The sequence below is a fragment of the Melospiza melodia genome, chromosome 28 (genome assembly GCF_035770615.1).
Source record: "Melospiza melodia melodia isolate bMelMel2 chromosome 28, bMelMel2.pri, whole genome shotgun sequence".
Lineage (NCBI taxonomy): Eukaryota > Metazoa > Chordata > Aves > Passeriformes > Passerellidae > Melospiza > Melospiza melodia.
In genome coordinates this window covers 5,869,175-5,998,235 of record NC_086221.1, presented here as the reverse complement: position 1 = coordinate 5,998,235, position 129,061 = coordinate 5,869,175, and the positions used below count along the sequence as shown (strand labels likewise).

Genomic DNA, 129,061 nt, shown 5'->3' with positions numbered 1-129,061 from the left:
TAGATCAGCCCCCAGTCGCTGTGGATTATCCACAGTTCCTATGGATCAGCCCCAAAACCCTACAGATCCCCCTCAAACCCTATGGAACAACTCCAATTCCTACAGATCCCCCCAAAAATCCCTACAGATCACCCCCAATCCCTATGGAACAGCCCCAAACCCTACAGATAAACCCCAAACCCTACAGATCACCCCCAATCCCTATGGATCAACCCCCGAAACCCTACAGATAAATCCCAAACCCTACAGATCACCCCCAAACCCTATGGAACAACTCCAATTCCTACAGATCCCCCAAAAATCCCTAGAGATCATACCTCAATCCCTATGGAACAGCCCCAAACCCTACAGATCATCCTCAATCCCTATGGATCAACCCCAAACCCTACAGATCCCTTCAAACACTACAGATCCCCCCTCAAACCCTAGGGAACAGCTCCAATTCCTACAGATCCCCCCAAAAATCCCTACAGATCATCCTCAATCCCCTATGGATCAACCCCACACCCTACAGATAAAACCCCAAACCCGACAGATCACCCCCAATTCTTATGGAACAGCCCCCAAACCCTACAGGTCCCCCTTAAACCCTACAGATCACCCCAAACCCTTTGGAACAACTCCAATCCCTACAGATCATCCTCAATCCCTATGGATCAACCCCAAACCCTACAGATAAATCCCAAACCCTACAGAATCACCCCAAACCCTTTGGAACAGTTCCAATTCCTACAGAACAGCCCCTGTCCCTATGGAAGAGCCCCAAACCCAAGAGAACAGCTCCAATCCCAAAAGAACAGCTCCAATCCCTATGGATCAGCCCCAAACCCTACAGATCCCCGCCAAACCCTACAGAACAACCCCAAATCCTACAGATCACCCCCAATTCCTATGGATCAGCCCCAAGCCCTACAGAACAGCCCAAATTCATATGGAACAGCCCAAATTCATATGGAACAGCCCCAAACCCTACAGATCCCTCCGATCCCTACATATCACCCCCAATCCCATCACGGACAGTGACAAATCCGTCGCTTTCTCCTTGGCGGCTCTCGGAGGTGGCACCTGGCAGGGCCACCTGCCCCTGGTGGCACGGACCTGTCCCCAGCACGGCAGCGCCAGGACACGTGTCCATCCCGGTGCCACCACGCTCTGTCCGTGCCACAGGGAGCCCAGGGGTGCCCGGAGCCGCCAGCCGGGCGCGCTGAGCTCACCTTTGGCAGCGTGGCACGGCGAGGGCGCGGCGCCAGCGGGCACGGGGCTGGCACGGCGCTGCCGTCGCCCGCTCCATCCTCTCCTCCCCGATCCCCCGAGGCAGGGTGATGCTCAGGGGGCTCGCCCCGCTGCTCTGAGCCTTTTGGGGACCCTTCCGCGGCTGCCGCCGGGGCTGGGTGCGCTGCGAGGGGGCAGGGAGAGGAGGGAGGGAAGGAGGGAGGGAGCGGGGTCAGGTATTTCTCCATGCCAGGCCCCGCTAACAAAGGCGCTATTGAAGTGCAGCCGCTCCGGTCTGTGAAGCAGAAACCCTCTTGTATCTCCCCCGGAGCCTTTGATGTGCCTCCCCCCGGTGCGGGCGGAGATTACTCACGTCCTGCTGCTGCTGGGGCCGGCGAGCCACGAACCCCCGGAACGGCCCACGGACAGCGGCACCCCGAGCTCACCCCGCTGCAGCCCTCGCTGCGCCCCCCAAAACCTATGGGAAATCCTATGGAACGGCCCCAAGCCCCACAGAACAGCCCCAAACCCCACAGAACAGCCCCAAGCCCTAGGGATCAGCCCCAAACCCTATGGAACGGCCCCAAACCCTATGGAACGGCCCCAAACCCTATGGAACGGCCCCAAACCCTATGGATCACCCCAAAACCCTATGGATCACCCCAAAACCCTATGGATCACCCCCAAACCCTATAGAACAACCTCAAACCCTACAGATCACCCCCAGACCCTGTAGAACAGCCCCAAGCCCCACAGAACAGCCCCAAGCCCCACAGAACAGCCCCAAGCCCTACGGAACAGCCCAAATTCATATGGATCACCCCCAAACCCTATGGAATGGCCCCAAGCCCTATGGAACAGCTCAAGCCCCTATGGATAAGCCCAAACCCTATGGATCACCCCCAACCCCTACAAATCAGCCTCAATCCCTACAGGTCCCGCCAAACCCTACAGAACAACCCCAAATCCTACAGATCACACCCAATCCCTATGGAACAGCCCCAAGCCCTACAGAACAGCCCGGAAACCCTACAGAACAGCCCAAATTCATATGGAACAGCCCCAAATTCATATAGAACAGCCCCAATCCCTATGGATCACCCCCAATCCCTACAAATCAGCCCCAAACCCTACAGATCATCCCCAATCCATACAGACCCCCTCCAAACCCTACAGATCACCCCCAAACCCTATGGAAACAGCCCCAGTCCCTACAGATTGCCCCAGTCCCTACCGAACAACCCCAAATCCTACAGATCACACCCAATTCCTATGGAACAGCCCCAAGCCTATGGATCAGACCCAGTCCCCTACGGATCAGCCCCAAACCCTACAGCTCCCCTCCAAACCTTAAAGATCAACCCCAAACCCTGTGGAACAGCCCCAATCCCTATGGAACAGCCCCAATCCCACAGATCCCGCCCAATCCCTATGGAACATCCCCAATCCCACAGATCACCCCCAATCCCTATGAATCACCCCCAAACCCTACAGATCCCCGCCCAATCCCTATGGAACATCCCCAATCCCACAGATCACCCCCAATCCCACAGATCACCCCCAAACCCTACAGATCCCCCCCCCTCAATCCCTATGGAACAGCCCCAAACCCTAAACATCACCCCCAATCCCTGTGGATCACCCCCAAACCCTACAGATCACCCCCAAACCCTACAGATCCCCCCCAATCCCTATGGAACAGCCTCAAACCCTAAACATCACCCCCAATCCCTGTGGATCACCCCCAAACCCTACAGATCAGCCCCAATCCCTATGGAACAGCCCCAATCCCTATGAAACAGCCCTATTCCCTATGGAACATCCCCAATCCCACAGATCCCTCCCAATCCCTATGGAACAGCCCCAAACCCTAAACATCACCCCCAAACCCTACAGATCAGCCCCAATCCCTATGGAACATCTCCAATCCCACAGATCAACCCCCAATCCCTATGGAACAGCCGCAATCCCTACGGATCACCCCCAAAACCCTACAGATCAGCCCCAAACCCTATGGAGCAGACCCAGTCCACTCAGTTCAGCCCCTGTCCTACAGATCACCCCAATCCCTACGGATCCCCCCCAATCCCATCACGGACACGTCCCTGGATCCCCGCAGACCCCAAACTTTGTGGGCTCCACGCTCGGGGATGGGGAGCGGCCGCGCTCCCAGCCCCGCATTCCTCTGCTGCAATTACAGCCGAGCGCCGGGCGGAGGGGGAATTTCCCAAAGGGTTTTCCTGGCGCCCGGACAAGGGTTCGGACAATGAGAACATTTGACAGGGTGCCCAAAACCCGCTGCAGCTTGGATACGCTCAGAGCCTCCCCCGTGCTCCTCCTCGGTCCCAGGCGCTGCTCTGGGGGAGGTTTGGGCAGCTTGGGGAGGTGGGGACGGCGCTGGGGGCTCTCACAAAACCCCCACAGCCCTCAAATCGGCCCGGCTGCCCCCAAAAAAATGCCAAGGTTTGAGCAGCACAAAGCCTGGCGGCACATTCCTGGTGGGATTGCTCCTGGAAACCCCAGGGGGAGGCACCAAACGCACTTTGGAGACTCTCAGAGCTCGGATCGGTGTTTGAAAAGGGCTTTGCTGCCTTCAGCACTCCCTGCCTCGCTCCTCGGGGGCACTGGGGGCTCTATCCTGGTTTTTCCAGGCCTGGGGGATGTTTGGGATGCTCCGAGAGCTTGTGCAGAAGCCATCCCAGCTTCCCAAAAGTGCCTTTGGAGCTCTCAGTGGGAATTCCCTCTGGAGCAGAGAGGCCTCTTGGTGCCCACGTGGCAGTGCCCAAATCAAACCAACCCAAAATCAGAGCACAGGAGGATCCTCCAGAGATGCCAACCCCGTTCCCGAGGCTCATTCACCTCCACAGCATCCATCCCAGCTTCCCAAAAGTGCCTTTGGAGCTCTCAGCTCCTCCTCGAATCCTCTCTGTTGGATTTGCAGCAATCCCTGGGTGCTCCCGTGGCACCCAGAGGGACTCCAGTGGGAATGAATGATCCAGATCCAGACCATCAATCTCCCATCCCTGCCCCATCCAGACCATCAATCCTCCATCCCTGAGTGATCCCCACCACTGACCTCCCAACTCTGATGAAACCACCCAAAATCAGCTCAGGAGGATCCTCCACAGACCCCAGCACCGTTCCCGAGGCTCATTCACAGTTGTCACCTGCACAGAATCCATCTCAACTTCCCAAAAGTGCCTTTGGAGCTCTCAGCTCCTCCTCGAATCCTCTCTGGTGGATTTGCAGCAAGCCCTGGGTGCTCCTCTGGGAATCTCCTCTGGAGCAGGGAGGCCTCTGGGTTGCCCACATGGCAGTGGTCAAATCAAACCACCCAAAATCTGAGCTCGGGAGGAGCCCAGCAGCATTCTTGAGGCTCATTGGCAGCTGTCACCTGGCACAGAATCCATCTCAACTTCCCAAAAGTGCCTTTGGAGCTCTCAGTCCCTTCTCAAATCCTCTCTGGTGGATTTTGCAGCAATCCCTGGGCACAGGGAGGCCCTGGGGTGCCCACATGGCAGGGCCCAAATCAAACCACCCAAAATCAGAGCTCAGGAGGATCCTCCAGAGATCCCAGCACCATTCCTGAGGCTCATTCACAGTTGTCACCTGCACAGAATCCATCTCAACTTCCAAAAATGCCCCAAAGTTTTTAAAGTTTAACCTTCAGATTTAGGGGAGCAGCTCAAGCCAGAGTTTTGGGCCAGGATGCATTTGGAGCTCTCAGCTCTCAGTCCCTGCTGCCTCTCTGCTGGATTTGCAGCTCCTGTGGCACCCAGAGGGAATTCCCACTGGAGCTGGGGTGGCCCCTGGGGTGCCCAAAACCAAACCAACCCAAAATCAGAGCCTGGGAGGATCCTCCACAGACCCCAGCACCGTTCCCGAGGCTCATTCACAGCTGTCCACCTGCACAGAATCCATCTCAACTTCCCAAAAGTGCCTTTGGAGCTCTCAGCTCCTCCTCAAATCCTCTCTGGTGGATTTGCAGCAATCCCTGGGTACAGGGAGGCCCCTGGGTGCCCACATGGCAGGGCCCAAATCAAACACCCAAAATCAGAGCTCAGGAGGATCCTCCACAGACCCCAGCACCGTTCCTGAGGCTCATTCACAGCTGTCACCTGCACAGAATCCATCCCAGCTTCCCAAAAGTGCCCCAAAATTTTAAAGTTTAACCTTCAGATTTTGGGGAGCAGCTCAAACCCTGGTGCATTTTTTAAACTTTAACCCTCAGATTTTGGGGAGCATCTCAAGCTGGATCAGCAGGGGATGGGGGATTGATGGTCTGGATCACTCAGGGATGGGGGATTGATGGTCTGGGTGTGGATCTGGACCAGGCTCAGTGGTCTGGACCAGCAGGGCATGGGAAGATCAATGGTCTGGATGGGGCAGGGATGAGGGCTCAGTGGTGGGGATCACTCAGGGATGGGGGATTGATGGTCTGGATCTGGATCTGGGTCAGTTCAAGGGTCTGGATCACTCAGGGAGGAGGGATTGATGATCTGGATGGGGCAGGGATGGGGATTGATGGTCCTGGGTCTGGACTGGATCAAACTCAGTGGTCCTGGATGGGGCAGGGGTGGGGGAATTGATGATCTGGGTCTGGATCTGGGTCAGACTCAGTGGTCTGGATCGGGCAGGGATAGAGAGGATTGATGGTCTGGGTCTGGATCAGGTTCAATGGTCTGGCCCTGGCAGGGATGAAGGGCCGATGGCCTGGATCACTCAGGGATGGGGGATTGATGTTCTGGGCTCCATCGGGGATCAGGGGTGCATGGCCTGGCCCTGGCAGGGGTGTGGAGCTGCAGCTGAGCCGCCCTGGGCAGTGCAGGGGCTGGACCCTGCTGAGGAGATCCCTGCTGCCCCCAGAGCTCAGGGCTGGGGGAGACGGGCTCAGGGTTCAGCGGCCAGGAGGGACCAGAGAGCAGGAATCAGCAGGGACAGGTGAGGATGGAGCCCCTTGGGGCTCTGTCCAGGGGTAAATTGAAGGAAGGATTAAACCACGCGCAGGAATCAGCAGGGACAGGTGAGGTGGAGCCCTTGGGGGTTTGTCCAGGGGTAAAAGTGAAGGCAGAGTGAAGCCACGAGCAGGAATGAGCAGGGCCAGGTGAGGCTGAGCCCCCTGGGGTAAAAGTGAAGGAAAAAGTGAAACCATCAGCCCCACAGGGCCCACTCCAGCCCCCCTGGGAGGAGCCTTCTGTGGGCTCAAACCCATCTGGGCGGCTCCAGGGACACCACCCTGGGCACAAACTTGGCAAGGAAAGAGATGTCCCCAGGGCCTGCTCCCAATCCCGCTGCTCCCTGGCACAGCCTGGCACAGCCTGGCACAGCCTGGCCCCTCTCATCCCCAGCAGGGACTCACCTGCACCCAGTGTCCCTTTGCCACCCCGAGCTGTCCCCTGCCCTGGGCAGGGCCCTGAGTGGCCCCTGTCCCCTCCCGAGGGACACTCAAACCTGTCCCAAACGTGTCCCAAACGTGTCCTGAGCTGCTCCCCTCACCCTGAGTGCCACTGTCCCCTCCCGAGGGACACTCAAACCTGTCCCAAACGTGTCCTGAGCTGCTCCCCTCACCCCTGAGTGCCAGTGTCCCCCTCCCGAGGGACACCCAGAGCTCTCCTAAACCTGTCCCCTCACCTGAGCAGGGTCCTGAGTGCCACTGTCCCCTCCCAAGGGACACTCAAACCAGTCCCAAACCTACACCAAACATGTCCCCTGCCCTGCTCCCCTCACCCTGAGTGCCACCGTCCCCTCCCAAGTGACAGCCACACCTGTGGGGGACACCCCAAAACCTATCCCTGAGCTCTCCCACCCTGAGCAGGGCCTGAGTGCCACTGTCCCCTCCTGAGGGACAGCCACACCTGCGGGGGACACCCGGACCTGTCCCAAACACGTCACAAACGTGTCCCCGAGCTGCTCTCCTGTCTGGAGCCAGGCCCAGCCCTGCTGCAGCTCTGCCACCCTCCCTGGGCACACACAGACACCGGGAGGGGACAGTTTTTGAGCCACTCCGAGCACTCCCTGCCCTCTCATCTGAAAAGGGAGCAGCTCTGGGGCTCACCCTCCCTTTTTCTCAAAGCGAATTTCCCCTTCTGGCAGGGGAAAAAAAAAAAAAAACCCTCATTTTCCTGAGCAGCGCAGACACCTGAGAGCCCCCAAAGCCCCTGGGCACCCCCGCACACCTGAGAGCCCCCAAAGCCCCTGGGCACCCCCACACACCTGAGACCCCCCAGACCCCCTGGGCACCCCCACGCACCTGAGAGCCCCCAGACACCCTGGGCACCCCCACACACCTGAGAGCCCCCAAAGCCCCTCAGGAGCCCCCACACACCTGAGAGCCCCCACACACCTGAGAGCCCCCTGAGCACCCCCACACACCTGAGACCCCCAAAGCCCCCGGGCACCCCCACACACCTGAGAGCCCCCAGACCCCCTGGGCACCCCCACACACCTGGGAGCCCCCAGACCCCTGGGCACCCCCACACACCTGAGAGCCCCCAGAGCCCCTCAGGAGCCCCCACACACCTGAGATCCCCCAGAGCCCCTGGGCACCCCCACACACCTGAGAGCCCCCAAACCCCCCTGGACACCCCCACACACCTGAGAGCCCCCAAATCCCCTGGGCACCCCCCACACACCTGAGAGCCCCCTGGGCACCCCCACACACCTGAGAGCCCCAAAGCCCCCGGGCACCCCCACACACCTGAGAGCCCCAGACCCCCTCAGGAGCCCCCACACACCTGAGATCCCCCAGAGCCCCTGGGCCCCCCCCCACACCTGAGCGAACGGCGGCTCCAGGTGACGCCGAGCCCGCGGCATTTCCCCTCTCCCAGCCCTTCATCTGCTTTTCCCCGCTGAACATCACCGCTCAGGTCGGCACACGCACCGCTCCCCTTATCTTTCTTTGGGATTACCTCATCGGAGAGGGCTCGCAGAGCCTTCCTCTCCCTCCCTCATCCTCCTCTCGCGGCTCGCAGCCGTAAGTTCGCGCGGAGGAAGGAGCGGCTGGATGCGGTTCCGGCTCCGCCGATTCCCCCCCGCACCTTCCCAGCACCCAGCGGCTCCAAACCTGCCCGGAGCCCTTCGCAAACCGGACCGCACCTTCCGCGGGGTTCATTCCCACCCAAACAATGCCCGAGGGTCTCACACGCACTGCCCCGGTGATAAAAAAAAACTTCAATTCCCATTCCAGCCCCGCAAGGCAAGAGTTAACGAGCTCACGTGTAATTAACTGCTAACTACGTTAACATGTGTTGCATGGGAATTCTCTGTCAACATAAATAAAGGGAATGCAGCGCGAATAAACCTCGCAGAAATTCATTTTGGCCAGTTTCGGGATTATTTTTCACCCAAAACAAAGCCAGTTTCATTATGGGGGTTTTTTTTTTCCCCCCCCACAGCATGCCACAACCACAACACCTCCACGAGAACTAAACCCGCATATTCCATATATTAATAAATTAAACCCACATTTTCAGCTCGGGATGCTCAGGGCTGGGGATGCTGCCCAGGTGGGGAACGGGGGGGGATGCCGGAACGGGCCGAGCGTCCCCCGGGTGCCCCCCACGCACCCAACTCCCGCAGGAAACAAAGAAAACCAGAGAAAAAACACCCCCAAAAAAACAAACAAAAAAAAAAAAAAAAAAAAAAAAAGCCGTCTTACTTTTGGTGTTTTTTTTTTTTTCCTTCCTCCTCTTTTTTTTTTTTTCCTTTTCTTTTCCCTTCCTTTCTCGTCCCGCGGACTCCAGCGATTCTTTTTCTTTTTCTTTTTTTTTTTTTTTTTTTTTTTTTTGGGGGGGGGAGGGAGGAAGAAATAATCCTGCGAAGCAACTTCAGGAGGCGCCGGCCGGGAGCTCACGGGAGGCACCGGGGAGGGCTCGGCCGAGGCGGAGAAGGAGCGAAGGAACAAAAGCCCGAGGAGCGGCGGTGCTGCCGAGCGCGGTGCCCCGCTAATTGTACGCGGGGATTGCGGGGCGGGAGGGGGCGGGCGAAGGGGCGATGGGGAGAGGCCTCTCCATCCCTCCATCCCTCCCTCCTGCCAGCCCCGAGCTTTGCTGGTGCATAAATTATCTCCCGGCTCTGCATTCTCTCGCCTCCCGAGCGCGCATCCCCGGCAGTTTTCCCATTCCCCGCGCGGTGGATGCGGTACCCGGGGCACTGCCCCCATGCTGGGCACCGATTCCTCCTTTTCCCTCCTTTTCCCTCCTCTTCCCTCCTTTCCCCTCCTTTTCCCGGCTTTCCCATCTCGTTTTTCCCCCTTTCCCCCTTCCTGCTTTGTCTCCGGCCCCAGACACAAAAGAGCCTCTCTGTGACCTGGGAGGAGAAAAATGGAGAAAAAATCCCTTTTTTTTTTTTTTTTTCCAAGGAAAATTAAAAAATAAAAAGCCCACCCGAGCTGCCCCCGGTGCGCGCTTTGAGCAGGGAGGGAATTAAAAAAAAAAAAAAAAAAAAATTAAAAATAACCGGGGCTGGTTCGGGCTGGGAGTTCATTGCTGCCCTAATGAGTGTAATTAGCAGGGTGAGGGTGGAAGCGGATTCCCCTGGGGTTTTTTTTGGGGGGGGGGAACGGCGTTTTTCCACTTCCAGGAGCTGTCCCTGGGTCACCTCAGCCAGGATTAAATCCCAAACCCATCCGAGCCCTGCGGGGCTTGGCAAAGCAAAGCAAAGTCGGATTTGGGACTTCTTTGGGTTTTTTTTCTCTCATTTTCCCAGGCTCGTTGCTATCCCCGCACCTCAGCGCTCCCAAATCCCGGCTGGCAGCGGAATATCGGGGGATTCAGCGGGGATTTAAGGGCTCGGGAGGCAGATCCTCCTCCTGTGGCATCACCTCAGCCCTGGCAGTGCCAGCAGAGCGGGGCTGCTCTGCCCCGGGCACACGGGAGATTCCTGCGGGCGGGCAAGGACGCTCTCTGCCCTCTAAGAACTCCAAAAAATCCCAATTTTAGCTGTTTCAATTTGGCTGCAGGGGTGCGGCGAGGATGGAGAAGGGCCCAGCCTGAGCATCCTCCCCTTAAATAAAGATGGGATAATTGATTAATTCCCCCGGTGAGCCGGGCAGCTCATTAACTGTCGGGCCTAATGAGCTGCTGGGGTTGTCCAAGGAGCCAGGAGGGTTGGGATGATAATGTTGGATCCGGGCATGGGATGGCTGGTCCAGGAGTGTGCTGAGCCCTCTCCAGCATCTGCTCCGCTCTGACATTGTGCTCACTTGGACTTTTATTTTATTTTTATTTTTATTTTATTTTATTTTATTTTATTTTATTTTATTTTATTTTATTTTATTTTATTTTATTTTATGATATTTTACTTTATTTTACTTTATTTTACTTTATTTTACTTTATTTTACTTTATTTTACTTTATTTTTACTTTATTTTACTTTATTTTACTTTATTTTATTTTATTATATTATATTTTATTATATTTTTTATTTTATTTTACTTTATTTTATTTTATGATATTTTACTTTATTTTATTTTACTTTACTTTATTTTATGATATTTTACTTTATTTTATTTTATTTTATTATATTTTATTATTTTTTTTATTTTATTTTACTTTATTTTATTTTATTATATTTTACTTTACTTTATTTTACTTTATTTTACTTTATTTTACTTTATTTTATTTTACTTTACTTTACTTTTACTTTACTTTACTTTACTTTACTTTACTTTACTTTACTTTACTTTATTTTACTTTATTTTACTTTATTTTACTTTATTTTACTTTATTTTACTTTATTTTACTTTATTTTACTTTATTATATTTTATTATATTTTTTATTTTATTTTTACTTTATTTTATTTTATGATATTTTTATTTTATTTTACTTTATTTTACTTTACTTTATTTTATTTTATTTTACTTTACTTCATTTTACTTCATTTTACTTTATTTTACTTTACTTCATTTTACTTTTTTAATTGTCTTGACGCCCCTCATTTGCACAATCCCCCACAATGCAGCGCGGCAGGGCTTTTGCTCTGAGCTAATAAACAGACGACAAAAATAAACGTGTCATGTAAGATTTGCTTCCATCGCCTTCGCCTCTGTGAGGGAGCTTTGAGCCAGCCGGGCACGACGCTGCCGGCGTGGATCTCCCAGGCGCTGCAGCCCGGCCTTCCCCGAGCTCCTGGTGCCCAACTTTTTGCCAGATGTTTCCAGCAGAACTCGGAAAAGGCGGCTGTGGAACACCGGGATGCGCTCCTAGCACCTCGGGAATTTCTCCCAAAGCGCTTCAACCCCGCCCACAATATCAAAAATATCAAAATATCAAAAGCCAAAAAATCTCCAAAATATCCCCCAGCCCACCCAGAGGCTGGGGCACACAGGGAAGCAAAATTATTGCCACACGTTTTGGGGGTTTAAAGGAATTTGGGGGTTTTTGTCATCCAGCTCATCCCAGGGGTTTCCCTTTGCTATAAAAGAAGAAGAAATAGAAAAATGGAAAGGGAAATAGAAAAATGGGAGAGGGAAAGGAAAAGAGAAAAGGAGGGGAAAAAGGGATAAAAAGGGGGAAAAGGGAAGGAGAAAGTAAAAAATCGGGAAAAAAAGGAAAAGAGGGAAGGGAAAAGCAAAAAGGAGAGAAGGGAAAAGAGGAAGGAAGGATGGATGGGTGGATGGATGGATGGATGGATGGATGGATGGATGGATGGATGGATGGATGGATGGATGGATGGATGGATGGATGGATGAGTTTCAAGCACAAAATCCCTGGTTTTGTGTCCAGGCAGGCGGCTGAGGTGTTTTTATTTTTGGAGGGTTGAATTCAGGATTCCGGAGCGCTGTGATTTCCTCGGTGGTGTTGAATTACTGATGAAATTCATTCCCTGAGCTGAGAAAAGGAGTTTGAATATCTGAGTGGGCTCAGGAAATTCCACCTTTTTCATGCAGGATTTCCCCTTCTGTTCCACAAAAATTTGTCTCCTTCAAGAAACTGGCTGGATGGAGCTCGGGATATTGGTGGGAACAGCAGAGATCCCGCCCCAAAGCAATCAAAGGAGGTTCCAGGTGTCAAAACACGAGTTTAAAATAAATTTGCTGGGTGTTTATAATGAATTTCCCAGGATGGAACTCGGCTGGAAGATCCCTGGAATGCAGAGGAGCCCGGGAATGTTGAGGACATTGGGGTCCTGATGGAGCAGCGAGAGCCCTCAGATCCCTGGAGGTGTGGAAGGGAAGGTTCCTTTGAAATCCCTCACATTTCACACCTGGTGCATTCCAGCAGTTGGGTTTTTCCTCTTTTTCCCCTCTTTTCCCCTCTTTTTCCCTCTTTTCCCCTCATTTTCCCTCATTTTCCCTCATTTTTCCCCTCTTTTTTCCCTCTTTTTCCCTCTTTTTCCCTCTTTTTCCCCCTTTTTTCCCCTTTTCCCCCCTTTTCCCCCCTTTTTCCCCCTTTTTTCCCCCCTTTTCCCCCTTTTTTCCCTTTTTTCCCCCCTTTTTTCCCCTTTTTCCCCCCAACTTTGTGATCCTGGACGATTCTCAGCCCTGACCTAAGAACACTTCAGCGTTTTTTGCTGAGAAAAGCCTGAAAACACCTAAACAACCCTGAAGGCTAAAAGCCATGAGAGAAATAAAAAAAATTAAAAGTAAAAATAAAAATCGAGGTTGCTTATTTTTCTTTTCAACCCTGACCCCATTTCCACTCATTTCTATGGCTGACTCTGGAGTGGGAGACGGAAAATCCACAACAAATCCTCCCCCAGCTCATCCTGGTGGTGAAATCTTCATCCCCAATGGTGTGGATCTGCACCAGATCCGTGTGCTGGGATGGGAGAAGGGAGCTCTGGGAGGATGAGGATGAGGATGAGGATGGGAGGAAGGGAAAAACCAGCGGGAATGAGACAAGACAAGGCCTGGATGGCTGTGGAGTCTCCCTGCAGGATGCTGAGAATAATTTCCCTTTTTGCCCACAGCGCCAGGGCGAGAGGATGGATCATCAGTCTTCATTACACGGCCAGAACGGGCTCTGTCAGGTTCTGCTGTGAAACCAATCCATATTGCCCTGGCCTGGCTGCCACAGCTCCCAGCAGGAGCTGCAGGCACAGGGTGGGCACCGGGACGTGCCAGGGACAGCCAAGGTGGGCACCGGGACGTGCCAGGGACAGCCAAGGTGCCCACCATGGGGTGGGGGCACACAGGGAGGTAAAATTATTGCCACACGTTTTGGGGGTTTAGAGGAATTCAGGGTTTTTTGTCATCCAGGTCCTCCCAGGGGTTTCCCTTTGCTATAAAATGTGTAGAAGAAACAGAAAAATGGGAAGGGGAAAGGAAAGGAAAAGGAAAAGGGGGAAAAGGGGAAAAGGGGAAAAAAGGGAAAAGAGGGGAGGAAAGGAAAGGAAAGGAAAGGAAAGGAAAGGAAAGGAAAGGAAAGGAAAGGAAAGGAAAGGAAAGGAAAGGAAAGGAAAGGAAAGGAAAGGAAAGGAAAGGAAAGGAAAGGAAAGGAAAGGAAAGGAAAGGAAAGGAAAGGAAAAGGAAAGGAAAGGAAAGGAAAGGAAAAAAAAGGGGCAAAAAGAGGGAAAAAGGGGGGAAAGGGGAAGGAGAAGGTAAAAAAAGGGGAAAATGGAAAAAGAAGGAAAAGTGGAAAAGAAAAAAGGAGGGAAGGAAGGAGGGAAGGAGGGAAGGAGGGAAGGAAGGAAGGAAGGAAGGAAGGAAGGAAGGAAGAAGGAAGGAAGGAAGGAAGGAAGGAAGGAAGGAAGGAAGGAAGGAAGGAAGGAAGGAAGGAAGGAAGGAAGGAAGGAAGGAAGGAAGGAAGGAAGGAAGGAAGGAAGGAAGGAAGGAAGGAAGGAAGGAAGGAAGGAAGGAAGGAAGGAAGGAAGGAAGGAAGGAAGGAAGGAAGGAAGGAAGGAAGGAAGGAAGGAAGGAAGGAAGGAAGGAAGGAAGGAAGGAAGGAAGGATCAGTTTCAAGCACAAAATCCCTGCCTGTCCTGTCCCTGTCACCCCAGGGCATCTCCAGCCTGACGGGACGCTCCGGGCGCTCTCCCCCGTTTATCACGGGGATCTCCGGGCATTTTTATCAGGGCCAGATGAATTTCGGGGAGCTCCGGGCTCCGCTTTGCCCCGGCAGCGGCTCCGGCCCCGCATCCTCCCGCTGCCACCGCTGGGATTCGATCCCGCGGGGCTGCTCCTGGTGAATGGGACTCATTTCTGCTCGAGAGAAGGTTTGAAACGCGCAGCCGAGGGGAATGGAGCGCAGAGGGTTCCCCCCAATCCCCGCTGCCCCGGAGCCGCTGCTGTTGGCATTTCCCAGCCCGGGGATGGGCTGAGCAGCCTCGCTGGCCCCGTTTCAGCGCGGCAGAAGGGGCGGGTGCGGGGATGGGAGCGGGGATGAGTTGGGGACCCCCGGGCCCGGGATGGACGGGGAAGGGACCCCCGGGCCCGCGGTGCCCGGCCCCGCTCAGCGGCACCGGGGGACAAGGGGGACACACGGGGGACACTCAGGAACACGGGGGGCACATGGGGGTGACATGGGGGGCACGCACAGGAACGTGGGAGGCGGGAGGGGGACACACCCAGGGACACCCAGGGACACGGAGGGGACACATGGGAGACACAACAAGGGACACGGAGGGAACACAGAGGGGACACGGGGGACACACCCAGGGACACGGGGGGACACGGGGGACACACCCAGGGACACGGAGGGGACACGGGGGGACACACCGGAACATGGGAGACACAACAAGGGACACGGAGGGAACACAGAGGGGACATGGGGGACACACCCAGGGACACCCAGGGACACGGAGGGGACACGGGGGTGACACACAGGAGCATGGGGGGACATGTGGGGGACATGGAGCAGACACGGAGGGGACACGGCAGGGACACCCAGGGACACAGGAGACATACCCAGGGACAGCTAAGGACATGAAGGGGACACCCAGGGACACGGGAGGGACATGGGGGACACGGGATACACCCAGGGACATGGCGGGGACACCCAGAGACACCCAGGGACATGGGGGGGAACACTCAGGAACACGAGGGGACACAGAGGAGACACCCAGGGACACCTAGGGACATGAGGGGGACACACCCAGGGACATGAAGGGGACATGGGGGGACACAGAGGAGACGCGGGGGGACACACAGGAACATGGGAGACATGGAGCAGACACGGAGGGGACAAAGGGGACACACCCAGGAGCATGGGGGGGACACGGAGAGGACACAGGGGGACACACAGGAACATGGGAGACACGGAGAGACACGTGGGGGACACGGAGGGGACACGGGGGGAACACATGGGGGGAACACACGGGGGGATGGATTTACCCAGGGACACGGGGGGGACATTGAGACACACAGGGGGGACATGGAGGGACACGTGGGGGACACCCAGGAACATGGCGGGGACACCCAGGGACACGGGGGCGACATTCAGGAACACAGGGAGACACACGGGGCGGACACGGAGAGGGCACGGGGGGACACGAGGGGGCTGCCCGTGGGCGCCCGATGAGTCGAGAGGTGAAGGAAAAGCGGGAGCCCCACCTGCCGTGGGGTCGGGAGTCCGTGTCCCCCTCCGTGAGTCCAGCCAGGGCTCTGCCCTCCTGTCCCCAGCCTGGGGTGACACCCCCTGGGTGTCCCCTGTCCCTGTTCCCGGTGTCACAGGCTCTCCGGGTGCTCTCGGAGGGGCAGAAGGGGGTGCACCCCCTGTCACCCCACGTCTGTGCCCCACAGAGAAGCTGCCCCACATCGGGGCTCTGCGGGAGATCCCCCCCGACCCCTCCGGCGGCTCCCTGGGGCCTCAGCGTCTCCTTTTCAATTTATTTTTATAAGGAAGCAGAAAAAGGGAGAGAGAGAGGGAGGGAGGGGGAGAGGGAGTCACATCCTAATCTGGCAAAATGTCAGGGAGTGATTCAGAGAAGAGGCAGCGGCAGAGAGAGGCAGCCCACACAGGAGACTTGTTTCTGATTTCCAAATGTCAGCATGTCCTTTAATTAAATGCTGATTAACAGGGGACGTGCTCCCCTGCGCCGGGGCTGCTGCTGCTGCTGCTGCAAATCCCGGCTCTGGCACCCCTGGGATGGGCTCTGGGCACGCCAGTGGTGCCTCGGGGTTTGGGTTTTCTGATTTTTCAGAATTTGAGTGTGTGGGTCTGGGTTTCGTACCAGGGGATGGTGAGCTCTGATCACAGAGACAAAACAATTCCTGCTCCAGCTGGGGACCAAGGAAAAATGATCCAAATCTCAGGCCCAGGAGCACAAACAGCGTGGGCTGGAGAGAGGAAAACAAAAAGGAGGATGGGACTCGATAACCTCAAGCTGGAATTGCACAAATTAACCCCAATGTGCAAACGGAGCAGGGCTGATAAAAGTGACAGACCCCGCGAGCAGTGGTGGTTGTGACCCCATTTTGTGGCCACGCTTCCCACGCGTCTCCTGCCATGTCCACACTCTGCCCGTGCCACACGTCCCTGCCAGTGCCACCCAAGCCTCTCTGTGTCACCTTTGGATGGGTGAGATGGGGTGACCAGGGGCTCTGGGTGTCCCTGTCCCCATTCTCTGTGTCACAGGGGCTCTGGGTGTCCCTGTCCCCATTCCCTGTGTCACAGGGGCTCTGGGTGTCCCTGTCCCCATTCCCTGTGTCACAGGGGCTCTGGGTGCCACATCTCCCTGTGTGACAGGATGTCTGGGTGTCCCCTGTCCCCGTTCTCTGTGTCACAGGGGCTCTGTGTCTCCTCTGTCCCCATTCCCATAGGGGCTCTGGGTGCCACATCTCCCTGTGTCGCAGGATCTCTGAGTGTCCCCTGTCCCTGATCCCCGTGTCACAGGGGCTCTGGGTGTTCCTGTCCCCATTCCCTGTGTCACAGGATCTCTGGGTGTCCCTGTCCCCATTCCCTGTGTCCCAGGATCTCTGGGTGTCGCGTCTCTCCATTCCCTGTGTCACAGAAGCTGTGGATGCCACATCTCCCTGTGTCACAGGATCTCTGAGTGTCCCCTGTCCCTGTTATCTGTGTCACAGGATGTCTGGGTGTCCCCATTCCCTGTGTCACAGGGGCTCTGGGTGTCCCCTGTCCCTGTTATCTGTGTCACAGGATCTCTGGGTGTCCCCATTCCCTGTGTCACAGGGGCTCTGGGTGTCCCCATTCCCTGTCCCCTGTGTCACAGGGTCTCAGGGTGTCCCCTGCCCCCATCCCTTATGTCACAGGGGTTCTGGGTGTCCCCATTCTCTGTGTCACAGGGGCTGTGAGTGTTCCCCTATCCTTGTCCCCTGTGTCACAGGGTCTCCAGGTGTCCCCTGTCCCCATTCTCTGCATCACAGGGACTCTGGATGCCGCAGCTCCCTGTGCCACAGGGGCTCTGACTGTCTCCTATCCCTGTTATCTGTGTCACAGGGTCTCAGGGTGCCACATCTCCCTGTGTCACAGGGGCTCTGAGTGTCCCCTGTCCCCATTCCCTTTGTAACAGGGTCTCAGGGTGTCCCTGTCCCTATTCCCTATGTCATAGGATCTCTGGGTGTCCCCTGTCCCTATTCTCTGTGTCACAGCATCTCTGGGTGCCCCATCTCTCCATTCTCTGTGTCACAGCATCTCTGGGTGTCCCATCCCTCCATTCCCTGTGCCACAGCATCCCTGGGTGTCCCCGTTCCCTGTGTGACAGGAGCTCAGGGTGTCCCTGTCCCCGTCCCAGTGCCATGTGCTGCTCACACCAAGTTCTCCCTCTCCCAGCTCCCGCTGCCGGTTCCATCTCCAGGCGCCACCTGACGGCACCAGCTCCGGGGAGGGTTTGTTGGCCAACACTCCCCGGCCACAGGAACCAGCTCCGAGGCTGGAAATGGGAAATGGGGACACCGAGGGCAGCCCTGGCACAGCCCCTGCCCCGTGCCCACCCAGAGCAAACCCAAGCCTAAAGAAAGCACGGCCAGCTCCTCTCTTCTTCCCGGGACAACAGAAGTCCCAGGGCCAGACAGGGCAGAGGCTCCAGGCTGGGAGAGCCCCTGGATCCTCCTGTGAGCTCAGCAGGAATCCCAGGGATGGATTTACCCTGGAATGAGCCACCCTGATCCCCAGGGATGGATTTACCCACCAGCATCCCTGGAAGGAGCCACCCTGATCCCCAGGGATGGATTTACCAGCCAGGATGGTAATGAGCCACCCTGGCCATGTCTAGATCCCCAATGGTGGATTTACCAGCTGGGATCCCTGGAAGGAGCCACCCTGATCCCCAGGGATGGATTTACCAGCTGGGATCCCTGGAAGGAGCCACCCTGGTCATACTTTTCTCCCCAAAGGTGGATTTACCAGCCAGGATCCCTAGAATGAGCCAACCTGGCCGTGCCTGGCTCCCCAGGGATGGATTTACCAGCCACGATCCCTGGAATGAGCACATCTGGCCATATCTGGCTCCCCAAGAGTGGATTTACCATTCCAGGATCCCCGGAATGAGCCACCCTGGCCGTGCCTGGCTCCCCAGGGATGGATTTACCAGCCAGGATGGTAACGAGCCACCCTGGCCATGTCTAGATCCCCAATGGTGGATTTACCAGCTGGGATCCCTGGAAGGAGCCGCCCTGATCCCCAGGGATGGATTCACCAGCTGGGATCCCTGGAAGGAGCCACCCTGGTCATGCTTTTCTCCCCAAAGGTGGATTTATCAGCTGGGATCCCTGGAATGGACCAACCTGGCTATACCTGGCTCTCGAGGGATGGATTTACCAGCCAGGATCCCTGGAATGTGCCAAGCTGGCCGTGCTTGTCCCCAGGGATGGATTTACCAACCGGGATCCCTGGAATGAGCACATCTGGCCACATCTGGCTCCCCAAGAGGGGATTTACCATTCCAGGATCCCCGGAATGAGCCACCCTGGCCGTGCCTGGCTCCAGAGCCCACCCAGCCCGCGGGGACCACCCTGTCCTGCTGCTCTCCTCTCTCCCGATTTTACCACTCTCAGGGAGCACCAAACCCCCCAAAATGAAGAGATGGAGGGACTGCAGCCAAGTGTGGGTGCTGGGAGGGACCCAGAGGGGAGAGCACGCACAGGGGGAGGGGAGGTGGCGGCTCTGAGGAAGGAGGGGAGGGGAGGAATCATTCCGAGCGAGCCAGATTTCCACATTCCCCCTGCTGGAAAATTAAAGTTTGCATCCCGAATGCGATTGCTGTCGGCTCCCTGGCTCGGAAGGCACGTACCTGGTTGGCTCAGGGTCCGTGCTGGCTACCTGTCAGCAGGCTGTGCCTTCTGTTCCCGCTGAGCAGCATCTCTGCTCGGCTCGGCTCGGCTCGGCTCGGCTCGGCTCGGCTCGGCTCAGCGAGGGAGTTCAAAGCCGCAACTCGAGCACTCGAGGGTGTGCGGGGAGATGGACGCGCTCGCTGAGCATGAACAGCAGCCATTGGCTCTGCCTGGCCCGGCTGCTCTGCTCAGCTGGGCTGGGCTGGACGTGTGTCATCCTTCCCCTCGGCACGGCTCGGCTCGGCACGGCACGGGGATTCACCCGGGAGAAGGAGGAGTGGCGTTGAGGGGTTAACCCGGGAGAAGGAGGAGTGGGGTTGAGGGGTTAACCCAGGAGAAGGAGGCGCAGAATTGAGAGGGTTAACCCGGGAGAAGGAGGGCAGAGTTGAGAGGGTTAACCCGGGAGAAGGAGGCGCTGAATTGAGAGGGTTAACCCGGGAGAAGGAGGCGCTGAATTGAGAGGGTTAACCCGGGAGAAGGAGGGCAGAGTTGAGAGGGTTAACCCGGCAGAAAGAGGGCAGGGTTGAGAGGGTTAACGCAGGAGAAGGAGGGCAGAGTTGAGGAGGTTAACCCGAGAGAAAGAGGCTCGGGATTGAGGGGGGTAAATCCTGGGAAAGAGGGGCATTATTGAGGGGGACAGCCCTGGGAAGGAGGGGCGTTATCCCGGGAGGATGAACCCCAGGGAAAAGAAGCCCGTTATCCCGAGGGGCTGAACTCTGGGGAAGGACTCCCTTTATCCTGCTGGGATAACTCCTGGCAAGCTCTCCCTTTCTCCCACTGGGATAACTCATGAAAAGTTCTCCCTTTATCCCGGGGGATAACTGACAGGAATCTCTGGGATAACTGACAGGAATCTCTCCCTTTTTCCAACTGGGATAACTGACAGGAATCTCTCCCTCTATCCCGGGAGATAACTGACAGGAATCTCTCCCTTTATCCCAGGGGGATAACTGACAGGAATCTCTCCCTTTATCCCGGGAGATAACTGACAGGAATTTCTCCCTTTATCCCAGGAGATAACCGACAGGAATCTCTCCCTTTATCCCGGGCGATAACTGACAGGAATCTCTCCCTTTATCCCGGGCGATAACTGACAGGAATCTCTCCCTTTATCCCGGGAGGATAACTGACAGGAATCTCTCCCTTTATCCCGGGGGATAACTGACAGGAATCTCTCCCTTTATCCCGGGAGATAACTGACAGGAATCTCTCCCTCTATCCCGGGGGATAACTGACAGGAATCTCTCCCTTTATCCCGGGAGATAACTGACAGGAATCTCTCCCTTTATCCCGGGGGATAACTGACAGGAATCTCTCCCTTTATCCCGGGAGATAACTGACAGGAATCTCTCCCTCTATCCCGGGGGATAACTGACAGGAATCTCACCCTCTATCCCGGGGGATAACTGACAGGAATCTCTCCCTTTATCCCGGGAGATAACTGACAGGAATCTCTCCCTTTATCCAACTGGGATAACTGACAGGAATTTCTCCCTTTATCCCGGGAGGATAACTGACAGGAATCTCTCCCTTTATCCCGGGAGATAACTGACAGGAATATCTCCCTTTATCCCGGGTCTGGCCCGCCCGCAGCTCGCACCAGCCCGGGGCAGTTGCAGACGCCTCTCCCGACGCTCCGCTCCCTCCCGGGGACGCACGGCATATGGTGCCTGAGTTTTAATTTCCTCGGCTCGTGTGGAGGCTGGCAGGTTCCTGACAGGCCTCTGATTAACCCCGGGCGGGTCGTGCCGTGCCAAGTGTCCGTATGGGCTGGACAAGGCGCTTGCCATCCCTCCGCTCCCCATTTCCTGCTCATTAACGGGGAGCGCTCCGCCTGAGCCCCGGCCCGGGGAGAGGGAGCTGAGTCCTGGTTGTCTTTAAAGCCTCCTCTCCCCGCGTTGTGGCACAAAGAGGAGCCTGGCTGTGCCTCTTTTCAAGCCCTGTTACCTGTCAGGATTTGCCACGTGGAATGATTCAAGCAGCAGCCATGGCAGAATCCCGGTTTTCTCTCCCGGGCTCCCTGCAAACACGAGTGCAGTTTCACTGGGAAAGCTTCCACTGCAGCCAAACCCGCTTTTCCTGTGAAATTTGAGGTCCTTTATTCCATGGGAAAATAAAAAAATTGCAGAATGACCGGGTTGGAAGAGACCTTCAAGATCATCGAATCCAACCCAGCCCTGACACCTCAACTCAACCCTGGCACCCAGTGCCACATCCAGCCTGTTTTAAACACATCCAAGCTCAAATAATGCTGGGTAGGGAACGCAGAATTCACAGAATGACCAGGCTGGAAGAGACTTTAAAAATTATCGCATCCAACCCAGCCCCAACACCTCAGCTAAACCCTGGCACCCAGTGCCACATCCAGTATTTTAAAACAGTTTTTAAATTAGTGCATCCCCCTGACAGTTCCAAGGCACCGCCGTTCCCAACAGCACAAACCGAGCTGCGGGGCTGCTCATCCTCCGGCGCTAATTCCCGATTCCTCTCGGGAATTCCCTTCACAGCAGCCTGGTGGCGTCCCCCGGCAGGATTCCGATGTCACCTCAGTGCGGGATCCTCACCGAGCACCCCTCGGGTGGGTTGTGGGGAGCAGCTGCTCCTCGGGGAGCATTTGGGGTGAGCCCAGCTCGGGTCCCCCACTGCAGCACCCTCAGGGCGCTCTGCTCCTCCCCCTGGCATCATCAGAAGGAAAATCCCGAGTTTCTGCAGAAAAAAAAGGAGCCTGGCAAATGAGTTTGCTGTCTTCATGGGTTTTGGTTTCTAACAGTAGCAAAAACTGCTATAAATGCCATTGGTTTATGTGACAAAATAAAGCGGAGTCTTGCTCGTGCCCAGCCAAGCCCCTTCCTTGGGACAGAACTTTTCCCGGAGCCCCCGGGCTCTCCCAGGCCGGCGTTTCTGCACAGGGCCGCGAGGTGGAAGCATTTTCCCAAAGCTGCCGCCGTCTCCGCGGGGCTGGGGACAAGGCTGGGGACAAGGCTGGGGACAGGCGTGGCCGTGGGTGGGGAGAGGAGCTGGGGAGGGATCAAGGAGGGACACGGGGGGAAAGCTCCTTCTCCAGCTGCAACTCTCTGTGATGGGAACTGCCCGGCATCCAGGGAAACGTGTCCTGTGTCCCTGTGTCTCGTGTCCCGTGTCCCTGTGTCCTGTGTTCTTCTGTCCCATGTCCTGTCCTTATGCCCCTGTGTCCCATTTCCTGTGTCCTTGTGTCTCTGTGTCCTGTGTCCCATGTCCAGTGTCCCATGTCCCTGCGTCCCTGTGTCTCATGTCCCTGTGTCCTGTGTCCCCCTGTCCTCATGTCCATGTGTCCCTGTGTCCCTCTGTCCGATGTCCCTGTGTCTCATCTCCTATGTCCCATGTCCCATGTCCCTGTGTCTCCATGTCTCTATGTCCATGTGTCCCATGTCCCTATGCCCCCATGTCCCTATGCCCCCATGTCCCTATGCCCCCATGTCCCTGTGTCCCTGTCCCTGTGTCCCATGTCCCTGCGTCCCCTTGTCCCTGTGTCTTTGTGTCCTTCTGTCCCCATGTCCTGTGTCTCATGTCCCTGTGTCCCTGTGTTCCATGTCCCATATCCCATGTCCTGTGTCCCACACTCCCGTGTCCCTGTGTCCTTGTATTCCTGTGTCCCTGTGTCCTGTGTTCCTCTGTCCCACGCCCTGTTTCCTTCTGTCCCTGTGTCCCCGTGTCCTCCTGCCTCCTAAAATCCCGAACATTGCAGACACCACAGCTGGGCTGGCACGGGAGTGAGGGTGGCACAGTGCCCACCCTGCTCCCACTCATCCCAGAGCCTTTCCCAAACTCATCCCTGCCATCCCTGCCCTCAGGGATTTCTCCTCACTGCTCCTCCATTCCCACATCCAGCCCTGCTGCTGCTCCAGCCCATCCTTGCTCTTTATTTTGGAAACATTCTCCCATCCATCATCCCCCTAATGCCTGTTGAAGTTTATGCCTGCACCAATGTTTTGGGAAGCCAAAGCTGGGCTGGATTCCTGGTTTGGGCTGAAAATAGCTGAGCAGGCTGTGAGTCAAACTGCAAATTCTGGCTGAGCATCCGAGGCTGTGCCAGGGAGTCCCTTCCTGGTGCCACCCAAGCTGTTCCTGCTGTGCTGTGCCAGCCCCTGCCGCAGCTCCTCCTGCTCCATCCACCTTTGGAGTGTTATTTCCTTTGGGAAGGGAAATTAAATCTTGCAACTCTGTTCCCAACCCCTGGCTGTTGCTGGGCCCAGTCCAAGCAGGGACTCCCAGTTTGTGGCAGCAGGAAAGCGCCAGGCCCTTTGCTGGTGTGTCCTAGCACGGAGAAAGATCTTCTGGGTTTGCTCAGACATATTTCCCTGCAGGACTTTGGCCTTGCTGCCTGTTGGGAGCTGCTCAGAGCCCTGGGTGTGCTCCCCCAGCCCTTCCCTGGAGCGTTCAGCTCCAGCTCACCCCGTGACCTGCCTGGGAAGGGGAAGTTTGGTAGTGATTCATGGAGAGATGGATGGTTCCCTGAAAAAAAAAAACCCAGCTTATCTCCTCCCCGTGCTTTGAGCAGGGTGATAGGGGACAAGGTTCACTCACAGGAGCAAACTGTGATTCTTGTGAAACTGCTGGGGTGGTTTAACCCCTGGGAAACAGCTGCTGGAAACACCCAGGCACAGCAGCTCCTGCAGGTGTGTCTTGGTTTGAACAGACAGGTGGCTGCTAAGGAAGGCAGGAGCCTCCCCTAAACGGAGAACGTAAACCCTCCACACCCCTCTAAATTGCTATAAATTTTAAATTAAAGAGTTCTTAATTTAAGAACTTTGCCTTAAGAGTTTTGCCTTAAGTTCTAAGGCAAAAATATGGGAGCAGGAATAACAGTCCTTTAATAGGGAAGAAAATAAAAGGATAAAATAAACAATGTAGATGTCTTGGTTTGGAAAGCCAGGAGTCTGCTGAGGAAGGCAGGAGCCTCCCCTGAAATGGGAAACGCAAACCTCCTCCCTCTGAATTGCTGTACATTTGAAATTAAGGGGCTCTCAGGAAGAAATATGGGAGCAGGAAATAACAGTTCTTTCATAGGGAAGAAAAAATAAAAGGATAAAATAAACAGTGCAGTTATCTTGGTTTGGAAAGACAGGTGTGTGCTAAGGAAGGCAGGAGTTTCCCCTGAAATGGAGAATGTGAACCCTCCCCACCCCTCTGAATTGCTGTAATTTTAAATTAAGGAGCTCTCAGGCAAAAATATGGGAGCAGGAAATAACAGTTCTTTAATAGGGAAGAAAATAAAAGGATAAAATAAACAATGCAGTAAACAACACCGGCAGAGTCACAACCCAACGTGGCAGCCTGTGGGTCAGGGTGCTGGCAGCAGTCCCATTGGAATTGTGGCTCAGCCCTCCTGCAGTGTCAGGGCTGGTTCTGCTGGAACAGGGATTCTGGAGAAAGGTGCAGTCTCTGCCTCTGAAGATCCAGGGGAAGAAGAGGCAGCTGCTGTTCCTCTGGGCAATCCAGTGCAGAAGCTGTGCTGGTGTTCCAGAATCCCCAGATTACATCCGGGTAGGAATGTTTGAAATCTCAGATTATATCTGGGTAGGAATGTGTGAAATCTCAGATTATATCTGGGTAGGAATGTGTGAAATCTCCAGATTGTATCCAGGTAGGAATGTTTGAAATCTCCAGATTATATCCAGTTAGGAATGTTTGAAATCTCCAGATTATATCCAGTTAGGAATGTTTGAAATCCCCAGATTATATCCAGGTAGGAATGTTTGAAATCTCCAGATTGTATCCGGGTAGGAATGCTTGGCTCCTCCCTCTGGGTTTATATCTCCCAATGGGATGCTGTAGTTCTTATCAGCCATGCAGTGACATTCAATAGCTGTTATCAGCAGATGTCCCCTCCCGAGTGATTGTGGTCACTCAGAGAAAGAGATAAGGCAAACTGCCCACCTGACAAAAGATAATCTGCCATACAGATGGCAACAGGATAGATCTTGCCCTGCAATCTGGAGCAAGGTGCCAGGGCTGGTGACAATCAGAGCCCTCAGGGGTGGCAGCTCAGGTTCTGTGTGCTGAGCTTTCCCTCTGTGGGAGGGGAAACACCAAAAACAGCAGCCAAACCCTCCAGAGGCACCACAAGAGAGGCTTTGGCACCTCTTGGGGCAGAATTTTGGGATCTGTGCATTTTCCTGGCTTCACCCACTGCAGCTCTGCACACCCACAGCAGGACCATGCAGGAAGGACAAAAATTCAGCTCAGGGTCTGAGCTTTCCCTCTGCGGGAGGGAAATCACAAAACAAAACACCAAAAACAGCAGCCAAACCCTCCAGTGGCACCACAAGGGAGGCTTTGGCACTTCTGGGGCAAAACTTTGGGGATCTGTGGTGCTCTGGGCATTTTACTGGCTTTGCCCCCTGCAGCTCTGTTCAGCCAGAGCAGGACCATGCAGGAAAGACTTGGTGCAGGTTTTCATTTTTATGTTTTTTTGTACTTTGTTTTGCAATTTGGCAGCTCCTGGTTGCTAAGGGCCTGGATCTGTGGTGTGGATTGGTGGAGCTGTTGTTATGGTGATGCTCCATGGGCAAAATTCAGAGGAGATGCTGCTGGATTCAGTGGTTTGCAGGCGGCCTCGTGGTTGCCATGGTCAGCAGTGGGACAGGATTTTGTGTCCCACAGCCCTGAGAATGTCAATTCAGTGATTTCCAGTGGTTTCAGGGTGATTTGGGGCTCACAGAGAGCTCCAGGAGAGCTGGAGAGGGACTGGGGACAAGGGATGAAGGGACAGGACACAGGGAATGGTTTTAGGCTGGAAAAGGGAAGATTTCAGTTGGATAATGGGAAGGAATTCCTGGCTGGAATGACCAGGACACAGGGAATGGTTTTAAGCTGGAAGAGTGTAGATTTAGATGGGATATCAGGAAGGAAATCCTGGCTGGGAGTGAATTCCCAGAGAAGCTGTGGCTTCCCTGTGCCTGTCCTAATTCCAGCATGTGACAGGAACAGCCTGCAGTGATCTGGGCTTGGAGATTTCAGGGAGAACCTGAGGAGCTCCCTCAGCTCTGGGACAGGCACAGGGATGTCCAAACATCCCCATTTCTCCTGTTCCTCAATTAATCCACTTTCAAAACAGGAATGACAATATTCCTTCTGTCCTGCCCCTTCTGGGAGTGACAGCACAGGGGGGAATGGGTTCAGACTGAAAAAGGAGAAGTTTAGGTTGGATAAATGGGAAAAATCCTTCCCTGGGAGAGTAGGGAGGTCCTGGCAGTGTCCAAGGCCAGGCTGGGCAGGGCTTGGCACAGCCTGGGATAGTGAGAGGTGGAATTTTAGATGAGATGATCTTTAAGGTTCTTCCCAACCCAAACCATTTTATGATGGACATTTCCCAAGCCTGTGAACCCACCAGGGTAAAATAGTAACATTTAACAGCAGCAACTAAAGGCAAGTCCTAGAACTCTAACATTCAATGTTTAACAACAGACCGACGCTTCAAATTAAGGCCTTATCAACTTCGTTAACATCAACTACCAATTACTGCTCTGAAAAAGAGCTCTCATCTCCAGGATTTCATTCCTCACAGCTGCCCCATCCCTGGCAGTGTCCAAGGCCAGGCTGGGCAGGGCTTGGCACGACCTGCGGTGGAATTTTAGATGAGATGATCTTTAAGGTTGTTCCCAACCCAAACCATTTTATGAAGGACATTTTCCTGAGTCTGTGAACGCACCAGAGGTGTTGTTGTTAAATCAGGGTGTGCTCAGGGACACCTGAGCCTGGGCTGGGCTGTGACCCTGGGCTCATTTTCCCTCCCCAGCGAGCAGCTCCTGCTGAGGCAGCCTGGGCACTGGAGCATGGCCCCATTTCCCAGCTCTCCTCGATTTAGCAGCCAGCTTTCAGCCCAGCCCTGCTGAAACACAGCCCTGCTCTCCAGGCAATGATTTCCACATGCCTGCATGTGCCTGGGGGAGCAGCCAGGCCAGGGCAGCAGCAGCAGCAGCAGCAGGAGGAGGAAGCACTGAACACATTTTTCTTTCCATGACTCGCTGCCCACGCTGCTGTGGAGTGGCAGGGCAGTGGGGAAGGGATGCAGTGACTGTGAAATGTTCCCTGCAGAGCCCTGGAGCTCTCCTCGGGAGCTGCACACATGCGAGGCCATGTGAGCCCAGCTCTGGGGGAAACGGAGCTGCTGAGGGCTCAGTAAGAGCCCTGCAGCACGAAAACAGGGGAATGTTGGTAAAAATAGCTTAGAAACTGCTGTAAAATAGTTAATAGATCATTAAACATGTGCTGTTAGTTTGGTTATTATATTGTACAATGGGTTTAAAGGGTGGTTATAAGAAATTACACCTCAGCAAAGTGCAGCACCCCCTTATCAAAAGGAGCCGGCCTGGACTGAGCTGTAAGGGCCAGTCAAGGCCTGAAACCTTCATGTCAATGAAAATGTCACTGTCGCTGTTGTGGGATTGTTAAAAATAACTTAAAAACTGTTGTAAAATAATTGATCATTGTTACTGAGTGCTGTTAGTAGGGTTATTGTATTGTAAAAGGGGTTTAAAGAGTGGTTATAAGAAATTACACCCAAGCAAAGTGCAGCATCCCCTCAGTGAAAGGAGCCAGCCTGGACAGAGCTGTAATGGCCAATCAAGGCCTGAAACCTTCGTGCAAATGAAGGATCCCAACAGAAACCAATCCAGAGGGGCACAAACAGGATAAAAAGGGAGATCTGAGCCAGGGGAGCTGTGCCCTTCCCTGGGACATCGGGGACATCGCTGCTGCAGCATCCTCAGGCCCCCTTTCTTTGGGCCTTTCTTTTTATTGTAATAAATGCTGAAATCACTTTTAATAAATAAAATAAATAAATGAATGCTGAAATCCTTTAGTACCCTTGCTTTAGGCCTTTCTTTTATTGTAATAAACGCTGAAATCACCTTTTGTACCCCTTGCTTTGGGTCTTCCTTTTTATTGTAATAAATGCTGAAATCACTTTTAATAAATAAAATAAATCAATAAATGTTGAAATCGCTTTTAATAAATAAAATAAATAAATAAATAAATGCTGAAATCACTTTTAGTACCCCTTGTTTTGGGCCTTCCTTTTTATTGTAGTAAATGCTGAAATACCAGGAGCTTGCTCCCATTTTTATCAAACATTTCCCCCCCAGAGCTGCCCTGTGCTTCCTGCAGGAGCCAGGCTCATTCCTGCTGCTGATTCTCCACGGCCTCAGCCTGAGCTGTCAGCTTTAATCGACTTTCTGCATTTGCTGGCCACGGCCAGGGCTCTTCTGGGCTGCAGATCGAAGCTCTGGAGCTGTCCCCAGGGACACAGCGGTGCCTGCTGGGTACGGCTCGCTTTGGAGCTTGGATCTTTCTTGGCTGTGCTTACAGCGAAAATTCAGTGTTCTTGCACCAAAGGATGCTCGGCATGACTGCTCCCTCTGTTGTGATACCCAGGGTGAGGAAACACAGCAGGAGAATCCCTAAAAAAAATTCAATTTATGTTAAAATTGAATTTGAATGTGGGCTGAGACCCAGTGGACAGACTGGGAGCTGTGACCATTCCTGGTGTGGAATACACTGGGAGGAGGAGGAGGAAGAGGAGGAGGAGGAAGAGGGAGGAGGAGGAAGAGAAGGATTTGAAGTCTTCTCCAGCACAAGCTGAGGTGATCACAGCCATGACACAAAGGGCTGGAGTTTCTCAGCCAGACCCATTTTTTAGGAACACTCCTGACTACAACCAGCCCATCTTCATCCTTGATTTCCTTCATGTCTCACTGAGGATCTGGGATCACAAAAAAACCCCAAAAAACCCCAAAAAAACCAACAAAAAAACCCCACAAAAAACCAACCAACCAAACAAACAAAAAAAAAAAAAAAAAAACAAACAAAAAGCCAAAACAAAACAACAACAACACAAACAAACAAACAAAAAAAAAAAAAAAAAAAAAAACCCAAAAAAACAATGGCAGAAAGCAAAGTAATTCCAGAAAAAACTCCCAAAAACCCCCAGCAGTTTTGTCTGGGGGAGATCTCCCTGAGGGTCTGTGATCACAAAAAAAAAAAAGAGAAAAAAAAGAAAGCAAAGTAATTCTAGAAAAAAATCTCAGCAGTTTTGTCTGGGGGAGATCTCCAAGAGGGTCCGTGATCCAAAAAAAAAAAAACAAGGAGAGAAAAAACAATGACAGAAAGCAGAGTAATTCTAGAAAAAAAACTCCCAAAAAACCCTCCTCAGAGCACACAGAAGTGTAAAGGGACATTTTGCTTTGGGATCTTACTGGTGGAGTGGCCCCAGCCCCATTAGCAGCGAGAGGAATGGCAGATTTGTCTTTCCAAACAAGCTGGTAGATAAAACCAGCTCTGGGAGATAAAAGAAACAATGGGAAGGATTCCACTGGTTGATGAATGGGAAAAGAGATTTGATTTTACAAATAGATTTTTAGGTTTGCTGATAAACAGAAATTAGATATTGAGAGAGGAAAGAAACGATGGGGAAGAAAAACCCCTAAATTCTGTAAGAATCAAAAATTAAAAGGGAGGGTTGTACATTAGAGGGGAATCTTCTTTGGTATCAGGTGTTTTGGGAAGTCTGAAACTCTCAAGTACCTCAGAAATGGGGAAAAAACCCTAAATTCCAAAAAAAATTTAAAAACTAAAAGGCAGGGTTATACATTTGAGGGAAATCTTTGGGATCAGGCATTTTGGGAAATCTGTACCTGTCAAGTACCTCAGAAATGGGGAAAAAACCCTAAATTCCAAAAAAAATTTAAAAACTAAAAGGCAGGGTTATACATTTGAGGGAAATCTTTGGGATCAGGCATTTTGGGAAATCTGTACCTGTCAAGTACCTCAGAAATGGGGAAAGAGAGAAGGGAAATGTGGGATAAAAAGGAGGCTGCATCCTCCAAAAATGTGAGATCCCAGGGGAATGCCCCATGGCCTCTCCCTTTATTGGAACAAAGCAAAAGGACTCCTCCGTCTCCTTTTTGGCCATAAACCTGTGAGTGTTTGTGGATTAATTTTCCTACCAGCAGCCCCGTTATCCCCCACAGCCGTGCTGGGACCACCGCACCCATCCCACCCCGATCCCTCCTCTCCTCCCCGCCGCAATCCCAGCCGGGCGCTCTCCCTCTGCTCATCCTCCTCTGGGGCTCTCCCAGCAATCCCCGGCATGCCCAGGGCTGCAGTTTGTGTTTGTGAGGAATGTTCTGCATGCCCAGGGCTGCAGTTTGTGTTTGTGAGGAATGTTCTGCACCACCGGGCAGCTGCTGTGGCACAAGCACCGAGCCCGTGGCTCTGTCCCCTGATTGTGTCACATTCCTGCCCTTTGCACGGGGCTCGCTCTGCACTTCCAGTCTGGGGCCTGCAGCTTCATTTGCTGGAGTCTTTCCTGAGAATCTCTTCTCCTGAGAATCTCTTTTCCCTGGGAATCTCTTCTCCTGAGAATCTCTTTTCCCTGGCGATCTCTTCTCCTGAGGATCTCTTTTCCCTGGGAATCTCTTTTCCTGAGAATCTCTTCTCCTGTGAATCTCTTTTCCTGGGAATTTCTTTTCCTGAGAATCTCTTTTCCTGAGAATCTCTTTTCCTGGGACTCTCTTTTCCCTGGGAATCTCTTTTCCTGTGAATCTCTTCTCCTGAGAATCTCTTTTCCTGGGAATTTCTTTTCCTGAGAATCTCTTTTCCTCTGAATCTCTTTCCCTGGGAATCTCTTTTCCTGCAAATCTCTTTCCCTGGGAATCTCTTTTCCTGCAAATCTCTTTCCCTGGGAATCTCTTTTCCTGAGAATCTCTTTTCCTGGCAATCTCTTTTCCTGGCAATCTCCTTTCCTGGGAATCTCTTTTCCTGAGAATCTCTTTTCCTCTGAATCTCTTTTCCTGTGAATCTCTTTCCCTGGGAATCTCTTTTCCTGAGAATCTCTTTTCCTGAGAATCTCTTTTCCTGTGAATCTCTTTTCCTGGCAATCTCTTTTCCTGGCAATCTCTTTTCCTTTCAGTTTCAAACTGGATTTAAGGCACCGGAATTGCGGCATGGGAGGGGTGGCAGCGGTGATTGGGAACGACCCACAAGTGCCTGAGACATCTCCCCCAGGGTGACATCTCCCCTCTAAACGGAGGAAAATGGTGAATGTGGAAATCAGAGCCATGGCAGAGACTGGGATGTGGGAAAAACCTCCCCAAAGTGCATTTGTGCAGGAGGAGGGGAGCGGGGTGGGCACTCACAGGGCAATGAGTGAGCACACACATGACCGGGTACTCATTGACCAGGGGTGACAGGAGGGCAGCGGCCACAGGAGCCAGTCTGGGTGTCACACATAACCCTGGGTGTCACACACAACCCTGGGTGTCACACACAGCCCTGAGTGTCACACATAACCCTGGGTGTCACACATAACCCTGGGTGTCACACACAGCCCTGAGTGTCACACATAGCCCTGGGTGTCACACATAACCCCGGGTGTCACACACAGCCCTGGGTGTCACACACAGCCCTGGGTGTCACACATAACCCCGGGTGTCACACACAGCCCTGGATGTCACACATAGCCCTGGGTGTCACACATAACCCTGGGTGTCACACAGAGCCCTGGGTGTCACACACAACCCTGCATGTCACACCATAACTGTGCATGTCACACACAATCCTGCATGTCACACAACCCTGGTTGTCACACGTAGCCCTGGGTGTCACACACAGCCCTGGGTGTCACACACAGCCCTGGGTGTCACACACAATCCCGCATGTCACACACAACCCTGGGTGTCACACCATAACTGTGCATGTCACACAAAATCCTGCATGTCACACATAACCCTGGTTGTCACACATAGCCCTGGATGTCACACACAGCCTGGATGTCACACACCACCCTGCATGTCACACATAACCCTGGGTGTCACACACAGCCCTGGGTGTCACACACAGCCCTGCATGTCACACACAACCCTGGGTGTCACACACAACCCTGCATGTCACACATAACCCTGGGTGTCACACACAGCCTGGATGTCACACACAGCCTGGATGTCACACATAACCCTGGATGTCACACACAGCCTGGCTGTCACACCCTGCATCACACCCCACACCCACACCCCCCCTGTCCCCACTTTGCTGCTCCTCCCCAAGCCCTGCAGAGCCCAGGATGCCAATGCCCATCAGACACGGGTGACAGACGAGCTGCTCGCCCTGTGTCACCCAGGATGGCATCTCACCCCTGCTGCAAAGCCACCACGTCCCTGCTGGGTCACTGGGCCTCAGTTCTGAGCCCCCCACGCGCTCCTCGAGGGGCTGGTTCAGCTCCTGCTCCCACTGAAGAGCTGCTGCTGAAGGCCTCACCCCTCGAGGGCCTCAGGGGTGCTGCCCTGGGACAGGCTGAGGTGACCAGAGGAGATGGATCCTTCTAGAACATCCCTTCCCTCCGTGGGGGCTAGGATTTGATGCTCCTGCTGCGCCATCTGGGGAGCACTGTCCCACTCCCCGAGGTGTCTCCAGCCAGCCTGGTGCTTCTGAGATAAGAATTGAGAGTCAGCAAGTCCAGCGAGACTCCCACATTCGGAAAGAACACGGGGAAAAGGAGTTCTGGCAGCAGCAGAACTGAGGAAGCCCGAATTTGTGTCTCCTGGACCATTTTCTTTTTTCCTTTTATTTTTTGGGTTTTTTTTGTGGAATATCCACGTCTGGAAAGAAGACCCTAAATGTTGGATTTCCCCCCACAGAATTTGCATCCCCTTCCATCCTCCCCACCAGCCCTGCTGTGCCCTCTGCGTTCCCCCTCCCCACACTCTGTGGAGATGGATTTTGTGCTTCCCTGCCTCAGTTTCCCCCTGCCCTTCCCCACTCCTGCACATCCCCCAGATTTCGGCACTGATCACAACAACTCTGCTGACAGACAGGGCGGCGTGTGCAGGCAAGGCGAGGATTAATATAGCCGAGGATATAAGAAATTAATTACTCTCAGGCAGACAATGTTGGCACCTCCAGTCAGCCTGATTTATTTCCACGGCTGCTCTATTTTTGGCCAACCCAGAATGTTTGACTAAATATACGACAACAAGGAGCTGGAATGGGTGGGGGAGCCGCTGCTAAATCCACGACCCGGAGAGGCTGAAAGCCGCACGGTGCCGGTGCCGGTGTCTCGGGAGGAGCCGCAGGAGGGAGCTGGACCGGAGAGCGAGGCGGGGATCGCTGTTTGTGTGTTTGTGTGTTTGTGCTCTCCGAGCGCGGCTCCTGCCCGGGCCGGCGGGGCCGAGCGGGCTCCTGCTCCCGGGGCTGCGGCGGGGAGGAGCCAGCGCCGCACGGAACCGAGCGCCGGCAGCGCTCCCGCACCGCGCCCCGACTGCCCGGGCTCCGGCACCGGCACCGGCACCGCTCCAGTTCCCCGGTACCGGCACCTCTCCGACTGCCCGGGCTCCGCTACCGGCACCGGCACCGCTTTGATTCCCCTGGCACCGGCACCGGCACCGCTCCAATTCCCCGGTACCGGCACCGGCTGCGCTCCGACTGCCCGGGCCCCGCTACCGGCACCGCTCCCAATTCCCCCTCCACCGGCACCGGGACCCTCCAACCCTTTTCCTGCTCCGGCACCGGCACCGCTCCCACTCTCCCTGCTCGATACCGGCATCGGCACCGCTCCAATTCCCCCGGTACCAGCACCGGCACCGCTCCCGTTCCCCCGGCACCGCTCCCATTCCATCGGCACCGGGACCGCTCCAACCCTTTTCCTGCTCCGGCACCGGCACCTCTCCAGCTCTCCCGGACCGCTCCAAGCCTCTCCTGCTCCGGTACCGCCTCCAGCATCCGCCCCGCTCCGGTGCCGGTGCCGCTCCAGCCGCTCTCCGCTGCCGGCCCCGCTCCTCTCGCAGCCCGGCCCCGTTCCCGGAGCGGCCCCGCGGCTCCCGCAGCACCGCCCCTGCTCTGCCCCGCAGGAAGGAGGAAGGGACACGGCAGGAGGGAGGGAGAGCGACCGGCTCGGCGCCCGGTGAGTGCCGCGGTCACCCCGCCGCGGGCCGGGGACCCTGATCGTCCCCGAGCCCCTCCGAGAGCCCTGCTCGGCCCCCCAGATCCTCCGGGAGCCCTGCTCGCCCCTCAGCCCTTCCGGGAGCCCTGCTCGCTTCTCCAGCCCCTCCAGGACCCTGCTCGCCCCTCAGCCCCTCCGGGAGCCCTGCCAGTCCCTCCAGACCCTCTGGGGGTCCTGTCCGCCCCCCCAGCCCCTTCGGGGACCTTGCTCGCCCCTGTGGGGACCCTGCTCGTCCCCGCAGCCCCTCCGGGGACCCTGCTCGCCCCTCAGCCCCTCCGGGGACCCTGCTCGCCCCTCAGCCCCTCCGGGGACCCTGCTCGTCCCCCCAGCCCCTGTGGGGACCCTGCTCGTCCCCCCAGCCCCTCCGGGGACCCTGCTCCTCCGGGGGCCACCGCCGCTGCCTGTGGGCCTGGGAGAGGAGTCCCAGGTCCCGAGGGGAGGGGAGAGCTGGAGTTGGAGGCACGGAGAGGGAGAGGGAGGGCTCAGCTCGGATTTGTACCCTGGTGCTCCCCGGTGAGGGAATTCCTGCGCGTGTTCGGTCCTAAATCTGTTCCAGGTTATGGATTGTGATGGGCATCCCTGGGTGGGCGCGCCGTGAGGGGTCTGGGGGGACCCTTTGAGTGTGGAAGTGACCCCCAGGGTCAGTCCGGGGGAAGGGAGCCCTCGGCATTCCCCTGGCGCTGCAGTTTTGGGCGGCTGTCACCATCAGCTGCACCTCTCCTGTTGCTGTGACAGTTCCCGGGGCTGTGTCCCATGATGTGCCCCCCTCTATGTCCCCAGACAGCCCCTTGAGAGCTGCCCTCTGTGCCAGGGCAGCATGAAGAGCTTTAACAGCCTCGTGTCTCGGTGAAAACAACCTGGGCTGAGCGTGTTGGCACAATGGTGGCATCAGCTCTGAGAGAATCAGGGTCAGGCCTGGGGCTGCTGGCGCTGGGTTTTGTGCTGTGCATCAAGATGTGATGTGTGCTGGGCTCGGAGATGGTGCCTGAAGGGGGAAAAGCTTTGAACAAGCATCAGGCAGAAAGTTGGAGGTTTGTGAAAGGACAAGAGCCGTCAAACAGGGCCCTGCGAGAAGCTGGGATTAATTTTAATTAATTCCCTTCTCCTCGGTGGTGTGGGGCAGGTTTGGGGTGTGGATCTGGGATGTGCCAGCGCGTGGGGCTGAGATGTGGTCAGTGCAAGCAGAGTCCTGCTCTCCAGCCTCACCAGGCTGTGACAGGGCGGGGGAGAGGTCGGGAAAAGCAGTTCCCATGGTCCTGAAGAGATTCCCTCCAGGAATCTGGCCCCTGGGTCATGGACACGGCGTCAGCGGGCACACACACAGATCTCAATGCATTTGTGATGTGGAGAATCCTCTCCTCCCTTGGAAAAGGTGGGAGGGGACGTCCAAGAGTCCCAGAAGGAAGAGGCAGGAACAGGAGAGCACCCAGCTCACCCCATCCATGGAATTTCCTCAGTGTGAGAGGCACCCAGCTCAGTTTGCTGATTTCCAGGCTCTCTGTCACACCAGAATATTTCCGAGCAAGTTTTGGTGTCTGTGCTCCAGGCAGGGCTCACAGATTTGTTCCCAGGTTCCCAGGCTTACTCACTCACGCTGGAAAATATCAGCACCACGTCCAAATGGGAACAGCTCATAAATGAGTAGTGGAACAACCTCGCCAGAAATCCTGGGAGTTCCTCCTCTCTCATCCTGCTGGGATGGAGAGAAAGAGAGAAAAAAATTACAGCTAATCAGGGCTCTGGAGATCTCCCTGCGTCCATGGCCTTGCCAGGGATTCTGCCTGGCCTTGGCCACGTCACCGCCGTGTCCCCACGTCCGAGTCCCCCCATCTGGCAGCTCCTGACCTGGCTTTGTTCCCAGGGCTTTGCTCCCCGAGCTCTGCAGAGCCCTGGGATGCTGGCAGGGATGGGAAGCGCTGGATCCTCATCTCCATCTGCCTTTCACTGAGGCAGCTCTTTGTGGGGCCCTGAATGGGCCCTTCAGAGAGGCCGTGCTGGTGGCAGGGTGACAGAGGGGAGGGATGGTGTCACACATTGCTGGCTACAGGTGGCTCAAGTGCAGCTGGCTGCTTTTTATTGCCTTCCAAACGAGCTGCTTTAAATCTTGAGCTGCTGCCTCTGGTGTGCATTCCTTGCCAGTGTCCCTTGTCCCCTGGGGACGGGCTGGGGTGCAGGGGGTGCTGCAGGGGACAGTTGTGACACTGTTCACAGGGGTCTCAGGCTGAGGGAAGAGACGAGGATCTGACTCCATGTTTCAGAAGGCTGATTTATTATTTTATGATATATATATTTATGATATATAAATACTTATATATTTATGGTATATAAATATATATTTATGATATATATTATATTAAAACTATACTAAAAGAATAGAAGAAAGGATTCTCTCAGAAGACTGGCTAAGAATAGAATAGCAAAGAATGATAACAAAGGTTTGTAGCTCGGACTCTGTCCGAGACAGCTGGGCTGTGATTGGCCATTAATTAGAAACAACCAGCATGAGCCAATCAAAGATCCACCTGTTGCATCCCACAGCAGCAGATAACCATTGTTTGCATTTTGTTCCTGAGGCCTCACAGCTTCTCAGGAGGAAAAATTTTAAAGAAAGGATTTTTCATAAAAGATGTCTGTGACAGTCAGAGCCACTTGTGCCCTGGGGACAGGATGGGGTGCAGAGGGTGTCCCTTGTGCCCTGGGGACAGGCTGGGGTGCAGAGGGTGCTGCAGGGGACAGTTTTTGCCTTCCCTTGCTGGCACTGCATTTTACAGAGGGTAAAACACAGAGGCAAAATGGCTCAGGGTGCTACAGGGAGCTCAGCTGAGTTTTGATCTCCCAAATCCATGAGAATCCTTCAGTTCTCCCTGTCCCACCACCTGGCCAGGCAGAACCCTGGATGTCCGCTCACCATGTGAATTAAAATATCCACGTTGCAGTTTTCACTGAGACCATCATCCCCTTGGTCTGGCCTTTTGGGGAGAAATGAATGTTTGGTCAATGCCTGTAAACCCTGGGACATTCCTCTGGCTTCCACAGAGCTGAGGTTTGGGCCAGGAGGGCTGAGAATCTCCAGAAGAGCTGGGATCTGTTTGTTTGCAGTCATGTCCAAGAGGAGTAAGAGTTTCCAAAAGGGCTTAGGCTCAGGAGGAGCCTCCCAGATTCTCCTTGCATCCTCAGGGAAATGGAGGCAGCTCCTGCAGGCAGCAGGACAGGGGAGCTTGGCTGAGCTCAGAGCAGATCCCGAGGCTGGAGCGAGTTCTGCTGTGTGTAATCCATGTGCTGACACCCCAAAGGCTGAGCTCAGCCGGGCTGGGTTTGTGCAGGCAGGGCAGCGATGAGAGGGCTCTGGTGGGGTTCAGGAGTGAACCCTGTGCGGGCAGAGCTTTGCCCTGCTGGCTTTGCTCCCCTCTGAATCCACCGGCTCCTCTGTTTGTCCAGGAAAGCCGGCGGCAGGAAGCAGCCTGTTGATGGAGGTGGCCCAGATCCCAATCTGGTGAACAATTAACTCTGCAGAGTGCTCTGTAATCAGCCCCAGCATCTTTTGCCCTCTCCCAATCTCCCAGCCCGGCCTCCTTTCCAAGGCAGCAGCGTTCTGCCCGCAGCCAGTGCTGCTCATCTGCTGCTTGTTTGCTCAGTGCCTCCCAATCTCTGGCTCCCATCTCTTGTCTGGCTGGAAGGGAAACTGGAAACTGCTGGGGGATGGCTTTGGAGGCAGGCAGCAGCACGGGAAGCCCTGGCAGAGGGCTGGGGTTCATCTGTGCTGCTGCCACTGCTGCCACCTCTCATCTGTCTGCTCGTCCTTCACCTCCCTCCCTGCACACAGCTCCTTCCAGCCCCATCCTCAGAGCTTTCCCTTTCCTCCTGCCTCTCCCTGCTCCTTTAGGGATGAGCTCTGAGCCACCGCAGGATTTTCCCAGCCTCGTTCCCCACTGGGAATTGCCCACATCAATTCCTGATCCCTGCCGGGAATCTGGGCGTTCCTTCCCACACCTGAGCAGGAGCTCTGGGTGCAGAGTGCAGCTCCAGGGGTGTGGGGATGCAGCTCAGGGAGCAGGAGGATGCTCCAGGGCCAGGCAGGACTGCAGGAATGCAGCTCAGGGAGCAGGAGGATGCTCCAGGTGGAGGCAAAACCTGCAGGAATGCAGCTCAGGGAGCAGGAGGATGCTCCAGGTGGAGTTAGGACTGTGGGGATGCCGCTCAGGGAGCAGGAGGATGCTCCAGGTGGAGGCAGGACATGCAGGGATGCAGCTCAGGGAGCAGGAGGATGCTCCAGGTGGAGGCAGGACCTACAAAATGCAGCTCAGGGAGCAGGAGGATGCTCCAGGGCCAGGCAGGACTGTGGGGATGCAGCTCAGGGAGCAGGAGGATGCTCCAGGTGGAGGCAGGACTGCAGGAATGCAGCTCAGGGAGCAGGAGGATGCTCCAGGGCTAGGCAGGACCTACAAAATGCAGCTCAGGGAGCAGGAGGATGCTCCAGGTGGAGGCAAAACCTGCAGGAATGCAGCTCAGGAAGCAGGAGGATGCTCCAGGCACTCAATCCCACTGCCAGCACCAGCAATTCCACCTTTGGTTGTGGCTTTTGTTCCCATTTTTCTGCCATCCCTGCCACCCCCGGGGTGCTGGGGGCAGAAATAACTTGGGAGGTGTTCAGAGGGGGGTGTTTGAGCTGCTGTTTGCAGGGATTGCTGCTTTTTGGGGTCCAGGAGCAGCTCAGATGGGACATTTCAGGGATCTCAGCTGGGTTTGCTTCCCTTTCCCCTCCCTGTGTGGGTTCAAAGCAGGGGACAATTCCTTGTTTGTCACCGTGGGCCCCTCCATCCCTGGGGCCTGCAGGCACTGCCACAACAAAAATCATAAATTGAGGGGTGAACTCCCAATCCAGAGCTGTCAGAGCTCGGTCCCTGTCACCTCTGCTGCGACACCTGGGTCACCTGAGAGAGGGGAAAATGCCGAGAGTGGGGTTGGAATCACTGCCCCTTCCTGAGTGCCTGGGAAGGGAGAGCTCCTGTGGGCACCAGGAAGGATGCTGCTAACGAGGACAATCCAATTAATGTCATTTTCTGTTCATTATTTTGTTAGTTTTTAACTTTTTAATGTTTTCCCTTATTTATTTTATTGGTGACACCCAAACCTTCCACCCTTGCACCGCCCTTGTCATCTTCATTTATCAGCTGGGAAACTGAGGCACAGATTTTATTCCTGGGGTTGGGAAAATCCCATCACTGGCAGCTCTGGATCTCAAACCTGAGACCTAAAAATCTCCTCAGGATGTCTTGGTCTGAATCAAACAGCTCCTGGCTCGCTGTGCTCTGGGGTTTATCAATTTAATTCATCTTTTGGGCACCTTTTCAGTGTTTTTATTATTGAACCCTCTCCATGAACCCTCTCCCTCTCTTTTTTCCCCAATCCCTGAAATCCTCAGCCATTTCCTTTAAAACAACCCAAATTTTCCCAGCTGGAGTGGGGCTGGGCACTGGCTTTGAGCAGTTTTTTTGTGCTGATTTTGCCTTGAATCGCTCCATTTAAAAGGAGAGGCTGCTGAAGCCAACCATAAACACCAAAACCCCCAAAGAAATCAAAATGTGCCTTTTTTGGGAAGCAGGAAAACATTCCCAGGGAAAACATTCTGCTCTTTCTCCATTTTGATTTTAATGGTTTATTTTCTATTTAATTATTCAGGCAGCATTAATGTGCTGGTCACTCCGAGGTTGGGATTCCTGATCCTGGGGGGATTTATCCTCAAAACACCCCCCAGCTTTTCCCTCTCTCCTGTTGCTCCCAGCACTTCCCACTCTCAGAGCCTTGGCTTTTTTTAGTTGCTAAATCTCACAAGGTTTGTGAGCAGGAGCCTCGATTCTGCACTTGGGAACACGCACAGAAATATAAATTCAGCACTTTGGGTTTTTTTTTCCCTGCATTCCAGCATGGAACATCACCTGGAGCTTGGATTAATGCCATCTATGACTGGAATTATTGGGTGGAAAACCTTTTAGGTTGGTGGTTTATGGCCAAGGCTGTGCTGGAGCAAATGTAGATGCAGAGGGATCTTCAGGAGATGTCAGGAACTAAGGATCCTGCCCTGATCCAGTAGATCCATAAACAACAGAACGAAGGAAATGATCTTGGTGTGCCTGGAGACTCTGAGGAGGAGGAGGCAGAACTGGAGGGTTTGGTTTGTGTCTGATCCAAATTAAAATGCAAAGAGAGTTTCTGTGACAAACGGAACTGAACAAATCAGCCCAACACCAGCCCACACCCTGCCTGCCACATCCTCTGCTCAGCAGTGGCTCCCAAAGGCCCTGGGGACAGCAGGAGCAGCAGGAGTTGTCCCATCATTGTCCCATCTCTGTCCCATTGCTGTCCCACCACTGTCCCATCATTCTCCCATTGCTGTCCCATCCTTATCCCATCTCTGTCCTATTATTATTTCATTGTTGTCCCATCTCTGTCCCATCTTTGTCCCTTTGCTGCTCCTTCACTGTCCCACTGCTGCCCCATCTCTGTCCCATCACTGTTTCATTGCTGTCCCATCTCTTTCTCATCCCTGTCCCATCCTTATCCCATCTTTGTCCCATAATTTCCCGTGTCTGTCCCATCATTGCTCCATTGCTGTCCCATCACTCTCCCATCATTATCCTGTTGTTATCCCATCATTGCCCCATCTCTATCCCATATTGTCCCATGGTGTCCCTCACTGTCCCCTCACTGTCCCATCACTTCCCCATCACTTCCCCATCATTGTTATCCCATCTCTGTCCCATCACTGTCCCATTGTTATCCCATCACTGCTCCATCATTGTCCCATCGCTGTCCCCTCACTGTCCTGTCACTGTCCCATGCTCTCCCATCTCTGTCCCATCACTGCTCCATCACTGTCCCATTGTTATCCCATCTCTGTCCTGTCACTGTCCCATGCTGTCCCCTCACTCCCGTGGGTGCCCTGTCCCTGCAGAGCCTGGCTGGGATCTTCTGGATCCCCCACACAGGGATGGGCAGAGCCATTTCCTCAGAAAAGTGCCCAGAAAAGGCTCAATTGGGGCATTTTAATTCCAGGCAAACACAGCAGAGCATCCGAGGGGGAAGGAGCATTTTTATAAATCACCATTAGCAGCACGTGTGCTGTTTAAGAACTTAATCCCTCCCAATCCCCCCTGATTAACGATTAATTGTGCCACTAATTGCGCTATCATAGCATGGCAGGCCCAGCCTGCAGCAGGCACAGGCAGCCACACCAGTGCTGAACCAAATCACAACTGGGAGCACTGGGAGGCCCTGCTGAGAGGGCCTGGGCCAAAATCCCTCCTCTATTGAAACCTCACAGTTCTAATCCTGCCTTATCTCCAGCGTTTCCTTATCAGCTGGGAGGCAGGAGAGGAGGATTGGATGCACTTGGAACAGCCCTGCCCAGTCTCATCCCTTTTTTAATGTGGATTTTCTTCCACTCCTGTGAAAATCACATGGAAATTCCTCTGTTTTGATTTGGAGTGAGGGGGAAAGCACAATATTTGAATTTATTTTCATTATTTTCTGCTTCTGGTGGCTGCAGTTGCCAAGGCCTCTCTCCCTGACAGTGCCCAAGGCCCTGCTCATTGTCATCCCTTTTTTTAGCATGGATTTTCCTGACTCCTGCGAAAACCACACAGAAATTGCTCCAAGTTTTCATTTGGAGGCAGAGGAAAAGCACAATATATGAATTTATTTTCATTATTTTTACGTTTCTGATGCCTGTTTTATGCACAGAAGGCTGCAGTGTTCAAGGCCTCTCCCTGACAGTGCCCAAGGCCCTGCTCAGTGCCATCCCTTTTTTTAGTGTGGATTTTCCTCACTGCTGTGAAAACCACACAGAAATTCCTCCATGTTTTCATTTGGAGTGAGGGAAAAAGCACAATATTTGAATTTATTTTCATTATTTTCTGCTTCTGATGCCTCTTTAATACACAGAAGGCTGCAGTGTCCAAGGCCTCTCCTTGACAGTGCCCAAGGCCCTGCTCGGTGTCATCCTTTTTTTTAGTGTGGATTTTCCTCACTGCTGTGAAAACCACATGGAAATTCCTCCATGTTTTGACTTGAAGTGGGGGGAAAAGCACCATATTTGATTTTATTTCTGTTATTTCCCTGTGAAAACCACATGGAAATTTCTCTATGTTTTGGTTTGGAGTAGGGAGGAAAGCACAATATTTGAATTTATTTCCATTATTTTCCTCTTCTGATCCTCTTTTATGCAGCCAGGCTGCAGTGTCCAAGGCCTGGGGGCCCGGCCATGACTTTTCCTGGGGGAGATCCTTCTCTTTCCCTCTGTTATCTCGCTCTGGGCTCTGTTATCTCTCCAAGGCTTGTGCAGGAACCAGCCTGGCTTGTCAAGGACACTGGGGCTCCCTCCCCCAGCAAGGCTTTTATAGCAGAGAGAAACTGAGATTGAAGTGAAAAAAATCTTAAAAATAAAACATTAAATTATTATTAAATAAATTATATTAAATATATTATTGAACAATATTAAAATTATTTAATATTAAAACGTTTTTAATTGATTTTATTAAGATATATTAATATTAAAAGGAAAATTCATGCTTTTCAGCCCCACCAACGTATTTGTTTTGTCTACAAGTGACACCACAGCTTTGAGGACACGGGGCTGGCCTTGGCTGGGTGGCACAGATGGCATTTACAGTTTAACAAGGAGCAAGGTTTATCCAAACACTCCGTGCTCACCCGGGTTCCCAGACAGCCCTGAAATGTCTCCTCCCTAGAAAAGGGATCAGGGCTTGCACTGAGGCAGGAATAATCTGTTTATTGCACGTGGGATTTCTCTGTTCTGTTGCCTTTTTCTTAACTTGGAAGTGAAGTTGGAGATAATTTTAATAAGGAGCAAACATAAAACTGGATTTTATGTTAGCTCCTCATTAAAATTATCTAAATTATCCCCTAAAAATTTAATTTCCCGTAAGTGCCCCGAAGGTTTTTCATGGAAAAGTTTAATTTTTTAGGGGAAAAGCAAGGACTGGGATGATCCCTTCCCTCAGCTGGGAAGCAGAGCCAGGCCAGGAGGATCTCACAGATCCCACAGACCCCACAGAACCCACAGACCCCACAGATCCCACAGACCCCACAGAACCCACAGACTCCACAGATCCCACAGACTCCACAGATCCCACAGACCCCACAGAACCCACAGACCCCACAGACCCCACATCTCACCCATCTGGGGCTCTGAGATCATCAGGAAGGGTCAGGATGAAAGGTTTTGCAGGATTTCCCTTTCTAGGCAAGAGGGATCCAAAAATAATCATATTTCTATATTTATTTAAATAAAAATAATACTGATCACAGCTCCTGCTGTGCTTGGAAACTCTCTGGTCCTTCAAATGTTGGCTCCTCCTCACTCCCCTCCCCGTGGCTGCTTTTCCTCCCCATCCCATGGGGAAATATTGGCTATTCCCCCATACCCACAGGGCCCTCCAAGGATGGGTGCAGGGCTGGTTTAAGGTTTAATCCCAGCTTAGTGCAGTCAGGGTTTGCTCCCTCCCTCCCTCCCAGCCACGTGATCCTCACAGGGCTTTAAATAAATCAGATTTCCAACCCTCCAGCCCAGAGGGTTTTTGTGCCTTTAATGCCAAACTGTGGCACTGCTGCTCCAGAGCTTTGTCCTGGGGGAAGCCCCGGCCATGGCTGGGACTGGGAGCGACTGGAGCAGGGACAGGAGGGCAGGAGCAACTTCCCCTCTTATTCCATCCCTGCTCTGCAGGAAAATCTGTCCCAGGGTGGTTTTGGGATGGTTCAGGAGCTCCGAGGAGCTGGCATCCTTCAGGGAGAGGAGGGAGCTTTAATCCCACTGAAGGATCTCCAGCTCTTCCTTGGGTTGTGGAAATCCAGGTGTCTCCAGGCTGTGGAGCAAAGCAGGCAGAGATTTCAGGTTTTTTCAGCAGCGCTTTCCCCTTTCATTCCATCCCATTCCATCAAATCTGTCCCAGGTTTGGGGCTGGTTCAGGAGCAGTGGCAGCTCTGAGGAGCTGGGATCTGCTGGGAGAGGATGGAACACTAATCCCACTGAAGGATTTCCATCTCTTCCTTAGGATGTGGAAATCCAGGTGTCTCCAGGCTGTGGAAGAAAACAGAGATTTCAGTTTATTTTCAGCAGCACCTTCTCCTCTCATTCCATTCTTGCTCTGCAGGAAGATCTGCCCCAGGTTTGGGGCTGGTTCAGGAGCAGTGGGATCCTTCTGGGAGAGGATGGAACACTAATCCCACTGAAGGGTCTCCATCTCTTCCTTAGGATGTGGAAATCCAGGTGTCTCCAGGCTGTGGAGCAAAACAGGCAGAGATTTCAGGTTTTTTTTCCAAGTCCTTTTGTCAAGACAAAACATTTCCAGTCTCCTCAAAAACCCATGGCAAAGAGCCAAGCTCTTCATTGCTCTGAGTGCTCTTGGTGCTGCTGCTCCTCCACAGAAACCTGGGGTTTGTTTAGATTCCAACTGTTTTGTGGTTTTTTGGGGTTTTTTTCTGGGAAATTTTAATCCTGTCCAGAGCCTTTGAGGCCAGGATCCCTCTGGAAAGGTTTCTCCCAAGGATCCTGTTTCTGTGCTGCTCTTTGTGCCCCTCCTTTCCCGTGTGCCAGAGGTGGCTGCATTTCTCAAATTCCACGGGGCTGTCGGGTGTCCAGGATGTCATTCCTGGTGCTTTAAATATCTTTTTGGAAAGGGGAGCCGGGCTGGGATTCCTGTGCTCAGCTGTCCCTGCCGAGCTGTGTCACCCCCTGGGTCAAACCCACCCTGCAGCTCAAGGGATTCCTTTCCCAAATATCCTCGTTTTGCACCCAAACTTTGTTTCAGCCTCATTCTCCTGGACCAGGAAGAGGCCTTGGGGCATGGGAGGAAAATTCCTGTTCAGTAGAGAGTGAAAAACCTTTCCTACTTCCCGCAGTGCAGGGCACCTGCTGATCCAGGGGCTGTGACTCCCTGAGTGCAGGAATCCTCAGAATCCTCAGAATGGTGTCCAAGGGAGAAATTCCTGCTCAGTTTTTCCTGACATTTCCCACTTCCAGCCTTTCTGGAGCAAACCAGCAGTGCAGGGATCCTCAGCATCCTCAGAATTGTGTAAAAGGGAGAAATTCCTGCTCAGTTTTTCCTGACATTTCCCACTTCCAGCCTTTCTGGAGCAAGCCAGCAGTGCAGGGATCCTCAGAATCCTCAGCATCCTCAGAATCCTCAGAATTGTGTAAAAGGGAGAAATTCCTGCTCAGTTTTGCTGACATTTCCCACTTCCAGCCTTTCTGGAGCAAACCAGCAGTGCAGGGATCCTCAGAATCCTCAGAATTGTGTCTGAGGGAGAAATTCCTGCTCAGTTTTGCTGACATTTCCTACTTCCAGCCTTTCTGGAGCAAACCAGCAGTGCAGGGCACCTGCTGATCCTGAGTGCAGGGATGCTCAGGATCCTCAGGATCCTCAGAACCCTCAGAACCCTCAGAATGCTCAGAACCCTCAGAATCCTCAGAACCCTCAGAATCCTCAGAATCCTCAGAACCCTCAGAATCCTCAGAATCCTCAGAACCCTCAGAATCCTCAGAACCCTCAGAACCCTCAGAACCCTCAGAATCCTCAGAACCCTCAGAATCCTCAGAATGCTCAGAACCCTCAGAATCCTCAGAATCCTCAGAACCCTCAGAACCCTCAGAACCCTCAGAATCCTCAGAATCCTCAGAATGCTCAGAACCCTCAGAATCGTCAGGATCCTCAGAACCCTCGGAACCCTCAGAACCCTCAGAACCCTCAGAATGCTCAGAACCCTCAGAACCCTCAGAATGCTCAGAACCCTCAGAATGCAGGCTGCCCCCACCCTGGGGATGCTGCACGTACCAGGGAAGCGCTGGCACGACCCCAGCAGGGTGGGGACAATGCCAGCCCTGAGCTGCCCCAGCGCTGGGGTGGCCCAACTGGCCAGCAGTGGCCCCATTGTTGCTGCAGCTGAGCTCTGGCCACTTGTCCCAGGTTAGGGAATAAGTGCCCAGTGTTCTGAGCTGCTGGAATAATGCCTGGCACTGGGATGCCTCGCTCAGAGCCGCCCTGAGCTCACCAGGAGCCGAGGGAGAGCTGAGGGCACAGAGAAAGGCAAAATAGCCCAGAACAAAAGGTCCTTTGTGTGCTCCCGTTACTGGGCTCGTTTTCGGCTCCAAACCCGGGTGGGAATGTGCATCCAGCCTTGGATGGGAGGCTGCCCTGGCCTCCCATCCCTGCAGCCAGCACAGGTTGGAATCCCAGCCCTGGGAGTGGCCAAGGGCAGCTTGGAGCAACCTGGAGATGTCCCTGCTCGTGGGAATGGGATGGGCTCCAAGATCCCTGTTTGTGGGAATGGGATGAGCTCTAAGGTCCCTGCTTGTGGAAATGGGATGAGTCTCAAGACCCCTGCTGATGGAATTGGGATGAGCCTCAAGACCCCTTCCCATGGGAATGGGATGAACTCTAAGGTCCCTGCTGATGGAATTGGGATGAGCCTCAAGATCCCTGTTTGTAGGAATGGGATGAGCTCTAAGGTCCCTGCTTGTGGAAATGGGATGAGCCTCAAGATCCCTGTTTATGGGAATGGGATGAGCCTCAAGACCCCTTCCCATGGGAATGGGATGAACTCTAAGGTCCCTGCTGATGGAATTGAGATGATCTCTAAGATCCCTGTTTATGGGAATGGGATGGGCTCCAAGATTCCCTGCTGAGGGAATGGGTTGATCTCTAAGGTCCCTGCTCATGGAGATGGGATGAGCTCCAAGACTCCTGCTGATAGAAGTGGGATGGGCTCTAAGATCCCTGCCTGTGGGAATGAGATGGGCTCTAAGATCCCTGTTCATGGGAATGGGATGAGCCTCAAGATCCCTGCTCTTGGAAATGAGATGAGCTCTAAGATCCCTGGTCATGGAGATGGGATGAGCTCTAAGATCCCTGCTTGTGAAAATGGGATGAGCTCTAAGATCCCTGGTCATGGAGATGGGATGAACTCTAGGACCCCACCCCATGGGAATGGGATGAGCTCTAAGATCCCCGTTCATGGAAATGGGATGAACTCTAAAACCCCAGCCCATGGGAATGGGATGAGCTGTGAGGTCCCTTCTCATGGAAATGGGATGAGACTCAAGATCCCTGTGTATGGAAATGGGATGAGCCTCAAGACCCCTGCCCATGGAAAATGGGATGAGCTCTAAGATCCCTTCTCACGTGAATAGGATCAGCTCTAAGATCCCTGCTGATGGGAATGGGATGAGTCTCAAGATCCCTGCTCATGGAAAATGGGATGAGCTCTAAGATCCCTGCTGATGGGAATGGGATGAGTCTCAAGATCCCTGCTCATGGAAAATGGGATGAGCTCTAAGATCCCTGCTGATGGGAATGGGACGAGTCTCAAGCTCCCTGCTGATGCTCTGAGATCCCAGCTCATGGCAATGGCGTGAGCTCTAAGATCTCTCCCAACCCACTCCATTCTGTGCTTCCATGAGTCCATAATGACCTGGCAGGAAGTTTTCCATGGATCCACCTTTCCCAGGCTATCCCTGCGTTCTTCTGCCGCTCAGAACATGGCTTTGTCTCTTAACAAGGAATTCCCGACTGGATTTCAACAATTCCCAGCTGGAATTCTGCAGGGTGGGGATAGGAATGCTGTGAGCCCAGAGTCTCACATTCCCCAGGGTCTCACCTCCCAAGGGAATTCAAACCAGCTGACAGGGAGGGGGGAGGATGCCTTGCCATCATTCCTGATTTATCCCTGTGGCATTCCAAGGGAGCCCAAGCAAACCAGATAAGAATTGTTTTCCTTTTTTTCCCCTGAGGCTTCTCATCTTCCCAGGAGAAAAATCCTGGGGAAAGAGATTATTTCAAAGAATGTGAATGCTACAGGTTGGATAGCAGGATTTTACAGAAAGGGTGATAAAGTTCTGGAATGTTCTGCCTGGGGAGGTGGTGGAGTCGCCATCCCTAGGGGTGTTTAACAAAGCCTGGATGTGGCACTGGGTGCCAGGACTGAGTTGAGGTGTTGGGACTGGGTTAGATTCGATCTTAAAGGTCTCTTCCAACCTGGTCATTCTGTGTTCCCCAGCCAGCATTATCTCAGCTTGGATGTGTTTAACAAAGCCTGGATGTGGCACTGGGGGCCAGGGGTGAGTTGAGCTGTTGGGGCTGGGTTGGACTCATTGATCTTCAAGGTCTCTTCCAACCCAGTGAGTCTGTGAATTCAGGGAATTCTGTGAATTCAGGGAATTCCATGAATTTTGGGGATTCCCAGGGACTGGGGAGGTGGTGGAGTCCCCATCCCTGAGGGTGTTTAACAAAGCCTGGATGTGGCACTGGGGGCCAGGGTTGAGCTGTTGGGACTGGGATGGACTGGATGATCTTGAAGTTCTCTCCCAACCCAGTGAGTCTGTGAATTCAGGGAATTATGTGAATTTTGGGAATTCCAGGGACTGGGGAGGTGGTGGAATCCCCATCCCTGGGTGTGTTTAACAAAGCCTGGATGTGGCACTGGGCGCCAGGGTTCGGTTGAGCTGTTGGGGCTGGGTTGGACTCATTGATCTTCAAGGTCTCTTCCACCCCGGTGATTCTGTGAATTCAGGGAATTCTGTGAATTTTGGGAATTCCCAGGGACTGAGGAAGTGGTGCAGTCCCCATCCCTGGGTGTGTTTAACCAAGCCTGGATGTGGCACTGGGTGCCAGGGTTGAGGTGTTGGGGCTGGGTTGGACTCATTGATCTTCAAGGTCTCTTCCACCCCAGTGATTCTGTGAATTCAGGGAATTCTGTGAATTTTGGGAATTCCCAGGGACTGCAGAGGTGGTCCAGTCCCCATCCCTGGGGGTGTTTAACCAAGCCTGGATGTGGCACTGGGTGCCAGGGCTGAGGTGTTGGGGCTGGGTTGGACTCATTGATCTTCAAGGTCTCTTCCAACCCAATGATTCTGTGAATTCTGTGGATTTCAGCGGGGTCGGTTGGGCCCTGCAGCCACACACGGATTGCCGTGTTTGCTGAGCCAATAAAAGCTCCACGAGGAGGAGCAGAATTCCCCATTTCTCTGAGCCTTGCAGGAGTGAATCGATGCCACCTCATAGCCAGGAGTGCTGAATAGGGCTTTTCAGTTTGCCTTGTAAACACCACTGGTAATCTCTCCGGGGATTAAAAAATAAATAAATAAACAAAAAAAAAACGGTTTAAAACAAGCAAACTTTTCCCTCCGAGCCTTCCTCTCTTTCAGCTGGGAAATGGGGGCAGAAATGTAGTAAAGTGGTAAGGAAAAATACAGAAATTTGATAATTTTTGAGAGGGAATAATTAGTGCTGCCAAGCTTTGCTGGAGGAGGGAGGGGACAGCTCCATACCCTGGTGATGCCTAAAATACCTGGCTCAGGAATTCCAGAGCAGGGAATCTGTAAATTCAGGGAATTTGTAATTTCTCACTCAGGAGAAATCCATTCCCATGCAGAACAGCTCAAAGGTGATTTCCGAACACAGCCTTGAGGGCGGCTGCATTTAAAGGATCTTTAACTCCTCGTGAGGAGTTTTCCTGCTGGGATTCACCTTTGGGGCCCTTTGAAGTGTTCCAGCCGGGTATTTACCCTCCACCCCAGTTCCAGTAAACGCAGATCACTCGCCCTGCTGGCTTTAATCCTGGTTTTTGGTCGGCTTCCAAGCAGGGTGATTTCATTTTTTATGCCTAAATTCCTCACTGCTGTGTGAAGCTGCTCCTTCCCCTCGTGTCATGTTGCTGCCTGCTGTTAATTATCCGGCTCGCTCTGCATCCCCGGCAGCATCCAGGGATCCTGCCAGGCTGTAAAACCCAAAGCGATGTCATGGCTGTGCTTAACAAGTGCCACTTTCCCTCGGAAAGTCAATAAATGCTTCCTTTAGCACACTGAGGGAGGGGGGGAAACCCCCAATAAAATTAAACAAAATTAAACAAAACGAGAGGCGGTTGTTAGGGGTTCTTCCCTTGAAATCCATGCTGGGGAGAGCAGCTGTGGAAAGGGATTTTTTTTTAGCCCACAAGAAATGTGGCTGGAGGGTGGGTGAAGCTCCTGGAACCCCTCGGGGGGTTGTGGGGCACCCCACATTTCATGGCTGGACCCTAAATTCCCCCTGGAACCCCCACATTGCCTGGCTGGACCCTAAATTCCATCTGGCACCAAGGCTGTGGGTGCTTTCCTTGCAGCAAATCCCAGCTTTGGGATCCTGTATGGATCCCATATGGGACAGGGTGAATTCCTTTCAGGGAAGGAGCCAAGGGCTGAGGACAAGGACAATCCCATAAATCCCATAAATCGCAGCTCACAATCCCATAAATCCCAGCTTTGGGATCCTGTATCCATATGAGACAGGACGAATTCCTGTTGGGGAAGGACCTGAGGGCTAAGGACAAGGACAATCCCATAAATCCCAGCTCACAATCCCATAAATCCCAGTTTTGGGATCCTGTATCTGTATGGGATAGGGCAAAATTACTGTTGGGGAAGGAGAATTCCTGTCAGGGAAGGAGCCAAGGGCTGAGGACAAGGACAATCCCGTAAATCCCATAAATCGCAGCTCAAAATCCCATAAATCCCAGCTTTGGGATCCCATAAATCCCAGCTTTGGGATCCTGTATCCATATGGGACAGGGTGAATTCCTGTCAGGAAAGGAGAATTCCTCTCGATGAGGAGCCAAGGGCTGAGGACAAGGACAATCCCATAAATCTCCAATTTGGGATCCTGTATCCGTATGGGACAGGGCGAATTCCTGTCAGGGAAGGAGCTGAGGACTGAGGACAAGCACAATCCCATAAATCCCAGATTTGGGATCCCATAAATCCCAGCTTTGGGATCCCATAAATCCCATCTTTAACGTGAATTCCAAGCAGCTCCAGGTGTAGCTGGAAAAATGAACCCGAGGGTTCGAGACCAGAGCAGGGAGAGGCTCAGGAGAGGCTGCAGCCAGCCCGGGGCTATTTTTACCCCTCTCTCAGCTCCTCTCCTCTCCCAGGTTTATATTTAGAGCCGCTGGCATTCCTGCAGGAATTCGTGGAGCAGTTTTGTGGCAGGGAGGAGCTGATTCCCTGTAAACCATCTGCAGCTTTTTGGGGAGGGGAAAGAAGATGAATACAGCACTTCTCCTCATCTTCATCATTCACCCGAGTGTCTTTTCTGTTCCTTGCATCTTTCCTCACCCAGATTTGGTCCTGACCAAAGGATCAAAGGAGATCCTCATTCACCTGAGTGTTTTTCCTGTTCCCTGCATCTTTCCTGGCCCAGATTTGATCCTGACCAAAGATCAAAAGAGTTTATGGATGGAGACACCACTTCTCATCTTCATCATTTACATGAGTGCCTTTTCTGTTCTCTGCATCTTTCCTCACCCAGGTTTGATCCTGACCAAAGGATCAAAGGAGGTTATGGATGGAGACACCACTTCTCCTCATCTTCATCATTCACCCGAGTGTTTTTCCTGTTCCCTGCATCTTTCCTTACCCAGATTCGATCCTGACCAAAGGATCAAAGGAGATCCTCTTTCACCTGAGTGTTTTTCCTGTTCCTCCTGGCCCAGATTTGATCCTGGCCAAAGCATCAAAAGAGTTTATGGATGGAGACACCACTTCTCATCTTCATCATTTACCTGAGTGCCTTTTCTGTTCTCTGCATCTTTCTCAACCCAGATTTGATCCTGACCAAAGGATCCAAGGAGGTTATGGGTGGAGACACCACTTCTCCTCATCTTCATCATTCACCCGAGTGTTTTTCCTGTTCCTCCTGGCCCAGATTTGATCCTGACCAAAGATCAAAAGAGTTTATGGATGGAGACACCACTTCTCATCTTCATCATTCACCCGAGTGTTTTTCCTGTTCCCTGCATCTTTCCTGGCCCAGATTTGGTCCTGACCAAAGGATCAAATGAGGTTATGGGTGGAGACACCACTTCTCCTCATTTTCCTCCTTTACCCAAACATTTTTCCTGTTCCCTGCATCTTTCCCAACCCAGATTTGATCCTGACCAAAGGATCAAAGGAGATCCTCTTTCACCTGAGTGTTTTTCCTGTTCCTGGCCCAGATTTGATCCTGACCAAAGCATCAAAGGAGGTTACGGATCTGCTTGGTGGGGAGTGATCAAAGCAGGAATTGCTTTGGCAAGCGCCTTCCCAAGATCCCAGACTCCTGCTTGATGTCCCGATTGTCCCATTCCAGCCCCTGCCAGGCTGGGATTTTGTCCCCGGTGCAGGACCAGGAGCTGGATTCACTTCTGGATCTCCTGAACCTCCTTTGGAACCCAGAGCATCCTCACTGTGTCCGAGCACGTTCCAGCAGCGCTGGGAAAACATTCCACTGGCTGAAACCCTGAAACTGGAATGGGGGTGTCTCCAACCCTCCCGCCTCCCTTCCCACCGCCGGCAAACCCCCCGAATCCAGGCACGGCCGAGCTTTCATGCTCAGCGAGGTGGGGGCTGAGCGGGGGCAGGGAATCGCCGGGATTTTCAGCGAATTCCCGGCATTTTCAGGGCATTCACCCGCTGCAGGGTGCCGTGCCTCACCGCAGAGCCTGGCAGGCGCCCAGCCGAGTGTTTGCATCGCCGAGGGATCATCCTTTAAAGCTTTCACATGCGGGCTGGGCGGTGCCGTTGTTGTCCTGGCGACGCGGATGCGGTGTGAGATCAGGCTGGGACGATGCGATCGCTCCGGGGCCGTGCTGATAAGGCTGGGAGCGGGCTGGGGGGGTCTGGGGACAACCAGGGGAGAGCAGGAGGGGGGACACCCTGGAGGAAGAGGAGACACCCAGGAGGAAGAGGAGACACCCAGGAGGAAGGGGCCGAGCTGCTCCAGACATGGGATGTGCAGGAAAGAGATGTTCCTTGTTGGGAAAATCATCCCTGAGAAGTTTGGGGGTCTGGTACCAAGGGTTGAGAGCAGTGTTAGAGCCCAGGGTGGTGCTGATAAAGCTGGGGGGGCTCTGGGTACAACCAGGGAAGAGCTGGAGTGGGGACACTTAGGAGGAAGGGCTGAGCCGCTCCTTGTGAGGAAAAAAACATCCCTGAGAAGTTTTGGGGTCTGTTTCACCAAGGGGTGATTGAGCTCTTCAGATTGGGTTGATTTGGTTCAGATTGGGCTGACAGCACCATTAAGAACCCAAGGTGGTGCTGATAAACCTGAGGAGGCTCTGGGGACAGCCAGAGGAGAGCTGGAGTGGGGACATTCAGAAGGAAGGGGCTGAGCTGCTCCAGACATGGGATGTGCAGGAAAGAGACGTTCCTTGTTGGGAAAATCATCTCTTAGAAGTTTTGGGGTCTGTTTCACCAAGGGGTGATTGAGCTCTTCAGGTTGAGTTGGAGGCTGAAAGCAGTGTTAGAATGCAGGGCTGTTCATGGAAAATCCCCTGGTGGGGATGTCCAGAGGGTGAGGGATGCAGGAGGAGCATCCCCACACTGCTGGGGTTGGGGAGAGGAGAGGGACAGACCCAAACCTGCTCAGGCCTGAGGCTGGAACGGGGGTGGGACACTGATGTGCCATCCCTGGCAGTGTCCAAGGCCGGGTTGGACAAGGTCTGGAGCAACCTGGGACAGGGAACGGCATGAGATGATCCCCAAAGTCCCTCCAACCCGAACCAGTTTGGGATTCTGGGATTTCGTGTCTGTACATCCAGGGAGTGCTGGATCCGTGCTGGGCAGGAGGAATTGCAGCGGGGCTGGAGCCCAAACCCCGCACGGGCACGGGCAGCACTTCCAGCGGGATCCTGGCAAGAGCCAAAGCAGGAAAGGCAAAGCCGCGCCCGGGCCGGCTCCGTGCCCCGAGGGTTTTCTTCCTTTAAGGGTTTTATTGCCTTAATCTCATCTGCGGTTAAGGCGATTCTGACGCCCAGTGGGAGGAGGCACCGGAGCTGGGATGGAGCTGGGATGAAGCTGAGATCCAGCTGGGATAGAGCTGGGATGGAGCTGGGATGGAGCTGGGATGGAGCTGGGATGGAGCTGGGATGGAGCTGGGATAGAGCTGGGATGGAACTGGGATGGAGCTGGGATGGAGCTGGGATAGAGCTGGGATCCAGCTGGGATGGAGCTGGAATCGAGCTGGGATGGAGCTGGAATCAAGCTGGGATGGAGCTGGGATAGAGCTGAGATGGAGCTGGGATAGAGCTGGGAAGGAGCTGGGATAGAGCTGAGATGGAGCTGGGATAGAGCTGGGATGGAGCTGAGATCCAGCTGGGATGGAGCTGGGATAGAGCTGGGATGGAGCTGGGATGGAGCTGGGATGGAGCTGGGATGGAGCTGGGATAGAGCTGGGATAGAGCTGGGATAGAGCTGGGATGGAGCTGGGATGGAGCTGGAATTGAGCTGGGATGGAGCTGGGATAGAGATGAGATGGAGCTGGGATGGAGCTGGGATAGAGCTGGGATGGAGCTGAGATCCAGCTGGGATGGAGCTGGAATCGAGCTGGGATGGAGCTGGGATGGAGCTGGAATCAAGCTGGGATGGAGCTGGGATAGAGCTAGGATGGAGCTGGGATGGAGCTGGGATGGAGCTGGGATGGAGCTGGGATAGAGCTGGGATGGAGCTGGGATGGAGCTGGGATAGAGCTGAGATGGAGCTGGGATAGAGCTGGGATCCAGCTGGGATGGAGCTGGGATGGAGCTGGGATGGAGCTGGGATAGAGCTGAGATGGAGCTGGGATAGAGCTGGGATCCAGCTGGGATGGAGCTGGGATGGAGCTGGGATGGAGCTGGGATGGAACCAACCCCAAAAAGCAGGAGTTGTGGGGCAGAAATTCAGATCAGGATGCTGCCAACCCCAAAGAACAGCAACTATGGGGTGGAAATTGGGGTCAGGACATTGCCAACCCCAAAAAGTAGCAGCTGTGGGGTAGAAATTGGGGTCAGGATTCTGCCAACCCCAAAGAGCAGCCGTTGTGGGGTGAAAATTCAGGTCAGGATTCTGCCAACCCCAAAGAGCAGCAGTTGTGGGGTGGAAATTCGGATCAGAATGCTGTGAACGACAAAAAGGAGCAGCTGTGGGGTAGAAATTTGGGGTCAGGATGCTGCCAACCCCAAAGAGCAGCAGTTGTGGGGTGAAAATTCAGGTCAGGATTCTGCCAACCCAAAAAGCAGCAGTTGTGGGGTGGAAATTTGGATCAGAATGCTGCGAACCCCAAAAAGGAGCAACTGTGGGGTAGAAACTTGCATCAGGACATTGCCAACCCCAAAGAGCAGCAGCTGTGGGGTGAAAATTGGGGTCAGGATGCTGCCAACCCCAAAGAGCAGCAGCTGTGGGGTGGAAATTCGGGTCAGGATGCTGCCAACCCCAAAGAGCAGCAGCCTTGGCGCTGGGGGCCCATCCTGGTGCTGTCCATCCCCCTGAGCCTGCTGTCCCCTTTCCCTGCAGGGCTCTGCCGTCCCTGGCCGCTCGAGGGAAGATGAACAAGATGAAAAACTTCAAGAGGAGATTTTCGCTGTCGGTGCCGCGCACGGAGACCATCGAGGAGTCCCTGACGGAGTTCACGGAGCAGTTCAACCAGCTCAACAACCAGAGGAACGAAGGTGAGGAGCCCTGGGCTGGGTGAGAGCCTCCCCAGGCACCCTCGGGGTTTGTGGAAGCGCCTGCCCCTCGTTCTGTGCGAGCAACACCTCGGCGTTAAAGCTGCACGGAGATTTATCCTTCAGCAGGAAAGGCGGATGGGAGGGGAAGTGTGAAAGTATTCCCGCGCCTGAGTGGGCGCAGCTGGTGAGAGAGAGACGGTAAATCTTGTTTCTTGAATCAGAAGGCTTGATTTATTAAGATATTATATATATTACATTAAGACTATACTAATAGGAATATAGAGAGAGGTTTGCAGAGCAGCTAGGCTAGGCTAAGAATAGATAGAAAAGAATCCCACAACAAAGTTGTGGCCAAGGACTCAGTCCCCTGGCTTGCACTGGTGATTGGCCCTTAATTATAAACATAGAACATGAACCAATCACCAATCAAAATAGGTGCTCCTGTTGCATTATTATTTATTAATTAATTATTGCATTATTATTAATTATATATATAATATATAATGTATAATGTATAATATATAATATATAATATATAATATATAATATATAATATATAATACATAATATACTATCTATTATATATTATATATTATATATTATATATTATATATTATATATTATATATTATATATTATATATTATATATTACATATTATATATTATATATTATATATTATATATTATATAATATATATATTAATTATTATGCATTATTATTTATTTATTAATTATCCCCAGCAGCTGATAATAATTGTTTACCTTGTCTTCGGAGGCCTCTGGCCTCCCGAGGACACAGAAATCCGAAATAAAGGATTTCTGTGCAGAAATGTCTGCGACATCTCACCTTTCTAAATTGTATAAAATAAAAGAAAAATGCTGATGTGGAATGAACAGGAAATTTCTTCGCCTATAAAATATAGGATACTAATAAATCACTGAAACAATGCTACAATATAAGAAAACAATGCAAGAAACAATGCAAAGAAAATTGAAGCCCATGCAGCTGATAATAATTGTTTACCTTGTCTTTGGAGGCCTCTGGCCTCCCGAAAACACAGAAATCCGAAAGAAAGGATTTCTGTGGAGAAATGTCTGCGACAGGAAAGGAGTTTGCACAAAATGGGGAGCTGTGGTTAAGGTGGGGGGTGGGAACGTGTGGGATCTCCCCAGGAGAGGGGGCTGACCCCTGTGGGGGATTCAGCTGGTGTTCCCAAAGCCAAAGGGGCTGTGCTGTCCTGGGGGCTCGCTGCAGCAGCCTTTGCTACACCCCGTGCGTTGGTTTTGAGCATGCAGGGAGATGAGGGGTTAAATCCCAGCCTGGGCACAGCCCCTGTGCCAACACAGCCCCCAGAATGGGCTGGGGCACAGCTCAGGGAGATGAGGGGTTAAATCCAAACCTGGCACATCCCCTGAGCTAACACAACCCCCAGAACGGGCTGGGGCAGGGCACAGGGAGATGAGGGGTTAAATCCCAGCCTGGGCACAGCTCCTGTGCCAACACAGCCCCCAGAACGGGCTGAGGTAAATCTCAGGGAGATGAGGGGTTAAATCCAAACCTGGGCAAAGCCCCTGTGCCAACACAGCCCCCAGAACAAGCTGGGCCACATCTCAGGGAGATGAGGGGTTAAATCCCAGCCTGGGCACAGGTGCAGGCTGGGGCAGGCTCAGGGCAGGCTGGGGATGCTGCGGGCGCTGGGAGCAGCCCAGCCTGGGCAGCCGTGCTCGGGCAGAGCTGGGCTGGGCTTGGGCAGAGCTGGGCAGGGCTCGGGCAGAGCCAGGCAGAGCTGGGCAGAGCCAGGCAGAGGTGGGCAGAGCTGGGCAGGGCTTTGCCCTGTCCCATATGGATACAGGGTCCCAAATTGGGGATTTACAGGATTTATGGGATTGTGCTTGTCCTCAGCCCTCAGCTCCTTCCCTGACAGGAATTTCTCACAGAGCTGGGCGGAGCCTGAGGAGCTGGGCAGAGCCTGGGGAGCTGGGCAGAGCTGGGCTGGGCTCAGGGAGCTGGGCAGAGCTTGGGGAGCTGGGCAAAGCCTGGGGGAGAGCTGGGCAGAGCTCTTGGGAAGCTGGGCAGAGCCTGGGCAGGGCTTGGGGCGCCAGGCAGAGCCAGGCTGGGCTCAGGGAGCTGGGCACAGCCTGGCAGAGCTAAGCAGAGCTGGGCTGGGCTTGGGCAGAGCTTGGGCAGAGTCAGGCAGAGCTTGGGGAGCCAGGCTGAGCCTGGGGAGCTGGGCAGAGCCTGGCAGAGCTGGGCAGAGCTTGAGGAGCTTGGCAGAGCCAGGCTGGGCTCAGGGAGCTGGGCAGAGCCAGGCAGAGCTGGGCAGAGCTTGGGGAGCTGGGCAGAGCCTGGCAGAGCTGGGCAGAGCCAGGCTGGGCTGGCACCGGGTAAATCCCAGCCACCCCACGCTGCCTCCTGCCAGCTGTGCCACAGCCCGGCCCTCCCCGTGCCCCCAGCTCCCTTTCAGGCTCTGTGTGCCCTCTCTGAAGGGGCTGGGCCCTGGTGTCAGTGCCTGGCGCCGTGCCAGCCTGGCTGCCCAGGGTGCTGGAGCCCGCTCGGGGCTGCAGCTTTTCCCTTCCTGGCAGCCCCTGGGGCTGTCCCTGTGTCCCCATCATCCAGAGCCCACCCTGGTGACAGCCAGGGCCAGCTCGGGTGCTCCTGGCTCCAGGGGCAGATCCCAGCAGGGACCAACACCTGGGCTCTCCTTTCCTCGGGGAACTGCCTGGAGTTTGGTTTTCCCTCTTTTCCCTCCAGCCTCAGAAATCCCTGGCTGCAAATCCCAAACCCTGGTGGCTGTGAGTGCCAGAATCACAAAATCAGGGAAGATTTGGCTTGGAAGGGACCCCAAAACTTCTCCCGTTCCTCTCCCAGCACCCCAGGCTGCTCTGGCTCCTGTGAGGGGACAGGCAGGGGACAAAGCCACCCCATCTGCTGAGAAGTCCCCCAGCTCCCCATCCCCTCGTTGTCACCACCTCACCCTCACAGATGCTGATAAAAGGAGGAAAAACAGGTTTGGGTTTTGTTTTTCTTTTTCCAGGCTGGAAAATCAAACAGCTTTCCAGCCTGGACACATCCTGTCACCGGCAATGTCACCTTGGTGCAACCTGAGTCGGGTTTTACAGAGGGATCAGGGCTGGGTGGGTTTGATAAGAGCTGGGGGCGTCCAGCAGCACCCCCCAAACACCCCCAGCCCGCTCTGCCCTCCCAAAATTCAGTGTTTGGGCTGGAAAGGGACAAACCAGAGCCAGCTCTGACCTCGGGAGCACCAGGCCCTGAGGAAATGATGATGAGGGGGAGGAAGGAGGGTGAAGAAACCAAGCCTGGAGAGGAGGCAAAGAAATTCAAAGTTCAAATTCACACTCAGAAAAAAAAAATTCAAAGTTCTGATTCACACTCAGCAAAGGAATTCAAAGTTCAAATTCACACTCAGAAAAGGAATTCAGAGTTCCAAGGCAGGCAGGCAGGCAGAGGAGGGTCCTGGCCCCTTTCCTTGCGAGATCAAAGCTTGTTTGGGCAGAGGAGGAGTTGAAATGTATAAATGGATTTATAAAAAGGGCTGCCCGTGTCTGCTCCCCTTCCTTTGATACGGCAGCAGCCTCGTTCCTTCCCCGCCAGGGAATTCTGCTCGCCCACAGCTGCGCCCTGCCAGGTCCTGCAGGGTCCTGCAAGCCCACAGCTTCACACCAAGGTCCTGCAAGCCCACAGCTTCACACTAAGGTCCTACAAGCCCACAGCTTCACACCAAGGTCCTGCAAGCCCACAGCTTCACCCTGAGCTCCCTGCAAGGTCCTGCAAGCCCACAGCTTCATCCTCAGCTCCCTGCAGGGTCCTGCAAGCCCACAGCTTCACACCAAGGTCCTGCAAGCCCACAGTTTCACACCAAGGTCCTGCAAGCCCACAGCTTGTTTGGAAAGACAAATCTGTCATTCCTCTCACGCTGGAAGTGTCCAGGTTGTGGATTCACCTCTGATTTTACATCAAATATGACAAAGAGTTTGACCCACTGCTCTCAGAGCTGCTGGTTTGCAGGCTGCACCTTTTACCCAGCTTTGTTTTTGTTCCACCTGTGGCAACCAGCACAAAATTCACCCAAAATGTCATTTCCAGCGGGTTCTCAGCCTCCATTCAGCCAGACCTTAAATGTCCTTTGCTTTCCTCGATTAAAATTTGCTTGGCAAACGAGGAAGTTCAGAAAGATTCGGTCCAGTTGAATGAATCCACGTTATTCTCATACCTGTGGTTAACTCGGGGGACGTTTCCTGGTTGTGGCTGTGAAAGCAGATGGAGGGGAATGGGCAGGGAGCAGAGGAGGGGAATGGGCAGGGAGCAGGGGAGGGGAATGGGCAGGGAGCAGGGGAGGGGAATGGGCAGGGAGCACGGGAGGGGAATGGGCAGGGAGCACGGGAGGGGAATGGGCAGGGAGCAGAGGAGGGGAATGGGCAGGGAGCACGGGAGGGGAATGGGCAGGGAGCACGGGAGGGGAATGGGCAGGGAGCACGGGAGGGGAATGGGCAGGGAGCACGGGAGGGGTTTCACCAAGCCCTGGCACCGTTCCAGCCCCTCTGAAGCACCGGGGGAGGCGTGGGCTGGGCACCCGGCGCTGCCCTCCCTGTGCCCATGGCACAGACCCACGGCCCTTGCCAGGTCACTGCCCTGCCAGCTCTCATCCATCAGCCCAGCAAACCGCAGCCAGGGCCCGGCCCTGCTCAGCAGCCCTGAAAATGCAGCCCTGCCTCCCTCCCTCTGCAGCCATGAGATCATCCATCCCCGCAGCAGCCGGGATTGTCCCTGAGCCCGGGGACAGGGGCAGGGCAGGGACAGGGACAGGGACAGGGGCAGGGACAGGGAAATGGACAGGGCAGGGACAGGGACATGGACAGGGCAGGGACAGGGACAGGGACAGGGACAGGGCATGGACAGGGGCAGGGCAGGGACAGGGACAGGGACAGGGACAGGGCTGGGCATGGACAGACACAGGGCAGGGACAGGGACAGGGACAGGGACAGGGCATGGACAGGGAAATGGACAGGGCAGGGACAGGGACATGGACAGGGCAGGGGCAGGGACAGGGACAGGACAGGGACAGGGACAGGGACAGGGCAGGGACAGGGACAGGGACAGACACAGGGACAGAGCAGGGACAGGGACAGGGACAGGGATAGGGCATGGACAGGGCATGGACAGACACAGGGACAGGGAAGGGACAGGGACAGACACAGGGACAGGGCATGGACAGGGCAGGGACAGGGACAGACACAGGGCATGGACAGGGACAGGGCTCAGCCTGGGGCACCCCCAGGGAAATTTCACTGCTCTGGGGAGGAAAAATCCCTGTGGGGGTGTTCACAGGGGTGCCAGGAGGAGGGAAGGGATGAGAATCTTGACTCCATGTTGAAGGCTGATATATTACATTATATTATATTATATTATATTATATTATATTATATTATATTATATTATATTATATTATATTATATTATATTATATTATATTATATTATATTATATTATATTATATTATATTATACCATATCGTATCATACTATATTATACCATATCATATCATATCATATCATATCATTATTCTAAAAAAAGAAAGGCCCAAAGTAAGGGGTAATAAAAGTGATTTCGGCATTCATTTATTTATTTTATTCATTAAAAGTGATTTCAACACTTATTTATTTATTTATTTATTAAAAGTGATTTCAGCATTTATTCTCATCCATGATGCATGAATTCCACTCAAACCCAGGATTCTGTCTGGGCAGTGTCAGCTTCTTCCTCTGAATCCTGACAGCACCTTTGAGGCGGGAAGAAGTTCATTTCTCCTGATAATGGGGCAATAAATTCTCTTTCTCTGAAAGATTCAGGTGTGCTGTGGCTGCTATCTCAGTGCCAGTCCTTTCTTTTAAAAAAGTCTCCTACATAGCACAGTTTCTATTTTAACATTTTTTATAACCTAAAACTATATTTAACACACTACTGAAGAGAATTGATACAGCATCACTTTCTAACACAACACATATAATATTCATTTGAATGTTTGCAAAAAAAAAATAGATGCGTTTTTCACACTCTGCTTTCCTCTCGTCCCCAGACCTGGCCCAGGGTCACCTGCAGCTGGCACAGCTGGGCAGGGAGGTGGCAGCTGATGGCAGCCCCGTGTCCCCAACCGAGGGACAGGGCCGGTCCCCGGTGGGCGCCGTGCGCTACCGCAACCACGGCCAGCGCCGCTGCTCCATGGAGGCAAGTGCTGGGGACAGGGGGACGGGGGGACAGGGGGACAGGGGGACATGGGGACAGCTGGGTGAGTGTTGGGGACAGGGGGACAGCTGAGTCAGTGCTGGGGACATGGGGACAGCTGGGTGTCACCTCCCCGTGGGCTGGGTGCCCTCTGGGATGTGGCAGTGTCACACACCAGCCCTGGCATCCTCTGCTGTGACTGCCACCGTGTGCCACCACCCCCTTCCCTTGAGTGGCGCTGCCATGTGGGAGTTTTGGGGTTCCCGGTGGCAGGAAGGAATGATGAATGTGACTCCATGTTCTTAGAGGGCTAATTTATTATTTTATTATATTTACAATATATATTACTTATAACATTATGATATTTATAATATAGACATCATATATTATATTATATTACATTATATTATATTACGTTACATTATATTACGTTATATTATATTATATTATATTATATTATATTATATTATATTATATTATATTATATTATATTATATTATATTATATTATATTATATTATATTATATTATTATACTATACTACATTATACTATACTATACTATATTATATTTACATCACATTATATTACATTAATTCTATTCTATTCTATTCTATTCTATTCTATTCTATGAAATTATAAGAAATTCTATGAAATTATAAGAAATTCTATACTAGAACTGTACTCAACTATAGACAAATGATACGTCAGAAGTCCAGAAAAAAACGAATAATAAAAACCCATGACTGACCAGAGTCCAACACAGCTGGCTTTGATTGGCCGTTAATTAAAACCAATTCACATGAAACCAATCAAACAATCACCTGTGGGTAAACAATCTCCAACCACATTCCAAAGCAGCCAAACACAGCAGAAGCAAATCAGATAATTCTTGTTTTCCTTTTTCTCTGAGCCTTCTCAGCTTCCCAGGAGAAGAATCCTGGGCTGAGAGGATTTTCCAGAAAATGTGACGGTGACGCCGCCACATCGACGGCAGAGCCCTTCCCCTCGGGGTTCCTCGTGTCACCTCCCTGTCCCCTCCTGCAGGACGTCAGCAGGCGCCTCTCGCTGCCCATGGACATCCGGCTGCCGCCCGAGTTCCTGCAGAAGCTGCAGATGGAGAGCCTGGAGCTGCCCAAGCCCCTGAGCAGGATGTCCCGCCGCGCCTCCCTCGTGAGTGACCCCGAGCAGAGGCGTCCCCCTGTCCCGCCGGGCCAGCTCCCCTGGCTGTCACCGAGGTCCCCTCACGTCCCTGCCCAGTCCCAGCCCTTCCCGCACAGCGCCGGGAGGACTGAGAGAGCTGGGGAAGGGCTTGGAGAAATCTGGGAAGGGTCTGGAGAGTCCTGAGGGAGCTGGGGAGGGTTTGGAGAGTCCTGAGAGAACCAGGGAAGGGTTTGGAGAGTCCTGAGGGGGTTGGGAAGGGTTTGGAGAGTCCTGAGAGAAGATTTGGAGGAGTTGAGGGAGCTGGGGAAGGGTTTGGAGGAGCTGGGAAGGGTTTGGAGAAATACTGAGGGAGCTGGGAAAGGTTTGGAGAATCCTGAGGGAGCTGGGGAGGGTTTGGAGAGTCCTGAGGGAGCTGGGAAGGGTTTGGAGAAACCTGGGAAGGGTTTGGAGAAATACTGAGGGAGCTGGGAAAGGGAATGGAGAATCCTGAGAGAACCAGGGAAGGGTTTGGAGAGTCCTGAGAGAGGATTTGGAGGAGTTGAGGGAGCTGGGGAAGGGTTTGGAGGAGCTGGGAAGGGTTTGGAGAAATACTGAGGGAGCTGGGAAAGGTTTGGAGAATCCTGAGAGAGCTGGGGAGGGTTTGGAGAGTCCTGAGGGAGCTGGGAAGGGTTTGGAGATTCCTGAGGGAGCTGGGGAAGGGAATGGAGAATCCTGAGAGAACCAGGGAAGGGTTTGGAGAGTCCTGAGGGAGGATTTGGAGGAGCTGGGAAGGGTTTGGAGGGTCCTGAGGGAGGATTTGGAGGAGTTGAGGGAGCTGGGGAAAGGTTTGGAGGAGCTGGGAAGGGTTTGGAGAATCCTGAGGGAGCTGGGGAAGGGTTTGGAGAGTCCTGAGGGAGCTGGGAAGGGTTTGGAGAGTCCTGAGGGAGCTGGGCAGGGGCTCAGCCTGGAGCAAAGGAGGCTCAGGGGGAATTTCTGGCTCTGCACAACTCCTGCCAGGAGGGCACAGCCGGGGGGGATTTGGGATCTTATCCCAGGGAACAGGACAGGAGGAGAGGGAACGGCCTCAGGCTGGGCTGGGGAGGCTCAGGTTGGACATGAGCAGGAATTTCCTCATGGAAAGGGCTGGAAGGGGCTGCCCAGGGGGGGGTTTGGTGTGCCCATCCCTGGAGGTGGCACTGAGTGCTCAGGGTGGGGATCGGGCACAGCCTGGACTCAGTGATCCCACAGGGATTTTCCAGCCTCACTAATTCCGCGATTCCACGATTCTCCCTTCCCCACCTGCCCCTGCTGGGCCATTCCCCCCTCCCCTGTGCACCCCTGGCTGCCCTCTCAGCCCGGCTCCCTCCCAGAGCAGGAGAGGGAAACCCTCCTGCAGCTCAGCCCAAATGCAAATGGGGATAAATAATGAATCAGCCTTGGCTCCAGTGCTGGCATTTCCCTTCCTTTGCTGCTGCAGCAGCAGAAATAGGAACAAAACCTCTGTGCACAGCAAACCAGGAGCAAAAATCTCCCTGTGCAGACACCAGGGGTGCCCACGTACCACAGCCAGGCCTCAGGAGGCATTTTGGGACACGAGGTGCCCCTTCAGGAGGAAGAGGAGGGATGGGGAGCTGGAATTCACCTGCCTGTGCTGTCTAAGCAATAAAACAAAGCCGTGGCGATGTGTCATTAATATTCATGAGCCCCTCATGAATAAGGAATGTGGCTCTGGGGGTTGTTCCAGCACCTTCTCTCCCCTGCTCAGGACAAGGCATTTCCCAGGATACACGGAGGGTTTGGGCAGCAGATGGAGTAAAAAATCCCAATTTGTTTCTTTCGTCTTTCAATGTCTAATTTCATTTATCAGCAAACCTAAAGTTTATTTGTAAAATCAAATATCTTTTCCCATGCACCAATCAGTGGAATCCTCCCATTTGGGCAGCAAATGGAGTAAAAATCCCAAAAATTGTCACTGCCCAGTGTCCCTGGAAACCCTTCTGGAGGTGAAGCCACCCCTGGATGAGGTTCCCTCCTCCCCAGTGATGTTTTCCTTTCTCTCTCACAGTCAGATATTGGCTTTGGGAAGCTGGAAACCTACATTAAACTGGACAAACTGGGAGAGGTGAGTAATCTGTGACGCCCCTGGAAGGAATTCAATGAAATTCAAAGGGCAAAAATCTTCAATGTCCAGAAATTTCCAGAGCAGGTTTTTCTTGTGGAGCTCAGACCTGGTGCTGCCACCCCGAATGGTCCTTCCTCCAAATGTTTTGGGCATGCCAGTGCTGTGCCACGCTGGTGTTAGGAAAATTAAACCACAAACATCAGAGATTTATGGCCAAAAAGGAGACACAGAGGAGTCTTGACTTTATTTGAATAAAGGGAGAGGCCATGGGGCATTTCCCTGGGATCTCCCAAATTTTTGGAGGATGCAGCCTCCTTTTTATCCCAATTTCCTGCCACATTTCCCTTCTCTCTTTCTCCATTTCTGAGGTATTTGAGAGGTTCAGACTTCCCAAAACACCTGATACCAATGATTCCCCTCTAATCCTCTATATTCCCTATATATTCCCTGTATTCCCTAACCTTCTAATTCCCCTATAACCCTCCCTTTTCATTTTAATTCTTATGTAATTTAGGGTTTTTTCTTCCCCATTGCTTCTTTCATCTTTCAATGTCTAATTTCATTTCTCAGCAAACCTGAAGTTTATTTGTAAAATCAAATCTCTTTTTCCATTCATCAAGCAGTGGAATCCTTCCCATTGTTTATCTCTCAGTGCTGGTTTTATCTACCCACAGCTTGTTTGGAAAGACAAATCCGTCATTCCTCTCACACTGGAAGTGCCCAGGTTGTGGATTCACCTCTGATTTTACATCAAATATGACAAAGAGTTTGACCCACTGCTCTCAGAGCTGCTGGTTTGCAGGCTGCACCTTTTACCCAGCTTTGTTTTTGTTCCACCTGTGGCAACCAGCACAAATTCACCCAAAATGTCATTTCCAGCAGGTTGTCAGCCTCCATTCAGCCAGACCTTAAATATCCTTTGCTTTCCTCGATTAAAATTTGCTTGGCAAACGAGGAAGTTCAGAAAGATTCGGTCCAGTTGAATGAATACATGTTATTTTCATACAGGGGACGTTTCCTGATTGTTGCTGTAAAAACAGATGGAGGGAAATGAACAGGGAGCAGAGGAGGGGTTTTGCAAAATTGAATTAATCCTTGTTTGTAAAGACAAACCCAGCATTCCTCGCACTGGGAAATGTCCCTGTGTTCACAGGGGTCTCAGGATGAGGGAAGAGATGAGGATCTGACTCCGTGTTTCAGAAGGCTGATTTATTATTTTATTATATATATTACATTAAAACTATACTGAAAGAATAGAAGGAAAGGTTTCATCAGAAGGCTGGCTAAGAATAGAAAGGAATGATAACAAAGGTTTGTGTCTTGGACAGAGAGTCTGAGCTAGCAGGGCTGTGATTTGCCATTAATTAGAAACGATTTTATGAGGCCAATCACAGATGCACCTGTTGCATCCCACAGCAGCACATGATTAATGTTTACGCATTGTTCCTGAGGCCTCCCAGCTTCTCAGGAAGAGAAGCATCCTAAGGAAAGGATTTTTCACGACAAGCTGTCTGCGCCGTGTCCCCATTGTCCCCAGGGCACCTACGCCACGGTGTTCAAGGGCCGCAGCAAGCTGACAGAGAACCTGGTGGCGCTGAAGGAAATCCGCCTGGAGCACGAGGAGGGCGCTCCCTGCACGGCCATCCGGGAAGGTGAGGCCGGCGAGGGCTTCCCTTGGGTTCCCAGGGGGGATTTGGGGTGGCTGTGCCCCCGCTCAGCCCCGCCGTCCCCGCAGTGTCGCTGCTCAAGAACCTCAAGCACGCCAACATCGTCACCCTGCACGACATCATCCACACCGAGCGCTGCCTCACCCTCGTCTTCGAGTACCTGGTGGGTCTGGGGGCTCCTCTGGGGGCTGGGGGGGGGGGGCGAGGGAAGGACAGACTGACGCGTCCCTCCCCCTGCAGGACAACGACCTCAAGCAGTACCTGGAGAACTGCGGGAACCTGATGAGCGTGCACAACGTGAAGGTGAGGGGCGTGCGGGGCCCCCTGCCCTGCTCCTCGTCCCCACTGGGGGGGTTTGGGGCTGGGAGAGGCTGGAGATCCCTTCACCCCTAATCTCCTGCTCCTTTTCCCCTTTCTGGGGCTGGAGATCCCTTCAGTTCCTGCTCCCTTTGCCCTTTCTGAGGCTGGAGATCCCCTTACCCTTTATTTCCTGCTCCATTTCCCCTTTCTGAGGCTGGATATCCCTTCAGTTCTTGCTCCCTTTGTCCTTTCTGAGCCTGGAGATCCCCTCACCCTTGAGTCTTTGCTCCTTTTCCCCTTTCTGAGGCTGGAGATCCCTTCAGTTCTTGCTCCTTTTGCCCTTTTCCTGAGGCTCCCCCAGCGTTTCCACCCTGAATGAAATCACTGCACATTCACATTTCACTCATCCCATCCCGTGACCCTTTCCCAGAACTCAGTTCTGAGGGGTCTTTCCTGCCCACAACATCCAAATTCCTCAAGGCAGGTTGAGTTCTAGTCCTAAATGCACCTTCCTCCTCCTCCTCCTCCTCCTCCTCCTCTGTGGTGGTGTTTGTGGGTCCCCAGGACGAGGGAAGAGATAAGAATCTTGACTCCATGTTTCAGAAGGCTGATTTCTTATTTTATGATAGATATTATATTATATTATATTATATTATATTATATTATATTATATTATATTATATTATATTATATTATATTATATTATATTATATTATATTATATTATATTATATTATATTATATTATATTATATTATATTGCATTATATTGCATTATATTGCATTATATTATATTGCATTATATTATATTGCATTATATTATATTGCATTATATTATATTGCATTATATTATATTGCATTATATTATATTGCATTATATTATATTATATTGCATTATATTATATTATATTGCATTATATTATATTATATTGCATTATATTATATTATATTATATTATATTATATTATATTATATTATATTATATTATATTATATTATATTGCATTATATTCTATTGCATTATATTCTATTGCATTATATTATATTGCATTATATTATATTATATTATATTATATTATATTATATTATATTATATTATATTATATTATATTATATTATATTATATTATATTATATTGTATTATATTATATTGTATTATATTATATTGTATTATATTATATTGTATTATATTATATTGTATTATATTATATTGTATTATATTATATTATATTATATTATATTATATTATATTATATTATATTATATTGTGAAAGTGACATATTAAAACTATACTAAAGAAAAGAGAAAGGAGACATCAGAAGGCTGGAAAAGGAAGGAATGACAATAAAATCTTGTGACTGCTCAGAGTCCCAACACAGCTGACTATGATTGGCCATTAATTAAAAAATAATCACACGAGACCAATCAAAGATGCACCTGTTGCGTTCCACAGCAGCAGATAACCATTGTTCACATTTCATTGCTGAGGCCTCTCAGGAGAAGGATCCTAATGAAAGGATTTTTTTTGTAAAATATCTCTGTGACATTTCTCCTCCTCCCCGCAGATCTTCATGTTCCAGCTGCTCCGCGGCCTGGCTTATTGCCACGGCAGGAAAATCCTGCACCGAGACCTCAAACCCCAGAACCTGCTCATCAACGAGCGGGGCGAGCTCAAGCTGGCTGATTTTGGTAGGTGAAGCCCCCTTCAGGGACGACGCAGGACTGGGATAAAAAAGGGGGGAGCAGCTCCTTGATGTGTGTCCCCGCCGCCCTCAGGGTTAGCCAGGGCCAAGTCTGTCCCCACAAAAACCTACTCCAACGAGGTGGTGACGCTGTGGTACCGGCCCCCCGATGTCCTGCTGGGCTCCACCGAGTACTCCACGCCCATCGACATGTGGTGAGCACCCGCCGAGCTGCCCCGCGCCTCGCCAGGAGGGGTCGGGCCTTCCCATCCTCATCCTCACCGTGCTGGGTACAACAGGGCTGGGGGGGCTCTCCCAGGGATGTTTGCACTGTCCCCAGGGCTCTCCCAGGGATGTTCTCACTGTCCCCAGGGCTCCCCCAGAGCTGTTTTACCTGTCTCCTGAGGCTTTTTACACCAGAGGCTTTGGGGCTCTCCCCGAGCAGATTTTCCCTGCCCCAAGGGCTCTCCCAGAACAGTTTCCCTGTCCCCAGGCTGTCCCATTGCAGATTTCCCTGTCCCCATGTCCACATGTCCCCAGGGCTCTCCCAGAACAGTTTCCCTGTCCCCAGGCTGTCCCAGTGCAGATTTCCCGGTCCCCTGGTTCTGTTGACACCAGAGCTTTGGGGGCTTTTCCAAAAATCTGTTTCCCCTGTCCCCTGAGGCTTTTTACACCAGAGCGTTTGGGGCTCTTCCAGAGCAATTTTCCCTGTCCCCGGAGCTCTCCCAGTGCAGATTTCCCTGTCCCCAGAGCAGTTTTTCCTGTCCCCATGTCCTCAGGCTCTCCCAGAGCAGTTTCCCCATCCCTAGGGCTCTCCCAGTGCAGATTTCCCTGTCCCCATGTCTCCAGGGCTCTCCCAGTGCTCTTCTCCCCGTCCCCAGAGCTCTCCCAGTGCAGATTTCCCTGTCCCCAGAGCAGTTTTCCCTGTCCCCATGCCCCCAGACTCTCCCAGAGCAGATTTCCCTGTCCCCAGAGCTCTCCCAGTGCAGATTTCCCTGTCCCCATGTCCCCAGGCTCTCCCAGAAGTTTCCATGTCTTTGGGACTCTCCCAGTGCGGATTTCCCTGTCCCCAGTGTAGATTTCCCTGTCCCCATGTCACCATAACTCTCCCAGAAGTTTCCATGTCTTTGGGACTCTCCCAGTGCAGATTTCCCTGCCCTCAGTGCAGTTTTCCATGTCCCCATGCCCCCAGACTCTCCCAGAGCAGATTTCCCTGACACCCAGAGCTCTCCCAGTGCAGATTTCCCTGTCCCCATGTCACCATAACTCTCCCAGAAGTTTCCATGTCTTTGGGACTCTCCCAGTGCAGATTTCCCTGTCCCCATCGCAGTTTCCCCATCCCCTGGTATTCGGGGTCGGCTCGATGCCATCCCCACCCCGCTGGGAGCGGTTCCTCCTCCCGGAGCCGATCCCGCTCCACCCGCGGGCTTTGTCCCCCGTGGTCCCGGGGTTTATCAAACCCCGTGACCCCGGGGTTTGTCCCCCGTGACCCCGGCTGTCCCCCGTGCCCCGGGGTTTGTCCCCTGTGACCCCCGGCTGTCCCCTGCCCTGCAGGGGTGTCGGCTGCATCCACTACGAGATGGTGACGGGCCGGCCGATGTTCCCGGGCTCCACGGTGAAGGAGGAGCTGCACCTCATCTTCCGCCTGCTGGGTGAGCGCCGAGCCCGCTCCCCGCGCGGGGGCACTGCCGGCCCGGGAACGGGAACGGGAGCGGGAACCGCAACGGGAACTGGAACGGGAACGGGAATGGGAACCGCAACGGGAACCGCACCGGGAACGGGAACGGGAGGGCCGTGCGCTGAGCCCGCTCCCCGCGCGGGGGCACTGCCGGCCCGGGAACGGGAATGGGAACGGGAACCGCACTGAGAACGGGAATGGGAACGGGAACGGGAGCGAGTGCCGAGCCCGCTCTCCACGCGGGGGCACTGCCGGCCCGGGAACGGGAACGGGAATGGGAATGGGAGCGGGAACCGCACCGGGAGCAGGAGCGGGAATAGGAGCAGAACGGGAATGGAAACAGGAGCGGGAACGGGAACAGGAATGGGGATGGGGATGGAGATGGGAACGGGAACCGCACCGGGAGCGGGAGCAGAACGGGGTAGGGCGGGGTGGGATGATGGGATAATGGGATGGGATGGGATCCATGGGAAGGAGGGAACAGGGATGGGATGGGATGGGATGGGATGGGATGGGATGGGATGGGATGGGATGGGATGGGATGGGATGGGATGGGATGGGATGGGATGGGATGGGATGGGATGGGATGGGGTAGGAAGGAAGCAAAAGGGAAGGAATGGACTGGGATGGGTTGTGATGGGATAGAATGGGATAATGGGATGGGATAGACAGGAATGAACAGGGATGGGGTGGGAAGAAGGGAACAGGGACAGGATGGGGTGCAGAGGAATGAGCAGGGATGAAGTGGGATGTGGTAGGAAGGAGGGAAAAGGGGAGGGATGGGGTGGGATGGGGTGGGAAGAGGGGTGGGATGGGATGGGATGGGATGGGATGGGATGGGATGGGATGGGATGGGATGGGATGGGATGGGATGGGATGGGATGGGATGGGATGGGATGGGATGGGATGGGATGGGATGGGGTGGGATGGGATGGGGTGGGATGGGATAGACTGGCGTTGCAGGAATGAAGGAGGATGGGATGGGGTGGCCAGGAATGGAAAGGGGTGGGATGAAACGGGCAGGGATGGGCACACACGGCTGGGGTGAGCTGGAGTGGGCAGGGGTCAGCTGGCACGGACAGCAGCTGCCTGCAGCCCCTCCAGGCTGGCACAGGTGTGAGGATGAGCGGCTCCCTGCTGGCACTGCCACCCCCGGGGCACATCAGTGCCCTCTCTGGGGACAGCCCCACACTCCTGGAGCTTCCATCCCACCCAGAGCCCATGGAGGCCCCCTGTCCCCCGCAGGAACCCCCACAGAGGACACCTGGCCTGGGATAACGTCCAACGAGGAGTTCAAGGCTTACAACTTCAGCCAGTACCGAGCCCAGCCCCTGATCAATCACGCCCCAAGGTACCCCAGGGGCAGGACGGAGAAAACTGGGGGGGTTCGAGGGGTGCAAGGGGCAGCCCGGGCTCCTTCCGAGGCTGCAGTGCCACTCGTGCCTCCTCCCCGTGGTCCTTGCAGCCTCCTGGGTGCAGCCCTGGGGCAGTTTTGGTTTTGTTTCCCCTCTCTCCCCCAGGCTGGACTCGGAAGGCGTCGACCTGCTGACAAATCTGCTGCTGGTGGGTGCTGGGAATGGGGAAAAAAGGGGAAAAAAGGGGAAAGGGGAAAAAAGGGGAAATGGGAAAAAAGGGGAAAAAAGGGGAAAAAAGGGGAAAAAAGGGGAAAAAAGGGGAAAAAAGGGGAAAGGGGAAAAAAGGGGAAAGGGGAAAAAAGGGGAAATGGGAAAAAAGGGGAAAGGGGAAAAAAGGGGAAAGGGGAAAAAAGGGGAAAAGGGAATGGGGAAAAGGGAAGGGAAGGGAAGGGAAGGGAAGGGAAGGGAAGGGAAGGGAAGGGAAGGGAAGGGAAGGGAAGGGAAGGGGCACCTGGAGCAGGGCACTGCCATGGGGCGGGTGGGTGGCAATGCTGGGGTGGGCAGGGGGGCCCAGATATGTGATATAAATGTAGAAAGGTGTATAAATGTGGAGAGGAAATGTGCGGTGGAAATGTGCAGGGGCGCCCAGATGTGTGAGGTGAATGTACAGGGGTGCCCAGATGTGTGGTGTGAACGTAGAGAGGTGCCCAGATCGATGGTATAAAGGTCCAGGGGTGCCCAGATGTGTGGTGTGGATGTAGAAAGGTGCCCAGATGTGTGCCATAACTGAGCATTTCTGGTTTTTTTTCCTGGGGCCTTGTGCAGTACAGAGCCAAGGGCCGGATCTCAGCCGAGGCCGCCCTGCAGCACCCCTACTTCAGGAGCCTGGGGGAGCGCGTGCACCTCCTGCCTGACAGTGAGTCACCCCAAAAATGGGGAAAAATGGGGGAAAATGGGGAAAAATGGGGTAAAACAGGCTGCAGGCACCTCCTGCCTGACAGTGTGTGACCCCAAAATGGGTAAAAATGGGTAAAAAGGGTAAAAAAGGGTAAAACAGGCTGCAGGCACCTCCTGCCTGACAGTGAGTGACCCCAAAAATGGGGAAAAATAGGAAAAAAAAAAAAAAAGTAGTAGTAGGAATAATGATAATGATAATGATGATGATGATGATAATAATAATAATAATAATAATAATGTTGTCTTTGTAATAATAATAATAATAATAATAATAGTAACCATAAATACTACTTCTACTGCAACAATAAAAATAAAAATAAATAAAAATTAAAATTAAAATAAATAAAAATAAAATAAAAATAAAATAAATAAAAATAAATAAAAATAAAATAAATAAAATAAATAGAATAAAAATAAAAATAAAAACAATTTGTGCGGGACGGGACGGGCTGGGCGGTGCCAGCAGCTGCCCGTGGCCGTGCCCGCTGTGCCAGCCCTGACCCTGTGTCTGTGCCCTCCCTGCCCAGCCGCCTCCATCTTCTCCCTGAAGGAGATCCAGCTGCAGAAGGACCCCGGGCACCGCGGCTCGGCCTTCCAGCACTCGGGTACGGCTGGGCATGGGATGGGCATGGGATGGGCAGGGAATGGGCAGGGGATGGGCATGGGATGGGCAGGGGACGGGCATGGGATGGGCAGGGCATGGGCAGGGCATGGGCAGGGGATGGGCAGGGGATGGGCAGGGGGTGGGCAGGGGGTGGGCAGGGGATGGGCATGGGATGGGCAGGGGATGGGGATGGGCAGGGGATGGGCAGGGGATGGGCAGGGGATGGGCAGGGGATGGGCAGGGGATGGGCAGGGGATGGGCAGGGGGTGGGCATGGCATGGGCATGGGATGGGCAGGGCATGGGCAGGGGATGGGCAGGGCATGGGCAGGGCATGGGCAGGGCATGGGCATGGGATGGGCAGGGGATGGGCAGGGCATGGGCAGGGGATGGGCAGGGGATGGGCAGGGCATGGGCAGGGCATGGGCAGGGGATGGGCAGGGGATGGGCAGGGCATGGGCAGGGCATGGGCAGGGGATGGGCAAGGCTGGCACCTCCGCCCGGTGCTGTTCCCAACCCTGCTCCTTTGTCACCTCACCCATCCACCAACCACCCCTGGTGCCACATCTGGGCACCCTGGGGCACGCACAGCTGGCAATGCCCAGGCTCAGAATCCCCTCCCCAGCACCCCCTGATCCCCTCTCTGTGTCCCTGCCCAAAAATCACCCCTGGGCATCTTTGCTGGCACATCTGGGCACCCTGGGGCACAGCTGGTAATGCCCAGGCTGGGGATGCCCTCCCTGGAGCGAGGATTTGTGGGGTTTGGGGGGCTCAGGGTGGGGTTTGGGGGCTCAGAATGGGATTTGGGGGGGCTCAGGGTGGGGATTTGTGGGGTTTGGGGGGTTCAGGGTGGGATTTTGGGGGTTTTGAGTGGGGATTTGTGGGGTTTGGGAGCTCAGGGTGGGAGTTTGGGGGCTCAGGGTGGGGATTTGTGGGGTTTGGGGGGGCTCAGGGTGGGGATTTGTGGGGTTTGGAGGCTCAGGGTGGGAGTTTGGGGGTTTTGAGTGGGGATTTGTGGGGTTTGGGGGCTCAGGGTGAGGATTTGGGGGGTTTGGGAGCTCAGGGTGGGGAATTGTGAGGTTTGGGGGGCTCAGGGTGGGAGTTTGGGGGTTTTGAGTGGGGATTTGTGGGGTTTGGGGGGCTCAGGATGGGGATTTGTGAGGTTTGGGGGGCTCAGGGTGGGATTTGTGGGGTTTGGGGGACTCAGGGTGGGAGTTTGGGGGTTTTGAGTGGGGATTTGTGGGGTTTGGGGGGCTCAGGATGAGGATTTGTGGGGTTTGGGGGGCTCAGGGTGAGGATTTGTGGGTTTGGGGGCTCAGGGTGGGATTTGGGGGGTTTTGAGTGGGGATTTGTGGGGTTTGGGGGCTCAGGGTGGGGATTTGTGGGGTTTGAAGGCTCAGGGTGGGATTTTGGGGGTTTTGAGTTGGGATTTGTGGGGTTTGGGGGCTCAGGGTGAGGATTTGTGGGGGTTGAGGGCTCAGGATGGGGATTTGTGGGGTTTGGGGGGCTCAGGGTGGGGATTTGTGGGGTTTGCCTCAGGCAGCAGTTACTGGAAAGGCACCTTAGCTCAGACAAGCTGCCCTGCACCCCCTGATTTTTTCGGGGAGACCACATTAGGACTGCTGGGCACGGCCTGGCCTGGCACTGGGCACACCTGGGGCACATCTGGGCACACCTGGGGCACACCTGGGGCACACCTGGGGCACACCTGACCCCCCCTGTCCGTGTCCCCTCCCCAGCCCGCGGCAAGAACAGGAGGCAGAGCATCTTCTGAACGGGGATTTGGCTGCCGTGGAGACGGAAACGCCGGGAAAGGAGCGGCTCCCACCCTGCCCTGGGCTCCAGCAGGCCCCAAAACCCCCGGGAGCAGCTCCCAAAACCCCAAAACCCCCGGGAGCAGCTCCCAGACCCCCAAAACCCCCGGGAGCAGCTCCCAAAACCCCAAAACCCCCGGGAGCAGCTCCCAAATCCTCAGGAGCAGCTCCCAAAACCCCAAAACCCCCGGGAGCAGCTCCCAAATCCTCGTTTGCAGCTCCCAAACCACCCCCTGCACGGACCTGGGGCATTGTCCCCCGCTTTTGTTTGGGGGTGTCCCCACTGAGAGCAGCCCCAGGGAGGAGATGCCAACGCCTGCCATGACCTGGGAGGGGTTTGGGGTGGGGATTTGTGGGGTTTGGGGGGGTCAGAGTGGGGATTGATGGGATTTGAGGGGCTCAAAGTGGGGATTTGGGGGCTCTGGGTAAGGATTTGGGAGCTCAGAGTGGGGATTTGTGGGGTTTGGGGACTCAGAATGAGGATTTGCGAGATTTGGAGGCTCAGGATGGGGATTTTTTGGCGTTTGGGAGGCTCAGAGTGCGGATTTGTGAGGTTTGGGGGGTCAGAGTTGGGATTTGGAGGCTCAGAGTGGGGGTTTGAGGGGTTTAGGGGCTCAGGGTTGGGATTTGTGGGGTTTGGGTACTCAGGGTGAGGATTTGTGGGGTTTTCAGGCTCAAGATGGGGATTTGTGAGGTTTGGGGGGCTCAAAGTGGGGATTTATGGGGTTTGAGGGGCTCAGAGAGGGGATTTGTGGAATTTGTCCCTGCTCCCAGACTGGGATGTCCCTGCTCCCAAACTGGGATATCCTTGTTCCCAAACTGGGATGTCCCTGCTCCCAAACTGGGATATCCTTGTTGCCAAACTGGGATGTTCCTGCTCCCAAACTGGGATAACTCTGCTCTCAAACTGGGATGTCCCTGCTCCCAAACTGGGATATCCTTGTTCCCAAACTGGGATGTTCCTGCTCTCAAACTGGGTTATCCTTGTTCCCAAACTGGGATAACTCTGCTCCCAAACTGGGATAACTCTGCTCTCAAACTGGGATATCCTTGTTCCCAAACTGGGATATCCTTGTTCCCAAACTGGGATAACTCTGCTCCCAAACTGGGATATTCCTGTGCCCAAACTGGGATGTTCCTGCTCCCAAACTGGGACCACCAGGACTGGCACCTGAGACTGGCACCTGGGACCAGGACTGGCACCTGGCATTGGGACTGGCACCCAGGACTGGCACTGGCCCTTTGCTCCGGCTCTCGGCGGGGCTGTTCCCTCCCGGGGCAGGGAGCGATTCCTGCAGCAATCCTTGGGAAAAGCTCCGTGGGAAGGAAAATTATCGTGGAGCTTCCCCCGGGGCTGGCAGTGCCCGGAGCCCCCGGTGCCAGCCCAGCCCAGCCTGCAGCCTCGGCGTTGTCTGAGCTTTGCCCAGCCCTGCTCTGTTCCCTCCCCGATTGTTCCCTAATTGATTCCAGGGCACGGGGAGGAGCAGGGACAGCCCCAGACCCCAGTGACGCCTTTGGGGCCGCGGCTTCCCGGTCCCTCCTGGTGCCCTCTTTTCCTGATTCCTTCTTTTCCTGGTTCCTTCTTTTTCTGGGTTCTTCCTGGTTCCATTTTTTCCTGGTCCCTCCTGATTCCTTCTTTTCCTGGTTCCCTTTTTTTTCCTGATCTCTCTTGCTTGATTCCCTTTTTTCCTGGTCCTTCCTGATTCCCTCTTTTCCTGATCTCTCCTGATTCCTTCTTTTCCTGGTTCCCTCTTTTCATGGTTCCTTTTTTTTCCTGATCTCTCTTGCTTGATTCCTTTTTCCTGGTCCCTCCTGGTTCCATTTTTTCCTGGTCCCTCCTGATTCCTTCTTTTCCTGGTTCCCTTTTTTTCCTGATCTCTCTTGCTTGATTCCCTTTTTTCCTGATCCTTCCTGATTCCCTCTTTTCCTGGTCTCTCCTGATTCCTTCTTTTCCCGGCCTCTCTTTGTTCCATGTTTTCCTGGTTCCCTCTTTTTCTCATTCCCTCTTTTCCTGGTTCCCTTTTTTCCTGGTCCTTTCTGGTTCTTTCTCTTCCTGGTCCCTCCCGATTCTCTCTTTTTCTGGTTCCTTCTTTTCCTGGCTCCCTTTTTTCCTGATGTCTCCTGATTTCCTTTTTTCCTGCTCTCTCCTGGTTCTTCCTTTTCCTGGTTCCTCTTCTCCTGGGTTCTTCCTGGTTCCATTTTTTCCAGGTCTCTCTTGGTTCCTTCTTTTCCTGGTCCCTCCTGATTCCCTCTTTTCCTGGTTCCATTTTTTCCTAGTCCCTCCCGATCCCTTCTTTTTCTGGTTCCCTCTTTTCCTGGTCCTTCCTAGATCCATTTTTTCCTGGTCTCTCTTGATTCCCTTTTTTCAAGGTCTCTCCTGGTTCTCTCTTTTCCTGGTCCCTCCTGGTTCCCTCTTTTCCTGGTCCCTCTTTTTCTGGGTTCTCCTGGTTCCATTTTTTCCAGGTCTCTCCTGACTCCTTCTTTTCCTGGTCTCTCTTGGTTCCTTCTTTTCCTGGTCTTTGCTGATTCCCTCTTTTCCTGATCTCTCCTGATTCCTTCTTTTCCCGGTCCCTCCTGGTTCCCTTTTTTCCCAGTTCTCTCTTTTCCTGGTCCTTCCTGGTTCATTCTTTTCCTGATCTCTCTTGGTTCCCTCTTTTCCTGATTCCTTTTTTCCCGGTCCCTCCTGTTTTCCTTGTCCTTCCTGATCCCTTCTTTTCCTGATTTCCTATTTTCCTGGTCTCTCCTGGTTCCTTCTTTTTCCGGTTCCACTTTTTCCTGGTCCTTCCTGCTTCCCTCTTTTCCTGGTCTTCCCTGGTTCCATTTTTTTCCTGGTCCCTCTCGATTCCCTTTTTTTTTCTGGTTCCCTTTTTCCTGGTCCCTCCTGACTCCTCCTTTTCCTGATCTCTCCTGGTTCCCTTCTTTCCTGATCCTTCTTGATTCCCTCTTTTCCTGATTCCTTTTCTTTCCCCTGGTCTCTCCTGGTTCCTTCTTTTTCCGGTTCCATTTTTTCCTGGTTCCCCTGTTTTCCTGCAGTTTTCCCAGTGCCACCTTCCCTCCCACAAAGGAATTTCCCTCCTTGGCACCAGAGCTGCCCCTTCCCGGTGTTCCTGCCAGGACCTGGACAAGGACTCGGCTCCTTCAGTGCCTGCCTGAGGAATTCTGCTGTTCCCAGAGCCCGGAGCAGGGCAGGAACCCTCCCTGGGCATCCCTGCCCCGTCTCTGCTCCGTTTTCCTGCTCGCTTTTCCCATTCCCGCCACTCAAACAGCAAAATTCCTTTGGAGTTTGGAGATTCGGGACAAAATAATGCAAATTTTTTTTCCTTCTTCCTTACACAAAAGATGGGGGGGAAATGGAATTAAAGGGCATTTTCCTCAAGGTTTTCCAACCCTGGGATTGGGAATGAATTTCCAGGGGCACTGAGCCACCCCACATCCCCAGGAGGAGAAATTCAAATCCAGATCCAAAAATTCCTGAAATTTTGAAATGCTGAAGATCAAGGCAAAGTGCTGGGAGAATCCCATGGAAGCAGGACAGCATTCCCAGGATTGGGAAAAGCCTGGAGCAGGGCAGGAACCCTCCCTGGGCATCCCTGCCCCGTCTCTGCTCCGTTTTCCTGCTCGCTTTTCCCATTCCCACCATTCAAACAGCAAAATTCCTTTGGAGTTTGGAGATTCAGGACAAAATAAGTGCTTTATTTTGTTTTCTTCCTTACACGAAAAAATGGGGGGAAAAAAATCAACTAAAGGGCATTTTCCCGAGTGGGAATGAATTTCCAAGGGCACTGAGCCACCCCAGGGGGAGAAATTCAAATCCAGATCCAAAAATTCCTGCTGAAGATCAAGGCAAACTGCTGGGAGAACCCCATGGAACCAGGACAGCATTCCCAGGATTAGGAAAATCCTGCTGGGTCCTGTTTATCCTTGCACAGGCTTTCCCTTTCTCCCTTTAATTCCCTCAAATTTGGGTTTGGGTTAAGGTTTCCACCTTGTGAGAGAATTCCCAATATTTGGCAACGCCCCAAAACCCGGGGAAAACGGGAATTTCTTCCCTCCTAAACTCTTTTTTTTCCTTTCTTTAGAATCCCAGCTTTTCCAATGAATTTTTGTGAGATTTTTTGGAGGATTTTTTGCCCCTCTGGAATCAATACCCAGAACCCCCCAAGTTTACAGAATTCCAGAGAATTCCAGAGGCTTCCAATCCCCCTTTTTGCCGATCAGCTCCCAATTCCAGATAATCCCGTTTATCCCATGGATATCTGATTCCCATTTGGAGTGCAAATATTTGGTGCCACTCTCTGATCTCCACAGCTGGAAAAAAAAACAGAGCAGGGATTAAATCTTGGAATTAAATCCCTTATTTTCCAACCCTGGCATAAAATTCCAGCCCTTTTAGGCTGGGTTTAGGGGGAAATTTAATCCTGCAATTAAATCCGTTTTTTCCATCTTTGGCATAAAATTCCAGCCCTTTTAGGCTGGGTTTAGGAGGAGATTAAATCCTGGAATTAAATCACTTTTTTCCACCTTTGGCATAAAATTCCAGCCCTTTGAGGCTGGGTTTAGGGGGAGATTAAATCCTGGAATGAAATCCTGGAATTAAATCCCTCTTTACCACCTTTGGGATAAAATTCCAGCCCTTTGAGGCTGGGTTTAGGAGGAGATTTAATCCTGGAATTAAATCCCTTTTTTTCCAACCCTGGCATAAAATTCCATTAAAAAACCCCATCCCTGGGCAGGATTTCCCAGGTTTTTTGGAATTTTCATGAAAATGTTGGGAATTTCTGTGGTTTTCCAGCATTTTTTCCTCCCTCATTTCACGGATTCTGCCATCCACCACATCCAGGAGCAGGGGCAGGCAAAAGGAAATCGTTGCTTTGTCTTGCGCTGGGTTTTCTTGGAATTTTTTTCCCTTTTTTTATTACCAGAAAAAAAAAAGATTTTTGGCTGTGCCCTCAGGAAATTTGGATTCCTGGTATTCTTTTGTCTGGCCAGCTGGTGGGAATGGGTGAAGGAATAGAATTAAATCAGGGTTTGGGACAAAAACAGCAAAAAAAAACAACTCTTGGAGGCAGAGCTGTGCATTCCCACACGGATCCTCCTTTCCTGGCCCAGCGCTTCCATGTGGAAAATCCAAACAACAAAATTCCTTTGGGTTTGGGAGATTCGGGACAAAATAAATGCATTTTTCCCCTTTTTCTTTACACAAAAGATGAAAAAAGTGGAATTAAGGGGCGTTTTCTCAAGGTTTTCCAATGGGTTTTGTTTGGGTTTTTCTGCAGCTGTGCTGCACATCTGGACACTCGGTGTGCAAAATTGGATTTGGATTTTGGATGTCCCTCCAAAATCAGATTTCGGAGCCATGTCTGAGCATAAATAATAAAAATTCCACATTTCCTCATTGCCTCCCTCCATCCTCAGCTCATCCTCCAGCAGGAAAAATCGATGGAAGGGGCCGGGGTGGATCCCAAGCTGTGAATTTCTCTGGGGTGATTTTTTGGCAGAAAACTGAGAATAAATGTATTTAACTAGTGCTGTACAAACAAAAGACTTGTTTTAAAATAAATGATTTTAAGGATTTATTCCGAAAGAAGTAATGATTTTTTTTCTATATATATATATAGAGAGAGAAAGTTTTTCTGGAATAAATGGAAAGGTACAAAAAAATAAATAATGATAATAATAATAATAAAGGATTTTATCCATCTGTCAGTGTCTGGACTATATTTTATAAGAATATTTTAAATTTTCTATTTCAGAAAAATAGAATAGAAAAGCATTTCTATTTTTAATTTTTCAGATGAAAAAGATTCTCATTTTCTTTTTTCTATTTATATATTATGTATTATATATTATATATTATATATTAATTATATATTATATATTATATATTATATATTATATATTATATATTATATATTATATATTATATATTATATATTATTTATTATATATCATATATCATATATCATATTTTTATTTATTTATATTTATATATTTCTCTTTTTTTTAATTTATAAGGTTTCTATTTTTTTTTCCCAGATTATTTTGTGCTTCTTTTTTCTCTCCTTACACAGAAAGAAAAAAAAAAAAAGGAATTAAAGAGCATTTTCCCAAGTTTTTCCAATGTTTTAGTTGGGTTTTCCCATCTGATCTGTTGGATTGTGAATTCTCCAAAGTAAGATTTATGGAATGTGGGATGGGTTTTTATGGGATATCTTTTGTATGGGATTTTTCCTCTTTTTTAAAATTTTGATAGGAGAAGGATGTGGGTTTTTTTTAGGGTTGAAGGAAGGTGGGAAGTGCCAGGGAAATCAGCTTTTCCTGCAGCTCCAGGCCCTTTTCCTGCTGGAATTTTGAGCAAAAAAAAAAAATTTTATTTACAGGGATCCTCATGGCAGGAATGATGGATCTGACTCCATGATCTCAGAAGTTTATATTATATTTTATTATATTATATTACATTACATCATATTATATTATATTGTATTATATTATATTATATTATATTATATTATATTACATTATATTACATTACATTACATTACATTACATTACATTACATTACATTACATTACATTACATTACATTATATTATATTACATTATATTATATTACATTATATTATATTACATTATATTATATTACATTATATTATATTACATTATATTACATTACATTACATTATATTATATTATATTTATTATATTATATCATATCATTATATCATATCATATATCATATTAATTGTAGTATATTTATTATATTATATTTATTATATTGCATTGCATTACGTTAGATTACATTACATTATATGCTATGCTAAAACTATACTAAAGAATACAGAAAAGATACTTACAGAAGGGGCTAAAACATAATAATGAAATCATGAAAAGATAATAATGCGAAAATGAAAACGTAAGAATGAAATAATGAAAATATAATAATGCAATAATGAAAAAATAATAATGAAATAATGAAAATATAATAATGCAAAAATGAAAACATAATAATGATATAATGAAAATATAATAATGTAAACTCATTACTCTTTCCAGAGTCTGACAGAGCTTGACACTGATTGGCCAAAGAGGCAAAATAATTAACATAAAACTAATTAAACAATCACCTGTGGGTAAACAATCTCCAAACACATTCCAAAGCAGCCAAACACAGCAGAAGCAAATCAGATAATTCTTGTTTTCATTTTTCTCTGAGGTTTCTCAGCTTCCCAGGAGACAAACCCTGTGCGAAGGGATTTTCACAGAAATGTGAACGCCACACAAAGGGAGCTGGGCAGGGAAACCGTCCCTGGTGTCCTTTGCAGGAGCCCTGAATCAACATTGGCACAACCCCGTGGGCAAACACAGCCAGAGCTGCCAGGCCCTGCCCAGGCTCGAGGAAGGAACCCGGGACAAATTATTCAGGAAAAAAAATTTCCCCTTTTCCCACAAATCCAGCTGCTAAAATCCCCCAGGGTTTGGGATGCCCAGCTCTGGAATGTCCTTTGGGATGTTCCTGTTGTTCCTGGAGAGAGCCCTCAGCGCTGCAGGGAGGTGGGGAGAGCCGGGCTGGGCTCTGGGGGTTCAGCTGGGGGGGCTTTGTGGGATTTGTGGGGTCTTTGAGGGCTCTGCGGGGTCTTTGGGGGATTTGTGGGATATCTGAGGGATCTGTGGGGTCTTTGTGGGATTATCTGTGGATCTTTGGGAGCTCTGTGGGGTCTTTTAGAGGATCTGTGGGGTCTTTGGGGGATTTGTGGGATCTTTGAGGGATCTTTGGGGTATCATCTTTGGGGTCTTTAAGGGTTCTGTGGGGTCTTTGGGGGCATCATCTGTGGGGTCTTTGGGGGCTCTGTGGAGTTTTTGGGGGATCGTTTGTGGGGTTTTTGGGAGATCATCTGTGGGGTCTTTGAGGGCTCTGTGGGGTCTTTGTGGGATTATCTGTGGATCTTTGGGAGCTCTGTGGGGTCTTTTAGAGGATCTGTGGGGTCTTTGGGGGGTTTGTGGGATCTTTGGGGGATCTGTGGGGTCTTTTAGAGGATCTGTGGGGTCTTTGGGGGATTTGTGGGATCTTTGAGGGATCTGTGGGGTCTTTGGGGGATCATCTTTGGGGTCTTTAAGGGTTCTGTGGCATCTTTGGGGGATCATCTGTGGGGTCTTTGGGGACATCATCTGTGGGGTCTTTGGGGGCTCTGTGGAGTTTTTGGGGGATCGTTTGTGGGGTTTTTGGGAGATCATCTGTGGGGTCTTTGAGGGCTCTGTGGGGTCTTTGTGGGATTATCCGTGGATCTTTGGGAGCTCTGTGGGGTCTTTTAGAGGATCTGTGGGGTCTTTGGGGGATTTGTGGGATCTTTGAGGGATCTGTGGAGTCTTTGGAGGATCATCTGTGGGGTCTTTAAGGGTTCTGTGGCATCTTTGGGGGATCATCTGTGGGGTCTTTGGGAGATCTTTTTAGGGGATCTGTGAGCTCTCGTTGCTTTAGGACATGAAATAAATCCACGTGGACACTGGAATCTCCAAGGTAAAAAAGAAAAGGGGTTTGATTTCTGACTCCAACATTTAGGATGGATTTACATCATCATTTTCAAATAAAGTGATCCTGGATTGGGGGGTGACAGTGCCACCTCTCCAGTGACACTGGACAAACCAACAGCCCATCAAATTTCTCCTCCTCCACAAAAGAACGCCAAGCAATCAGTTATTTACAGAGAGCGCATGAGAACGCTCGTTACAGGAATGTAAACATCAGAAGGCTTAGAAAAACTTTAAAAATAATAAATAAAATAAATAAAAAAATAAAGTGCCCCTCCCAGCTGCCCTCCCTGGCACGGGTTTGGGGCGGGGGTGAGGAAGCACCGGGTGGCAGCTGCAGGGCACAGGGTGTGGGAGCAATCCCAACTGCATGGGAGGGAGGGGATGAGGAGGCAGCGCTTCCTCCTGCAGACGGGTGTGACGAGCTCTGCCACAGCTTTGACCTAGAACGGGAGCTCCCCAAACCAGCCCGGCCGGGAGCTCTGACCCCGAAAAGCGCGAGGTGAACAAACACTCCGTGCCCTGTCTCTGCTGTGCTGAGCATCCTTCCTGCAGCCAGCCCCTCGCAGGTGCGGCTCTGCGTCCTCAGGGGTTCCTCCAGCTGCTTCAGTGCTTCAGAGTTATTTTCTTATCAGCTCAGGCGGTGCTGGGGCGTGACCGTGCTCACAGGGGTCTGAGGATGAGGGAAGAGATGAGGATCTGACTCCATGTTTCAGAAGGCTGATTGATTATTTTATGATATATATTACATTAAAACTATACTCAAAGAATAGAAGAAAGGATCTCATCAGAAGGCTGGCTAAGAATAGAATAGCAAAGAATGACAACAAAGGTTTGTGTCTTGGACAGAGAGTCCGACCCAGCTGACTGTGATTGGCCATTAATTAGGAACAACCAATCCCAGATGCACCTGTTGCATCCCACAGCAGCAGATAATCAATGTTTACATTTTGTTCCTGAGGCCTCTCGGAAGAAAAAATCCTAAGGGAAAGGATTTTTTAGAAAATATCATATATACAGTAGAGTATATAGTGCAGGACATCCCTGGAGCCACTGCCACCACTGTCCCCTGTGACCGTGCTCACAGTGGTCCAGGATGAGGGAAGAGATGAGGATCTGACTCCGTGTTTCAGAAGGCTGATTTATTATTTTATGATATATATATTTTTGATATATAAATATATATTTATGATACATATTATATTAAAACTATTCTAAAAGAATAGAAGAAAGGATTTCATCAGAAGGCTGGCTAAGAATAGAAAAGGAAAGAATGATAACAAAGGCTTGTGGCTCGGACAGAGAGCCAGAGCCAGCTGACTGTGATTGGCCATTAATCAGAAACAACCACATGATCCAATCCCAGATGCACCTGTTGCATCCCACAGCAGCAGATAACCATTGTTTGCATTTTGTTCCTGAGGCCTCGCAGCTTCTCAGGAGGAAAACTCCCAAGGGAAGGCTTTTCCATAAAAGATGCTTGCGACACTGGGATTTTTGTTTGGTCCCGTCTCCAAACGCACACGGAGCTCCTGGGCCCATCACACGTGGCTGCTGGGGTAACTCCGGGGGTTTCAGGGGTCTCTCAGCCCCAGTTTGCCCTAAATGGGGACAGGGAGAACTTCCCCAACCTCTGACTCCAAGGCCTTGGCCAAGCTGCCAACCCAAACACTGGGGAAGGCCTTGGAGGAGCTCCAGCTCTCTGCTGTCCTGTGGGGCCTCAGGTGGTTCCACCCCAAGGAAACCCTTAGAAAATTTATTTTTAGGGCTGGATTTCCCCACTGTGCCGAGCCTGGGCTGAGAGAGGTGATTCCAACAGCAAAACAAATCAGGGCTGGAGCTCTGCAGTCACTTCAAGCAGGACCCAGCGCTGTAAAAAATAGCTCCTCCGGTTGAAAAGAATAATTTATATGCCTAAAAAAAACCCTTTCTGCGCCAGGAATGTGCGAAAGCAAAGGAAGGTGTTTCCCAAAGGCCGCCCGGACCCTCTGGAGCCCCGCGCGGCTGCAGCCCTGCCCTCCCTCCATTCACGGCTTCACCCCGCAGCAAGTGCAGAGCTGGGGGGGTTCAGTTCAGCGCAAGCCCAACAGCGATCCCAGTTTGGAAAGCAGCCTGGAAGTGCCTCCTCGTGGAGCTAATTCGGGGCCCGCATCTCCCGCGGCTCGCATTTTGATGAGCTCCCTGCGGGGAGGGGAGCCGCATTTCTGTGGAGCCAGCAGGGATCTGGGTGTTCTTGTGCTGACTAAACCCACCCACGCCTCGGGGCTTATTTGCAAGCAGATCCTGCAGGGGTTGTGGCAGCCCTGGTGGAAGGAAGGGCCTGGCGTTCCTGCGAGATGGCACTGAGATGGCACTGAGATATTCCTGGGAGGTGGCACGGTGATATTCCCAGGGTTGGCAGTCTGATACTCCAGGGAGATGGTATTGTGATATTCCTGGGACATGGCACTCTGGTTTTCCCAGGAGCTGGCACTGGTATTTCCAGGAGCTGGCACTGATATTTCCAGGAGTGGCACTCTGGTATTCCTGGGAGATGGCACCGTGATATTCCTGGGAGATGGCACTGTGATATTCCTGGGAGATGGCACTGTGATATTCCCAGGATTGGCACTCTGATATTCCTGGGAGGTGGCACTGTGATATTCCCAGGAGCTGGCACTGATATTTCTGGGAAATTGCACCTTAATATTCCTGGGAGCTGGCACTCTGATATTCCTGAGACCTGGCACTGTGATATTCCTGGGAGCTGGCACTCTGGTATTCCCGGGAGCTGGCACTCTGATATTGCCAGGAGTGGCACTGTGATATTCCCAGGATTGGCACTGTGATATTCCTGGGAGATTGCACTGATATTGCCAGGCTTGGCACTCTGGTATTCCTGGGAAATGGCACCTTAATATTCCTGGGAATGGCACTCTAATCACTCTAATATTCCCAGGAGCTGGCACTGATATTCCCAGGAGATGGCACTGATATTCCCAGGAGATGGCACTGATATTCCTGGGAGGTGGCACCATGATATTCCTGGGAGCTGGCACTCTGGTATTCTTGGGAGCTGCCAACTTGGTATTCCCATGAGCTGGCACTGTGGTATTCCCAGGAATGGCACTCTGTAATTCCTGGGAGATGGCACTTGATATTCCCAGGAGTGGCGCTCTGGTATTCCCAGGATTGGCACTCTGACATTCCCAGGATCACCCAGGTCACTGGTGTGACATTTGTATTTGTCACCTCTGGATGCCACCCTTGTGTCTGGGGCGGCACAGAGAAGCTGCAGAGCTGGGGAGGGCACGGCTGGGCCGTTCCAGGGTAGGAATCCAAGCCCTGGGGAGCTGATGCCGTGAGCAGCGAGCTCAGGTGTCCCTGGATCGCCCTTATCTCCAGATAAAGATCGGGAATGTGGCCCAGGGGAAGCTTTGTCAGTCGTTCCTCTGGGGCAGAGCCCCTGGAGTGGGGGAGATGAGGATCAGCTCCTCCATCGGTGCAGGAGGTGGATGGGGAAAGGGAGCCGGGGGATTGCAGAATCCTGGAATTGTTCAGGTTGGAAAAGACCTCTGGAGATCCCCCAGCCAGGGTCACCTGGAGCAGGAGCACACCCAGGCGGGTGCTCCGGTGCTCCTGGCTGCCTTCCCCAGCAGTTTTTGATGGAAAATCTTGATGGAAAATTTTGTAATCCCAATCATTTTGGTGGCAAGGCTTCGTTATCCAAACCCTTTAGGTGGAAAGGCCTTGTTATCCCAATCCTTCTGGTGGAAAGGCTTTGTTATCCCCATCCTTTTGGTGGAAAGATTTTGTTACCCCCTTTTCCCTTTTGGTGGAAAGGCTTTGTTATCCCAATACTTTGGGTGGAAAGGCTTTGTTATCCCAATACTTTTGGTGGAAACATTTTGTTACCCCCTTTTTCCTTTTGGTGGAAAGGCTTTGTTATCCCAATACTTTTGGTGGAAAGGTTTTGTTATCCCAACCCTTCTGGTGGAAAGGTTTTGTTATCCCAACCCTTTGGCTTTGTTATCCCAATACTTTTGGTGGAAAGGTTTTGTATCCCAATCCTTTGGGTGAAAAGGCTCTGTTACCCCAACCCTTTTGGTGGAAAGGCTTTTTTATCCCAACCCTTTGTTATCCAAACCCTTCTGGTGGAAAGATTTTGTTATCCCAATCCTTTTGGTGGAAAGATTTTGTTACCCCCTTTTTCCTTTTGGTGGAAAGCTTTTGTTATCCCAATCTTTTTGGTGGAAAGATTTTGTTACCCCCTTTTTCCTTTTGGTGGAAAGGCTTTGTTATCCCAATTCTTTTGGTGGAAAGCTTTTGTTATCCCAACCCTTCTGGTGGAAAGGTTTTGTTATCCCAACCCTTTGGCTTTGTTATCCCCATCCTTTTGGTGGAAAGGTTTTGTATCCCAATCCTTTGGGTGAAAAGGCTCTGTTACCCCAACCCTTTTGGTGGAAAGGCTTTTTTATCCCAACCCTTTGTTATCCAAACCCTTCTGGTGGAAAGCTTTGGTTATCCCTGTCCTTTTTGGTGGAAAGATTTTGTTACCCCCTTTTTCTTTTTGGTGGAAAGATTTTGTTACCCCCTTTTTCCTTTTGGTGGAAAGGCTTTGTTATCCCAACCCTTCTGGTGGAAAGGCTTTTTTTCCCCAACCCTTTGTTACCTCAAACCTTTGGCTTTGTTATCCCAATCCTTTTGGTAGAAAGGCTTTTTTATTCCAACCCTTTGTTACCTCAAAACTTTGGCTTTGTTACCCCAACCCTTTTGGTAGAAAGGCTTTTTTATCCCAACCCTTTGTTACCTCAAACCTTTGGCTTTGTTACCCCAACCCTTTCGGTAGAAAGCCTTTTTTATCCCAACTCTTTTTCCCGTCTGCCAGGGGAAGGGAAGCAGAGGCTGCTGCAGCAGCGCGGCCTCAAACCGAGTTTTTGCCCGGCAGGGAGAGCCCCAGGCTGCGGCTCAGCGTCCCCATCCGGGCTGGTGTCGGATGCCCCAACGATAAAACCCCATTTCCGCCGTGCCGCGTTGAGTCATGCCCCGTCCCTGAGCCTCATTCCTGCCCGGCCCTGGCTGTCCCCATCGGTCACGCAGCACAAGGACACCGCCGCCGGCCCTCGGGGCGCTCTTTGATTGTTTAATGGCCTCAGGCGCCCGGCAGCCGCAGGAACCTCGAGTTTGGGGCGTTTTGGGGGGGTTGGGGCGCGGTTGTCACCGTCCCTCGCTGCCGCAATCCCTTCGTGCCCCGGTGGTTGCGGCTCCCCGCGCTCTGTGGGCCGCGGAAGAACAAGGGCTGGCGTGTAATTTGGGGTTGGCTAAAGATTAAGCCGTGGCCAGGTGGGAATGAGCACCTGCGGCCCCGGAGCGACATTCCAGAGGCGCAGGGTCACAGGATGGGCGAGTCCCCGAGCGCGCCGGGCCACCTGCAGCCAGCGCTCCGCCGCGGCCCGGCTCCGGCGGCGCTGCTCTGCCTGGAAAGAGCGTTCTAAAAATTGCCAGCCTTCCCCAGCTAAAGTAGGTGAAATATTTATAAACCCATCCTCTAGAGAAGAACCTTTTGCGTAAGCATCCAAACCGCTCCGGCTTCAAAACCCGCGCCCTCCCCCGGCCCCCAAGGCGCCTTGTGCTGCTTTAGCCAGCGATGGGGCAACTTTAATTGCGTTCGTCTGGCACCGTGGCACCTCGTCAGAAAAAATAAAAAAAAGGGGGGGATTTCTGGATTTCGGGATTTTTGGATTTCGGGATTTCTGGATTTCGGGATTTCGGGATTTTTGGATTTCGGGATTTCTGGATTTCCTGCTCCATTGCGCTCTGTTCCAGCGGGTGTAGCCGGTGTGGCTGTGCTTTAGTGCTGGGGTGGGGGCGAGCAGAGGGGTCGCCCCATTTTGGGAGGAGGAGGATGAGGATGGTGATGATGATGAGGAGGAGGAGGAGGGGGAGGGAAGCAAAGCGCTGCTTCCAGCGCCCGAGGGATGCGCGGAGTCCGGCGGGGCGGCTCCGGGGGCGGCGGGGATGGGGACGAGGATGAGGATGAAGATGGGGATGATGATGATGATGAGGAGGAGGGGGAGGGAAGCAAAGCGCCGCTTCCAGCGCCTCAGGGATGCGCGGAGTCCGGCGGGGCGGCTCCGGGGGCGGCGGGGATGGGGATGAGGATGAGGATGGGGAGGGAGGGAGGCCCCGCTCCGCCCGGCCCCGGAGGCGGAGCCAGCGCCCGGCGCGGCGGGATCGGGAGCAGCCACATCCCGCAAGGGAAGGAGGAGCGGGGAGCGGGGCGGCGGCAGCGGGGCCGGAGCCGGAGCCCGGAGCTCGGAGCTCCAGCAGCGGGGCCGCCCCGCGCCGCCGCCAGCGCCGCAGCGCAGGATGTGGTGGGACGAGCGGGTGTCGGCGCGGTTCCGGAGGAACCTGCAGCCCACCCTCACCTACTGGAGCGTCTTCTTCAGCTTCGGCCTCTGCATCGCCTTCCTGGGGCCCACGCTGCTGGACCTGCGCTGCCAGACCCAGAGCTCGCTCTCGCAGATCACCTGGGTGTTCTTCTCGCAGCAGTTCTGCCTCCTGCTCGGCAGCTGCCTCGGAGGGGTCTTCAAGAGGACGTAAGAGCCCGGAGAACTCAGCGCTGCTCCCTGGGGGGCTCCCCGCGGACCCCCCGCCCTTAGCCCGCAGCGCGGTGGGCAGCGCCGGCCGGGCTTGGGGGGCTGAGCCGGGTTTGGGGGGGGCTGAGCCAGGCTTGGGGGGCTGAGTTGGGTTTGGGGGGGATTGAGCCGGGTTTGGGGGGGATTGAGCCGGGTTTGGGGGGGATTGAGCCGGGTTTGGGGGGGATTGAGCCGGGTTTGGGGCGTTGAGACGAGCTTGGGGGCTGAGCAGGGCTTGAAGGGCTGAGCCGGGCTTTAAGGGCTGAGCTGGGCTTGGGGGATGAGCTGGATTTAGGGGATTGAGAGGAGTTTGGGGGGCTGAGCTGGACTTGGGGGTTGAGCCGGGCTTGGAGGGATGAGACGAGCTTGGGGGCTGAGCCAGGCTTGAGGAGTTGAGCCGGGTTTGGGGGCTGAACTGGGTTTGTGGGGATGAGCCGGGTTTGAGGAGCTGATCCGGGTTTGAGGAGCTGATCCGGGTTTGGGGAGCTGATCTGGGTTTGGGGAGCTGATCCAGGTTTGGGGGATTGAGCCGGGTTTGGGGGAGTAAAACGAGCTTGGGGAGCTGAACCGCGCTTGGAGGGCTGAGCCAGGTTTGGGGGCTGATCCGGGTTTGGGGGCTGATCCGGGTTTGGGGGATTGAGCCGGATTTGGGGGCTGAGCCGAGCCGTGGATGCTGCCTGGGAAAAAGCCACTCCCGAGTGGAAGCGGGCACGGGGGGCGTCGCGGAGGGTCCGCAGCCCTCGGGGCCCCCTCGTTGAGGGATTCCCTCCCCCGGCAGCCCCGCTCGGCTCCCGGTGCGGTTCCATCCCCGGAGCAGCCCCAGCGTGGAGTTCCAGCCAGAACTTCCCGCCAGCAATTATTTATTTTGTTGTTTTCTGGATTTTTTTTTTTTTTTTCCTCTCCTTAACCTTGGCTGTTTATCGCCCAACCAAGAATATTTTTGGCAAGCGTGCTTTAATAACCTCGGCGTCGGAAATGGAGGCAGCGCCGCGTTTGGCCGGAGTTTGGGAGAACACGTGGAGGGACGCGAGTGGTCCTCGTGGTGTCCCGATGGAGAGGGGGGGAGCCCCGAAAGGGACTCAGAGCCAGCCCCGTGCCCGGGATGTGTCGCAGATAAATCACCCGGGCTGTCTCAGGGCTGAGGATTGCCAGGGAGGCGTTTGATCTGAGGCTGGGTGACAGCCCGGGCATCAGCTGATTATTTACGTTGTCACCGATGCCGGGGCGGTGATGTAACCTGTGTGTGTGTGTGTGAGATCCACGCACCTCCACGGGGAGAATCCCCCAGGAATCCTGGGGAAAACCTCCTTCAGACCCGCTGGGTGTGGGATCTGTGTGGATTGAGGGGAGTCCTGGGTGCCGGAGCGGCTGCCAGCGGAGCCGTCCCGGTGCCACCGGCGTGGAGGGGACAATCGGGGCACTGGGCGACAGCACGTGGGGACTTTGCTGCGGCTCTGCCACAGCTCCGGCAGCGCTGGCTCAGCAGCGGAGCCTCTGCCAGCCCCCGGGGCCGCCTCGCATATGTTCGGAGGGAAATGCAGAATTCCCGCTGCCAGCTCCTTCCCAAAGCCCCGCAGAACCCATCGGGGCTTTCGTGATTGGGGATTCACAAAGTTTGAGCTGCGTTTTGGGGGGGGGGGGGGGGGAAAAAGTGTGTTCGGTGCTGGTTGGGAAGCAGGGTGTGTTTGGGATTTGTGGAGTCCCCACTGGGGAGTGACAGCGCTGCCAGGCAGGCAGGAGGGAATGTTTGGGATATTTGGAGCTTGTGAGTGTTGTGGGGAGGTCACGCAGAGCCTCGCAGCCTCCAAATGTGTGGGAATAAAAATTGTTCAGGCTCCAGGAGCTCCGGTACAATCCCTTCTGCAGGGATGGATGGGCCTGCCAGGGCTTTATAAATCAAATTATGGTGCCTTCAGGGCTGCCAGGGAGGAGCACTGGGCAGGTCATTTTTCCAGCTGGGAGATGGAAACCTGCTGTGGAGCATCCCTGGAGCCTGGCTGGGAGCTGAGGGTGGTTCCTGATGCAGAATTTGCTGTTTCCTGTGCTGGTGTTCACAGGGGTCCCAGGATGAGGGAAGGGACGAGGATCTGACTCCATGTTCCAGAAGGCTGATAAATTATTTTATGACATATATTACATTAAAACTATACTCAAAGAATAGAAGAAAAGGTTTCATCAGAAGGCTGGCTAAGAATAGAATAGTAAAAAATGACAACAAAGGTTTGTGTCTGGGACAGAGAGCCAGACCCAGCTGACTGTGATTGGCCATTAATTAGAAACAACCCCACGAGACCAATCACAGATGCACCTGTTGCATCCCACAGCAGCAGATAACCATTGTTCGCATTTTGTTCCTGAGGCCTCGCAGCTTCTCAGGAGGAAAAGCCCCAAGGGAAGGATTTTCCATGGAAAGATGTGTGTGACAGCTTCCTTTGGGTTAAATCGCTCTGGGTGACCCCTGGGGGACAGCAATGGGTGGTGGCACCTGAACCCGGGCTCTCCTGTGCCCAGAGAAGCTGCTGGGAGCTGCTCCTGGAGCTCAGGGACAGGGATTTCAGGGCTGCTCTGTCCCTTCAGCACAACCCAGCTCCACAATTCCACGGAAATGTGAAGTTTGCACTGCCAGGGGATGGGGGAACGATGCTGCTGCTCTGTCCTGCAGTCCTGGGATGGCTGCTGGTCCCTTTTTGGGGGTGCAGAGGCAGCAGCCCCCCAGGAAATGGGGTTTGAGCTCCCTGGGGTTTGCTGGGAGGTGTGAGGAGCTCTGCCCCAGGAAATGCAGGTTTTCCCAGGGTTTGCATCCCTGGGGATGGGGCCGGAGCCTCCTGCAGGAGCGCAGAGAGCCCCAAAAAGGAGCCCTGAACACCCCAAGGACTCTTCATGCCTGGAATCAGCTGGGAAAGATCCCAAGAGCCCCTGATGGGGAGGCAGGAACAGCTCCAGGGATGGAAATGGGATGGGAGAGCTGGGAGGAGCAGCCTGGCCTCAGACACACCAGGAGGAGCTGAAATTTGGGGAAATTCCCACCCTGGCACTGCCAGCTCCAGAGGGGAGTTCTGTGCATTTTCCTTCATCTTCCTTCCCATTTTGCTGCATTTCAGGTTTGAATTGTGAGGTTAAACCCTGCACACGCTGCTGACAGAAGCACCAGGGTGCCCCAGATTGGTGCTGGGATTTTAATTTTTTTTTTTTAAATTCAGAAATGGCATTTTTGTGTCCTGTTGAAAATTTGCTTTTTTGGGGCAGCCCTGTGCTGATCCCAGCGCTGTGGGCACAGACCAGGAGGGCACTGGGGGAGCTGGGGCTGTGCTGGAGCCCTGGGCAGATTTGGGGAAATCCTCACTCCTGGCACTGCCAGCTCCATTGGGGAGCTCAGTGCTCCTGCATTTCATTTTCCTTCCCCATTTTGCTGCATTTCAGGCTCGAATTGTGAGGTTGAAGCCCTGCACACGCTGCTGACGGAAGCACCAGGGTGCCCCAGATTGGTGCTGGGATTTTTTTTGAAATTCAAAAAATCAACATTTTTGTGTCCTGTTAAAAATTTGCTCAGAAACAGCGTTTTTGTGTCCTGTTGAAAATTTGCTTTTTTGGGGCAGTCCTGTGCTGATCCCAGCGCTGTGGGCAGCGACCAGGAGGGCACTGGGCAAACTGGGGCTGTGCTGGAGCCCTGGGCAGATTTGGGGAAATCCTTGCTGGAGCCCTGGGCAGATTTGGGGAAATCCTCACTCCTGGCACTGCCAGCTCCATTGGGGAGCTCAGTGCTCCTGCATTTCATTTTCCTTCCCCATTTTGTTGCATTTCAGGCTCGAATTGTGAGGTTAAACCCTGCACACGCTGCTGACGGAAGCACCAGAGTGCCCCAGATTGGTGCTGGGATTTTAATTTTTTTTTAAATTCAGAAATGGCATTTTTGTGTCCTGTTAAAAATTTGCTCAGAAACAGCGTTTTTTGTGTCCTGTTGAAAATTTGCTTTTTTGGGGCAGCCCTGGGCTGATCCCAGCGCTGTGGGCACAGACCAGGAGGGCACTGGGCAAACTGGGGCTGTGCTGGAGCCCTGGGCAGGCTCCTCTCAGCCTGACCCACCCCATTCCCGCAGGCCTGAGGGGATGGGACCCTTTTCTTGTCCTTTCACAGCCCCTGCTCTGTCAGATTCCCATCTCCCGGAGCTCTCAGGACCCTTCACTGTTTGCTGCCGCCTTTTGTGGCTCAGAGAGCAGCACAGGATGAGCCCTTTGGGGGACACAACCCCCCGAGGGTGGCTCTGCTGCTGCAGGAGCCAAGGGGAGCTGCAGTGAGATCATCCTCACCTCCTCCTCCTCATCCTCACCTCCTCCTCCTCCACATCCTCACCTCGTCCCCTCGGGCCTTTGGCTTTCTAATGATCCCTTTTGCAAGTCTGAGCTGGCCCGATATCATTTTTCCTCTTGATCTCAGGGATTTGGAAAACGTTCCCTGAGGTGGGGGAAAAAAAATAAACAGTGCTGGGGAGCTGGAGAGATCCAATGGAACACCGAGGTGGGGGCTCCCAAATCCCTGTGGGAGGGATTTGCTGGCCGGGGGTGCAGGATTGGCTCTGGGATTGCCCGTCCTGATCCTACAGGGATCGGTACAAACCTCTCCCGGGTTTTGGGATGGAGCCAGGGCGTGCTCTGGAATGAATTTGGGACGTTGCAACCCTGCTGGAGGAGAATTTCCCACCCTGATCCCAGAGAGATCAGTTCAGACCCCTCACGAGCAGCTGTGGGTTTGGGATGGAGGCAGGGTGTGCTCTGGGTGCTCTGAAATGAAATTTGGGACATTGCCGGGCTCATTTTGCACCTTGTGGTAGAGAATTTCCCATCCTCATCCTACAGGGATCAGCCCAAAACCCCTCCTGGGCAGCTGTGGGTTTGGGATGGAGGCAAGAAATGCTCTGGGTGCTCTGGAATGGATTTTGGGACATTGCAACCCTGCCGGAGGAGAATTTCCCACCTGATCCAGAGAGATCAGTTCAGACCCCTCACGAGCAGCTGTGGGTTTGGGATGGAGGCAGGTGTGCTCTGGGTGCTCTGAAATGAAATTTGGGACATTGCAACCCTGCTGGAGGAGAATTTCCCATCCTGATCCTACAGGGATCAGCCCAAACCTCTCCTGTGGGTTTGGGATGGAGGCAGGAGGTGCTCTGGGTGCTCTGAAATGAAATTTGGGACATTTCAGACCCTGCCGGAGGGGAGCCTGCCCTGTGTTGGGGACACAGAGACCAGGCTGTGACACCAGGGGCTGCTTTTCCAGCCCTTTGGAAAGGTTTGGCATCATCAGGACAGGCTGAGTTCACGGGGTGCCTCATTTTGAGTGCCCCCCAAGGGCTTTGTGTGTCAGGAAATCATCCCTGAGGGCTGAGCTGAGTCTCCCAACCCCACCTGGGGCCTGGCACTGGCAGCAGCAATCCCTTGGTCCCCCCTCGTGCCACCACCCTGGGCTGGTGGCATTTGCAGGGGCACCATTGCGTCATTAAGCCACGGCTGGGGGCAGGAGTTTTGACCCAAGGTGACATTTTTAATGCTCATTAAGGACATTAAACCCCCCCAATCAGTGTTTCACTGGTGACGAAGCTGCTCCCCAGCCAGGCAGGGGGGTCCTGCAGAGTTTTCTTTGTGCTTTTCAGGGAGTGTGTGACTCTGCATCACACTCCCTCCATCAGACAGCCCATGAAATGTAGGATAGTCCAAATCTCCACAAAAAAAAACCCCAAATATTTTGCAGTTTTGAGGATTCTCTGGGAGGTTTTCCCATCGCTCCCAGACTCGGGTTCCCCAGCTCTGGAGGGAGCAGCCTCGGAGCTGTTCCTGTCTCATTTGCCAGGCGCTTTTCCTGCCGTGACTGTGCACATCTCCAGCTCCCTCCCTCCTTCCCTCCCCCAGAAATCCCACGGCTCTGCTGTCAGAGGGACCATCAGTAGTCACAGATTGGAAAACACTGGCTGCTCCGGCCCTGGGCTGGGCACAGGGAGGCTCTGGCACTGCCAGAGGGGCAGGAGGTGCCCTTGCACCAGCAGGACATGAGAGGGCCCGGTCACTGTAGGGCTGCAGATGGAGGAGGGCTCTGACAGGGCCAGGGGACAGTGACAAGGCCAGAGAGAAGTGACATGGCCAGGGACAGTGATAGGGCCCAGATCTGTGATACGGCCAGGAACAGTGACAGGGCCTGGGACAGTGACAGGGCCAGGGTTGTGATATGGCCCAGGGACAGTGACATGGCCAGGGGCAGGCCCAGATCTGTGATTATGACCCAGGAACAGTGACAGGCCCAGATCTGTGACAGGGCCTGGGACAGTGACATGGCCAGGGACAGGCCCAGATCTGTGATATGGCCCAGGGACAGTGGCAGGCCCAGATCTGTGATATGACCCAGGAACAGTGACAGGCCCAGATCTGTGATACGGCCAGGAACAGTGACAGGGCCTGGGACAGTGACATGCAGGAGCAGGCCAGATCTGTGACATGGCCCAGGGACAGTGACATAGCCAGGGCTGTGATATGGCCTAGGACTGTGGTATGGCCAGGGACAAGTGATATGGCCCAGGAACAGTGACAAGACCAGGGCAGTAACAGGCCCAGATCTGTGACATGGCCAGGGACAAGTGACATGGATAATGACAGAACCAGGGCTGTGATATGGCCAGGGACAAGTGACATGGACAATGACAGAACCAGGGCTGTGATATGGCCAGGGACAATGTGACATGGCCCAGGGACAGTGACAAGGCCAGGGACAGGCCCAGATCTGTGACATGGCCCAGGGACAGTGAACGGGCAGGGCAGTGAAAGGCCCAGATCTGTGACACGGCCCAGGGACAGTGACATGGCCATGGCCAGGCTGTCCTGGCAGGGCAGGAGGGTCTGGCTGGCAGCTGGGTCTCCCCCTCCTCGCTCCTCCTCCAGCCTGTTTGGGGGTGTGGAGCAGGGATGGGGGCACTGCTGGGCACTGCTCAGACTCACATCCCCCCGTTACTGATAATTACCAACTGCCACCACCCTGGCTGTGACAGGGACCTGCAGTGCCACTCTGTCTGCTGTGCTGCTCCAGCCCATCTCTGCTCATCCCAGTGCTTCACTCTGCTCCTGCTTCCCTCCTTCCTTCCCTCCTTCCTTCCTGCCTTCCCTCTTGGCAGCCCCAGGGCCACACGGTGCCAGCCTGGGCACTGCTCACTGCCAGAGCTGGGAGGGGACAGATCTGGTCCCTCAAAGGGGACAGATCCCATCCCTGAGTGGGGACAGATCCTGGCCCTGGGAGGAAACAGATCCAGTCCCGGGAGGGGACAGACCCCACGCTTTGGAGGGGACAGATCCCAGCCCTCAGAAGGACAGACCCCAACCCTGGGAGGGGACAGATCCCGGCTCTGGAAGAGTACAGATGCCATCCTTTGGAGGAGACAGATCCCGGCTCTGGAAGAGGACAGATGCCATCCTTTGGAGGGGACAGATCCCATCCTCTTGCACCTGGCTGGGTTTTTCTCTATAAGAGAGTTTTGTTATTTTGCCTTTATTGAAACGTTCTTGTTTCCAACGCTCCCACAGAAGCCATCCTGCTGCTTTTAGCCTTCTGAGGTAGCTGAGCTATCTTGGGTGAAATAAATCTCAAGAGCTTGAGAGGAGATCCATATTTCAGTCCCCAGCAGGAGGAGGTGGCAGTGCCCAGGGGTGGGTGACACTGGGGTGTGGTGTGGAGCATCTCCCTCCTCTCACCAGGAAATCTGAGGCTGCAGGAGCTGAGATCAATGAGATGGGGGCAGCGTGGCTGTTGGATTATATCTTTTTCTTACCAAGAAATGGAGTTTTTGAGAGGTGTTTTATTTTTTTATTCAATTTTTAGTCTCACGTGAAGGGTGAGGACAATACAGGTGTTACAATTCCCACGTCACAATCCGAAGGCATCTCCTAATTACAAAGCACTTTATCAGCTTCAACCACACCGTGCAATTTTCCATAAATCCATTTCCCACCTGTGACTGCTGCTCTGCTGGTGGCCCTGATTCTGTCCTGCCTCTCTCCCTCCCCCAGGCTGGCCCAGTCCCTGCTGGCCCTGTTTGCCTCGTCCCTGGCCATCTCGCTGGTGTTTGCCATCATCCCCCTGTGCCACAACGTGGTGGTGCTGGCCGTGGTCATGGCCGTGGCCGGGCTGGCCATGGGCTGCATCGACACCATCTCCAACATGCAGCTGGTCAAGATCTACCAGAAGGACTCTGCCATCTTCCTGCAGGTGAGAGCGGCGTCCCCAGCCCCCCTGGGCTGCTCTAGGATGGACTTTAGTTGGAAATTCTCCCAGAAAGGGTCCGTGGGCATTGGGAGGGTGGAGGCACCATCCATGGAGGTGTCTGAGAAAGCCTGACTGTGGCATTGTGGAGCCAGGATGGAGTTGAGGAGAAATTTCTCCCCAGAAAGGGTCCTTGGGCATTGGGAAAGATGGCATCACCATTCCCGCCTGTGGCACTGTGGTGCCCCCAACCACCCTGGGCAGGTTTAGGATGGAGTTTAGGAGAATCTCTCCCCAGAAAGGGTCCTTGGGCACTGGGAGGGTGGCATCACCATTCCTGGAGGTGTTTGAGGAAAGCCTGGCTGTGGACTGGGGTGCCTTCCACTTACCCTAGGCAGGTTTAGAGTGCAGTTTAGGAGGAATTTTCTTCCCAGAAAGGATCCTTGGGCATTGGGAAGGTGGCATCACCATTCCTGGAAAGCCTGGCTGTGGCACTGGGGTGCCCCCACCACCCTGGCAGGTTTAGGATGGAGATTAGGAGAAATTCTCCCCAGAAGGGGAGGTTGCATCACCATCCCTGGAAAACCTGCCTGTGGCAATGTGGGGTCCTCACCTCCCTGGGCAGGTTGAGGATGAGGTTAGGAGGAATTTCCTCCCAGAATGGGTGGTTGGGCATTGGGAGGGTGGCGTCACCATCCGTGGAGGCATCTGTGGAAAGTGCCACTCAGGTCTGGTGACACTGTGGCGTCAGCTCACACTTGGACTCGATCACCCCAAAAGTCTTTCCCAACTGAATTAATTCTGTGATTCTGAGGAGGAGGAGGAGGAGGAGTTGGGGGCTCTGCCACCCTCCTGCTCCAGCGCGTCACCCCTCCTGCAGGCCCTGCACTTCTTCGTGGGTTTCGGGGCCCTGCTGAGCCCCCTGATCGCCGACCCCTTCCTGTCGGACACCAACTGCATCCTGGCCAACGGCACGGGCCAACGCCTCCAGCAACCTGCCGCACATCCGCAAGTCGCTGCTGCCGCACCACCCCGGCAAACCTGTCCCACTACGCCCTGCCCATGAAGGGCATGGGGTGACACGCGTGTCCTACGCCTTCTGGATCATGGCCCTCATCAACGTGAGTGCTGCGGCCACGGGATCCAGCTGGGTCAGTCATCCTGGGAGTACCCAATGGGATCATCCTGGGAATATTCAATGGGATCATCCTGGGAATATTCAATGGGATCATCCCTGGAGTATCCAATGGGATCATCCTGGGAGTATCCAATGGGATCATCCTGGGAATATCCAATGGGATCATCCTGGGAATATTCAATGGGATCATCCCTGGGGTATCCAATGGATCATCCTGGGAATATTCAATGGTATCATCCCTGGGGTATCCAAATGGGATCATCCTGGGAGTACCCAATGGGATCATCCTGGGAATATTCAATGGGATCATCCCTGGGGTATCCAAGGGATCATCCCTGGGGTATCCAATGGGATCATCCTGGGAGTATCCAATGGGATCAATCCTGGGAATATCCAATGGGATCATCCCTGGGGTATCCAATGGGATCATCCTGGGAATATTCAATGGGATCATCCTGGGGTATCCAATGGGATCATCCTGGGGTATCCAATGGATCATCCTGGGAATATTCAATGGGATCGTCCTGGGAGTATCCAATGGGATCATCCCGGGAGTATCCAATGGGATCATCCTGGGAATATCCAATGGGATCATGCCTGGGGTATCCAATGGGATCGTCCGGGAATATTCAATGGGATCATCCTGGGAATATTCAATGGATCATCCTGGGGTATCCAATGGGATCATCCTGGGAATATTCAATGGGATCATCCTGGGAATATCAATGGGATCATCCTGGGGTATCCAATGGGATCGTCCTGGGAGTATCCAATGGGATCATCCCTGCTCCAGGGATTTGTGGGGTTTCTGGTGTTTGGGGGATCCCAGCTGGGATCATCTCAGGAATATCCAGCTGGGATCATCCCTGGAGTATCCAGTGGGATCATCCCAGAATATCCAGTTGGGATCCCCCAGGAGTACCCTGTCAAGACATATTTTATGAAAAATCCTTTTGTTCAGATTTTTTTCTCCAGAGAGTCCGAGACAGCCACACTTTGATTGGCCATTAATTAAAAACAACCCCTGAGACCAATCACAGATGCACCTGTTGCATTCCACAGCATTTTATTTTATTTATTTATTTTTATTAATTTTTATTTTATTTATTTTTATTTATTTTTATTTATGTTATTTATTGTGTTTTATTTAATTTTATTTTAACCACCCCAACCTGCTGAGATGCTGGGTTATTTTATATTTTATTTTATTTTATTTTAATTTCTCTTAATTTATTTTACTTAAATTATTGTATTGTGTTTTATTTTATTTTAACCACCCCAACCTGCTGGAGATGCTGGGTTATTTTATTCTATTCTAGTCTAGTCTAGTCTATGTTATTTATTTTATTTTATTTTTTATTTTTTTTTATTTTAACCACCCCAACCTGCTGGAGATGCTGGGTTATATTTTATTATATTTTATTATATTTTATTATATTTTATTTTTTAATTTTTAATTTTTATTTTTTATTATTCTATTCCATTCCATTCCATTCATCCCCCCCAACCTGCTGGAGATGCTGGGTTATATTTTTTTATATTTTATTTTTTATTTTTTATTATTCTATTCCATTCCATTCCATTCATCGCCCCCAACCTGCTGGAGATGCTGGGTTATATTTTATTATATTTTATATTTTATTTTTTATTTTTTATTTTTTATTATTCTATTCCATTCCATTCCATTCATCCCCCCCAACCTGCTGGAGATGCTGGGTTATATTTTATTATATTTTATTTTTTATTTTTTATTTTTTATTTTTTATTATTCTATTCCATTCCATTCATCCCCCCCAACCTGCTGGAGATGCTGGGTTATATTTTATTATATTTTATTTTTTATTTTTTATTTTTTATTATTCTATTCCATTCCATTCATCCCCCCCAACCTGCTGGAGATGCTGGGTTATATTTTATTATATTTTATATTTTATTTTTTATTTTTTATTTTTTATTATTCTATTCCATTCCATTCCATTCATCCCCCCCAACCTGCTGGAGATGCTGGGTTATATTTTATTATATTTTATATTTATATATATATATATTTTTTTTTTTTTTTTTTTTTTTTTTTTTTTTTTATTCCATTCCATTCATCCCCCCAACCTGCTGGAGATGCTGGGAGCAGCTCAGCTCCGAAGTCCTGACCCTTTTCAAGGTGGAAGCAGCCGAGGAAGATGATGGGAAGGGGTTTTTAAACCTCCAGGGACGAGGGTGAAAAGAGTTAACAACAGAAATGGAAACCAGGAGCAGCAGCCCGGTTATAAAATGGCCAAATCCCACATTTCCAGCCCGGTTTTTGTGTGGATTCTGACAAGGCACGAGCTGAAATGATTCATTTCGAGCTCTTGCTTTTGTTTAGAGTGGAAATGTCTCAATCTGACTCTGGCACGAGCGCTCAGTGCCGAGCTGACAGCGGAGCTGTGCCGATGTTTTTGAAGCAAAATGGGTTTGCTTTGGGAAAATGAAGCAGCTCAGCATAATCAAAACAAAGCGCTTGGAGCACTCCCAGCCAAAATCTTTCACTCAACGAGAAAAAATTTGTGCCTTTTCATCCAGATTTTGGAACAAAACCCCCCATATTTTAGAGTTCAGCTCTCCCACAGAACGGAAATTTCATGGCCCAGCGCGTTGGAAATCGGGGAAATGTCCGTGGAGAGGGAGGTGCTGGTCAGGAAGGTGCTGTCCCAGGGGAAGTGTGGGACTCTCCATTGTGCTCTGCAGGAGCCTGGGACACAATGGCAGGGAAGGATCCCGATTCCTGGGGGGAAACAGCCAGAAATAGCAGCAGGAGGGAGCTGGAACGTCCCCACGCTGAGCTGGGCGATGCAGCAGCTTGTGGGGATTTTGGGGATGGATAAAAGCTGCCAGGTGAGGGAGGGAGCAGCTCTGGGAATTTGGGAAACGTTGGGAATTGGGGGTTCTGGTGAGGGAGAGAGCAGCTCTGGGAATTTGGGAAACGTTGGGAATTGGGGGTTCTGGTGAGGGAGAGAGCAGCTCTGGGAATTTGGGAAACGTTGGGAATTGGGGGTTCTGGTGAGGGAGAGAGCAGCTCTGGGAATTTGGGAGGTTTTGGGTGCTGGAATTGGGAATTCTGCTTGGCCAGGTGAGGGAGGGAGCTGGAACATCCCCACGCTGAGCTGGGGGATGCAGCAGCTTGTGGGGTTTGTGGGGATGGATAAATCTGCAGGTGAGGGAGGGAGCAGCTCTGGGAATTGGGAGGTTTTGGGTGCTGGAATTGGGAATTCTGCTTGGCCAGGTGAGGAGGGAACAGCTCTGGAAATTTGGGATATGTGGGAATATGGGAATTGGGAATTCTGCTTGGCCAGGTGAGGGAGGGAGCAGCTCTGGGAATTTGGGATGTGTTAGATGTTGGGAATATGGGAATTGGGGGCCCTGCTTGGCCAGGTGAGGAGGGAACAGCTCTGGGGATTTGGGGAGTGTTGGGTGCTGGGAATTGGGGTTCTGGTGAGGGAGGGAGCAGCTCTGGGAATTTGGGAGGTTTTGGGTGCTGGGAATTGGGATTCTGCTTGGCCAGGTGAGGAGGGAACAGCTCTGGAAATTTGGAAGGAGGGAGCTGGAATATCCCCTACGCTGAGCTGGGGGATGCAGCAGCTTGTGGGGTTGTGGGGATGGATAAATCTGCCAGGTGAGGAGGGAGCAGCTCTGGGAATTTGGGAGGTTTTGGGTGCAGGGAATTCAGGGAATTGGGAATTCTGCTTGGACCCTTGGCTCCTGGTGGGAATGCTCTGGCGTCCCTTTTTCCTTGGGCAAAGAAAATATTCCTGCAAAAAAAAAAAAAAAAAAACCAAAAAAAACCCAACACAAAAAGCAGCAAAAAAAAAAAAATATCCTGGGAAGGAATTCTGGGAGAAAATGGCACCAAAATCTGGTTGTCCAGGAGAGCAGGAAAACCCCACAGTGGGAGTGGGAAATGGGGAATCCCAAACTGGGGACTGGGATACACCCAGAATGGGACTGGGAATCCCAAACTGGGGCCCAGGGATATCAGAGGCACTGGGGAGGGGGGAATCCCAAACTGGGGGCAATGGATACACTGAAAATGGGACTGGGAATTGAGGAATCCCAAACTGGGGCACAGGAATACAACCCCAGTGGGAATTGGGGAATCTCAAACTGGGGACTGGGGATAAATAAACCCAGAGTGGGACTGGGGAATCCCAAACTGGGGGCAATGGATACACTGAAAATGGGACTGGGAATTGGGAATCCCAAACTGGGGACTGGGATACACCCAGAATGGGACTGGGACTTGGGGAATCCCAGACTGGAGGACAGGAGTACAACCAGTGGGAACTGGGAATCCCAGACTGGGGCCTTGTCCTGGAGGCTGGGAGTGCCCAGGGCCCTTATCTGCACAGCCAGGCCCTCTGAGGGGAGGGAATATTTTTTGCTAATCTGCAATTCAGAAGAAGGAAATCTGGTGCTGACCTCCGGAAGGAATCAGAACCATCAAGCAAATGCGTTTTTCTTCCATGGGACCGAACTCACTGTTCCTATTCCCATTGTTCCCAGAACAATGCAGGCCTCATAAATGAATTCAGGCTGGAGGGGCGGGGTGGGAGGCAGGGGGGGGGAATTCTCCATACATTTAAATCATGCCACGAGCCAACAAAAGGCAGGAAATTTGGAGCTGGAGCTCACACTTGCTCCCAGACATGTAGAAAACAAGGCAATGAGCTGTCACTTAGGATTTCCTGGCTTTCTCCCCCGGTTGGTTGCAGTGTAAACAGCGCTGGGCTGTGCTGGGAGGAGACGGGAGAGCTTCGCTTGGTCCCCTCAAAAAAAAAAAAAATAGAAAAGGGAAAAAAGAAAATGAAAAAAAAAGCCATTCCCTGTGGAATTGGAGGCACCAGGGAGTCCTGGGTGTGGGCTGGGATGGGCTCGTCCCTTGGGATCGCTGCTGCCCCGTGGGTGTGGGTGGCACTGTGGGGATTGTGGTGGGACCATGGAGTGCTGGAGCATCCTGGATGCACAGAGGACCCCAGAGCTGGGCTGGACCCTCCCTGCGGTGCTCAGGCCGTGCCCTGCAGGGCCCTGGGCTGTCCTGTTGGCCTGGGAACCGCGGGCTCCTCTCTCAGGAGGTGCTGAGCAAACCCCTGCTAATGGCTGGGCATGGGCACGGGAGCAGCTCCCGCTTCCCTCGGGCAGAATTCCAACTGCTCTGCCCCCGCAGCTCCGGGGTTCCACTCGTGGGGCAGCAGCAGCACAGCAGGGCTGGACCCAGAACGTTTGGGGTTTGTAGGGCTGGCACTTTGGGAGCCCAGAACATTTGGGTTTGGCACTTTGAGACCCCAGAACATTTGGGGTTTGTCACTTGGGACCCCAGAATGTTTGGGGTTTGTAGGGCTGGCACTTTGGGACCCCAGAACGTTTGGGGTTTGGCACTTTGGGACCCCAGAACATTTGGGGTTTGTCACTTTGGGAGCCCAGAATGTTTGGGGTTTGTAGGGCTGCAATTTGGGACCCCAGAATGTTTGGGGTTTGTAGGGCGGGAACTTTGGGAGCCCAGAACATTTGGGGTTTGTCACTTTGGGAGCCCAGAATGTTTGGGGTTTGGCACTTTGGGAGCCCAGAATGTTTGGGGTTTGTAGGTCTGGCACTTTGGGACCCCAGAATGTTTGGGGTTTGGCACTTTGAGACCCCAGAATGTTTGGGGTTTGTAGGTCTGGCACTTCGGGAGCTTTGTCCGGGGTCCCTGTGCCCATTTCCAGGTGAATGCTGGAGCCTGGGGCTGCCCAGTGGATCAGGAGATTTTTCTCCCAGTTTTTTCCCTCTTTTCCTCTCTCCAGCCTCAGCATCTCCATCCCCACCTCTCCTTGCTCTGAAATTCCCCTCAGGCACCTCCCTGAGGAATCTGAGCCCAGCACCTCAAACATCTGCTGCTGGGGGAGCTGTGCTGTGGTTTTGGGGTGGTTTGGGGGTGATTTTGGGGTGATTTTGGGATGTTCAGAGTGCTCGCCCCTCCTCTATCCCCTCCCCAGCTGCCAGTGCCCATCGGTGCTACTGGGGGAGATGGGCTGTGGTTTTGGGGTGATTTTGGGGTAATTTTGGGGTGATTTTGGGTGTTCAGGTGCTCACCCCCCCTCTGTCCCCTGCCCAGCTGCCAGTGCCCATCACTGCTGCTGGAGGAACTGTGCTGTGATTTTGGGGTGATTTTGGGGATGGTTTTGGGATGTTTTTGGGGTGTTCAGGTGCTCACCCCCCTCTGTCCCCTCCCCAGCTGCCAGTGCCCATCGCTGCTGCTGGAGGAGCTGTGCTGTGGTGTTTGGGGTGGTTTGGGGTGGTTTTGTGGTGATTTTGGGGGTGATTTTGGGGTGTTCAGGTGCTCACCCCCCTCTGTCCCCTGCCAGCTGCCAGTGCCCATCACTGCTGCTGGAGGAACTGTGCTGTGATTTGGGGTGATTTTGGGGATGGTTTTGGGATGTTTTTGGGGTGTTCAGGTGCTCACCCCCCTCTGTCCCCTCCCAGCTGCCAGTGCCCATCGCTGCTGCTGGAGGAGCTGTGCTGTGGTTTTGGGGTGGTTTTTGGGGGTGATTTTGGGGGTGATTTGGAGTGTTCAGGTGCTCACATCCCCTCTGTCCCCTGCCCAGCTGCCAGTGCCCATCGCTGTGTTCTTCCTGCTCTACAAGGAGCGCATGGTGCCCTGCTTCAACGGCAGCAGCCACCCGCTGCTGTCGGCTGACGAGCTGGCCCTGGAGACACGGCCCTGGGGACAAGGACGAGCTCTCCACCGCTGCCCAGAGAGCCCACACAGCTGCAGGTGAGCTCTCTCGTGGATTTTGGGGAGAAAAAGCCAGGTTTGAGTGGCGGGGTGTAACGGGAAACCCGGCGCTGCTGTCTGCTGCAAAGTGTGCGCAGGGATCGCATCCAGGAATACCCAAAACAAAGCATTTGGTGCCCAAATTGCCCTCAAATCAGATGAAATCTTGAATGGAGGTTGGTGTCCCAATCCCAGAGAGGCCTCCAGGCTGTGTTTCTCCATTCCATGTTTCTCTGAGCCACCCTAAAGCCCCTCACCCCTTTTAGGACACGTGGCAGTTGTGCCCCTAAATTCCCTCCTGCTTTTGGGTCACATTTCTTCAGATTTTTCCCTTTAAAGGGTCACATTTCTCACTGATTATTCAGTTTAAAGGGTCACATTTCTCACTGACTATTTCAGTTCATTGTGCTGCAGACCGCTGATTTTTTATAGGAAAGGAATAAGAAACAACCAATTTCCCCTCCCTTGTTTGAGGGAAAAAGTGAAATCAGCAATAGTTTGCTCTTGACCTCATGGCTGCACCCTGCCTTGGGGACAATGGGGACATTGTTCTTTCCTGGCCAGCAGGGACGTGTCACAGTCGATTCTTTGGGTAAACAGTGAATATCTCAGAAGTAAATACGGTTCAGGGCTTTGGGAAGTGTTCCGTGTTGTCCTGGAGAGATGGCTTTGGCCCGGGCAATGAAAGGGGATTTCAGGGAATCCTTCAGGGTGAGGAGGTGTGGGATTTTGAGGTGTGGAGAGTCCAGGATTTGAGGGTGTGGAGAGCCCAGGATTTGGGGTATGAGAGCCAGGATTTTGGGTATGGAGAGCCAGGATTTTGGTTTATGGAGAGCCAGGATTTTTGGGGTATGGAGAGCCAGGATTTTGCGGTGTGGAGAGCTGGGATCCCAGGGTGAGAAGAGCCAGGATTTTGAGGTGTGGAGAGTCCAGGATTTGAGGGTGTGGAGAACCAGGATTTTGGGGTATGGAGAACCCAGGATTTTGGGGTATGGAGAGCTGGGATCTCAAGGTATGGAGAGCCAGGATTTTGGTGTGTGGAGAGCTGGGATCCCAGGGTGTGAAGAGCCAGGATTTTGGGGTGAGAAGAGCCAGGATGTTACGGTATGGAGAATCAGGATTTGGGGTGTGAAGAGCCCAGGATTTTGGGGTGTGGAGAGCCCAGGATTTGGGGTGTGGAGAGCCAGGATTTTGGGAAGAGAAGAGCCCAGGATTTTGGGGTATGGAGAGCCCAGGATTTTGGCATATGGAGAGCCAGGATTTGGGGTGAGAAGAGCCAGGATTTTGGTGGATGGAGAGCTGGGATCCCAGGGCATGGAGAACCCAGGATTTTGGGGGTATGGAGACCCAGGATTTTGGTGGATGGAGACCAGGATTTTGGGGTGTGGAGAGCCAAGATTTTGGGGTATGGCAGAGCCCAGGATTTTGTGATGGAGAGCTGGGATCCCAGGGCATGGAGAGCCAGGATTTTGTGGATGGAGAGCTGGGATCCCAGGGTATGGAGAGCCAGATTTTGCAGTGTAGAGAGCCAGGATCTTGGGGTGTGGGCAGCAGGTCCCCTCTGCTGTACCAGGATCCCAGGCTGTGGGCAGACCCCACACCCACTCCCATTTCCCTCTGGAGGCTCAGAGGAAGGTGAAGTGAGCTGGAGCCCCCGAGCTCAGCAGTGCCTGATGTTCAGGGTCCTGCTCGGCTCTGTCCTGCAGCTGTCCACAGAGCAAACCCCACCCAGCCCCGGGGGCACGTTCTGCTCAGGTTTGCTTTGCTTTGTTCTCCAGCAGGTCACGAGGATTTGTTCAGCTGCTGCCAGAGCAAGAACTTCCGAGGGGTTCCTTCACCTACTTCGCCGTGCACATCACCGGCGCTCTGGTTCTCTTCATGACTGATGGGATCGTGGTGAGTTGCCCAAATTTCTGGATTTTTTTCCTCCCAAAACCCTGTGAAACCCCTCAGGGGCTCCTCAGTGGTGAGAGGGGTTAGACAGGAATGGGAATTTCCAAGGATAAGCAACCCTGAGCTCTAATGCGATGTGTGGAGCTCCAAGAGGGCAGGGCAGCCCCTTGGAGAGGGAGGATCTCTGGTTTTCCTTGGAGCTTTGCCCTTTTGGACAGACTAAACCCCACACCCTGCTGCTGGTGGATCTGCAAAGCCTTCCACCATGCTCTGAGGGCCAGAGGAGCCTGAAGTGCCCACGGGGATGTGACAGAGAGGATTTTCCTGCAGGGAGAGTACTCGGGATTCGTGTACAGCTACGCCGTGGAGGAGCCTCTGGCCGTGGTGCACAAGGTGGCCGGGTACCTGCCCAGCCTCTTCTGGGGCTTCATCACCCTGGGCAGGCTCATCTCCATCCCCGTGTCTACAGGATGAAGCCAGCCACCATGGTCTTCATCAATGTGGTAAGGATGGGGTTAATTGGTTAATTGCTGCGATGGGCTTGGGGCTGCAGCTCCTCTCACACCTGGAGGGTTGGCACAGGTAGGGTGGGCAAGGTGCCCTCCGGGCAGCCACAATTTCAAATTTCATTGCCCAGCTTTGATTGCCCAGCTTTCCTGAGCCTGCTCCTCAGCTGGGAGAGCTGGCACTAAAAAAATTTGCCCGTTTTGTTGACTTTACACAGCGACTCCTTCATGCGCAGGGAAATGAATTCCTGGGGTGAATGTAACTCCTGAATTCCTTGCCATGGCCAAGGGAAGGCAGCTCACGCTGTGAATGCTCTGCTGAGGCTGCAGCAGCTGGCAGAGCTTGATAAAATCAATAAAACACCCCTTGGGAAAGGGGCAGGAATCCCTGTGGGATGGGTGAGGACATGGCAGAAAACAGGGAGGGGGTGATCCCAATCCCCTTACAGAGAGAAAAAGCACAAGCAGGCAGGTAAATTCCAATTTATGTGAACCAGAAGTGATTTTGGAGGCTGTATTTTGATAATAAAACACATTACAGTGAGTTATAATACCCATTGCTGGAGTCAATAAAACACCTTGGGAAAGGGCAGGAATCCCTGTGGGATGTGTGAGGACATGGCAGAAAAACACAAAGGGGGTGATCCAATCCCCTTACAGAGAGAAAAAGCACGAGCAGGCAGGTAAATTCCAATTTATTTGAACCAGAAGTGATTTTGGAGGCTGTATTTTGATAATAAAGCACATCACAGTGAGTTATAATGCCATCTAACAGGGTGGGAGAAGATTTTGGGGTGTTCTGAGTGAGAATCCCCCTGGCTGCCCCTGACCCTGAGCAGTGCTGGGAGCTGCTGGAGGATCCTGGAGCCATTGCAGCAGCATCAGAACAAATTCCAGCTCGAATTTGGCTTCTCCAGCATCCAAATTTTACTGAGCTGGAAAATATCAGAGCTCCCTCTGCTGACTCTGCCCTGGTTATTTCCCTACAAGCCAGAAGTGAGGAAATTTCATTTAAATGCGTTGGCTTTTTGGCTTTATTGCTGTGGCTGCTTGCTGAGCAGTTATTGAGAGTTAATTCTGTAATTACTGAGAGTGACTTCAGTCTTACTCAGCAGAATAAAGAAATATTGGTGATTAAGACACATAAATACTCTGGAAGGTATTATTGCATTTAAAAGTATATGTTTCAGACAAAGCCTTAAATTTCTGTGTAATGAAATTAAGACTTAATTGCCAAGTTATGTAATGAAAATTAGCAAATTCAAAGCCAGATGGATTTTCTTTGGCCATCCAGTTTCTCAAGCACTGATTTTTTTTTTTTCTTTTCCCAGCATATTTCCTCTTCCAGACTATTTCCCCTTAAAAACAAACATATTTTCTCTTCCAGACTATTTCCCCTTAAAAAGAGAACAAAATTTCTCTTCCAGAATATTTCCCCTTAAGATAAATATATTTTCTCCTCCAGACTATTCCCCCTTAAAAACAAACATATATTTTCTCTTCCAGAATATTTCCCCTTAAAAAGAAACAAATTTTCTCTTCCAGACTATTTCCCCTTGAGAATAAATATATTTTCTCTTCCAGAATATTCCCCCTTAAAAACAAACATATTTCCTCTTCCAAACTATTTCCCCTTAAAAATAAACATATTTCCTCTTCCAGACTATTTCCCCTTAAAAATAAACATATTTCCTCTTCCAGACTATTTCCCCTTAAAAACAAACGTATATTTCCTCTTCCAAACTATTTCCCCTTAAAAATAAACATATTTCCTCTTCCAGACTATTTCCCCTTAAAAATAAACATATTTTCTCCTCCAGAATATTTCCCCTTAAAAACAAACATATATTTTCTCTTCCAGAATATTTACCCTTAAAAACAAACATATATTTTCTCTTCCAGACTATTCCCCCTTAAAAACAAACATATTTCCTCTTCCAGACTATTTCCCCTTAAAAACAAACATATTTTCTCCTCCAGACTATTTCCTCTTGAGAATAAACATATTTCCTCTTCCAGAATATTCCCTCTTAAGCCCAAACCCTAGACCCTGTCGCGCTCGGCATTTTTCTGACTGATTTTTGCGGGTGCTGCCCCACAGGTCGGGGTGCTCATCACCTTCCTGCTGCTCCTGATCTTCTCCTCCAGCGTGGTTTTCCTGTTCGTGGGCACGGCCTCGCTGGGGCTGTTCCTCAGCAGCGCCTTCCCCAGCATGCTGGCCTACACCGAGGACATCCTGCAGTACCAAGGTCAGCTGCCATTTCCCCTGCTGCATTTTTCCACCCCATCTCCCCTTTTTTCAGCTCTTTCTCTCCTCCCTCAGCAGGCCTGGAAGTTCAGGTTTGCGTCTGGAGGCAGATTTGTTGAAGGGAAATGTCCGGTTCTCTGTTTTGCTGATGAATAATGACCCCAGGCAGGGATCCAGCTTCAATTCCTGGTTTGAGGAGCTCAGGGAGGGGCAGGAACGCTGCTGGGGAGGGAGATGGTTCTGGAAACATCACCAGATTACTGAGCTGGTTCTGGAAACATCACCAGATTACTGAGCTGGTTCTGGAAACATCACCAAAACCTCACCAGATTACTGAGATGGTTCTGGAAACATCACCAAAACATCACCAGATTACTGAGCTGGTTCTGGAAACATCACCAAATTACTGAGCTGGTTCTGGAAACATCACCAGATGCCTGAGCTGGTTCTGGAAACATCACCAGATGCCTGAGCTGGTTCTGGAAACATCACCAGATGCCTGAGCTGGTTCTGGAAACATCACCAAATTACTGAGCTGGTTCTGAAAACATCACCAGATTACTGAGATGGTTCTGGAAACATCACCAGATCTGAGCTTGTTCTGAAAACATCACCAAAACATCACCAGATTACTGAGCTGGTTCTGAAAACATCACCAGATTACTGAGCTGGTTCTGAAAACATCACCAGATTACCTGAGCTGGTTCTGGAAATATCACCAGATTACCCAAGCTGGAAAGCCCAGAGCTGTGGTGGTGTTCAAAGGGGTCACAGGATGAGGGAAGGGATGAGAATCTTGACTCCATGTTTCAGAAGGCTGATTTATTATTTTGTTATATATATATTATATTGAAAGAGAATGATATATTAAAACTGTACTAAAAGAATAGAAGAGAGGAGGGAAGGAAAAGGAAAGGAAAGGAAAGGAAAGGAAAGGAAAGGAAAGGAAAGGAAAGGAAAGGAAAGGAAAGGAAAGGAAAGGAAAGGAAAGGAAAGGAAAGGAAAGGAAAGGAAAGGAAAGGAAAGGAAAGGAAAGGAAAGGAAAGGAAAGGAAAGGAAAGGAAAGGAAAGGAAAAGGATAGGAAGAGGAAAAGAATGATAACAAAAGCTTGTGACTCTCAGAGAGTCCAAGCCAGCTGACTGTGATTGGCCATTAATTAAAAACAGCCCCATGATCCAATCCCAGATGCACCTGTTGCATTCCACAGCAGCAGATAACCATTGTTTGCATTTTGTTCCTGCTTCTCAGGAGATGAAAATCCTGGCAAAAAGGGATTTTTCAGAAAATATCATGGCTACACAGAGCCTGGCCAGCTCCCCCAGGAGCTCCCTGGCAGCCTCTGTCTCGAGGGCAGTGAGACAGAAACACAAAAACCTTCCCACCATCAGCTCTGCCAGCACAGACAGGTGACAGGAGATTGAATTTTTTTTTACCTCAACCTTCACCTTTCTGCACTGCTGCAGGTCTGCTGGGGAATTTTCAGCATTAAGTGGGAATGCACATTGAGTGTTTTGATTTTTGTGTGGTGAGATCCACAGGGAAGCTTTCAGGGAGCGCAGGGTGGCCCTGCTGGCTGTGCCACTCTGCTGCCACCACCTCTGCTTCCTCACAGGCTGTGCCACCACCGTGCTGGTGACTGGAGCTGGCATTGGAGAGATGGTGCTGCAGCTGCTGGTGGGCTCGGTGAGTAGCCAGGAGCTGGCAAAACCCAAAATCAATTTGGAATTTACGAGTCAAACCCTCAGTTCTGCTCCAGCTGAGCCAGCAAAGCCCTCCCTGATGATCCACGAGGGATCTGAGTGATGCCTGATCCCTTTTGTAATTTCCCATCCCACCGCAGATTATCCACGATCGGGGCAGCTACAGTTTCCTGGTCTGTGGGATGATCTTTGGATGCTTGGCCTTCACCTTCTACGCCCTGCTGGTGTTTTTCCACAGGATGTACCCCAAGCCCTGCCCAGGTAAGGGAACCCCAGCCCTGAGCCCAGCTTTGGGACGGGAGCAGGAGCAGCACGAGCCTCACTCCCGAGATTCCAGCAAAATGCAAGGAAATGTTTATTTTCCTGCTGCTTCCTCTCTCCTTTTCCTGCTTTGTCTTGCCCACAAAGCCTTGGCAGGCAGAGCTCAGGGTTTGCTTTCTTTTCTGCTGGAGAAGCAAGGGGAAAAAAGCAGGGATCACAGGCAGCACCAGCTTCCCTGGGCTGTTCCCTGGCTGGAATCCAGGGAATAAGCAGGGCTGCCATCCAAGGGCAGCTGTCAGGCTCTGGGAAAAGCCTCACAGATAAAGGATTTTTGGGTTATCACCTCAGTCTGGAGCTGCTGGTTGTTTTTATACGAAAGGAGCAGAGTGGGACTGGCAAAAAAACACGGCCAGGTGTGGCTTGGGCTGTGCTGGGCACTGCTGGGGTCACAGCTCGAGGGCTGGGAAAGGAATGGAGATGGGGATGGAGCTGGGAAAGGAGAAATTGTGAGGGAGCTGGGAAAGGGTTTGGAGAATCCTGGAAAGGGTTTGGAGAATCCTGAGGGAGGATTCGGAGGAGCTGAGGGAGCTGGGAAGGGTTTGGAGAGTCCTGAGGGAGCTGGGAAAGGTTTGGAGAAACCTGGAAGGGGTTTGGAGAATCCTGAAGGAGCTGGGAAGGGTTTGGAGGAGCTGAGGGGGCTGGGGAAGGGTTTGGAGAAATCTGGGCAGGGTTTGGAGAGTCCTGAGGGAGCTGGGAAGGGTTTGGAGAGTCCTGAGGGAGCTGGAAGGATTTGGAGAGTCCTGAGGGAGCTGGGGAGGGTTTGGAGAGTCCTGAGGGAGCTGGGAAGGGTTTGGAGAGTCCTGAGGGAGCTGGGCAGGGGCTCAGCCTGGAGCAAAGGAGGCTCAGGGGGAATTTCTGGCTCTGCACAACTCCTGCCAGGAGGGCACAGCCGGGGGGGATTTGGGATCTTATCCCAGGGAACAGGGACAGGAGGAGAGGGAACGGCCTCAGGCTGGGCTGGGGAGGCTCAGGTTGGACATGAGCAGGAATTTCCTCATGGAAAGGGCTGGAAGGGGCTGCCCAGGGGGGTTTGGAGCGCCCATCCCTGGAGGTGCCCAGGGAAGGCCTGGACACGGTGGGGTGATAAAATAACAACATTCCTGAGGGGAAAAACCTCACACCCATCCCCTTTAATCCCAATCAAAGCATCCATTGAGGTGAAATACCGATTTAATCTTTGGCAGAGCTGGACGAGGCCTCCCCGGAGAAAGCAGCAGTGCCTGAGGACACGGGGCAGTACCAGCGCTGAGGGAGGGCCCGGCCCGGCGCAAGCAATAAACCCAGCCCCAATTAAACATTAATCCCGAGGGTGATTTCACATTTAATGAACTGAATCATGCAAGTTCTCTGCAATCAAAAGCACAGTAGGTGGGGTAAGGCAGAATCGAAGAAATCAAGCCCAAAATGTCGAGCTGAGCACGGGGGGTTGTGCCAAAAATCCTGCCAGCCTGATCCTGGGACTAAAAGCAGGGACATTTGCACAGCAGTTCCTCCTGCAAATGAAGGTTTTTGTTCTCCTGCAAATGAAGGTTTTTTTCTCCTGCAAATGAAGTTTTTTTTCTCCTGTAAATCAACTTTTTTCTCCTGCAAATCAACTTTTTTTACCTGCTCAGAACACAGGGTGAAAAGGAAAAGCTGCTCTCTGCTCCTCGTCCAAGACTGAATCTTGAAAAGATTTTATTTCTGGAACCCCCTCGAATTTGCAGCACAATCCTGGGTTTTATTCATTTTTGTGATAAATTCTGTGTCACCTCCCTTGATCCTCGCAAAGGGGGGAAATCCCACAGTGGCAGAGCCCCCAGGTGCACACACAGGCAGCAGGGCCTGTCTCTATTTGCACACTTAATTCCTGTATATTCCACACTCTCAACAGTGTCTTACTCAGCATGCTCAGGCCTCTTCAATGATTTTAAGTAATCATTTGCTTTTTTAATTTTTGTTGTTTTTTGGGAGGGGTTTCTTTGTTTTTTTTAAGTCAACAACGAGCTGTGCTGGTTCCTTTTGCTTTAAGTCACTCCTCGAGCTGCTCCAGCTGCAGCGTCTTATTTTAATATTGGTTTAATTTCCAACTTCCAAGCCAAGCTCCACGAGAGAAGGGATTTCTTTAGAATTTTTATTTTATTTTTATTTTTTTTTTTTTTGGGAGCTGGGCTCCAGCTGCTTCATCTGTGCAATCTCCTTCTCCTCCTCCAGGTGCCTTGTGTAAGGTACTCCCACAGCCCCAGCATGGCCTGTCCCAGCCACCAGGAAAAGACTGGAATTTTTGGGAATGTCAAAACTCCTCCTGTGCCAGGGAGTGGCTGTGGCTGCAACTCCTTGCTTGAACTGCTGTATGTGATGTACATATGTACGTGTGTATATATAAAGCAGTGTTTAATTAAAGGTGATTGATTGATTGATTGATTGCTAATTGCTCGCTGGCTGGACTCGCTCCCAACGCCTCCAGTTCTCAGGTTTTAAAGTCGTACATTTAAAATTTAACAGGGTTAAAAAAATAAAAAAAATGAATTGGTTTTGGCATTTGAAGAGTTGTGGGATGGTTTGGTTTGGGAGGGACATTAAATCCTGTAATTCCTTAAATCCCACAATGCCTTAAATCCCATAGAGGCTGCATGGGATCTGATCGGGGGCTGGAATAGAATTGGAATTTCTGCGAGGGTTGGAATCAAATCCCAGAAGGGTTTGGGATCCTAAAAATCTTCTCACTCCATGGCCACGGACATCTCCTCTGTCCCAGGTTTCTCCAGCCTGGCCTTGGACACTTCCAGGGTTGGGGCAGCCACAGATTGTCTAAAAATCCCCATTTTTCCCAGCAGCAGCAATTCCTGCCATTAAACATCCCCTCAAACTCCTGCAGAGCAGAGCCTGGAGTTGCTGAATTGCCATTTTCCTCCCTCAGGGTGAGTTTGGAATTCTGGGTTCAGCTCATCCCTGCCCTTCAGGGACACCTCCTGCCTCCAATCCCATTTATTCCGTGATCCTGTAATGGAACCAAACCCAATTCCAGGCCAGGAATTCCAGGCTGGGGCACCCTGGGCTGCAATTTGGAGGTTTTTGAGATTCTGCCACCCCCAAACCCTTCTGGGATTTGATTCCAGGCTGCAATTCCTCTGCAGCTCCACACGATGCCACTGCCCCTCCTCTCAGAATGAATCACCCGGAATGAAAAAACAACCACAGACCAAAAAAAAACACCACAAAAAAACCAAAAAAAAAACCCAAAAAAACCCCAAAAAAAACAAAAAACATTTACAGCAAAATCAAACCCTCAATCTGTCCTTCCTCGAGCCCCTCCCAGCATGAGGGAGGAAATGAGCACCAAAATTTGGGAAGAAATCCCTCAGTTTGTGGCACAGCAGGGCCGGCAGCTCTGACTGAGATCATCTCTCATTCTGGCCTGGCAGGGTTGGGGAAACAGAATTTAATTTCTTCTTAATTAAAATTCACCATCACACTCCTTGGGCTTGGAATTCCAAGAATTAAAATTAAGTTCTGCTTGGTAAAATTAAAATTAAAATGAGTTTGGTAAAACAGAATTCAATTTCTTCTCAGTTAAAGTCCACCATCGGAGTCCTTGGGCTTGATAATTCCAAGAATTAAAATTAAGTTCTGTTTATTAAATTAAAATTAAAATGAGTTCTGTTTGGCAAAACACAGCTCAATTTCTTCTTAATTAAAATCCACCATCACAGTTCCTGAGTTTGATAATTCCAAGAATTAAAATTAAGCTCTGTTTGGTAAAATTAAAATTAAAATTAGTTCTGATTGGTAAAACAGAGCTCAATTTCTTCTTAATTAAAAATTCACCATCACAATTCTTGGGCTTGGGAATTTGAATAATTAAAATTCTGTTTGGTAAAATTAAAATTCTGTTTGGTAAAATTAAAATGAGTTCTGAACAGAGCTCAATTTCTTCTCAATTCAAAATTCACCATCACAGTTCTTGGGTTTGGTAATTCCAAGAATTAAAATTAAATTCTGTTTGGTAAAATTAAAATGAGTTCTGTTTGGTAAAAGAGAATTCAATTTCTTCTCAATTAAAATTCACCACCACAGTTGTTGGGCTTGGTAATTCCAAGAATTAAAATTCTGTTTGGTAAAATTAAAATTAAAATGAGTTCTGAACAGAGCTCAATTTCTTCTCAATTAAAAATCCACCATCACAGTTCCTGAGTTTGCTTAATTCCAAGAATTAAAATTAAATTCTGTTTGGTAAAATTAAAATTAGTTCTGTCTGGTAAAACAGAATTCAATTTCTTTTCAATTTAAATCCACCATCACAGTTGTTGGGCTTGGTAATTCCAAGAATTAAAATTAAATTCTGTTTGGTAAAATTAAAATTAAAATTAGTTCTGATTGGTAAAACAGAGCTCAATTTCTTCTTAATTAAAAATTCACCGTCACAATTCTTGGGCTTGGGAATTTGAATAATTAAAATTCTGTTTGGTAAAATTAAAATTAGAATGAGTTCTGTTTGGCAGAACAGCTCAATTTCTTCTCAATTAAAATCCACCATCACAGTTCTTGGGTTTGGTAATTCCAAGAATTAAGTTCTGTTTATTAAATTAAAATTAAAATGAGTTCTGTTTGGCAGAACAGCTCAATTTCTTCTCAGTTAAAATTCACCATCACATTTCTTGAGTTTGGGAATTTCAATCTCCATTTTGGCTACTTAGAGGAAAAAAAAAATCCTAATTTAAGGAAATTTTCACCAGAACAGCAGCTGATTCGGCAACACTAAAATCCAATTTACCTCAAGGTCTGATGAACTCCCTCCTTAGCACATTGTAATTTCTATTTTCTCTACTGAAAATAAAGAAACAAACCAGTCAGACGGGCAGAAACTTTGTTAAAAATATTTATTTAAAAAAATACAATTGTTTTGCATGTCTGGTTGCACAGAACTATTAACATATGATCGACTGGAATATTTTGCTACAATGCTTTTTTTAAAGCCAGCTCGCATTTATACAAAGCAAAATCCCTCTGTCAGTTCTTACACAAAATAGTTTTCTTTAACTATTCCCACCCCATATTTTATTTTTTTTTAAAAAAAGATTGCAATACATTGATTTTTATTTTTTAATTTTTTTTTTTTTGCACAAAAATCGAAGCAATAGAAAAAAGTCACCTGATTTCTCAGGAAAGACCTTCATGAATTTTGAACAACAATTCCCAAAACTGCCAAGGCAGCGTTTGTCACTCTGAAGTGTCAGGACAGTGCAAAGGAAATTTTCAATTTAAAAGCTTCAAATGTCAAGATTTAAAAGCTTTTCCTCCTGATTTTTGATTCAAACCTGAAATGTGCTCCAACAACTCCATCCCTGCCCTAAAATCCAGTTTGCTCACAATTTGAATTTTCAGGATGATTTTTTTTACACTCCGAAGGTCTCCCTAAATGTTATCTCAGAAGGTTAAACAAAAGCAAAATTTAATAACACTGAACAATTACTGAAAACTTTGGCTATTTATGTACTTGCATTACATACCAGCTTTTTTTTTTATTTATTTTTTTTAAACACAATGGCATTAAGATACTCTAATAAAATATTTAAAAATTAAAAAAATAATAATAAAATAAAAAAAGACTGAGAAGCAATTCTAGGGTCACCTAGCTGGAAAACAAGGGGCGACTTTTCCAGAAAATTCTCCAGTGTAGGAAGTTTCAGCCACTCACTACAACAAAACTTTGCCTCTTGAAATTCGTAATATATATATATATATATATTTATATTTATATATATTTATATAGAGAAAAGAAAAAGAAAAAAATGCAACTCTGTTCTGGAAAGAGCCACTGGAAATGTTCCCCCTTTTTTTTTTATTTTTTTCTGCTGAATTTTCCCCATTGATTGCTCTGAAAATCCAGCAGGGGAAAAATCAAAATGCAGCCCAGGGTTCCAGAGGGAGGGATCTGCTGCAAGAACCTGCCAAGAACCCGGCTCAGCCTGAGAATTCACCCCAAAACCAGCACAGCTGGCCAGATGTGCACGGCAGGGAAGGGCAGGACAGCGCACACAGCTGGATGGGGGGCTGGAGTGCCTAAAATTTGATTTAAACTGATTTAAACTGATTTAAATTGATTTAAATCATTGCAAGACACAAAAACTGCCCAGCCCAGCCCACAGAAGCTGGAGCAGCTCCAAAATCACCTTCCCAATCCAGATGTGCACTGCAGGGATGGCCAGGACAGCGCACACAGCTGGATGGGGGGGCTGGAGAACCTAAATTTGATTTAAATGGATTTAAATGGATTTAAACTTATTTAAATGGATTTAAATCATTCCAAGACACAAAAAACTGCCCAGCCCAGCCCACGGAAGCTGCAGCAGCTCCAAAATCACCTTCCCAATCCAGATGTGCCCTGCAGGGATGGGCAGGACAGCGCACACAGCTGGATGGAGGGGGCTGGACTGGCTAAAAATGGATTGAAATGGATTGAAATTGGTTTAAATGGATTTAAACCCCTCCAAAACATCAAAATTTGCCCAGCCCAGGGAAGCTGCAGCAGCTCCAAAATCACCTTCCCAATCCAGATGTGCACTGCAGAATGGACAGGACAGCACACACAGCTGGATAGAGCTGCTGGAGTGGCTAAAAACTGATTTAAATTGATTTAAATCGATTTAAATTGATTTAAATCCTCTTAGACACAAATACTCCCCAGCCCACATAAGCTGGAGCAGCTCCAAAATCACCTTCCCCATCCAGATGTGCCCTGCAGGAATGGGCAGGACAGCACACACAGCTGGACAGAGCTGCTGGAGTGCCTAAAATTTGATTTAAATTGATTGAAATGGATTGAAATCCCTCCAAAACACAAAATCCTGCCCGGCCCTGCTGCTGGATCTGCGCTGCTCCCCAGGATTTGGCCTCCCACAGTCGCTGCTGATGAATTCCAGCTGCCCTTATCTCCTCTAGGGGAACATTTTCCCTGAAATTTATTTAATTTTTCCCTTTTTTATTTTTATTTTATTCCAAAATCAACTTCTCAGCCCTGAAAGCAGAGGGGAAGAAGCAATGAATGAATGAATCAATGAATCAATGAGTCAATGAATCAATGAGTCAATAAGTCAATGAGTCAATAAATCAATGAATCAATGAATGAATGAATGAATGAATGAATGAATGAATCAATGAATCAATGAATCAATGAATCAATCAATGAATCAATGAATCAATGAATCAATGAATCAATGAATGTGCTACTGCAGCCATCACAAAGCGCCGTGACGGACCTAAGGCCACCTGGGAACACTGCAACACTATAAAAAACAGGGGAAAAAGGAATTTTGGGTTATTTTGGGAGAAAAGGGAATTTCAGGATCATTTTTGGAAAATTTTAGGGTCATTTGTGGAAAAGGGAATTTTAGGATCAATTCTGGAAAAGGCAATTTTAGGATATTTTTTGAAAAAGGGAATTTTAGGATTTTTTTGGGGGGAAAAAAGGGAATTTTTCGGATCATTTTGGAAAAGTTTTAGGATCAATTTTGCAAAAGGGAATTTTAGGATCATTTTAGGAAAAGGAATTTTAGGGTCACTTTTGGAAATTTTTAAGATCATTTTTGGAAAAAAGGGAAGTTTGGGATCATTTTTAGGATCATTTTTGGAAAAGGGAATTTTGGGATTATTTTTGGAAAAAAGGGAATTTTGGGATCATTTTTAGGATCATTTTTGGAATAATTTTGGGATCATTTTTGGAATTTTAGGATCATTTTTGGAAAGGGAATTTTAGTGTCATTTGTGAAAAGGGAATTTTAGGATTTTTTTTGGACAAAAGGAATTTTAGGGTCATTTTTGGAAAAAAGGAATTTCGGGATTATTTTTGGAAAAGGGAATTTTAGGGTCATTTTTGGAAAAAAGGGAATTTCGGATCATTTTTTCAAAGCTACAAAGAATCAATCCCAACCCTGTTCACAGAGAATGAAACCGAAAGAATTCTGTGCAACTGAACAACAGCACAATACAACAATTAAAAATAAAATAAAATAAAAATAAATTCAACACAGTTCCAGGAAGCAGAGTTAAAGCTTGGAGGGTTAGGACACGCTAGGGGAAAAAATAAAATTAAAAATAAAACGAAAATAAAGCCACAAAAGGAGCTGGGGTTGGACACAGCAACACTGCAGCCTCAGAGCCTTCCTAAAACACAGAAAAAATCACCCAGAAAGGAATTTAAAAAATCAAAATAAACACAAATTATTCCAGTTATTCCTGCTGAAATGGCTGAAATTCCAATTCTCCTGTTCCACCCTGCCTGAGATGAAATCTCCTGCCCAAACCTTTGTTCATGCACACAAAACTACTCAAAAATTGATTTTTTTTTAAATTTTTTTTTGCAGGAAATGTGGTAACCAACGATGTCAAAAAGAAACCTTTGGCAAATCACGAGTGCAGGAGTGATCTGAGGGCGAAAGTGAAGAAAAAAACCCCAAAAAATAAAAAATTTGCAAAATATTTCAAGCGGCCACTGCAGAGTGCAGAATCTGCTCAGAGGAAGGATGGGGATATTTAAAATATTTATATTTATAGGAATTTGGGATATTTATATGGATTTGGGATATTTATATGGAATTTTGGGATATTTGTATGGATTTGGGGATATTTGAATGGAATTTTGGGGATATTTATATGGAATTTTGGCATATTTGTATGGATTTTGGGGCATTTATATGGAATTTGGATATTTATATGGCTTGAATGTGCCAAAATCTGGCCCTGTAATCTGCCAAATGTGCCAAAATCTGGCACTGAATCTGCCAAAATCTGATGCATTTTATTCCAAGATTCCATGGATGATGAAACCTTGGGATGCTCCAAGTGAAAACAAGGAATTGTCCAATTCCAGGGAATTTAGCCCAAAGATTCCATGGATTCTGAAGGTTTGGGATGTTCCAAGTAAAAAATAAAATATTGTCCAATTCCAGGGGTTTATCCTTTTCCTGACCTATTGCAAACCTGAGCTTGAATGTGCCAAAATCTGGAACTGAATCTGCCAAAATCTGACACATTTTATTCCAAGATTCCAGGATTCTGAACCTTGGGATGCTGTAAGTGGAAAAAAAAAAAAATAAGGAATTGTCCAATTCCAGGGATTTTCTGGGTTCCTGACCTATTGCAAACCAGAGCTTGAACGTGCCAAAATCTGGCTCTAAATCTGCCAAAATCTGGGACATTTTATCCCAAAGATTCCATGGATTTGATGCCTTGGGATGCTCCAAGTAACAACAAAGAATTATCCAACCCCAAGGGATTTTATCCCTTCCTGACCTATGCAAACCAGAGCCTAAATGTGCCAAAATCTGGGACTGAATCTGCCAATGTGCCAAAATCTGGCAGATTTTATTCCAAAGATTCCATGGATAATGAAAACTGGAGATGCTCAAAGTGAAAATAAAAAAGGAATTGTGCAATTCCAGGGAATTTATCCCAAAGATTCCATGGATTCTGAGGCCTGGGGACGCTGTAAGTGAAAATAAAGGAATTTTCCAACCCTAAGGGTTTTATCCCTTCCTGACCTATTGTAAACCTGAGCCTGAATGTGCCAAAATCTGGAACTGAATCTGCCAAAATCTGACACGTTTTATCCCAAAGATTCCATGGATGATGAAACCTTGGATGCTATAAATGAAAAAAAAAAAAAAAAAAAAAAAGGAATTGTCCAATTCCAGGGAATTTATCTCAAAGATTCCACAGATTCTGAGGCCTTTGGATGCTGTAAGTGAAAAAAAAAGGAATTTTCCAACCCCAGGGATTTTCCTATTGCAAATCTGAGTCTAAATGTGCCAAAATCTGGAACTGAATGTGCCAAAATCTGGACATTTTATCCCAAAGATTCCATGGATTCTGAAGCCTGGGGATGCTCCAAGTGAAAAATAAAGGAATTTCCACTCCAAATGGAAAAAAAAAAAATAAACCAAAAAAACCAAAGAAATTTCCAGAAGGAAAACACGAGTTCAGCTTCCAGATTTCCCTAAATCCTATTATTATTTTTTTTTTAATTTTTGTGTTCCATGTGTGACCAACATCTGGGGTTTATTCCACCTCCAAAATTCTGGGTTCTCCTTTATCTCCAACCCAACTCTTCATGGATTCTGAGGCCTTGGGATGCTGTAAGTGAAAAAAAATAAAGGAATTTTCCAACCCAGGGATTTTATCCCTTCCTGACCTATTGCAAACCTGAGCTTGAAGGTGCCAAAATCTGATCTGAATCTGCCAAAATCTGACACATTTTATCCCAAAGATTCCACGGATGATGAAACCTGGGGATGTTCTAAGTGAAAATAATCAAAATATTGTCCAAGTTCCAGGGAATTTATCATAAAGATTCCACGGATTCTGAAGGTTTGGGATGTTCCAAGTAAAAAATAAAATATTGTCCAAGCCCAGGGGTTTTTTCCTTCCTGACCTATTGCAAACCTGAGCCTAAATCTGCCAAAATCTGGAACTGAATCTTCCAAAATCTGGGACTGAATCTGCCAAATCTGCCAAAATCTGGGACATTTTATCCCAAAGATTCCATGGATTCTGAGGCCTTGGGATGTTCAAGTGAAAAAAAAAGGAATGTCCAATTCCAGGGATTTTATCCCTTCCTGACCTATTGCAAACCTGAGCTTAAATCTGCCAAAATCTGGAACTGAATGTGCCAAAATCTGACACGTTTTATCCAAAGATTCCATGGATTTTGAACCATGGGGATGCTGTAAGTGAAAAATAAAGGAATTTTCCACTCCAAATGGAAAAAAATAACCAAAAAACCAAAGAAATTTCCAGAAGGAAAACACGAGTTCAGCTTCCAGATTTCCCTAAATCTTATTATTTTTTTTTTTATATTTTTGTGTTCCATGCCAGGTGTGACAACATCAGGGGTTTATTCCCACCTCCAAAATTCTGGGTTCTCCTTTATCTCCACCCAACTCTTCCATGGATTCTGAAGCCTGGGGATGCTGTAAGTGAAAAAAAAATAAAGGAATTGTCCAACCCAAGGGATTTTTTCCTTTCCTGACCTATTGCAACCTGAGCTTGAAGGTGCCAAAATCTGGAACTGAATCTGCCAAAATCTGACACATTTTATCCCAAAGATTCCATGGATAATGAAACCTGGGGATGTTGTGAAAATAAAGGAATTTTCCAACCCCAGGGATTTTATCCCTTCCTGACCTATTGCAAACCAGAGCTGGAATCTGCCAAAATCTGAACTGAATCTGCCAAAATCTGACACATTTATCCCAAGATTCCATGGATTCTGAAGCCTGGGATGCTCCAAGTGAAAACAAGGAATTGTCCAATCCAGGGAATTTATCATAAAGATTCCATGGATTCTGAAGCTTTAGGATGTTCCAAGTAAAAAAATAAAATATTGTCCAACCCCAGGGATTTTTTCCTTTCCTGACCTATTGCAAATCTGAGCTTGAAGGTGCCAAAATCTGGAACTGAATCTGCCAAAATCTGACACGTTTATATCCAAAGATTCCATGGATTCTGAAGCCTGGGGATGCTCCAAGTGAAAAATAAAGGAATTTTCCACTCCAAATGGAAAAAAATAAACCAAAAAAAAACCCCAAAGAAATTTCCAGAAGGAAAACACGAGTTCAGCTTCCAGATTTCCTAAATCCTATTATTTTTTTTTAATTTCGTGTTCCATGTGTGACCAACATCAGGGGTTTATTCCCACCTCCAAAATCTGGGTTCTCCTTTATCTCCAACCCAACTCTTCCATTCCACCAAAATCCTTTTGAATTTCACACAACCCAAGCCACAAAAAAATCCCCAAACATCCCACAAAACCAAAGCCACTCCAGCAACAGGACCCTAAGAATAAATTCTTTCTGTAACGCTGCATTTTTATCTTTTTTTTTGTTTTTTGCTATTTTTTTTAAATCACCACAGTACAGAACTAAAGCAGACCTACTCTAAAAATCCCTAAATGAAAAAGAAATTGGTGAGGAGCTGCTCCTCTCCTTTTCCACCATCCTGTCCACATTCATTTTTATTTTTCCTGCCTCATTTTTTGATTTTTTCCTCCTCATTTTTATTTTTCCTCCCTCATTTTTATTTTTCCTCCTCATGTTTTTTATTTTCCTCCCTCATTTTTATTTTTCTTGCCTCATTTTTATTTTTCTTGCCTCATTTTTATTTTTCCTGCCTCATTTTTTTATTTTTCCTCCCTCGTTTTTATTTTTCTGCCTCATTTTTATTTTTCCTCCCTCATTTTTTTGTTTTTCCTGCCTCATTTTTATTTTTCCTCCCTCACTTTTTTATTTTTCCTCCCTCATTTTTTATTTTTCCTCCTCATTTTTATTTTTCTTGCCTCATTTTTATTTTTCCTGCCTCATTTTTTTATTTTTCCTGCCTCATTTGTTTATTTTTCCTCCCTCGTTTTTATGTTTCTGCCTCATTTTTTATTTTTCCTCCCTCATTTTTATTTTTCCTGCCTCATTTTTTTATTTTTCCTGCCTCATTTGTTATTTTTCCTCCCTCATTTTATTTTTCTGCCTCATTTTTATTTTTCCTCCCTCATTTTTATTTTTCCTCCCTCATTTTTATTTTTCCTCCCTCATTTTTATTTTTCCTCCCTCATTTTTATTTTTCCTCCCTCACTTTTTTATTTTTCCTCCCTCACTTTTTTATTTTCCTCCCTCAGTTTTTTATTTTTCCTCCCTGTTTTATTTTTCCTCCCTCATTTTTATTTTTCCTCCCTCATTTTTATTTTTCCTCCCTCACTTTTTTATTTTTCCCGCCTCATTTTTTTATTTTTCCTGCTTTACCTGGTGGAAATTTTCCCATCCAAGCTTCATTTCCACAGGGAAAATCTGGATTTCTGTGGAACTTTCTTGGAGAGGAGCCCACAAATATTATTATTATTTTTTTGGGGGGGCTTAACCCTCTGTCCAAAGCTATAAAAAAACACAATTAAGTGCACAATTAATTTTACAACAGCTAAATTGCTTTTCTCCACAAAGGGAATAAAGGGGAAAGGGAAGCAATTAAATTGCAAATTTTTTAGTGCTCACTGATGAATTTTCAATTCAAATCCAGCCTGCAAAATGTCAAAAAAGTCCAAGTTATTATTTGGTAGGCATCAAACCAACCTGAACCAAGCAAAGTGCTGCAATTTATTTACAAACAGCTCCAGAAATTTCCCAGAGCAGGCTCCGAACACGCAGAGCAAAAATAAAAACAAAATAATAATTCCAGATCTCCGTGATCAGCCGTGTTCCAAAAAAAAAAAAAATAAAAATAAAATGAAAATAAAAAAGGTTCAATATTGCACATTTTAAAAGCTGCTGGTGCAGGAATTTCCTCCTGCAGGTGCTGATGTCAAAATGTGAAGCATTTTTGCCTCCTTGAGCTCACTCCCTACCTCCCCACCTGAAAATTGAATTTTTTTATCTTTTTTTTTTCCTCCCACTTTTCCCCTGGGCAGTGTGAACAATGCCCCAAAAAATAAAAAATGTTCCACCCACCTGTCACATCAGGAATACACAAAAGTGGGATTTTTGGGGTTTTTTTGTTGTTTTTTCAATGTCAGGATATAGAAAGGGAAACATCAAAAAATCCTGGGTGTTGTGGCTTTTAAAGGAATTCCAAGCCTGCAAAAGTGGCAGAAAAAAAAGAAAAACTCTGGAAAGTTTTGAGTTTTCCATGGAATAGGTGCAGTTATTTACAGCAAACTCTGCCAGCTCCTGGTGCTGCACGGGGAAAATAAAATCTTCCTGAAGGAAGAGAAGTTTCCATCTGTTTCCTGGGAATTTTTATGGGGAAAACCTCTCAGTGTGGAAAGACACAAAGCCACAGCCCGAAAAATCACACTGAGGGGATGAGGGAGGAAGAAATTCTCATTTTTCGCCCCTCAGTTTCTTAAAAGGCCTCCTGAGGTGGAGGAAAATCCACCTGCAAATTCCATCTCACCCCCACTGGCTCTGGAAAATCAGGAATCCAGCACAGCAAGGAGGTAAAAACTGATTTACCACGAAGTTAAACCCTCAGCCTGGTTTGGGGCCTAAAGAAAACAACCCCAAAAATCAACAGTTCCACTGCAAAACTTGGGGTAAAAGCTGGGAAAAGAGGAGTTTTCCATGTGGGGAAAAGCAGGAAAATTTTCCAGAACTGTGAGGGAAGAAGAGCAGTTTTAGGGAATTTTTGTGGGGAAAATAAGGAAAATTTTCCAGAACTGTGAGGAAGAAGAGCAGTTTTAGGGGAATTTTTGTGAGGAAAATAAGGAAAATTTCCAGAACTGTGAGGGAAGAAGAGCAGTTTTAGGGGAATTTTTAAATTCAGCCTGGTTTGCGGGCCTAAAAAACAACCCCAAAATCAACAGTTCCACTGCAAAACTTGGGTAAAAACTGGAAAAGAGGAGTTTTCCATGTGGGAAAAGCAGGAAAATTTTCCAGAACTGTGAGGGAAGAAGAGCAGTTTTAGGGGAATTTTGTGAGGAAAATAAGGAAAATTTTCAGAACTGTGAGGGAAGAAGAGCAGTTTTAGGGGAATTTTTGTGAGGAAAATAAGGAAAATTTTCCAGAACTGTGAGGAAGAAGAGCAGTTTTAGGGGAATTTTTGTGAGGAAAATAAGGAAAATTTTCCAGAACTGTGAGGGAAGAAGAGCAGTTTTCTGGGAATTTTTAATGGGGGAAAATCCTCTGGCACCCCCAACTCAAAGCCTGACATCAGATGCCCCAAATGTGGAAAGACACAAACCCACAGCCAACAATCCACACTGAGGGGATGAGGAGGAAAAATTCTCATTTTCCGCCCCTCAGTTTTCTTAAAAGGCCTCCTGAGGTGGAGGAAAATCCACCTGCAAATTCCATCTCACCCCCACTGGCTCTGGAAAATCAGGAATCCAGCACAGCAAGGAGGTAAAAACTGATTTACCATGAGGTTAAACCCTCGGCCTGGTTTGGGGCCTAAAAAACAACCCCAAAAATCAACAGTTCCACTGCAAAACTGGGAAAAAGAGTTTTCCATGTGGGGAAAAGCAGGAAAATTTTCCAGAACTGTGGGGGAAGAAGAGCAGTTTCTAGGGGAATTTTTGTGGGGAAAATCGGGAAAATTTTCCAGAACTGTGAGGGAAGAAGAGCAGTTTTAGGGGAATTGTTTAAATTCAGCCTGGTTTGGGGCCAAAAAACTACCCCAAAATCAACAGTTCCACTGCAAAACTTGGGATAAGAGGTGGAAAAAAAGAGTCTTCCATGTGGGGAAAAGCAGGAAAATTTTCCAGAACTGTGAGGGAAGAAGAGCAGTTTTAGGGGAATTTTTGTGAGGAAAATAAGGAAAATTTTCCAGAACTGTGAGGGAAGAAGAGCAGTTTTAGGGGAATTTTTAAATTCAGCCTGGTTTGGGGCAAAAAACAACCCCAAAATCAACAGTTCCACTGCAAAACTTGGGTAAAAGCTGGGAAAGAGGAGTTTTCCATGTGGGGAAAATCAGGAAAATTTTCCAGTACTGTGGGGGAAGAAGAGCAGTTTTAGGGGAATTTTTGTGAGGAAAATAAGGAAAATTTTCCAGAACTGTGGGGGAAGAAGAGCAGTTTTAGGGGAATTTTTGTGAGGAAAATAAGGAAAATTTCCAGAACTGTGAGGAAGAAGAGCAGTTTTAGGGGAATTTTTGTGAGGAAAATAAGGAAAATTTTCCAGAACTGTGAGGGAAGAAGAGCAGTTTTAGGGGAATTTTTGTGAG

The 129,061-nt window shown here is 50.9% G+C and overlaps 3 protein-coding genes and 1 long non-coding RNA gene across 6 annotated transcripts in view; 2 read left to right on the top strand and 2 right to left on the bottom strand.

Moving 5' to 3' along the window:
- BLACAT1 (BLACAT1 overlapping LEMD1 locus) overlaps positions 1 to 19,457 on the bottom strand; it is a 44,791-nt gene extending 25,334 nt beyond the window's left edge. The window contains exons 1-2 of one of the 2 annotated variants that reach the window (XR_010030813.1): positions 19,343 to 19,457; positions 16,155 to 16,430 (exon numbers count right to left, since the gene is read on the bottom strand). The gene's annotated coding sequence lies outside the window, so the exon portion shown is untranslated. Of the gene's footprint in view, positions 1 to 16,154; positions 16,431 to 19,342 lie in introns of those variants that run through there. The other variant, XM_063178056.1, reaches the window with a different exon arrangement.
- Positions 19,458 to 33,669: 14,212 nt separating this feature from the next.
- LOC134430338 (cyclin-dependent kinase 18-like) lies at positions 33,670 to 75,749 on the top strand. Of its 2 annotated transcripts, none has more exons than XM_063177949.1 (16): positions 33,670 to 34,317; positions 55,709 to 55,863; positions 61,958 to 62,106; positions 63,149 to 63,274; positions 65,310 to 65,366; positions 66,904 to 67,018; positions 67,102 to 67,196; positions 67,274 to 67,336; positions 68,896 to 69,019; positions 69,107 to 69,227; positions 70,567 to 70,664; positions 71,936 to 72,041; positions 72,181 to 72,253; positions 72,871 to 72,961; positions 73,530 to 73,607; positions 75,344 to 75,749. In XM_063177949.1, the coding sequence occupies exons 2-16, from the start codon at positions 55,740 to 55,742 to the stop codon at positions 75,376 to 75,378; spliced, it is 1,455 nt and encodes a 484-aa protein (XP_063034019.1). In that variant the 5' UTR covers positions 33,670 to 34,317; positions 55,709 to 55,739; the 3' UTR covers positions 75,379 to 75,749. The 2 variants fall into 2 exon arrangements, with proteins under 2 accessions (XP_063034019.1, XP_063034020.1); XM_063177950.1 differs by having other exon boundaries at positions 33,673 to 34,317; positions 72,211 to 72,253.
- Positions 75,750 to 90,216: 14,467 nt separating this feature from the next.
- Positions 90,217 to 115,786, top strand: LOC134430346 (major facilitator superfamily domain-containing protein 4A-like). The gene is given in 13 exon segments (XM_063177959.1): positions 90,217 to 90,521; positions 98,600 to 98,798; positions 99,673 to 99,768; positions 99,770 to 99,913; positions 106,545 to 106,707; positions 108,493 to 108,546; positions 108,549 to 108,610; positions 108,938 to 109,070; positions 109,073 to 109,110; positions 111,215 to 111,362; positions 112,975 to 113,045; positions 113,203 to 113,323; positions 114,568 to 115,786. Coding segments are annotated over 13 exon segments (1,524 nt in total). The 5' UTR covers positions 90,217 to 90,291; the 3' UTR covers positions 114,633 to 115,786.
- Positions 115,787 to 123,947: 8,161 nt separating this feature from the next.
- The window catches only part of LOC134430202 (uncharacterized), a 63,774-nt gene continuing 58,660 nt past the window's right edge, over positions 123,948 to 129,061 (bottom strand). The window contains exons 2-3 of the long non-coding RNA XR_010030769.1: positions 124,400 to 124,543; positions 123,948 to 123,991 (exon numbers count right to left, since the gene is read on the bottom strand). This is a non-coding gene — a long non-coding RNA (uncharacterized LOC134430202). The remainder of the gene's footprint in view (positions 123,992 to 124,399; positions 124,544 to 129,061) is intronic.

Excerpts from the sequence above, each read along its gene's own strand:
- LOC134430338 (XM_063177949.1), top strand. The coding sequence starts at position 55,740 with ATGAACAAGATGAAAAACTTCAAGAGGAGATTTTCGCTGTCGGTGCCG. Across the intron at positions 62,107-63,148 it reads AGCGCCGCTGCTCCATGGAG|GACGTCAGCAGGCGCCTCTC; the intron begins GCAAGTGCTGGG and ends CCCCTCCTGCAG. Across the intron at positions 73,608-75,343 it reads CTCGGCCTTCCAGCACTCGG|CCCGCGGCAAGAACAGGAGG; the intron begins GTACGGCTGGGC and ends TCCCCTCCCCAG.